Source organism: Sparus aurata, chromosome 19, assembly GCF_900880675.1.
Source record: "Sparus aurata chromosome 19, fSpaAur1.1, whole genome shotgun sequence".
In the NCBI taxonomy this organism is placed as follows: Eukaryota; Metazoa; Chordata; class Actinopteri; order Spariformes; family Sparidae; genus Sparus; species Sparus aurata.
In genome coordinates this window covers 21,801,630-21,930,199 of record NC_044205.1, presented here as the reverse complement: position 1 = coordinate 21,930,199, position 128,570 = coordinate 21,801,630, and the positions used below count along the sequence as shown (strand labels likewise).

Genomic DNA, 128,570 nt, shown 5'->3' with positions numbered 1-128,570 from the left:
ATTATGGGATTTGTTTGTTCAATCTTGCAGAACAGGAGGAACTGATGCCTTTTCAGACTCAGTGACATGATGCATCATTTGCACCATTCATCTCATTAACTGCTGCATATATTCATTTTTAGCTCTCTATATTTATACGGTACCTGCTGGGCTGGCCAAGGAAAGCCCTCCTCAAAATGATATCAGAATCAAGTGGAGGGGATAAAATATTAGATGTGGGAAAAAATGTGGTTCTCCAGCTGATGATGGAAAGAGTTCTCATTTATTTTTGCTGTGTGAACCCGTCTGGTACACGAGCTGCGAGGCCAGTGTTCATCATCTCGTTTTTCACGATGTGTCCTCAACATCTCTAAATCTCACCACAACCCAAATACTGACGACACCCAAAATATGCACCAACATTTTTTATAAAAAATCCAAGCAGGGAGGCTACAGTAGCAGAGCGGGAATATGCCTCAATTATTTACCAGGGTGCTCCTCAGCTGAAGGGGGGATGGGCAATCCAGGGAGAGAAAACACTGTGTGGGGGAAGAAAGACGAGAGGGAGATGGATTTGTCTATCCGCTGGAGGAGTGAGTGGAGCTCTTAAGAAAGCCTTCATCTGGCACACCTGCATGTGTATGTGTGTGTGTGTGTGTGTGTGTGTGTTGAATGAGGGATTATACTTCTAAGATGAATATGTAGCAGTTCAGTGGCTCCACAACCGACACACATCTTTTTTGGAGTAGAAATGTTGAAATGTGGCAGAAAGAGAAAAGAAAAAAGAAGTCAAATCAACACAGCACAGAGCCGGGAGGGGTGTCACCTCGGGGTGAATTTGTTGTTCCCATCGCCTTCGTGTGGGGTTTCTTTTCTTTTTTCTTTTTTTTTTTTTTTGCGACATTAAGATGGCATTGTTTGAAGAAGCAGCCCCGAGGCACGAGCCAGCAGCTGCGTGCCAGGAGGAGCCAAGAGGTGAAGTGTAAAAGGGGGCCACCTCGGGAGGAACATGCCTCGCCTCGGCTTTCCTCCCTCTTCCAGGGACCGTTTTCAAAGGACACTGTGACGCAGTCGAACCCACTTGTCAGCTTAACTTTATCTCAACCCCTGAGAGGCTCAGCTCACAGGCACCAGCATCGTGCCCGTTTGCCTCAGCCTGTCGTTGCAGCATGACAAATCGTGAAATGGAATAACTAGCGGAGAAAGAGAGAGGGGAGGGAAGGAAGGAGGCACGGACATGGTGGGAAGGGTGGGGAGAAAAGGTGCCGAGATACTGTTAGGCTGGAGAGAGGTTTGAAGTCATTTCTTCAAGCACAGTGGTCACACATCTCCACATGAAAGTAAATATTGATTTATTTTTTTTCCAGCAAAAAAAAAAAACATCACTAGAAAAATGGTTAGATTGGAATGTGTGAAATAAAATCAAATGCAGGCAAATTCCCTGTTTATGTCTGACACGAGTGGGATCAAAAAACTATAATCAGCCATTTCTCGGTTCGTATCTGTGGGCACGGCGCACTCACTGGCTTCTATTTCCAGTTTTCTGTCACCTTCCCACCCTGATCACAGATATCATGGCGCGCTGCAGCCTATATTTGGTAATGCTGCGAGCTGCGTTTTCATACAAGTGTCATGCGGCGTTCACAGTGTGCCAGAGTGTTGCCAGCGCCTGGAAATAATCTCAATAAGCGCCCTGTGTGTGTGTTAGACCACAAACATACAGGCTGTAATTACATTACTGCATGCAAGAGGACTATCTCTCTGAGAGGCCAGTTGTTCTCGTCTCCTGCTGTAATTATCAGCTGGCTATATGTGATTGCTTTTATCTTTTTTAAGCAATTTGCTCAACACTTGGCGTCGTCTACGGAAGCCAAGTGCGGCCGTTCTTGCGATTATTATTTTGATGCCGTTATCTCAAGATCATGAGTTTGTTTTCTCATTATCAGGAGCTCCGTGATCTGGAGATGATTAGATAATCAACCCGCTGTCATAAAAAAAAAGGAGGTTGTTCCTTCTATTATCAGTCAGAGTGTTTCTGTCAGCAACGACACGCCAGCATGCATAGATGACATCTTGACAACTGTGGCAAGTGATTTAAATAAGAAAAGGAAATGATGTTAGCAGGGCTTTATGGGGTGATATTAGCAACCCGTGCTCCTACTCCTCCTGATCAGAGGAGCGATACCAGGTGGAGAATCTCACTGCTGGATTTCAGTTGAAACATCTATGCGGAACTTTTAAGTGTTTCTGAAGCGGTCTCGTGATTCCTCTGATGATTATAAAAGACCGGTAACAGCAAACGACACCATCCATGAAAAGACAGCATTTTTTATATAGTTATTATGAACGCCTGTGCTCAGGTCGGATCATATATATGACACATAACATCACATATAAATACATTACCGCATCTCAATACATTATCTCTGTCGCTATAGCAAAGATCTTTACAACAGCGGGCGCTGGTGTCGTACCACTTTTGTCCCAAGGGGGACGCTAGAATCAACAAAAATGTTCAAATCAGGAGCTAGCTGGTTAGCATGCTAACTTCCATAGAATTTATACTCAAAACAAATAGGGGACAACATATTACCAGATTAACAGCTCATTGCCACTAAGTGTAGCTAATGCTAACTAGTTAGCTCGGTTAGCCATGTAGCTAGCCGTCAGAGCTTTGGAATAAGGTGGGGCTAGCTGGTTTGCTTGGTCATGCTAACTTCCAAAGATCTTCCAAGCATAGTAAATATACATCTAAACTGTTATTTCTTCACACTTTGTTGAAATAAAAAAAAAAAAAATTCTTTCATCTAAATTTCTTCTATATTGCAACTTTAAGAACAGAAATTTGAGCTGAACAACCAAATGCGTTTTGGAAATTTTCTTTCCACTAGTTTGAAAGGAGACATTTTATGGTGATGTCCCTGTGGTGTCTTCTTTTAACCTATTATCTCAACACACATGTAACATTCCTTTTTTATTTATTTCATTACAGACATTTGCGTTGAACCTTAACAGAGGCATCGTGACTGCAAGTAAACTGATTCTTGTTAATAATCTGACCACAGGACTGTGAGAGTTCAGCCCTGTTCAGTCTGATAAGGCAAACAGCAGAACATATCCAAAATGTCTATCAAAGAACATTTTATTTTGTGCATCATATGCCAACAACGGAGGGGAACGCAACGTTGAAATGCGTAAAAATGCAGGACTGCCGTGTACAAATGAGCACAAATGATGAGCTAGCCGGCTAGTAAGCTATCAGACAAAGACCATTCAACAGTGAAACCACAGAGAGTTTCGTAACAGATAACTTGCATCGGGACACCTTACATGCAGATATTAGAGGGTCTGTGGTTTTAAGTGGTATGGAGCGAGGGGGGTATTGAGATTAGGCCTGAGTCAGGAGGGTTAATATTCATTGGCAATCCATCCCATAGTTGTTGTCATATTTCAGTCTGGAGCAAAGCAGTGGAAACAACCAACCACTTGAGCATCTCTCAAGCATAAAACAACATCCAATATGTCCCTGGCCCTGTCTGGGATCGTTGCCACCTCTCAGTCTCCTACTATCAAAGGCAGCAAAATTGCCTGAAGTCAATCTTTAATGCCGTACAATTTGTGCTGGTGACATCGGGAGCGAGAGATAAGGCAAATGGGAAGTCAATAAGGAGGTTAGGAGAGGATGCCCTGCTTTATTTCCTGTACTGACGTTCAGCGGGGCAGTGAGGAGCTGGCCAGACCAGACAGCACACATTGTTCCTCTGTCAAAATGACCCTGCTGATGTCAAGTCCGCACCCATCTGCCACCGCGGCTCTCGGTCTCTTAACCTGAGAACAATGACTTCCCTTTAATGATCGCCATCTTTTCTGTCAGTTGCGCAATTTGTCAAAATCAGATGGCTTCTTTAATTATCAACCCAATATCTTTCAGCCCCTCGGGTGCTTTCGTTTAATTCGCTCATAACAGTCGTCGACGATTTCATTATTTAACCCGATGGCTGTTTTCTGGTAGATGCTCGTTACGTTGCTTTTCCTAATAGTTTTGCGAGCAAAGTTTTTATTCCCAGTGTGTCCTCGAGGCATCCTTTTTGAAATTATACGGCGAGATTAAAAAGAAGAATTGCCACTGAAGTACCAGTGCAAGGCGGCCGCTTTCATCACAGCAGATTTTCCTGAACGTCCTGGCAGTGTTTTCTAGATTGCTCGAAAACAAAAAAATGTCAAGCCGCGGCGACGTCATCCAGTCAGCGGCGTTGCTTTTACTCCCAGCTTTCTCATTTCTTCTGACTGATCGGGAAGCTCTTTTTTTGTGTTTCGGGTGAGAAGCAGCGGATGAGACAGAAGGATAAAGGTTCGGCTCAGCCTCTCACCACGAATACGAGCGGATGGGGAAACACAGCTCAGCACGTTCCCGGCTGCTTTTCCCTGGGCCTCTGACATATTTGCTGTGACATTGCCCACCACCGCTCGAGCTTGGTTTTTGACCCGACAGGGAGCTGTCTCTTGGCGTTAACCTCATTCACCAGTCAACCACGGACCCCACAGGGCAATGCATGCCTGCCTCGGTCAACATATACAAAAACGCACACGAGATAGCATGCTACGAAGGGCCCACAAAGCATAACACGGCGGATTCTTGCAGGATTAGCCTGAATGTAGGGAACGCTGGGGGTTGTGTTTTTGTCATCTCATTGTCAGGTGAGGCTGAAACTGGAGCACAGCGTTCACGTAGGTGGTCCAAACATCGCTGCTGCGGTGCTACGGACATGTTATTTGCACAAATTCTAGTTCTGATGCTCCACAGCACATCCGACCAATTGTTCGTATCATGTTCCCAGTGCATTCTGGATATGACGGTATCAATTTTCCCCGTGCTGACGTGATTCATCATCCAATTACGCTAACAGTTCCTGCACTTATTTCCAATTGTAGCTCCTTCAATCAGCGCCGGCTCTGCTGTGTTTGTGCGTATGTCCGTAAACAGATCACAGCACCAAATCTGACAACACCACAGCGTGCGCGTCACTCAGCATCGGGTCCTCGTGTCAGGGCAGGAAAAAAAAAAAAGAGAGAGGTTTGTTTGCGTACTGCTGCACGGCGCTGGCAGTATGATGGTGGAGGGGAATGAACTTTGTCAGCTTTTCACGGCAAAATGGAGGCACCGTATCGTCGGCGGGGGGAAAGGGATTAGAGGGAACTGTGGCACAGACAGATAACAAAATGCTGGAAGTGTATTCAGAGGAGCTGTCGGAGGTGTGCAGACTGGTGTTGGTGAGAGGGGATGTGAAAATGAGTTTCTCTGCCTGTGAATCTTAAACAGCTTGAAGATCTGACAGGAACACATTTAAAGGTGCACTGTGTAAGAAATAACAGTTTAGACATCATATCGAGACATCTTTGTGTCGTGCTGCAGAGATATCTGTTGAAGTGAGCATGCTAGCCAGCTAGCACCTAGCCAGTTTGTACCTCAAGAGGCTGCAGGGTTAACTGAGCTTACTAGCTAACGTCAGCTACAGATAGCAGCAGTTAGCGGTAGTTACTTTGGTGGTTATTATATTCTTACATTTTGCGCCTTTGAGAGGAGACACATCATGATGTTATGGGTTACACGCGTTCTTATATTTTACGCTAATGACACTATTTAATTACAAATGCACCAAATTCCATGAATGTTAAAGGTGCAATATGTAACAATAGGCTATGTGTCGAATTCATACAAATAGGGGAGTAACAGCTCATTGCTGCTAACTGTCGCTAATGTTAGCTAGCTAGCTGTCAGAGCTTTGGAATAAGATGGGGCTAGCTGGTTAGCGTGCTATCTTCCATTGATCTTCCAAACATAACAAATATAAATCAAAACTGTTATTTATTTCCTCACTTTTTTTTATGTTTTCATCAAAATTTCTTCCATTTTGCAACTTTAAGAGCAGAAATTCAAACCAAATGTTTGTTTTGGACATTTTTTTTCCACCAGGATGAAAGAAGACATGTCATGGTTTATCGCCCGTAGTGTCTCATCTTAACTTATTAACACTCATAAAATAAAACATTCCTATTTATTTATTGTATTACAGACGCGTGCGTTGAATCTCAACAGAGCCACCGTGACTGTAAGTAAACTGATTCTGGTTAATAAACTGACCACAGGACTGTGAGAGTTCAGCTCTGTTCAGTCAGATAAGACAAACAACAGAACATGTAAAAAAAAAATAAAATCTAATTTCAGTCCTACATGTCTAATATTGGACTATCTGTAGGCAAGTGATGCTTATGTAAACAACTTAAGGCTGACGGGGCTGAGTTTTGCTGCTGAGCCTCAGCACTGTGCCTCTGTGTACACACTGTTTTTGACAAAACCTGAGCCCGCAGACATCAAGAGTGTAATAATATTCAAACAGCTCGGGGGGGGGGGGGGGGGTGAGAATTGCAGGGGGACAAACAGAGAGGGAGCTGACGAAAAAAACAATGTCCAAAATGAGAGTAACCCATTGGAAGCAGTTATGTGTGCTCTTGTGTGGGTGGAATATGCGCCGCGAGAGGTAAAATGTGCCGTTATCAGGTTAGGCCAGTGCGACATTCTCCGGCAACAGCTGAGCTGCTGCACACACGCCCAGCCTCCCCTTGAGATTCCCCTTTTTTTGGTAATTACTTTGGAGAGGGGGAGGAGGGGGGTTGTGCTTTTTTCTCCTGCTGTGTGAAAGCCTTAAGTGACTTCTTCCTCCTGCTTTTTAAACGCTCTGGCTTTCTGTCAAGAGCTTTCCTATTCGGCCTGCGTCCGCGCTGCTAATGCGTCGCCTTAAATGCAGCTTGAAATCGCCGGTCGCTTTGTTATGCGGGCCATTAAATTGCTATTAGTGTTTTACGTGGACGGCGATCAGTTGGTGGCATTAACAATCTATCATAATTACTGCAATCGTATGAATGGGCAGGGGGGTTTTCGCATTGGCAGATTCAGCTTTCGGAGTCCGCGGGGGACAAGGTCTGTGTTTTAGTGTAAAGCCAAACACGTGAAAGGAAGACTTTATGTACACAGCCTGGAGGTAAACAGAGGGATGGCAGGTGAGTCTGGCCCTCTGCCCCCACCTGTGACCGCAATTACCCTGACAAATGGCGATCAGAGCGCTCAGGTGACTCAGAGAGGGGCCGGCTGATCACTTCTCTGCTGGTGAGTCATCGGCGGCTCCTACTGTCAACACCGGCACATCAGACGCAGGAGTCGGAGGGAGGGGTTTACGCACATGCATCTGGATATGTGTGTCTGTGGATCTGTGTTTGTGTGTCTTCATCAGTGTGTGGGAGGTTTTCAACGTGTTGATGGCAAGTTTCCACTCTGGTCATCTAGTGTCCTCTGGCAATGTGACTGCGGCCTCTTGTTGTTTTCCAGCTCCGCCTGCAGACACATGTGTCACACACAAACACATGTAGATGGAGACACCAGGAGAGGGAGGGCTTCACTGATTTAGACGAGATGGTCATTTTCTCCTCAGTACATTTTGTTCTCTGCGTGCACCGCGAACACTTCTGTGGTGAAGGCTTCAGCATAAGGAAGGGGTTACAGCTGTAATAACGGTGAAGAGGTTAATTAATCTCCGTGCGTTAACTCAATCAGTCTCTGTCATCTAAATTAATTTGTCTGCCAGTCAAACTTTCAGGCTGGGACGTTAGCCTGTATGAAGAGGTCTGTCATCATATCCTGCCTCAGTTTAGAGTGACACTGACAGTGTTGGTATTAGACACACATATTTTCTAACCACATTAAAGGTTGAATATGTAATATGCTTACTAAAAGCTATAGTTTTTCAGAAATAATACATCCACGGGGCGTTTAGAGGGGCGCAGATTAAAAGTAATGCGTTTCCTTGAAAAATTATATTTAGTCTGAAATAAATAATTTAAGAAATTTTGACGGGTTTAACAATGACTTCCTGTTTACATTGTACCAGCCAAATAGCGGCCGGCATTGCGGGTTGCCAATTTCGAAACCTCGGCAATGCTCGACAAAGCTCGGCACAGCTAGACTGACACTGGGTAAAATGGCGGAGTCTGCAAGCTCTTCAGAGCCCCAGCGAACGGTGCGTTATCTGTCCCAGCAGCTGAGTGACTGGAGAAGCATACGCTCGATGGACTCAGGTAAAGGATTTCCACGGCATCAAAACACACGCGGAAATGGCGAACTTTCTCCTGGATCGGTAAGCTAACTCGCTTGCTAACTTAGCTAACGTTACCTGTCGGTCAAACTCCTCTGCTATACTTATTTTCATTATATCATGTTGATCCTAGATATGAGAATACTGATCGTGACCCATCGACCTCCACACCCAGTAAACGGAGGAAACGGAGGCGGCTCAATCCTCCTGCCCTGTCCAAACCTGGCAACCCGACCGCTGGAATTACCTTTTTGCTGTCGGGACTACGATCTTGAGACACTAGATGGCGGCATTCAGCTCATATTCCATATTCCACCTATAAGGAAAAAGTCTCATTATAGGAATTTAACTTTCACAGAGCCGTCTTAACTGAAGAAAGATGGCATACACCCTATCTGGGATTTAAAGTTGGAGAAGCTAACACTGATGATAGCCTGTGGGGATGCTAACACTGATGTTAGCAGCGAACATCAATGTTGGCTTCTCCAACAGGCTAACAGTTAGCCTGTGGGGATGCTAACACTGATGTTAGCCTGTGGGGATGCTAACACTGATGTTAGCCTGTGGGGATACTAACACTGATGAACAAGATTCTACCCCTCACTTTCAAGATCCTTCATAACCTGGCACCACCATATCTCGCTGAACTGATCCATACCCACACACCCTCCCACACTCTCCGATCCTCTTCTACCATCCAGCTCTTTACCCCATCTGCCAACCTAACCACCATGGGGTCAAGAGCTTTCAGCCGATCTGCCCCAAGCCTCTGGAACTCTCTCCCACTAGACATTCACACTTCTGACACTGTCTCCACTTTTAAATCTTGCCTGAAAACACACTTATTCCGCGTGGCTTACTCTGAATCAGCCTAATCATATAATCACACTTCTGCCTATTCTCCATTCCACTATTCTTACCCCGGAAGCTCAACCCTGCCTAACCTTACCTGACCTGGTTGACTTCCTGTATGGTGAGGACTGCAGAGTCTGACTTCTGTGCCGAGCCGGCACCATGTAATTGCATCCTCTTACTTATCTATTTATTTGCACTAAATTGTCCTTTACTTGAACTGTCTTTTGTTGTAAGGTTGTTGTTATGTGCGGTGTCCCTGAGTGCTTTGAAAGGCGCCTTCAAATAAAAAAAAATATATATATATGCATTATTATAGCTTGTGGTGATGCTAACACTGATGATAGGCTGTTGGAAAAGCTAACACTGGTGTTAGCCTGTGGGGATGGTAACACTGATGTTAGCCTGTGGGGATGCTAACACTGATGTTAGCCTGTTTGAAGAGCTAACACTGATGTTAGCCTGTGGGGATGCTAACACTGACGTTAGCCTGTTGGAGAAGCAAACACTGATGATAGCCTGTGTAGATACTAACACTGATGTTAGCCTGTGTGGATGCTAACACTGATGTTAGCCTGTGTGGATGCTAACACTGATGATAGCCTGTGTGGATGCTAACACTGATGATAGCCTGTGGTGATGCCAACACTGATGATAGCCTGTGTGGATGCTAACACTGATGTTAGCCTGTGTGGATGCTAACACTGATGATAGCCTGTGTGGATGCTAACACTGATGATAGCCTGTGGTGATGCTAACACTGATGATAGCCTGTGTGGATGCTAACACTGATGTTAGCCTGTTGGAGAAGCAAACACTGATGGTAGCCTGTGGTGATGCTAACACTGATGATAGCCTGTGTGGATGCTAACACTGATGTTAGCCTGTTGGAAGAGCTAACACTGATGTTAGCCTGTGGGGATGCTAAACGTCGAAAATTATCAGATTACATACATCTTCCTCTGGAGCCACAAATTGAAAAAAAAGAAGAAAAAACAAAACAAGTGCAGTGGTATTTTCCAAATCCTGTTCACAAACTTGAATGTGTAAAACTGGTGAAGTTGTCTTTCAAGCTGAGATAGGATTTAAGGCCTGAGAATTGAGGATTTCTCCTGTTTTCGAAACTGTAGCCTGGAAAAACAGAAATGTTTCTATAATGAGGCCCCGGTCCTTTCAATAAAGTGTGGCTTTCTGGCGCACAAACACCATCATTATTTAATTTATTCATTTATTTTTGTTTGTTGGTCACTGAAGCAATATGTCCTCGGCCTTTCTTCTGTTGAATAACTATGACCAACATGCAAGGTTTAATTGATTGCCTTGTCTCTGTCCCTATGGCAACTGGAAATTACCATGAAGGACATGATTACAGGGTGCTGCAAGACGTCTGAACATTCATATATTTGTGACTTCCATTTATATGCATCACTTACCGCTTATTCCCTATTCATACCATGATTGATTCAGCGATTGATTTTTTGAGGGACCTGCTCTACTAAGCTATAGCTGCACAGTGCACAGGGTTATTAAATGCCAACACTGGCAGGGAGGCGGGGTTGGACCTATAGGTTTTCCTCGTGTGTGGTGCGCTACATCAGAGCATTTTTTTTCTTTTTCCCAGTAACACAATAATGTAGATCATCACGTAGGCGTGATTTCAGCAACGTGCCCTGAAGTTAGCCAGCTGGCAGTTGCTGACTCCTCACTTCCTTTTCAGTTGCTGCCTCCCCGCCCTACATTCCCATCAGTGACATTTCTCAGGCAGCGTGCAATTCCAGTAAGAAATGTGGAAAAATTAACATCTGCAATTGTGTTTACAGCTTTTAATATATAACCTTCTGCAGCAGTTAGAGGGGCTGATGATACGTTTGTACTTCTGTCAGACGCCATCTGTTCAGGCAGCGCAGTCGCAGAAATGCTGTGGAACTAATTTCACCGACAAAAGAGTGGATTAACAAAAATCAGCTTTTCTTCGTGTCTGGGGACCTGGCAGGATAACAGACGATGCATTTCCTCCTACCTGAAAAAACAGCACGTCGGTTCCAAAATGAGTTAATTCAGACATCAAAGTTAAGACAGCATATGTTAAAAATGCCAAATTTGACTCCTTAAAAACATAATAACAGACAGGAACCGAGCTCTATGTGCTGCGTTATTGGAAACACACAGCATCGCATTCATTATCCCATCCATGACCACATTTGTCTTCGCCCTTAGGTTACCTCCCCTTCCCTTCCACCGCTGCTGACCCCCTCGACAACCTCCAAGACCTGCCTGTGCTCCAGTCAGGACCGATCAATTGATCGAAAAGGCTAAGCAGGAGCCATTTGCATCCACCTAATGGCTTCTGGCAGATTGCAGCGGTCTAACTTTTTTCATGTTCTCACATCCTCAGTGGTGGGATGCTCGAAGCGGGCATCAAAAACCGTGTGTGGTTAAAAATGGAGCATCAGCATCTGGATGAAGACTCAGAGGGCTCGGAAGCGTCCCTACTGGTGTGTTAGAGATTCCACATGAATGATGAATGAACGCGTGTCTAAAGTCGGTTCTTCTTTTCAAAGAAAGATGCAAAAACACGAGCATCTTGGTGCCTCCTCAGCAGCCTTTATTAAAAAAAAAATCATACTTTATTTTTATCTATCTACTGAAAGTTTATTTGCTTGTTTACATTATTTTTCTCGTACTTTCCATTGCTGCAGCACCTCTATTCATTCTACGGTTTAGTGCCTGTCTTTTTAAGGTCCCCTGCTCCTGAAACGCCTCATCAGTGGTCCCGCCTTTAATTCCGTGACTTTGTGACATCACACTACATCACAGATTCCCACCTTTTGCGTAATTTATGCGCAGCGGCCAGTTTGGCTCATAAGAATCGATTTAGCACGGCTGTTGTAAGTGGTGCTGGGCCAGGCGTGTGTGAGCCAACCAATCAGAGCAGACTGGGTTTTCAGGAGGCGGGGCTTTAAAGAGACAGGAGCTAAAATAGAGCGTTTGAGTACAGTGCTGCAGCACCGGACAGTACGAGAGAACTGATGTGTTTTTTGAGCATTAAAGCATCTAAACCTATTTTAGTAGTAACTCAAAATAAAAAAACGAACCTGAAAATCGACCTAGTATGTCTCCATTAAAGTAAAGGCAGGAAGCAGGGTGAAGCAGCTGGTCTGGCTCGCTCCAAAAATAACAAAATCCACCCACCTGCATGTCTAAAGCTCAGTCAGCCACAGTTTATATCTCCTTAGTTTGATCTAAACCGTTTCAATCCAGTCTGGAGTTTTGCCCAGCTGTTATGTTATGCCAAGATAACTCCCTGCTGGCTGTGGTGTCATATTTTGCGTCTCAACATAAGAGTGGTATCAATATTCTCATCTAACTCTTGCCAAGACAACAAATAATGATGAACTATTCCTTTAACTCCCTTCGGAAATATTACGCATGCAGAGACGCAAGAATCATTTTTCTTTCATAAGCTACCATCCAAACAAATGGCTTTCATTCCCCTGATGGTACAAATATGTTAATGTGCTTGTTCGATGCGTACTTTGAGACACTCCAAACTGGATCTGAGAACATATTAACGGCATTAGTGATACAATTGAACTATGAGTCTGTTTTTGATTACTCATCTTTACTCACAAATATAGAGATATTACATTCCAGAGGCTATGGCCTATAAAATACATCCCTCATGCTAATTGGCCCTGTGATTAGATTTGTCTTCTGTGATAATGTCGCTCCCAGACTGCAGTCAGGAGGCTTTTATCTCCATCTGCTATTCAGTGTGGGCAAAGGAGCCTTTTATCTTGCCTGTTGATTTAATAATAAAACAGCTGTAATGTTCCAGCCACACATGCAAACAGAGACATGGGCATCAGATAATCCATATCTGTGGCAAGAACAACGAGGAGATGTACCAGACGTGACAGTTACAGACATGATGTGGTAGCAGAACCAAAACAAGAAGACAAAAGTCTGAGATTTTATTGCCATGTTTTGTCATCTATCCTCGTCTAATGACATTTGGTTTCACGAGATCCACTCCCCCACCACACGTCCCCCTCAGACTGGACCAGGGTTTTTATCCGATGCATCGAAAAGATAAACATCGTGAACGCACTCATGTTGTCTGTAAAGGTCATGCTTTTTCAACAAAACCTGACATTCTGAATACTGTTTCACAGAATAACCGTCCGAGCGCTGACGTGTTCTCCTGGCCGTGGTTGTCAGGTGCTATCTTTTGTCATATGCAACAAATCAGGAGCCAAATTATAAAGGAAAGCCTCATGTGGACATCGCTCCTGTCAGCAGATAACGGCCATTCTTGCCATTTTTAAATGCCGTTGTCTGAAGATCAGTGATGGATGTGGTTTAAAACGAAGCCCCTTTTTTTCGTGATAAGCCGTTCATTTATCGAATTTTTCCTCGAAAAAAACAGAAGGCTGATTTTTCAAGATAACGGGTTGTTTATCTTCTTCAGTTGGGAATATAAAAAATAAATAAATTGTGATCTTGAGATAATGTCATTAGAAAGGATATTTGCAAGTTTGGACGTTTTTTTGGCCTCCGTAATTTGTAAGAGGATACGTAACATTACGAACTAGTTTGGAAACTGGCCCTGCGCTGTCTTTTTAAATCTAGATAGTCTTAAAAAAAAACATCCAAATGAAAGTGTTCATGCATATGTGGATTTAAAGACGCTGATCCACTCATGTGTGATCCATGGAAGAACACATTATAATGCTCCGCAGAAGAACACGCAGTGATAAGCTGCTTAGTTCTCCGTCTGTGACTCACTTCATTGAACCCCTTTGCATGAGTCAGCTGTGTTTAAAACCTCATTTCTTTTTTCCATCTTCACACATTACCTTTTTTTTTTTTTTCCTTCCCTAATCCGTGAAGATCTGAGGGAAGCATTAATGAAAATGTACTGAAATGTAAAAACTGTTCGCGTCTGAGCAGAGGTGGTTTCAGGTTTGCTCTTGTGTGGTTTGATCTATAACACAGAATCATCTTTAATAAGCTGTAAGTTTTGGGATACAAAAATACACTGTCAGGTAAACCTTGAGGAGTGTAAAGTACAAATCATTCTCTGAAATGTAGTGAACTAGAAGTGGCTTTTAAAGAGTCCTGCAAAATTGATTTTTAATACAGTACTTTGCATGTGCTGTCGTGGCAGTAAACCACTGAAGATATCATATAATGATGAAACATTAAAGCAACATTATGTAGTCATTTGTACTTTTTTGCTATTTGGCGCCACCCTAATACAAATACCAGGTTTCTGTAACAATTGCCAAATTGTCAAAGTGTTATGTCTTGAATGCACAACTCAGAAAAGTAACAGAACGCTAAGCCACATTAACACCTGGCTATAACACGCCACAGGCTAAACCTCTGTGGAAAAGTGTCAATTTGGCTTCAGAAGCTAGCAAGCGATCATCAAGCAAGTGCAACAACATAAGGTTTATATAACTTCTATTAACTAACCATTCAATAGCAACAAGTCCAGCTTGGCGCGCCTGTCGCAAACAAATATTGATCACAGCAAACTTTATTAAGCTATCCCATAATTTGGGAATCAAGGCACCTTACCGGGGAAATTGTTGTTATGTTAAGTTGTATTTAAAAGTTAAGGGGACTCTGACAAAGAAATTCAAACTCGGGATTTTAATATTTACAATACTAATGAGGTCATAATACAAACTCAGAAATGTGTATTTTTTTCCAAGCCGTCCTCAGAGGAAAATAAGGTCCCCAGAACCTAGTTTGAAGCTAGAAAAGTGGCAGGGTCCGCCACATAAAAACAAAGTAAAACAGTTTAAGGTCAGTTTGTTTATTCAGTTTGTTCAGTCATGAAAACAAAATGAGTTTGTTTTTTTTAGTTTGTTTAGTTGATGAAGTTCTTCCTCAAAACTGCACTTTTAAACATACCTTTATTCAAAGTTTACATTTTATTTACATAGAGTTGCAACATGAATACACTCTTCTCTAAAAATGCAAATACTTTCACTGACAGGAGACAAGTCTTCACCGAACACGGATGCCTTCAGAGGCTCAAAGACAAATAAATCCTGCTCGGGGGGAGATAACGCCACATCAAGCAGCCGGTAAAACGCACCATAAAAAACGACACGACGCTGAGAGTTACGGCATTTATCGACCCGGGATTCTTGCCCCTTTTTACAGCTTTAACAGCGTTGCATGTTCTCCGCCTGTCCGCAGCCTGCGGGTCACCGATTACATGACATGGGTGCCGCTTACCTGACCCATCCATCTACGTCACCGGCTCGGCATGACTCATGTCTCGCCGGTCGTGACCATCTATCAGTTCTCCCTCTCATGCTCCTCATTTTGCTCCCCTTTCTTTTCCTCTCTGAGTCTCTGTTTCTCTCTCCAACACATTTTTAAACACATTACAGCACACATCGGCACACACATACACACATATTCTCTCTTCCCGTTGCCTTTCTCATTATGCATTTTTTGAAATGAGCTAAATGCAGAGCTGGGGCAAAACATCAAGCGATGACGATGTGAAAGCTGACGTCTTTCAGAGGTGTAAGGCGTCTTGTTGGGGAAAGCAAAGCAAAGCAGCATGACCTGATTACGGATCCGATGCACGTCGACGCTGTTCAGTATGTGCCATGCCTGATTCTCTCCTGAGCTTCAATTTTTTTGTATTCTTGCGGAGTCCTAGAAATAGCCCTTTCACATTTCAGGCTCCTCTGCAGTCTGCCAGGCTGCCCTGTTGACAGCTGCCCGGTCACATAAATAGGATCCCCGAGGCCAGATCCACGGAGAGGCAGAAAAGTGAAAGAGAGAGTGAGGGAGAAAACAGGATGATATCATTTGGAAAAAGGCGCATGTGTCTCGGTTTAACATGTGCTCAGGTCGCTGCACGACGCCAAGAGGAGGTGTGCCAGAAATTTAGGGCAGGCAGCGCTTCAGAAAACCCTCTAGAGTAAAAAGCCCAACAGTTCTTTGTTCTGTGAATCCGAATGAGGAGAAATGTCTCAGCCAAGGAAGAAGCCTCTCTAATGAGGCCATATTTTCGCGATGAAGAGGCGAATAAATCAGCAGATCCTCTCACAAACATCAGACACCAGTACGCTCGCTCGCTCTAACAATGACTTCAGTAACAGTAACACTGTGTCTCTTACGGTTGAGGTCCTTCAGAACTTGTTTCTTTGGATCCATGCATTGTTAAAAATCACATTCCCAGGCAGATACAAGTATAGCAACGACTGTGGCTGAATAGTCAATATGATTATGTCCTCTGTATTTTCCCGAAGACGTTTCCTTCATATGGATTGAGGGAAAAAGATTATTTGACTCCACATAAACAAGCTGTGCATGGAATTGCTGGATGCTGCATTTTTTCTTTCCCTTTGCAAAAAAAAGGCTATTTGACCACAGCCCAGGATTCCCCATGGCTGGTTGTGTTTCCAATAAGCGGCAGATTTTATGCAAGCGAGTGGGAGAAAGCTTTTAAAGGACTTTCCTGTGGCGAGCGGGCCAAAGCCTGTGAGCAAGTGTTACTCCACTTACTAATAAGGATTTAGCCCATAAGAACTTGTCATTAAAGGTGGTCAGAGTTGCATGCTGGCAGCTGTGGTGGGTTGTTCTTGAGCAGAATATTGCTTGGGGCTAAGTGCTGACGCATGCTAAGAGACGCTAATTAGCTCTGAACCCCGAAGCGCAACTGAGGCTGATGGGAATGTCACTCATGCTGACCTCCGCCATGGAGGTTATGTTTTTTGCCCGTGTCCATTTGTTGTTTGGTTTGTCAGCAGGATCTCATGAAAAACAACAGAACAGATTTCCGCAAAACTTGGATGGAGGATGGAGGTCTCGGCTCACAATGGACCCCATTAACTTCTGGTCCGGATCTGGATAAAAGATTTTGGATTCAGGGATTTTTTTCTCACTTTCTTTAATGTTCCGTTTCCTGACAACATAAATGTCTGCAACAAATGTCATGGCAATCATCAAAGTCATTAGTTATCATCATCTGGGAGCCATGTATATAACGTATACCGAATTTCATGGCAATCTGTTTGAAAGATGTCGGGTGTCACCAAAGTTGTGGACTGAGCGGCAGGGATGATGTATTTCTGTAGGCTAACCTGACAGTTAGCATCGTCCGGTTTGGATTTTTGAATTATATGACATTTTTGAATTATTGCAGAAAAGTTTTTGATTATATTTTGTTGAGCTAGATACTCACAGATAAACACCACTTTTATGATTTTTGAAGCGTAAATGCAACCGCCAGAGGCAACACGCTAACTAGCTAAACGCACTCCTTTCCGGTGGCATTACTTTAACGTCGCTACCTTGAAGCTTGTTACTTCACTACACTATACACACTTTACTATAAATCTGATAAAAGTAAAAAAAAAATAGAATACTTTGCAACCAAAATCTGCCTATAAAGACGGACTAGTGTCTAGCTGAGTCTTGTTAGCGGCCACCTTTTGAAAGGACCGTACGGTATAGGCCTTCATTAATCATGCGTTGGGTATTTACTGACGTATTTTATATCGTAGTAAAAAATGTGAAAATCATTTAAGCTCTTGTGAATCACATACTTAAAGTTATCTCTAAACATCTAACTGAAATAAACACACACTTTAAGACGATGGAACCAGAGGTGCGAAAATGCTAATTCATTCCTGTGGCTCTCTGTAGCTAGGCTGCTTTCAAAAATACATAGTTGAAGTATTAGTTATACTTCACAATGCATTGAAAAGGGGTGACTCCCTGAAAGTAAGAGTAAAAATGTTATCATTTTAATTCATATAAAAGGGAAAGTCCTACCAAAAGTTGTGGTAGGATGTTGGCTAAGGTAACAAACTCCGAACAATAATACACCTGGACGAGGAAAGCTTGTCAAGGTCCGAACATCTGCAGATCACTTGAGAAGCTTCAATGTTTAATATGGAGAAAGATCTACTGTAGTCCTGGTGAGTATTGTAACGCAATCTGTGATTATTGGATGTATTTATTCTCCATTTATAGGTGTGTGTAGGGTGGGTTTATTGAGCTAATGTGTGTTCACATGTGTTCAAAGAAATGTCAGTATTTCTGTTCTCACAAAGGTGCAGCTAATTTCCAACTCGGCTTTAATCTGGTTGATTCCAGTCCAGCAGTTCCATTTATTTAAGATGTTTATCTCCACGGGATGTGACCTAATCGTATCATCTATACAGGTAATTTTCCCAGATATCTGTTCTCTCCTTTTATCATTGCGCTGCCTAGCTGCACACAGTCAGCGCTCTTCAATTTCTTGCATCCTCCTCTCCGTGTGATATCAGCCGTCTCCTCGCGGTCCATCTGTTCGCACAAAAGGAGGTGCATGAGGCAGTTCTATGTGCCAGCGCTGGCCGGCTCCATCTGGTAACAAGGCCGTAAAAAGATAATGGCCACCAGGAGAGGTAGCCAGTCAATAAGAGGGCTATGGCTTGCTCGGCGAGTCGATGAGGTTTTTTTTTTTTTTACCTGCTGGATCTGAGGGAGAGGCGTGGGAACTGCGGTGGCCCTCTCAGTTCAGCCCGCAGGGGGGGAAAGAGCATGCATTACTGGAGGGCTGCAGGGTCAATGTATGCAGGCTCATGCAACGCACAGATATCAATAAAGTCTTTCTTGTGACATTTCCGACTGCAGCTTGAAATTCATCGTTTCATGCAAACATGCGGAAACAATTTGCACGACAACCCTGCGACTTTATTAACCCACTAACATTTACCCAGCATGATATACGTCCTTCATCTCGTGACATTATTCACCGATTAAAATGCATCAGTGCACAGGGCGGTTATGATCCGCTTCGGCTTGACGCATAGTGATGACATTTGTGGGCTGTGTTTTATTACAGCATGTTAAGCTATCAAGCGTCCTCCGACATAACAGATGTCACACAATCCTGCTGTTTACACGGCCCCTGTTATCTCACATCCGTTACCTCCTCTGCTCGTTTTCCCTATCTGATCCCTCGTGGACGTTTTCGGCACAAATGCAAAATTAGCCTAGCAACGGTGGTTTTATGTCATGGAAACTGTGTTTGCGGAGATAAAATGCGACGCAGCGAGCCGACCGCTCCGATCAATACTCTGCGGTATCTGGCGACAAGGAGTGTTTGAAGGAAATGTTCCCTTCAAGCAAAAAGAATCCAAGCAAACTGCCCCCCCCCCCCCTCCCCCTCCGGCCTCATGGTCTAATACACCGAGGGGACGCGGTGATGTGCATTTCAAGGAGGCACTCTGAGGGCGTAATGGAAAAAAAAAAAGAAAAAAAGAAGCAGGCCAGTTTTAAAAAGCTGAATCGAAATAGTTGGAGGGTTGTAAATAAATGGCAGATCACAGGCTTCTCCGTGTTTGTCCTTAAAGACCAATTGCCTCGGAAATGGGAGCTAATGGAGAGAGAGGTTGTTGTGAGTGACACAGTTAAAGGCGAGTCTGGGGGCTATTCTGAGCTTTTCACCATGAAAAGACTGAAAGCAACATTTGTTTTCTCAGTACTTTCTGACGTCCCTTCACTGTCCTTGGCGTTCAGTCCGAAGTCCATTAATTCCTAAGAAATATTGATAACTTGTCACAATATATAGACTCATTATTTAATTTACTTTAACTGAGAAGTATAGCTTTGAGCAGGCATTACAGTCCATCCCTCTAGATGTGGCCATGTCATCCCCAGAGGATGAAGCCTACTTACTTTAATGGCTCACATCGATGGTTTTCAGTTAAATGTGTCAGTAACTGTTGGTTGTAGTTACATATGTAAAGTTTCCCCCCCATCAGGATGAATAGAAGCAGCTTTAACAATCCTCTGACTTTTCATCTACTCAGTGTTTACATGAGTTCCTTCGAAACTTTGGTTCACAACCCGTTCTTTCAAAACTAATGACATCCCTGCGCGCCTCGAGTTTAGCGCTAATTGTCAAGCTACTTTGAAATCAGAGCGCCGCTAGCTGCCAATTACTTCCCACTGGTACCACTACAGCAGAGCTACCCCCGGGACATGTCTAGTTTGGTTAACTAGCGCTACGTAGAAAAAGTTGTTTAAATGACTTTGTATCAATGTCAATGTACATGTGATGGAAACATTTTACATGGCAGCAAAAAGCTGCTGTGAAATTGAGGTAATTGTGAAGAGACCATTTCATAGAGACCAGGTCATAAATTTAAATGTATTCACTATTCATGAAAAAGTGCAAGGAATGTCATCTTAAATGTTGTGCAGTCAGACACATGTGTTATAGACAGAGATCAAAGATTCCCCAAGGGCTTCCCCACAGAGATTACTCAAGATCTAGGTCTCAGGTCGTCAGAAGCCATTGGGTGCACCTGTGATGTTCTCCCACAGGTGGCTTCAATCAGTCAGATGGGAGTCTCTACGAGGGGGTTGCAGTTCGGCTGCTCTGTTGGTTTCGTATCTTCAGGGAGTCAACACCATCAGTTGGCTCGCTGCGTTTTCTGTTTGAAGGAAAATCTGGGTCGAGTGTTTGAGATTTTATTTCTTCTGGCCAGTTTCGATATATTTTGTTCCCTCCCCTGTTTAGTGACTCCCACTTCACCTCTGGTTTTTCGGTCCATTCCTTTTGTTTGTCTATCCTTTTGATAGAATCAATGGGTGGCTGTGTTTTATCCCCACCACCACCTTTTAGACACCGAGGGGCCTTTCTGCTTTGAACCTTTTGTGATTTTATGCAGTGCTTTGTTGGTTTCCCAACCTGCGACCCCTGTCCTTCAGGTTTTGTTTTCTTGGGAAATGTAGCACAGGCCTTAGAGTGAAGATGAGATATCTCAGTTTGCCAGCTTCAATGATTGCTGAACACCCAATATATATGAAAATGTAGCCTGAGTATGATTTCACAGTGGGCAGGATAAAGGAAATGGAGAGCAGTTGGGGCTGGTTAAAGTGGGTTCAGTAACCCAGCAAGATGCAGAAATAGATATCGTAAAAATAACTATGGAAAATAATTCCTTCCCTCTGAAGGTGCCATAAATTTGACTAAAATGATCAACAGAATGTGAGGACATAAATAGTTTTGATGCTTACCATGTTGTCGTAGAGACTATCAACTGAACATGGCATGTTAACGAGCTAGCTCCGGCCCGTCTCAGTCCAGAGCTACTGTGCTAGCATTGAAAACGCCAACATTCCTACACTGCTCTCACTACCTGCATGGCTAACTGAGCTAACTACCCAAATGTCAATTACAGCAAGCAGAAGTTAGTAATTTGCTGCCCCCTATTTGTTCGGAGTATGAATTCAACAGGTGGCCAATTCTTACAGATTGCACCTTTTAAATGACCCAAATTGTTTGCAGTTTCAGCAGTTAAGTAGAGACTGAAAACAAACACTTATTTCGTTAAATTACTGCACTAAGCATTGCATGTGTTTGTTAGCATTCTTAGGTTAGCATGTTAGCATTTTGCTCTAAGCTCCACTTTACCAAAGGAGCTGACTGTCTCACAGAGCTGCTAGCGTGGTTGCAAACATTTAGCCTTGCAAGCTACAGTACATATGACAGAGACTATATGACGATATATATCCGGTCTGTCCTCATCAGAAAAACGACCCTGTGTAGGGGGACTGTGAAAGCAGCTTATTATGACCCATATTTCTTGTTTGGCGACAACCTTCTTCAAATGAAGCAGTTGCGAGGAATTGAATTACATACCAACAACAGCATTCATGATTCATGTCCTGAAAGTCTGAGCTTCATCAACATACATTCTCATTTCACGGAGTGGTCATATAAGTGAATGGAAAAGCAATGATGAACAGGTGGATTAAGATTTATTTTCACATGTGGCTCCGTAATAAATAAAATAATGATAATAAATCACTTTTTGTCTCCGACCTTCCTCACTCCCGCCGCTCCGTCTTAGACAACACTGTCAGGACGCGGACGATGATTAATCCTCTATCTGGTAATATGTCCCCAGTTTTCTCTGTAATTACTGGTGTGGATCACAGTGCTGTCACAGGAGTGATAGGTCAGTGTGAGGAAGGAGTCATCACATGTCACGACATTCCTGCATCCCTTTCTCCCCTCGCTCTGCTGTCCAATTAGAGACCGTGAAGGTATTGAACATGATAAATGCATCTGATACTGGACAGCTTGTTGGGTAGCAGACTAGTGATTCCACAAAGGACTCTGAAGGACACATTTATTGGCAGGTGCGGCGGACGATGTGATTCCCATTTGCTGTTGTTCGAGATTGATTTTATTCAGGGCCTCGGCGGCGGCGGGGTACACCTCAGTGGGCTCCCGATGAGACATTTGAGATGTAAAAATAAAATGTCTTATTGATCCATTCTCCTCTTTGATGGCTTTGTACAGTACAAGGACTGTTGTATACGATGCTATCAGTTTCACTCCAGATACCAAATCAAGCCAGTGGGCAGTACAGATTCTCTACGCGATCCGATTGATACGGGATGGTGGCCCTGAAGTGCAAATCACAGCAGCGTATTGGAAAACACAACCACAAACAGGAAACCACAAACAGGAAAACATATCTGCAAACAAACACGGAACACGAAAACGGAGCCACAAACAGGAAAACGAAAACAGGAAAAAAGAACCACAAACAGGAAAACGCAACCACAAACAGGAAAACAGAACCACAAACAGGAAAAAAGAACCACAAACAGGAAAACAAATAGGAAAAAGAACTACAAAGAGGAATAAGGAAAAAAGAACCACAAACAGGAAAAAGCAACCACAAACAGGAAAACGAAAACAGGAAAAAAGAACCACAAACAGGAAAACAGAACCACAAATAGGAAAACAGAACCACAAATAGGAAAACAGAACCACAAACAGGAAAAAGGAACCACAAACAGGAAAACAAAAATAGGAAAAAAGAACTACAAACAGGAAAACGCAACCACAAAGAGGAAAACGCAACTACAAACAGGAAAACAGAACTACAAACAGGAAAACGCAACCACAAACAGGAAAACACAAACAGGACAACATATCCGCAAACAAACACAACAGAACCAGAAACAGTAAACGGAGCCACAAACAGGAAACCACAAACAGGAAATCACAAACAGGAAACAACAAACAGGAAAACACAACTGCAAATCCAAAAATTGTTGTCTTGTGGTTTGTGGTTGTCTTTTCCTCTGTGTTGTTGTGATTTGCACTTCAGGGCCACTTTAAGCTGGAAGTACGAATACATTCTGAGCCAGTGGTAGATAGATGGCAGATTTTATGCTCGGAGGCACAAACTGAGGATTAAATTGAGTCATTTCTTTTACAATTGGAAAACTCAAATGAAACCGTGTTATCACTCCATCATCCTCCTGCATTTTCCTCTCCCCACCAGGCATTTATATTTCTGTAATATTATTCCTCAGGTGTGTCTGTGACCTTTTTGTAACGGACTCATGACTTCCGAACAAAAAAGTTTTCAGTATCCTTGGATGATGTGCCAAATGTCAGGCCGCAGTCAAAATGGTTTAACATGAGATCGAAAACCTTTAATGTTAAAAGGTATCGTCATGCCGCCTCATCATCCCCGCACCTTTTTAGATAAAGCAATCTCACAGAGTATATCATCATGTCTGTGCCTGAAGTGTTGCCATCTGTATAGTGTGTGTGCGTGTGAAGTGTTCTCGTCTAATTCATTTGCATATTTTCACATCCATGTCCCAGGTTTTTTTTTTTTTTCCTTTTTCCCACAGTCAAGAAATCAAAAACGTGTCTAATAGAACATTTTAGAGCGAGAGGGAGCTGAGGCAAAATCGATTTAGAGTTAATCACAAAGATCTGACGTGCCTCTGGGTGCAACTAGCGATTATTTCTAATATTGATTAACCTTACAGTGAGTTTCTCCATCATTCGAATTATTGTTTGGTCGATAAAATGTCAGAAAATTGTGGGAAAATGCCCCAGAGCTGAATCTGACATCTTGCTTTTTCTGTGCTGTTGGACTAAAACACAGTCGAAGGAACCAAAAATTTGGTGTTGCTGTTTGAATAAGAGGCTTTAAAGGGTAACGCCAAATATTTTACACATTAAAAGTGTATTTTGTAGTTTAGAGGGAAAAACATTAATCAAGAAGAGAAAGATCTTTGACTAAATAAACAAACTCTTGTTTTTATGACCTCAAAGGACAACACAATTTGGCGGACCCTGCCACCTTTTAGTTTCAAATAGAGTTTTGGTAATCTTATTTTCCTCCTGAAAACAGCTTGTTTACTGTGGAAAAGATGAATATTGCTATATTTCTGAATATCAAAATCCTGAATTTGAATTTCTTCTCCAAAACTACAAAGTTTCCCTTTAAAATGTTCTACAGGGTGCAGAGTATTACTGCATATGTTAAACAAGTAGTTTGAGGCTTTTTCTGGCTTCATAGGAAACTGCATGTAATCTGCTAAATTGCCTCCAGTGCTGTCACTCTGTGGTAAGTTGCATCGTGGGTAATGTAGGCATCAGGTTTGGACAAATAAATCCGTGGAATAAAAAAAGCGATGCCCCTGGTTAATGTATCGGTTATGATCACGTGTTTTAAAACTCCATAATTGACCAGTGGGCGCCTACATTACCCACAATGCAACATGACATCACTGGTGGCAATTTATCAGATTACAGCTTCCTGCAACAAAAACATACATATATACTACTTTTAGCATGTATGCGTGGAACCTTCCAAGCTCTATAAACACACTTTGACATATGAAATGTATTGAGTTGCCCTTTAACTGATTACCTGTCAATCAACTTATTGATCAATTGACTCTGCATTGAGTTTTATTTACAGCTACACATTGATTCCAACGAGAACATCAGGATACCGTTGAATATAATTTTTCAGGATTGGATCTAGAACGTGATGTTTTTATTTGATTTTATTTTAGTCATGTTTCTTCTGGCATCAGATTTGTGTACTGGCTGCAGACACACTTTCTCCAGCCAACTGCCGTCCTCAAAAATCAATACAACTATTGATGTAGATGCGTCGAGTTTGAAACTGTCAGCGCGAGCTGCTGACTTACACCATCACACTACAGCCTCTGCAGCACCTTTTTTACTGTCATGGAGCACTTTGATCGGTGTTGTTGTTGTTCTGTGTTTCTACAGCAACTGCAGCTCTCTCTCTCTCTCGCACAGAGTCAGAGTGTGAATCATGCAGTTTGGATCATTTTTGCACCTCGTAATTTTGAGCGACGCATCCTTTGTGCCCTCCATAACAGCATGACAGATGCGTCCTGACGTTAAAACATGCTGTTGCATCTGATACACGGCGGTGACAATAAACACAACACAGATACCTCTTGTGCTCGCATACTGTCAACAGTCTTCATGTCCCCATCTCTCTGGCTGGAAACTATCCTGGTGGAGGAACAGAACAGAATAAAAACAGCAGCAACGTCAGCGTAATGATCCATTAAGACGTCGGTGTGATTGTGAGGCTCATGAATTGAGAAGAACACTGGGATCAGAGGAGATGGAACATTTTAATGGGCGGACAGATGCAAAAGAAAAAAGGGGCATTCTCGGGAGAGGAGGCGTGTAGTTAAAAGTGTTGCATGCATTTATGGATCAGTACACACACGCACACACACACAGTGGCAAACTCAAAAGGCTGCTGCAGCAAGCCTCCGGGGCCGGTCTGTGGCAGAAGTCTACAGGGGTTGAGGCAAAGGCTAATCAAAACCAGAAATGGCCATGTCTTAATCACAGACTCTGGTAAGGGAAAACCACCGGGGGCAGGACTGGATGTTTCTCTTCCAGATGGTCCGTCCGATGTTTTTTTAAGATAAAGACAAACAGATTTTTTTTCTTTTCCAGTGCAGTGCATGTAAAGAGTCATTTTCTTTCAGATGTGGTCCTTATCTGAAGCCTAAATAAGCATCTCCTGTACACCAAAGTGTTCACTCTTGAACAGCCACAGGAGATACTGTGCCCTCCTACTCCACTTGTACTCTCTCGTATAATGGCTTTTTACAGCTGATAAAAACAGGAACACTCATTCAACTTCTGTTGCTTCTGGTGTATCCTGCAGTCAACAGTGGTACAAGCATCGCCTCTTCTTCATCTCTACCTTTGATGCAACATATTTAGCTTTTTTTCTTTATCAAACACAGCCGTTTCCAGGGTGCATAACGATGACGTAACGCATCTATTCGCGGCTATGTAAGACTGATAAATGCATGAAGCCAAGTAAACTTTGTCTAAGTCCCCATCATCCACCTGGGTAACATGCAATGTCGCTGAGCCGGTTGAACAGCATCACCGTACGTGCGCCTTTCTACACGAATCACCTTCAACAAGCCGGTGAAGGCGGTTTGCTGCACCTGTTCATACCGAGCGTCAGCTGTCAGATTCATCCGTCACAATGTGATGGAAAAGCAATACCTCAGGCCGACCTTATCTCATGTTCACATGTCAGAGTACGTTCTCTGCTCTGCTTCCCCTGATTGCAATTTTAAGCCTGCTGTCCAACGTTTAAGTGCTTAACAGGATATGCAGATATACAGGCCTTTTCCTCTATAAACTTTGTCAGCTACAGTATGTGTGTATTTCCTGAATCTGACATTATCCCACGCAATCGAACTGTATTAAAGGCCTTTCTCTCCTAATAATGCAGAATAGCTTAGCATTAGATCGACTAAACTTATAAATATAAGTCTATTCTATTTCTTACCTTTTTTAATTACATTGTTTATTTTTTACTATTGTTGTCTTTTCTGTAATATTCTGTCCTTTGGCTGCTGTGGCAAACAAATTTCCCCGTTCGTGGGACAATTAAGGAATACTGATTGTGATTCTGTTATCCTATTTTCACAGAGTTTCTTAAAAGGTATATACTAGATGTATTTTTACATTAATACTGTTTTAAGTTAGCTAGCTTGTAGCCACTTTCTTAGTTAGCTTCTAACTAAGCTAATTTTTGCTCTCTTAGCTAATACACTATAGAGCTCTTTTTTCTCAGGGATTAGGCCTACATGCACAGTGTCAGTGAAACAATTAAATATATAGTACATGCTTTGGGAACTGGGCAGGAAATGCCCCAAAACAGAAAAAGTTTACTAGCTTGCAGCCACTGTTATAGCTAGCTAGCAAGTTTTTGAGTGGCTATAGTTTGAAATAATTTTCTAAACTAGGGTTATTTCAGTTGGCTGCAAACAAGGCTTACAGAAATGAAACAAGTCTCAACTTATCCAAAACTACAAAATATAAACAGATATATCTTTTTTAGGTGGCTAAAATCTGTCATATGATGAAAGACGGTCAGGAAAAAACACACATTACATGCATGCATCCAGTATACACAGTTATCAGTTATCTTTGTGTTTATGCAGACTTATAAACACACACACACACTAGGACACAACTTTCCTCCGGCCAATTACCCACAGAAAAAAGAATGAGGCAGATTTTAAAGTGACCCATCTGCTGCTCGCACTCAATCATGCTAATACAGTCTCGAGGTACACCCACGAGCTCGCTGCGAGACATCTGAAACTAATGACAGACCCCACCACATCTCTCCCAAATGGTGCTCTAATTTAAAAAAAATTCCCTCAGAAAGAAATGATAAGCTCAACTGACTATTGAGTTACGGAGAGTTCTCACCAGCACGACGAAGAGGGAGCGAAGCGAAACCTAGACAGACAATTGACAGCTGCCGGAGCGCCAGAATGTAATTATTCGCAGCCTCTGCGGCTCCGACCCGCTGATAATATCACAGTAAGAGAAAAAAAATAATGTGTTAAAACTCGTCGTCTGCTACAGCGAGTACAAGTTTGATCGAGAGAGCGAGGGGGACATTGAAAAAGCATTCACATTCTAACTGAACAGATGTTTCTGATAGGGAACAATTTGCTGATATTTGAGCACGATGACCTTGTTTTACATAAGAGTGCATCTTATCTTTTAATTTTTCGGATTATTGAATTGGCAGAATTGTGAGCAGCACTCTTCGAAGGTACAGTCTGCGCTCGCTCGTCATCGTGTTGTCAAAGTCGGACTGATGCACCATATGGTCAATTATCTCCTCCATGTGCTTTCTTCCTCTGGCGTTTGTTTGGACTGTAGGGCTAATTGAGGTGAGAATTATGTGAGATAAGAAATTATTATTATTAGAGTGACACTTTGAGACTATGAATGCAATAACCTTTGTACTAGGAACAGTTAATAAGCTTTAAAGGTTGGTTTCTGACAATAAGACGTTGTGATGTAATGTGTTGCAGAGACCAGCTAGCCACAGCTTTACCTGGTCCAAAGCACCTGTGCTAGTCTCCAGTGCTCCCAGCTCCTCGTCCGGACTGCTAGCTGCACAGCTAACCGAGCTAACTAGCTAACAGCAGCAGCAGTTGGTGGCTATTCTGGTGACGTTGCGCCGTATTTGTTTTTGAGTATGAATTCGACAGAACTTCAAATCTTACATATTGCACCTTTCTAATTCCCTTAACTATATTTTCTATAAGCACGGTGATGAGAAGATAATGACAAGGAAAGCAAGTTACGATATGAATCAAATTGTAGTATTAAATGTTCACAATTAATGTCACAATTAATGAAACAATTCATTTGTTTTACTTGTGTCTTCGGTTTTGGTTGGAGTGGAAAAGAACATCGGAACCGGACAATAAGCTCCTCTTCACAAAAAATATGAATCCTCCTCTGCTCATGGTTTATTAAAGAGGGCTTGATTTAGAACAAACTGCTGAGTTTGCCCCATTTAAGATTCATGAAAGAATGAGGCCCAGTTTGGTTTTTGGGGGGGGGTTGAGCAAATAGATGGCTTGCGGACGGGGATGAGCTGTCGTCAGAGCGACGCTGGCAGGTAGCATCATGCTGGAAAAAACGTCTGGCTTGTTCAATTCACGGCTTGGTGAACATTATAACTGTGCTACAAGCTGAAATGTTCTTTTATGTGGTCATAAATTGGTAAATACTGTGTGTTCAATAGATATGTGGCCCTGGTCTAGTTTGTAAGTAAAAAATTGTGAGGCATGCTTGATCATATTCACTCTGGTCCTTGGTTTCATCTGCCCTAAAGGTGAGTAAACACAAACCACATCCATTCTCTCACCACCCACACACAAATTGCCTTTTCAAGCCCTTCCCATCTTCTATTCATTGCACTTCATTAGCTCGATGTCACTGACAGCCCTGCTATCACCGTCCCTGTTCTCCAAATCCTTAAATTGCAGCATAAGCCTGTCAGTCAGCAAGCAACAGAAGGGAGGGTATTTGTCTCTTTTTTTTTCTTCTTTTTTTTTCTGATCTACGGCCAATAAAACAGAGATATACCTGCCTGGTCCTTGACAGACGGCGTAAGCCCCAGACGGAGGATAAATCAGCCGCATGTGCAAAGAACACAGGTGATCAATACGAAAACACCCCTCAAGGCTCTCATATCTTATCCAATATGCTCAGCAAAAAGCCAATGGGGGCAATATGTTTTCCAGCTTCAGTGGAAAACGGCTCGTTGAGAGAATATGAAGACTGGAGGGCAGGCAATATGAGGTGATGGCTGCAGAGACAGGTAAGGAGTTATATCTTTCTCTACGAGCTCCTGCGGCAGAATCCCAGAAATCATCAAAACCAGTTGGACGCCTTTCCCTAATTTCTGTTTTAAAACATGACAGCCTCTGAAGCAACATTAAGTAGACGACCCGCAGAGCTCCATTTCCGCTTATCTGCCTCCCTCATTTCCCGAAACAAGAAAACTGGTTAATCGTGGTGTTGCTTTGTGCCGATCAGCGCTCAACCTCCACGAGTGTGATTCCTCGCAGGAGAAGTACAAGGTTTTGCACATGACTTGAGATTTTTTTTTTTCTTTTTTCCACTCATTAACCGCGTGTTGTGCAAGCGGAGTGTTGTTCCTCGTCACAAATTATCGGTCGCGTTTGCAGGGATCCAAAATGTTGTGTGATGCGAAGAAGCTGCACTGAAACTTGCTGCACTAGAGGGCATATTAAAGGGGCGCTATGTGTTTTTTTGGGGGAAGCAATTTTATGCCCAAACAAACCACATAAACTCTCTTTTCACACATTCATGAGCAATTTCAAGTATACAAGCTACTTATGTGTAAAAAGATTGCAAAAGACTGGTACTGTCCACACTAGATGATATATAATACAATCCATACTCTTATTCTATGAGGCATCTGGCAAGAGCCTCTGCTAAAGCTGCCTGACTTAAAATGAGTGTAGTCAGGATTAGGGAAGCTTAACGTGTTGCCACCTCCCCAGAGATGTTTGATAGAGCAGCTTCATTCCGCCCTTCTAAGTGCGACGATAAGAAACCACCAGTATTTCACTTCCTTCAGCTCTACTTCCAACAGTCAGAGGTTTTCTTCAGGAAAATCAGGAAAACCCCCTCCATGATTTTTTAATGGCTGGATAATTCACCCTGGATGGTAAAAGGAACAGACACGACACTGTTGCCTCCCGCTTTCGCTGTGGTTCAATGAGCTGTGAGGCGATTTAGAGTTTGTTCCGTTTACTGTTGTGGCGCAGACGCTGGATGCTTACGGAGTCGCAGCTTCATGCACAATCTCGGAGACATTTTGAACACACAGCTCTTGTGTCCACGCACTAGTTATGAAGATTAGCTCCCATTAAATGTTAATTAAGACCTTTAAGCTCTTAAAGCCGTTTTTAACCTTAGGATAAAGCCAGGCAATCTGTTTCCACCTTTTTACAGTCTGTATGCTGAGCTAACTGTCTCATAGCAGACATGAAATCATATCCACCTTCCCCTCCATCTCCTGGCGTGAAAAGCCGAGTGTTGTGTGGAGGGCCGGGTGCAGCCCCGGCAGCTGCTCAGAGCTAGCTAGCAGTGGAAAAGAGAGTCAGGTGCCAAGCCGACTCTCTGGAGGAAAAAACACCCAGAGTCACATCGGATTCTGAGCTGTTTCGACCTGAATTTAACCGATGTACTTCGCTGCTAACTATCTTTCCAGCTAGTGTACAGTAATCTGGCTGTTTGGGGCTGAATAAACACTCGTACCAACCATTTAAATAACCGCCAGTGCTGATGAAGACCTATCTCAGGTGAATCTTGCACAAATGTTCATAAATGAGGTAATGTTTTAAAGTTTTATTTGCGTTTTTCTCTCGTTGGCCTACTCCGTAGCGAAGACAGGTGACCAAAATAAACGAACCACTAGCTTAAGTAACTAAGATTTCTCTGAGTTTGAACATTTGCCATAATGTAAGTAGTTGTTTTTAGACCTTTTAATGCAGAATTCTTACATATTATGTCCTACTGTTCATTTAATGCAACAATTACGTAACAGCTGAATATGACGATCTCCTGTAGTTTTATGCCAATAATTCTGAAGTAATCATCCTTGACTTCTGTCAAATGTACTGAAGAATTAACTTACAGTATGCAATGAGAAATGTATTTATTCTACCAGGGTGCCCTGAAAACCACATTATTCAAAACATTATACAATAATGAAATAGTCTTTAAGTACCACAATTAGTGCAACCATTACAGGCCAGTCAAGTTAATTTTCCCTGCAGTCTGGTTAATGCTGTCTGTGAATAGCTTAGTAATATAAATGCGGACACAGAGCAACAAGATCACCTAACATGGCGTTCTGTATGAGTTCACAGTCGTGTCACAGAGGCGGTGACAGCTCGTGGTCGTATGATCTATCTTTCCTGTTGCACCGCCTGCAGGTTAAACAGAACAATCTAATTTTAGTGCTTTCAACTTCTTGAAGTGACTTCAAGTGCAAGCCTGTTTTTTATCAAGATATGCCACTTTTTATTCACGTCAGTATTCAGTATACATGTGGCCCACCAAACAGATCAATGTGTTGAGCGTATTAAAGTGATGGTTAAAGCGACCTTCCTAAAGCCAGGCGGACAGGAATGTATTGTTCTCAGGTGGTTAGGAGGAAGCAGCGAGAGCAGAGAACCAGGGGTCTCAGGAGAGTCTTCTTTAAGCTAATGAGTCTCCCAGAAAGGATTAATGGGAATCACAGCTCGACACCAAATAAAGCAATCATTCAGAATCTATCCGCACATGTGGGCCAAACAAAGGTGTTGCAAACAAGCCTATAAATCAGGTAGTTAACGTTTCTCCAAACGTCTCCAGGTTTTGAGGGAATGGGATATCGTTCACAGGAAGTTAGGCCATCTCCATCTGTGTTCATGGCTAAAAAAAAAAAGTTTTTTCAAGGGACATCTCTGGACATTTCCAGCTGTCTTTGTGGCGACCAAAACTGGATGTTTTTCATGGGAAGTCTGGCCATCTCCATGTTTATGGTGATCACCTGTGGACATTTCAAGCCGTGTTTGTGGTGACAAGACCAGGTGTGCTTTAAGCGGACCTAAGGACATTTCCAGGAGTGTTTGTGGAGACCAAAAGCGGGAATATTCCAGGAGACTTCAGGACAATTTCCAGCTGTTTTTGTGGGCACAAAATCTGTATATTTTTCTTGGGAATGCACTCCATCTCCAGCCATGTTTGAGGTGATCAAAACCATATTTTTTCAAGGACACCTGTCTTTGTGGAGACCAGAGCCAGATATTGTTCACGGAATGTCAGGCAATCTCCAGTCACGTTTGTGGGGACAAAACCAGACGTTTTTGAAAAAAAAAAAATGTTTTAAGAAAACCTGGGGACATTTCCAGCCATGTTTGTGGAGACCAAATCCAGATATTTTTCTTGGGAAGTCGGGCCATCTCCGGCCATGTTTGAGGTGGTCAAAACCATATATTTCTAAGAAAACCTATAGGGACATTTCCAACTGTCTTTGTGGAGACCAAATCTGGATATTTTCCACAGGAAGTTAGGCCATCTCCAGCCGTGTTCATGGAGACCAGAACCAGATATCTTAAGGACACCATGGGACATTTCCAGCCATGTTTGTGGCAGCAAAACCGGGTGTTTCTAAGACGACTTTGGGACATTTCCGGCCATGTTTTTGGAGACCAAAATAGACACTTTAAGCCAAACCATGATTTCTTCCTAACCATAACCAACTGGCTTTTGTGCCTAAACTAAAGTATTAAAAATAAGCTTTAACTTGTGTTTTTGCAGTTGCTAATGTTTATTCTGGCCATTAGGTTGTGTAGCAGGGGGTAAAATCATGACCCACACCATCATCAAGATCCATTCCCTTAGTCAAACCCTAATTAATACAGACAGGGAAATCAGACCTTCCTCTTAAAGCGGATGGGTTTCTGTCTTCTGAACATGATGATGTTGATGATGACCAACGCACATCCTCTTTCTCCCTCCTGAGAGATGACGAATATGAGGTGTGGAGCAGTCTTAGGAAGGAGGAGGAGGAGGAAGAGGAGGAGAAACCACTGGCTGTGACAGCGACAGTTGCTTCTCTCTCTCCCCCCCTCCTCCCACCCCAAACCCCCTCCTGGCTTCAGCTTCAGCTTCATCATCACCATCACCACCATCACCCTCAGCAACAGCAGCTTCAGCTTCACCACCACCAGCAGCAGCAGCAGCAGCAGCGTCCATCGACGGCGCGCAGAGCGAACAGGCAGTACGCATCTCCAGGAGGCGCATCGCTCGGAGGGGACGATGGGGAAAATGAGCGAATGTAAGGACCAAGAAATCAAACGAGATCTTCATTTATGATACAAACCCAGGGTTCATGCATTCATAGGAACTATTCAAAGAACAAAAGGTAAGACGTTTGCTGATATTCTCCTTTTTTTTTCTCTCTTGACGCCTGCAAACTGACGCTCTTTTTAAGTTAAAACCACATTTGAGTCATGTTTCTTCAAAACATATCGCATATCAACACGAGCGCTTATCTTTAAGAGGAAATGATTATTTGTACTCGTGCTTTTTCTGTCTTGAATTACTGAAAATTGTGTATTTCTTTGGACAAGACGTTGAGCCTTTCGCTTAATTGGCTTCAAGCGCTCCCAGCATTTCTTCAACGGCGTCTTCTCCGACTTAATAAAGACATTTTTCTCCTTTATATCCCCATCTCACTACCTTAAATCACACCTGCATCGTTTATAGTAAAAAATCAAGTTATATTTATGCATGTTTCAAAAAGGAGGAGCGACCCCCAGTAGGAGAGGAGAGAGAGGATCAGAGTTTATCTCTGCCCCCTTGTGGTTTTGATCCATGCTGTGTTTGAAGGAATTGACAGCATGAATGTTAGAAGTAATGATCTGAAAAAAAAGATTCAACCCTGACAGGATTATTCGTTTTTTTTTCTTTTCTTTTTTTCAAACAGCCTGTTTTTATGAATTTGGTCATCCTCACTCCCAGAAATAAATTTTTTTCTGTTTAAGCATCAGGAATCTCTCCTCAGCGAAGGGGAACGTCCAAAACATTCAGCTGCATTTAACCCTTTCACAGTTTTTTTTTTTTTTCCCTCCCCTCCCAGGGTTTGCTATTATAAGATGTACAACTCCATTCATGTCATAAGTGGCCCACATTCACGTATTGTCCCCTCTGTGGTTTCCTGTTATGTAATTTCATCCCCATCAGACTGCATCAGCCTCACAGTGTTTGCTGCTCGGCTTATACTCCCGAGCCTTGCGTGGGATATATATAGAAGTAACACAACACTTAGTAAGGCTAGGCACAGTCAAAAGGTAAGGGAGATAGGGGTAATTAGTGTGTGTGCTTTCTGTTTGTGTGTGTCAACATGTGTGTGTTCTGCGGGTGTGAGGGTTGGATACTTAGAAAGCAGGTGATGAATTATGCAAACATTTTTTTTTTTAGAGAAGCAAAAAATCAGAGCACAGGGTGAAAAATATCTGAATATTACTTCAGTGGAAAATAACACTGCAACGATTATTCTTTCAGATCTGAAGTATAAAGAAACATGGATGTATCCTCGTCCTCGCTGCAGTACGGATCAAAAAAGCGGGTTAAGATCCACCCAGACACGGTGACGGTGAAGTACGCCACCCACTTCCCCCAGCCTGGCGACGAAGGGTACGATGACGCGCCCTCCTTTGAGGACTTTGGCGCCTTCGCGGAGGCTAATGTGGGAAAGAGACTGGTGTCAGAGAGCAAAAGTGGCAGGACTTTTTTTGGAACCATGGAGACCCAGCCTAAGCAGCCAAATGTGCAAAAAGACAAGGGGGTCGGAGGCCAGCTGGCCAGCTTCGGCGAGGCGAATGTGTTGGCCTCCAGGGTGACCTGGATGGCCTTGTTCGGGGCGGCGGTGGCTCACGGTTGTGTGGCGCTGATCACTCGTTTGGCAGCCGACCGCTCCAAAGTGCCCTCCCTCGAGCTGCTCTTCATCCGCTCCGTGATCCAAGTGCTGTCAATCCTGGTGGTCGTCTACTACCACGAGGCCCCCTTTGGCCCCAAGGGCTACCGGCTCCGTCTCTTCTTCTACGGTGTGTGCAACGTCATCTCGATCACCTGCGCCTACACCTCGTTCGCCATAGTACCGCCCAGCAATGGCACCATCATGTGGCGGGCCTCCACCACAGTCTTCAGTGCAGTCCTGGCCTTCCTGTTGCTGGACGAGAGGCTGGGCTACACAGATGTGGTCACGGTGGTGGGAAGCGTGTTCGGTCTGTGCCTGGTGATGGTGCCAAACGTAGCAGACGAGGAGAAGTCCAGGCTGGGGTTTTGGAAGGAGGCCTTTGGCTACACAATGACAGTGATGGCCGGCTTGACCGCTGCCCTCTCCATGATCGTCTACAGAGCCATTAAGGAGCGCGTCAGCATGTGGACGGCACTCTTTACCTTCGGCTGGACGGGCACGGTGTGGGGTGCCTCCACCATGTTTGTCATGCAGGAGCCCATCATCCCTCTGGATGGGGAGACCTGGGGCTATTTAATTGGGATCTGTATCTGCTCCACCGTGGCGTTCCTCGGAGTCTACTATGCTCTAAACAAGTTTCATCCGGCCTTAGTCAGCACCGTGCAGCACCTAGAGATCGTGGTTGCCATGTTCCTCCAGCTCATTGTTCTGAGGATGATCCCGTCTGTCTACGACGTCATAGGAGGTCTGGTCATCATGATCAGCGTGTTCACCCTGACAGGAGTCAAGCTGTACAGGGTGAGCAGGGCCATCCGGCAGGATTATCAAGAGATCCTAGACTCGCCCATCAAATGAGTTTTGATATGTCGGTCTATTTGTTTACAATGTTGCTTGGTTGTGCAATTTTAAAGAATGTCTGGATCTTCATCTGATGATTTTGTATTGTTGTGTTGTTGGAAGGGTGCCAGTTGTGTAACTAATGTCTTAATATTTGTGTGTGAAATAAAAGACAAATGTAATATGGTGACCATGTCCCCTGATAGTACTGCTTTAATGTCAAATTGTGTCCACAGTGTCAGCAAGAAAAAAAAAAAAAGAGTCAATTTAAAGGTGCACTATGTAAGAATTTTTGTTTTAAACAAACCAAACCTATAATTATTAAAAGAATGTGAAGAAATAGCCGTTTTGACCATATATCAGAGACGTCTGTATGTTGTGTTTCAGAGAAACCTACTTATGTTAGCATGCTAACAAGCTAGCCCACTTTGTACTTGAAGAGGTTATGGTCCGATAGTGAGCAACACAGCAAACAGGAGCTCTAGCTACATGGCTAGCTGAGGTAACCAGCTACACTTAGCAGCAGTTAGCAGTTCCTCTGGCAATATGCTGCCCGCTATTGGTTTGGAGTATTAACTCAAGACATGGCCAATTCTTACATATTGCTCCTTTAACTTCTGTGATGGATTTTGCTCTTTCTAAACCGTATTGAATCTGGTCTTGTGAGTGGCAGTGTAAGATGATCATTTAAATGATTTGCACCTCTCGATCGTGGTTACATCAACAAGGTGCGCTGAATCTCTCTCTGTTGTCACACTGCCACACTTGTCACACTGTGTAAATGTCAGTCCAGGAATCATTCGTACGACGTTCAAGGAATGAAAGAATAAAAATAAATACCACCCCGCTTCATAAAATAACTGGTATTGCTTTACTTGGCTCCAGTCTGTTGCTCTCCAAGACGGTCTGAATATATTTCTTAAAAGATGACGTTACAGAGGAGCCCTGAGGTAAAATGTTACCTTAAAGGGGCACTGTGTAGTTTTGGAGAATCGTAATATTTACAATATGAATGAGGTAATAATACAAACTCAGAAATATATGTTTTTTTCCATAACTGAAAAAACAAGCCGAGGGCCGAGACGTCACTTGAGACTAGAAAGGTGGCAGGGTCCGCCAAATATAAACAAAGTAAAACATTATGAAATTGTGTTGTCCTTTAAGGTCAGTTTGTTTATTGACTTTGAATAAAACAGCCAATGATCATCTTTCCCCGTCTTCCCCTAAACTACACAGTGCACCTTTAAATTACAGCACCTTTTATCATTGTTACATCAACAGGGTGCTGTGAATCTCTCTGTCGTCACACTGCCACACCTGTCAGATTGTGTAAATGTCAGCCTAGAAATCATTCATACAACGTACAAGGAATGAAAGAATAAAAATAGATACCACCCACGCTTCATAAAATAACTGGTATTTCTTTTCTCAGCCTTAATCTCCCGCTTGCCATAAGAGTCTAAATAATTTATAAGAAGTGCTGCTATAGAGGAGCCAGCCTCTATAAGAATACTGAAATGTAATCTTAATTTACAGAAATAATATTTGGGGATCACACAGAGAACTAGCCATGCAGCATATATCTTGTGCACATACTGCACTTATTTTACTGCCTCTCATGTATGTTCTGGCCCCGTCGCTGCTCTATATTTAACACCACCGATTACGTCCCTGGACGCTGCTTCTGTTTACTTTCAGACGCACATCAAACTAATGCCCAGAGGCAGGTGCACCGTATTAAATTAAAGTCCCCTGGCTTTAACAACATGAGACCATCTGCTTTTTTCTGTGGTGGACGTTTCAGTGGCTCACCACCAGCAATGCTTCCTTTCTCTGTGTCAAATAACCCCCCCCCCTCTGAAAAAAAAAACAAAAAACTGAGGCACTCGGTTTGTGTGTGAGTCCCCCAGGGTGAAGCAAAAAGTGATGCAATGAAAGAATGATGATGCAGAGCAGATGAAAAAGGACGTGTTGCACGCTGCGGCACAAAGCTGACACAACACGGATGTTCCACTAACAGCCCAGCAGGTGGCATTCACAATCCACTTCATTATTGAAGTAATACTTTACTACAGTGAATTCTGGAGATGATTAGTGCTACATCCACTGGTTAACAAAACCCAGCTAAGGGCTGTTGTTGCATCACTTTAAAGACATTACATAACACACTCCATCCAAGCACTTTTCATTTAGTGAGCAGAATAAAAGTTATTGGATTCATTTAAAGCTGTTTGTACACACAGTGTCACATAAAGTGTTTAAATTTATGACACTCTGTTGAATGTTTAACTTATCTCTTTTGACGCCAGCTATAATCAGTCCTGCGGTTGTGAACACACACATAACAGAGGTGTTGTGGAAATCATTCTGTGTGTCTACAATCTTCTATCATTGATGTCACAGTAAATCACATGGTGAGTAAACTACAAGCTCCATTCATTGACAACCGAAAGTTAAACACCCACCATCATAAGCACATGATGGTGTGAAATGTATTTTTATATCGAAAACACATTCTGTTTGTGTAGCGTTTTCTTTTAAAACACGGTGATCGGTAGTTCAAGTTTGTTTTTCAAACTAAAAAAGGTGAATAAACAGATAACGCTGGTTCAGTCTCCATTTGTGCGTCTTCTACTACAGTCGTGTTTTGAGATGGGTTTTTGGGTGCACACAGCAGAATACATGTAGAGGAGGCCCATCTGTTTGAGCAGGAAACAGATTGCATCCTGCAGCGAGCTGCACAACCTTCCAAATTACTCTGCAACCCTCTTCACCACAGACATGTTTATTAGAAGCACCATCATTTCCCAGGAGGGGCCTGAATGGAATTTAATGATGAGTTATCATATGTATGTCTGTGAGCATCTGTATGAGTGCTTCACAGTACAGATGACTGAGCATTTTTGCCGAAAAGCTCAAAAACAACAAGCTTTCCAACTATTCTATATAGTTATCTTTTTGTCATATGAGGCCATACTTTAAAGTAAAGACAATATATTGCTATCTGTGGCCAACTTTCCTCATAATTTAAGAATAGAGGTCATTTTTTTTTTATGTGAGCTGATTGCCCACACTTTCATAATTCCCCTTTATGTTTTTCAAGGCAAGTTGTCAATTCAAAATAAAGTTGTAAAAAGTGCTAATTCTGCATTACAGCATGACATTTAAAGGGGCACTATGTAGTTTTAGAGAGAAAAAATCAAACTCAGAATTCTCAGAATAGCAATGCGATAAAAATACAAACTCAGAAATATTTATTTTCTTAAATATCTGAATAAACAGGCTGTTCTCAGAGGGACACAAGGTCCCCAGAGCACTGTTTGAAGCTAGAAAGGTGGCGGGGTCCACCAAATATAAACACAGTGCAGTACGAAATTGTGTTGTCCTTTAAGGTCGGTTTGTTTATTTAGTTTATTCAGTGATGAAGAGAAGAGAGTTTGTTTGTTTAGTTTTTTTTTTAGGCTAAACAAAAAGTCAGTCAATTAAGTTCTTTCTCTTTTCTAATTAAAGTTAATTCCCCCAAACTACAGAGTGAATCTTTTGACCGCACTCAGTGCTTTAAATGCAATGAGCTCAACTTTTCTTTTGGACATCTGATTCTAAGCCAGATTAGATAAGATAATAAAGAGGTTAAACCTAACTATAAAACAACAAAATATCTTCGTCTATTTCTCTCTTCATATAAGTGTCTCAGTGGTGATAAGGTTGACTCTTTGCCCTCACAAAGCAGAAAAACATGATGGATGCTTGTGGGAACGCAAAACATCAGCAGCTGCAGTCTGATTGACTGACAGCGCCGCTGTCCAATCAGCAGAGGGTCGACTCCTCCGCGGCCAATCGGGTGCGAGCAGGCGGGAGTCGGAGTCTGAACAGCTTGTGAAGCTGCTGCTAGCTAGCCTAGCCGCGCTGCTGAGCAATGACATGCTTTGATACAGAAATGCTATTCCAACGGGGCACAGCGTCTCATCAGCTAGGCTAGCTTGTTGGAGTGGAAAATTAACTGTCTGCTAGCCAGGGACCCTGGATATCATACGTGTGCATCCACTTCCAGTCTGCGTGACTCTTGAAGACGCTGAATTATCCCGAAAGGAGACACGAAGAGGTGGACATCAGCAATCGGGTAAGACGTGGTATGACTGAGCAGGGTATGAATCTGAGCCGCCACTGACGGTGAAGCTATCTCATCCAGGCTACCGCACCAACGTCTCTCATGAGAGCTACAGGCTAGCTCCCCTGCTATCCCTGAATTCGCCGAGTAACGTTATAAGTCACGTCGGCTAACAGCTAACTGTTAACCCAGACAAAAAACCAGTCTGTCGCCTTGCCAACATGGCCAACACTGTTACCAAGCTGGCTAAGGGCTAGTTTGGCTGCAACCAGTATGTAATTGTGCCCACTGGAAGAATTTTTTTTTTTTTTTTTTGTCTGTGTGTGGGGATTTTCCTTGGTTAACGTTAGCCAAGTTTAGATGGCGTGACACGCTGTCAAGCTTAAGTTTATAAGATAAAGGCTGAGATAAAACTGCTGCACAGACCTGTGAATGTGGCTACACTGCACCACGTTAACGCTTTTATTTGTGAGGTTGGAAAAAAATGGAGAGGACGCCTTCACGGCAGCCACTGTAAACGGGTTTACAGAGCAAATTGCATCTTCTTATTTACTGCAGTCACAGTGTCTTCTTCGCTGGGCTCGCTTCTGCCTGCATGACTTGTATTTAATTACAATTAATGCACAAGTTTATGTTGTTGTTCAGTCATTAGACTCAGCTTGGTCATGATCATGATGGAGGCATTCCCTGACTTCAACTTCTGACTCCCTGTACTTGTGTTAAAGGTCCAATATGTAGTTTTGGAGAATTCATTTTAATCAGGAGAGAAAGATCTGTCTAAACAAACTCTCTTCTGACCTGAAAGGACAACACAATATCATTCTGTTGTACTTTGTTTATAGGTTGCTTCCAACAGTGTCCTGGGGACCTTATTTCTCCTCTGAGAACAGCTTGTTTATTCGGTTGTGAAAAAATTCAATATTTCTGATTTGTTTTATTACCTCATTCACATTGTAGATATTAAAATTCTGCCTACATAGAACCCCTTTTAATCATTGTGTTGGTTCCTCAGACATATCCCCAGGTTGATGGATAACTCTCTACACCGTTTTCTACTTCTTCCATTTCTTCTGGCGTCAATAACAGCCACGCAAAGGCTGCAATAACACTTTAAATGGCCCCTTTATTCCTCCTGTTAATGGCAGTGTAATCAGGCTTTAATGATGATGAAATGGATACCTTGATCTTGACTGTTTATTGGGGAAGAGAGTTTTTTTTTTATTACCTCCATTCATTTTGTAAATATTAATATTCTGAGTTGTACTTTCTTCTCCAGAACTACATACTTCCCCTTTAAACAGCCAGTTATCAGTTGTCGCAGTCACTTTATCACATCACGTTTGCATACTCTTTATGGCCTTTCGTTGATGCTTTGGATTTAGCGACCATTTCCATCGTTCAGCAATCTAAAAGCATTGGAGAGAGGCTGACACCAGAAAAACGATTTGTGTGTTTTTTAGCTTGTGCCCAGATTTGTTGCGAAATAATTATTTGTCAATGGATTAATCAGTTCCTCTCAGATTCAGAGAGTGAAACTCACTAGTAGGAAAATGTCTGAGCTTACACCCACCTAGGGAGACCAGTAATAGGTAGGCAAATACTGTGTAAGTGAAACAATTTCTGTTTTTGGGCAAGATTTGGGATAATTGCCCCCTCCTGTTTATCTCCCAACATTGTTTCTACCTTACACAACCAAAGCCAGACTAAATGTCATGCTTCGGTAGCACAATGGCCGATAAGGCTGTATAATTGTTGGCAAGCTCTACTGGCTTATATTTGTGTGGCCCATTATAAAACTTGGTCAACAGCGCCATGGAACAATCAGCTGATTTACCCGGCCCGAGTCTTTTTATCTCGCAGATATTAATTTGGAGATATGCGGTCGGTCGTTTGGGGCTGAATGATTTAAGGGGGTAGCAGCGACATGTGTGTCTTTCCAAACGCCAAAGGGGGGATCTTTTTGCAGCTGCTGAATAGTATAGTTTCTGTAATTATTGTCACACTGACAGACCTCTTCGCAGTCTCTCATTAAGGTTTCAGGGAGGTGAGAAGGGGGAGAGAGACATTTGGTCTGCTGCAGCTCTGTTCTCAGTGGGAGTCAGAGGGAGGAGAGCCACCGTTTGCTGGGAGAACGATGGTGGAGACCTGCTTACCAGCGTGACCTGTTCAAAGGCTGATATTATATTTCTCTTGGGCGTTGGGGCCAATTTGTAAGCCTTGTTAAAATGACAATTAGGGGACCTATGGAGCACATTTGCACCTATCAGCTGCCAGGTCGTGAGCTCAGATTCACCCCCCTGAACTGAAGCTTTCACTATGCATGTGTGCATGCTGATAATGCAGGGATTTGGCCCGGTAAACTTCATCTGGGTCCTATTTATAGCTCTTGTTGACTCAGATACCCTCTAACAGGGCTCATATTTGAATGATCTAACAGTATAATCTCATGGATGCGCAGTGACGAGTTGCCCTTGCTTCTTTCTAAGTGGCCTCAAGCAACCAAATCTGTCCTCACAGCCTGGGGGGGAAAACCCAACTGTGCTTTATCATTTTAGCCAAAAATCTAATGTGGCCATGAATTTCCCTGCTAAAATGACAAGCCCAGAAATTTTGTCTAGAAAGTGGCTTCAGAGTTCTCTTGAAATTGAGAAACAGGGGATTTTCTTTTTTTGGTCTCTCTTCTCTCTAGTTATCTCCCTTATCTAACTTATTGCATGCTCTCTCTTCCATTTCCTCTTTTCTTCATGATTTCGTCTCTTTCTGTCTGTCAGGTTTTCATTTGATTGCCCATGTGTGCTTGAATGTTTGAACAGTCAGTAGTAAACGTACTTACCATATGGTAACCAAAGTCACCTGCTGGGAAAAAAAGGGAATTTAGACATTTTTCAGGGTGCCACGAGCAGGAGCAATAAGGGTAAGAATGTCATAACTTTTTTATTAGCCTATATACTTTACTGAAAACGGTTAACGAACAACTTCTAATATGTATCACTGCCAATGCTTGCAAACCAAAGTCATCACAGTCGATGCTTTTTGATGTGATGACATTTCACTTCTGCAAAACTGAGTGCGGTCAAGATATTTGCTATCATTTCTCATTTGGAGTAAGTGATTCGACTTCCTCAGTGCAGGAGAAAAGAAGTGTGCAGTTTCATTTCTTTTTTTCTCTACTAGTTAATTATGTCTCAAGCTTTTCTTTCCGTGGCTTTTGATGGTGTGAAAAGGAGGATGAGTGTACTCTCACTCCGGCTGTTATGTGATGACAACAGTTGTGTATGTGCAAGAATGGGTTTTTAGAAATGTAAATTTCCTTCTTGTTGAAAGAGGACTTTTGAGGCACAGCTGCAGTTTCACTGTGATACGCTGAAGCTATTTTTAGGCTGCCCCTATTCCTTGATATTTTGTGTGAATTTGTTCACAGAAGGAGTAGCTGACAGATCCACTTCACTCCACCACAGTGTTTAAAACATTTTAGCACCTTTGAGGAATTTATAAATGTGTGAGCATGTGAAGAACCATTCAAGCCTTCGAATGGTTCTTCATATAGCTCTACTATAAGTCAGTATCCTATCACAAAACATGTTTTTAATAGAAAGATTTGTGCTGCGTAATGTAACAGTATGCCTCGCTGACCAGAGTCTCTGCGCAGCCAGAAACTGCGACTTTTATGCTCACACTGTACTGATAAATTGGCCGGCCATGACGTGGCTGCTCGCTTAATTTAAACTAGACTGGGCTAGTTTGTCCAATGACTGTTCCAATCAAGCTTATTCAAAAAAAGATGACCACGTACTCAAGGATGATTAGAGATGATGAGTCAAAAGTAGAGAGCAGTTTTTGTGCAGTTCTGCTCTGTAAGATGGAAAAAATGGAGCTGCATATGGCTAAAAGATGTAGATAATTAAAGCCTGACCACAACTCAAATTTTGGGACTGACTACGATATAAGAAAATTCCGATATTAATTATTGGCCGACAGTCCCTGGAATGTGATCATCAAACACAGGAGATATTTTACAACAAACTTTCCTGTGTATAATGATATGAATGGACTGAAAAAGTAAACTTCACTGGGAATCCGCATTATAATCTGTAAACAAAGTCTTCACAGTGGTGCATGTTGTCATAGACAACAAAAAAATATATTGGTTCTGGCCCAATATCTACCGTAATACTGGCCAGGTATTTTACAGGTATGTTGGTCAGGCTCTACGGACAACATGAACAACATGATAAAACATTTGGTAATTAAATGAATTAAAAAGAAGCTCAATATATTTTAGAGAAGATCCTTTGACAGTTTGTGGGAAATTGGATCTTGGAACTACTCAAACTACATAACAGGACTTAAACTTTGGACATGCCAGAAATTCAACTCATCAATCGAAAGCCAGACTGTTGATTGTTCAGGCAACTAATCGGGTAATTGTCATTACATAACCTTGACTAGATCCACTTCACTGAGTAGACTGAATCGTCTGGCATCGTGACATCAAACAGTGGTTTCTCCTCTGAAAAGCAGACGATCCAGTAAGCACCGTGGGGGAGGACTAATGCTGCTGTCAGGCAAGCTGTAAGCCAGAACCAAGGAGGAGACATGACAACAATGGTGACCACTATTGTCAAGATGGACACCGCTTTTTGAAAACCAGCATATTGGCATGGCAATGCATAAGTGTCAACTTGAAACTACCTTGTATACAGGCGGATATTTTGGTTGTAAGTGATTGATTAGGGAAAATGTAACCACTTTCCGTGGAGGAGGGGGTTATTCAGACTAAAGATGGATTTAAATGTAAGGAGTCTTTCTGTTGGTCTTTTTTTTTGTAATTACAGCATCTTAATAACATGCTGTATAAATAAAATGACATCAGACAATATTTCCAAAACAACACTGAGTTTCATCAAGCATGGTCCTCCCAGTGTTCAGAAAGCATGTAGACGATGGTTTCTGTGGAAACATGTTGTCTTGCTCGTCCCACTCCTATCCGACATCTCGCTGATCTTGTTGATTTTTGCAGACCCCAGATTTTTGTGGCATCGCCATGCAATCTGGAATGCCTCCTGCTCTCAACATGCTCATACACAAGTTCCAACACGTGGCCCTCCCAGACATGTGTCCCAAGTGGCTTGTTTAGTCCTATTGTGACAGCACCCTAGGGCTCATATTTGCCAGGATGCACGAAACTAAAAGGAAGCCAGCGTATCAATTTCCCCTCTCTGACACAGGCTGTCTGGGATTATTATCTTGTGGTTTACAAATGATCTGCTATTTTGACTGCAACAATAGCTTTTTTTCCCAGAAGGCTACACTCGCAACAAGGTCTACAGCTACAGTTCATTACGTGGCCCAATTTAGATTTTGTGTTATCATCTCTTTTACTGACTTCTTAATGCTACTGGTAGTTTTAAAGTAGTCCGACACCACACAAAACCAAACCACAAACAGATTTATTGTACAGTAGTGCTTGAAGTTAGGAATCCTTCTGCTTTGTAAACTTGGATTAGTCATTTGGGAAATCCCCCAGGGCTCTCAGAGTTGGTGAGGTAACCTGGAGGTTTATTTTGCTCTTGCCTTGATCCCAGTTTGCTTGGATGTGGCTATCATTGGTCCTGTAAGCAAATGGGCCACCCAGAACAACAACTGGCAACTACAGCCACCGGCAGGGCGTGGATGCGGATGTGTAGGCTCTGCTGTTGTAGGTGGAGTCTGAGGAAATGGATCCTTTCTTGCAGAGAGGTATTATGTTCTGCTAAGTCTTTGCTAACGGAGAGGATGTAAGTGTTTTTTGAGGCCAGTTGTAGACTACATTAAACTGAATTAGTGTAGTTACTAGAAGGTACTAATCAGATAACGTGCGAGTGTCTTCAAAGACTAATGCGGTGGTCTTATTTCTTTTCTTTGGTTGTTGCGATGTATGATAAGGATGCCTCGATAAAGCTTTTCAGGGCAGATACAGATCACAATTGTACTGTAGTCTTATTATCTTGGTTTCTTTTTACTTTCTCTTTTCCAGGATGCACCCATGTTGTGAAGCCACAACGTTCGTCTCGTGTTTGTTTCATACCTTTTTTATATCTCGAGCTAGTCTCACCATTCCGAAATGAATAACTTTTGTATGACAGCATTTTACATTCACAAAGACATTTTTATCAGCATCTTACGCTGTGTGACATCTCATACTGTTCTTTCACAGCCGCAAAAAATGCAAGTAAATTCGCTAATGCAATCTCTGTCTGTGGGCTCGACAGTTGCATCACAACAATCCTTACACGTGTGAAGTAAATAATATGCAGCCATAATGAATAGTGAAGTGAAAATGAGGAAGTGAAAATAAAGAATGGCTTGTTTATTTGCCTTATCTGTGTAATGATTCTGAAATTCAGTAATGAGTATCCGGTTTTATGTTTGATAGAAGACTGAAACCATATTTGAATAAGAAAGAGGCTTTTATTCCAGTTCAGTATACAGCTCTAGATCAGGGCTGCCAAAGTGGGGCCTGTGGGCCAGAGTTGGCCCATCTTGACGTTCAAATCAGCCCACCAGAAGTTTCGAGAGAAAAAAAAAAATATATATATATATATTTGAAAAAGGGGAAATGTAGGAATTTTGTTGGAAACATTGAAAAATTAACAGGTGTTTTCAACAGAATGTGAAATATCATATCTTAGCACGCTAACCAGCTAGCCCTGGCCTGTCCTAGTCCAAAGCTTCCGTGCTCGTAGTGTAAGCTCCTACACTTCCGTGGTGCTCACAGTCTGGACCACTAGCTCCGTTGCTACCTGAGCCAACTAGCTAATGGGAACTTGTTAACAGCATTTATCGCTTACTCTGGTGAAATCCTGCCCCTTTTTGTACTATTATAAATTTGACAGGTGGCAAATTCTTACATATAGCACCTTCAAGTACTTATGATATAAATGCAGCTGTTTTTTTTGTTTTTGTAAGAAGAACACTCTTTAAATATGTAGGATCCCTTATTAATTTTTCATTGTCACAATCCGAGAACGGCGGGCAGAGTGACACTTAGAAGTCAGTTGGGATTCTAGTACCACTTTTCATCGTAAAACACGCTATAAAATAGGTGTTTGCTTTCAGCCCACACCCTGCCGTTAAGTTTTAGTTTTGGCCCTCTGAGGGAGGAGGTTTTGGCACCCCTGCTCTGGAGCAATGAAAGAGCTTTTCGGTTACGCATCATATCATTTGGATACGATTCTCACAAATACTGCTCTTGTCTTTTTGAAATAAGTTCTCTGTAGAATAATCGGAGTCGCCGGGGTCAGATTGAGCATTTTGTGGCCAAATCGCTATGCAACATATTTCAAACAGTGGCGTTTGTGTACACTTCTCACAGATTTGTTTTGAGCACAGAGTGAGACTTTTGATGTGAAATTGGCCTCAAAGACAGCTTGAAACCTTTGGTGTTAGTTGTTGCTATGAGAGTAAGTCTCTGGCAATTCTCAAAGGACATGAGCTCCAGTCTATTTTAGGCCATTCTCAACTGTTGAGGGTGATCTCGAGGGGTGGATAACCAACTGCTTTCACACAGTCAGGAGTCTATATGCTTAGCCCAAAACTCTGTTTACTGGAACAATATGATTTTCTTAATGGGGGAACATCATATTAACTCCCATCAACAGAACATGATCTCCGCCCCTAATTGAAGTACATTACATGCATCAATGCAAAGCGAAGATAAGTTATCAGGACTCATCTTTACTCAGAGGTCAAGCCTGCTCTCTGTCAGATTGCATCACTTTCCCATCATCCGGTCACCCTTGTGTCCACACTTCCTGTCTCACAGCTGGCCTGCCAAGTCTCCCATGACCCTTTGCTGCTGTGCTGCTGTTTTGTTTTGAGAGAATCTAGGACAGCTGGGATGAGATGCAGTCTCATGGGTTTCAGTTGCCGTGGTGCGACTCGAAAAAAAGCATAAATTTATCGACCAGTCCCGCGCTGTCCGTGGATGAAGTGGACCAGCCCCCCCGTGGCCGAAATGCGAGTTTTGGTGTGAGTTGGAGGAAGTGCAGCAGTGCCAGAGGGGCTGAGTGAGCAGTGAGCATACAGAGCACATTCCAGAAGGCAGCAGAGGCTGTGATTTTAGCAGGCTGTCACAGGGATTAGGTTACTCTGTCTGCCTCTGTGAGCTCATGCTTTTGCTGTCTCAGTGCCTCAGCAATCCTGTTGAGCAGTGGTACGCTATTTGCTCCTGCTGCGAAGAGAAAGGGATCCATAATTGTTCTCATTGGCTTGATTAGATATACAGTATCCAGTTGTTGCGACTTTTTTTTACAAAGACTATCTGATGTCAGTGTAAGCCATTCACTGGAATCCATGCTAATACCATTCCAGTCCTTTCCTTCTTATGCATTGTATCCCAGTATCATGCATTGACAAGTGTGTGTGTGTGTGTGTGTGTGTGTGTGTGTGTGTGTTGTTACAGAGGCACAAGGTGTTGTGGCAGCAGCTGTAGACTGCAGGATGTGGTGAACTCGTGTCACTGTTGTTTCATAGTAACTCACAAACTTGCACCCTGCATCTCTATCATACAACTGATGTGCAGTTGTTGCGGTTTGTGGTTTACAGTGCTATTTAAGTCGCCTTTTAAATTTATTGTCTTTTTTTGGGGAGAAAATATAAGAAAATCCCACCCCGACGCTTTTTATTTACTGAAAATAACAGTGCCAGCTTCGGGTTATTGCTCTTTGGCTGATGGGGAAACAGTTGTGACCAGTGTTGGCACTCTTGAGAACATGAGTAGATTACTGATAGCAACACTGGTTGACCTGTCACTGGCCCACAGCTGTTGCTGGGGCAGTAGATAAGATGGGCGCACTCTATCAGCTTGGTATTTAGTGGTTGATGGTGCTGTATATTTGCATGACACAGATGGGCTCACTTCCAATAAAGCTGTCTTGTAGTATTATCACCGAACAGAGAGTTCAATACATTGACTGTATATAAAACAGACAGAGCCTCCAGGTCTGAATGGTGAAAGCACTTTTGACCTACTTTCTTTCTAATGGCCAACAGGGGGCGACTCCACTGGTTTAAAAAATTAATCGCATTGTATGTAAGATTATGAGAAAATGACCCTACTTCTCACTTGCTGCATTACCTCAGTAAACAGTTTATCCCTCTATAAGTTATTACAATTTGCACAGTGTAATGACTTTTAAAAATAAATAATAGAAAGATATATATATGGGTTCCTTATAAACCTCTTTCATCATGCTGATTAATGAACTATTCCCCATTTTGCTGAGGACCCTTTGGACCACCCTCAAGAACCCATGGGGGTTCATGGATCCCTCATTAGGACCTCCTTTATAATTGATTATGAAATAATAATTAGTTGCTGTGCATTTCTGGTGTGAGGGAGCAGCTGTTGAGGTAGTATTAATGCAAATGAAATACTTTCTGCTGCTTTACACTGCTGTTGAACCATTTAAAAGCTCTCATTATGAAGTTGCCACAGGTAGTGCTACCTTAAAATTATGTTCATTTCAAAGCAAAATTTCAAGATACAAATATTCTTCTCTGTCAACACCTCACTGTGTAATACTGCAAGGAAGAAGTAGTAGCCCCAGAGCAGAGGCAGGCACAGTTAGCTGGGAAAACCCTGCATCCACCAGCGGGCCACCAGATCTGACCACCTGTCTTCAATCCATGTGGTCTGGTCAGCCTTGTTGACAACCTCAAAGCTTGTGCATACAGATTTGGTTTTGCTTTATGTCTGGTACCCAAGTTATTTTCAGAGTTGGACGTGCTTCTACAAAACATCTATACAACTAGTTACTCATTACAAAGGTCATACGCTATTTGATGGGGAGCAGTGATTCATCGCATAATTTAATCTGTGACAATCAGGTCCTCATTTCCATTTGGCATTTTGTATCAGCTTTTCCCTTTAAAATCCATGTTAGTTCTCCTTCTCCTTCATGCTTTTCTGAATTGTCACTGAACAGCTTTGTCCCTTTATCAAATGTTGAAAGAGTCAAATGTGTCGATAACAATGCTGATAAACTAATGTCCCTATTAAAATAGAGCTTTAAGAGGATTTGTCAATCGAAAGGAAAATTAAAAGCCAACCATTTTAGTTATAGATTAATCGTTCCAGTAAATTATTATTTATTTATTTTTTTAGCAAAAATGCCAAATATTTTCTAGTTCCAGCTCCTTCAAATAGAATTTGCTGTTTTGTACGGTTTGAAGGCATCACTTTGGAGTCCCAATCACATCACAATATTTTGACATTTTAAAGACTGAACAATTGATCGATTCATTGTGAAAGTAATTGTTAGCTGCAGCCCTGTAATCAAACTGACAGATTCTGAGAGAAAGACGGCTCCGGACTCGGTGCATCTCAGGTACCGTCATGATCTGTTTTTGTGATCTCAAAACTCGATTAGACACCCTTTTAAACTCAAAGAGGCTCTCGCAAGCTGAACCTAGCATGTTTGCCTTAACAGCAAACATATAAAACTCTGGTACAATTTTTTTTTCTTTTTTTTTACGTGATTGATCTAAGAGAAGTTTGCTGTTTATGTATGAGTAACAAATGGAAGCACAAAATCAGACTTTGATCACACTTGCATAACTCTGTTGGGTCAGTGATGGAGTACATGTTAATTCCTCCAGGCAGCAGGGTAAACGGAGATCCACTGTGTATATGACACCGTTAGAGCAGTTTGACCCGCCTGACCTTGTTTTTAGTGCTGTGGAGTGTCGTGTGGCCTTGGCTCAGTCTGGAGCTGCGCGATTAGCTCAGAGCATCTGTCGCCCAACTTTTTGATCCTCCCTCACATCTGCACCAGCGTAAGTCACTGCGGCGTTAATGTGCACTTAGTGCTCAGTCACTCTAGACGTTGGGGGGGTGAAGGCAGTTAAAAGAAAGTGAGACTTGGATGCCGAGTGCTTTCTAGAAGTGGCAGATAGCTGAGAAAGGGATAGTACATTGATGATTATTTCATGTGCTGTATGGAGAGTACAAAATGGAAAAAGATAGTAAGGGAGGGATGTTGTAAATGGAGAAGGAGTGCATATACACACTTGTCAGCCTCTTTGGCAGACAGCTATCCAGCCCAGCCCAGGGAGTGGAGGGATTGTTGCCTTTGTCTTGGTGAAAGAGGCAGCACTCGAGGAGAGTAAATCAGCTCTTTGTTTTTCTGTGCCGCTCCCTAACATGTCTCCCAGTGTTCATTAATTTAATTAGAAATGGAAAAGGAGCAGGCAATGACATGCCATTAGATAAAACCACAGCATACACCCTTAATGTGCTTTGGTAATCGAAGTCGAAAAAAACACTCAACAGGGAAAGGCCACAGGAGACCCCCTTAAAGCCAGTTTGGGATCTTAGCATTGCACATTTTAGCTTTAAGCTCTTGTCATAATCTAATGCACCTTTCATCCACTCAAGAAGTTCTTCTCAGATTAGCCTTGGCTTATTTACTGTGTATTTTACTCCTCTTGGCTAATCATGCTGTACATAAGCTTATGTTTGCCTAAGATCAGGTTCGGGGGCCTATCTCAAGGCCAGCTGCAGCTGAAACTTAGACACTACTGCCTCCAATAAAAAGACCAAGAGCTCTCAATCAATGAGGTCAGTGTCTGGTCCCTGAAGTCAGGCGGGGGGTGGGGGGGAAAGGTGAAACTCCATCCACTCCCATGACATCAGAGCAGCTAAACAGCCGCTTCAGTAGTGCCCTGCTCCTTCAGTGCTGCAGTATTAACCTAAGCATAGCCTAGCTGTGCCCATGGCTACACGGGTCATAAGACCAGTCGGTTGTGAATGTGCTCATTGTGGAACACAAACAAGTTTTGATTGTGGATCACAGCCCTCCCAAATGATAATTTTAACATGACCAGGGAACTTGAAAGTTCTTGTGATAAGCAACTTTGCAAACAATGGAGCCTTGCTTGTAATGCGATTACATAATCACAGCATTTGCATAGGCTGCACACTCAGGAATATTTATAGGCTCATGCTAAATTTGAAGCAGTATCCTCCATCATTAGTGCTCAGTGAGAGCTTCACTTGCTGACGTAGCCACTCTGCTGACGCACAGCGCCCCTCTTCTTCACTTCCCTGTTGCAGTAATCTTGCTCTGCCATCTTCCTGGCTCCCAGGTTCATGTGTGATGCCTGACACAATAGACAATCGTTGGACAGCTTCTGAGAGGAAATCATCCCCTCTGTAAATTTATGAAGAATGTGGATACTAGGAGATTGGCCCTGTATACTCTGACTGAAAAGAATAGTCATTTTACATCTGTTATTTCAAGAGTACAATTGGTGGGGTGAGATTATGTCTGAAGAGACTAAACTGTGGAAATGGTAGCTGGCATTTCTTCTGAATATATTTGGATAAAACTCTCCATATCTTGACACGAACAGTGGCCTTCCAGTCACTTAAACAGAAATAAAGGTTTTGTGTATTATAAAGAGAACTTTGGGCAAATTCTGAGAAGAGTCAAATTGTAATCATCATGCGTTGTCTGTTTTTTGTTTTCTAGGTCAACAGAGACGTATCGGAGCCCTTGAAGTTCTCAGCTTTGATGCAGTACAGGTACAGCTGTCTATTTCAAACACAGTTTCTAAATTTACTTTTGGTGTGTCTTACAGTGCCTAGTCATTGTGTCCATAGCGAAACACAAAATTGGAGAATGAAATGTATGAAGGATGGATAAATGGAGAGGAAACGGATGGTATTAGTTTATGGATAGCTGAGATTTCCTGGTGGTAACTATGCATTGTTGTAGTTGAGCAGAACTGGTGCCATAGTTTTGCCCTAATCATTGTATGTGTTTCAAATTGAGGGCAACTTTATCACTGCTACTATAAGACATCGCTCAACATTAGTTTCCATTTACTGTAATGTTGAAAATTCACTCTGACGCCCGTTCTCTGTCCTCACTTCTCTCTCCACCAGTGCACCTAGTGCAAGATGACGGAAGAGGTGATTGTCATCGCCAAGTTCGACTACATGGCCCAACAGGACCAGGAGCTGGATATCAAGAAAAACGAGCGCCTCTGGCTCCTCGACGACTCAAAGTCCTGGTGGAGGGTTCGAAATGCCACCAACAAAACAGGCTTTGTGCCTTCCAACTATGTGGAGAGGAAAAACAGCGCCAGGAAAGCTTCTATTGTCAAGAATCTCAAAGACACACTTGGTAAAACAATCAGTTATTATCTCTTAAGTTTGCATGTGTTGAATGCAACATGTGATAATTTAATAAGCAGGATTTTCATTTACCTGTATAGGTGTTTTGCACTCTAATGTCCTTCAGTCACTCATATTATCTATCTGACTGACTTGCTTTCTGATTTACACACACACTTGGTTTTTGTTACTCAACCTAGGTGCAGCTGCATCAGATAGCAGCATCTATCTAGGCCAGTACTTACCTCACTTTGTTTTTGACCACATTGTTGTGGTGTCTAATGTACAGTAAAACAGCCTCCACAGGAAGATGGTCTCAGGCTGATGTCTGATTGGTTGAAATGCTGAGAGCTGCTTTCACAGCTCTCACAGCAAACAGAGACCGAAACTTTAGTATCTGACTGGATTGTCTACGGTGTAGTGTCTCATGTAGGGTACTGTTTTTCCATTTTACCTTGAGGGATTTGCACAGGTAAGACAGAAATACATTTATTTTATTTCAGATGTTTTATTGAAGTTTAGATATATGACGGTTTTCTTTGTTTAATAGCTGTGGTGCAAACAAAGACATTTTGCTGGTCCTTGTGCCTTGCTCCTCTTTGTGTTTGTGTGTGAGCAACAACAACAGAGGGTATCCTCCTACCCTTTTATCACAGCCAGGATTGATACGGCACAGGTGTTGTCTGCTCTGTCAACACAACAGTAATATTTCTGGGCACTGCCATTCGCCAAAGGGCCTTGTACTTCATGCAGCAAGCCAAGTGTGACTGCGTATATAAGCCAAGGTTACCATTTGTCATAGCGTAATTCTTCCTGATGACAGACAGTCATGATCATTTGGGATATACACTCTGACCACTGGCATCCAGTCTGGAACACGGCCACACAGCCCGCCATTTGTTTTGCTTTACATTACACTTTTTGATCATTTTCTGCTGTGTGCCATCTTTAGTTTTTGATGCTTTTCACGCTCTAATCTTCAACTCGTTCTGCTGTGCGGGGCTTTAGTGTCTCATTTAAGAGCATGATGGGATAACCGTGTTTGTTTGTGTTTGTTTAGCCCAGATCTCATCAGATTAGGTTAGAGGTTGTTCACCAGCCACTGACACTTAAAAGTACATTCAAACAGGCCTGCATCATGTTGACATTAAAGTTGAGTTGACCAGTTTTATAAAGGGGTGAGATATTAATACAGTGCTCTATATTCATTAATTGTATTTTGGTTTGCTGAGCGAGAACGACGAAGCCAGCACCTGCTGTTTTTAGGCCCGCTCGACAAAAACGTAACATAAAACCACGCTTGTGAGAATGACACAACACGCAGCCGTATCTACTTTGCTTATGTTTGATGTGGTGATGCTAATGTACCGCTGCGTAGGATGACCTGTGCGAGGAAGCCCTGAGCCCCGGGCTGGCTTGTCCTCACACAGTAGACCGAAAGAGATAAAGATGGGGGTGCACTGAGTACTGTTAACCAGAAGTGTGTCGTCAATTTATGACTCTATCGTGCACTGCAGTGTTTGCAAAACACTTATCAGCGTGACACGTGAGCCTCGTCTTCCTGTAAGCTGCAGTGTTTCTTTTTAAATGTGTGTGAGAGTCTGGTGACAATCAGACTGCCCTGTTTGCTGAAATGCTCTGATGAAATTCGATACAAGAACAGGAAGAGGCCTCTTTACTGTAGCTGTTTGTGTATATACAGCTCATTCACTTTTTTTTTTTTTTTTTGCACTGTCAGACATCCTCTTAAACCCACATACTTTAAAGGCAGTTCACCCCAAAATTTTAACTGTATAATTTTCCTCTTGCTTTGTTCTGTTGTGTACACTTATTTCCATCTTATTTTCCCTATTAAAAAGTTTTGGGGTTTTTTTTTCTCTTCAATGTGGCAAGTTTTTCCTTTCCAGAGTTGAGGGTCTGCAGACAATGAATGTCGTTCACAGTACAGAGAGTAAAGCCCACTGAGGCAAAGTGATTGGGATTTTGGGCGTTATAAGTTAAATCAATTTGATTTAGAGATTTCCTTTGACTGAGCCAGCTCACTTCCGGTTTAGCGTCTGGCTAACTGTAATGGGAATAAAATCATGCGGTACTTCTCGACTTTCCAAAAGTTATTGAACATGATTATTGTCAGAGAAAATAAGTCACTTGCCTGGGGTTCTGGCACTCCAATAAATTTATCTAGCCGCTTCTTTCACAATGTAAGTTAATGGGAAATAGTCTCTCTAAGGTTGTAATTACAGAGTGTGGCCGCTACAATAGTTGGTTTCAAAGTCTTTCTGGGGGCTTGATTAAACTAGCCAATGTTACAGCTCTGCCGAGGAGGACACTGTTTATGTTTACGTCCCACCCATTCTTCTTTCTGTGCGGTGATATTGAGAGTAGAGAGAAAACGGTTCCTTCATGAAACTGCTCACAACAAGCTCAGTGGATTTTATTAACCAACTGTGTCAAAATTTCTGGGAAGAGACATTGCTGTTGAGTTTATCAAATTATTTTTTCTGTTGCTTTGTGCAGCACAAACCAGAGAGAAGGCAGACATCTTTACGTCTGGTATCTCCAAAACTCAGCAACTCGCACTAAAGATGGGAACAGATAGGGGGGAAAAATACTTCAGAATCTGGGGGGACTGTCCCTTCACAAGACCTCTCCTCTTTGTTTTGGCTCGGCCTGAGCCCTTTTAGTTTGTCCTGCCTGTTTTGCCCTTAACTGTCCAGGTTTATATGTCTGTTATGTGTGTGTATGTGTATGCGTGTGGTTGGGTGGGGGTATGTGTCGTCATGCGCCACAGCCGCGAGCCTCCCAACAAACTTCCCACCTGTCACTACATCCATTGATCAAATAACCTCAGGTGAACAGCTGCACGTATGACACACAGGCGGCTCAGGTCGCGCACACAAAGCCCATAAACCACAGGCTAATGTAAAACACGAGTTAAGTCGAAACGGAGCCTTGTTAAACAGCAATACAATCATAGAGGGCTTGTAAATACTTCACCTTCATTTATTATTCTTTATGATCTATAAGTAGATTTAAGAGATTTTAGCTGGTGGATTGTGGGTGGTTGTGTTTTTCTTTTTTGTGTATGTGTGTGTGTGTGTGTGTGTGTGTGTGTGTGTGTGTGTGGGAGAACAATAAGAAACGGGGCCTGTATGAAGACCGCACTTTAATATTTTATGTGGGAGGAAAGAATCTTTCCCTTTTTTTCTTTTTTTTGAATCAAGCCTGTCGCTGGGTGTGGACTGGTGTCATCATTTAGAAGAATGTGTGAGACTATGATCCGTCTGCAGATGGCTGTGTGTTGGTGTGTGTGTTTCAGTGTTAGAGGACTCATGTTTCCTGGGTTTGTTGTGAAGTTATGAGTGTGTCTCTGCAACCAACTGCTGTCATGTGACACTGTGCACTCTGACTCATTGAGCTGTTGCAACGTCCCCACAGACCCCTTTTTTTTTTTTTTTAAAACGCCACCCTCTTACTAACGCAGCTCCACTGCTAAATGATGGAATAGCTCCTTTACTTTCTCTATATCTCTCTTCTTTCATCTCCTTTTCTTTCTCCGAGTCGGAGCGTCAACCTCCCCCCCCCTTCTTCCCTCCCTCCGTCCTTCTTCCCCTTTCCATGAGGCCTCTGTTCTCAGCCTTCCAGAGCTGAACCGGAGGCCTCTCTGTCCCTCGCTCTCATTGGCCGAACCTGACCCACATGCTCACCGAGTGGGCCGCCCCTGCTCCGCTATCCGCCCCAGCTCTCTGGGTGTTCACATGGAATAACTCTACAGCTGCAGTGGGAAGAGAGCAGGGGCCGGGAAGGAGACAGACAGAGAGCGAGGGAGAGCCAGCGAGCCCAAAATGGACATGGCTAACCTATTCAAACATTTCTTTCGTGAGTTTTCTCTCAACTTTCCTCCTCTTTTGTAGTTACTTAATCAAAGTTGTTCTGACTTGTCTGTGGTGTGAGGAGCCTTTTGTCTGAAGTTTGAGCGGTTCCTTTTTTTCTCTCGGGGTTGTCAAGCTGTTTTCTGTTTTTTTTTTCTGATTTTTCACTTTGGTTAGCAAGTCGGTTACAGCTTCAGGTTGGCCAGAGGAATGTGTCATAATTAGAGCGGGCAGGAAACTGATTTTTGTGCTAACATGTTGTGCTGGCAGGGCGAGGGAGATAGGGTGTCTCAACAGCTTTTGAGGCTGTCTGTGAGAGCGGCTGCAAACACTGGGTGGATATGCTGTTTGAAAAGCCTTCTGCTGAGCTGAAGCCTGTAATTGCCTCAGCAATCCTTCTCTGTCTTTCTTTTACACACACACAGTGATATGTTTTTTCTAGTTTGTCCTACTGAGTGGGCTGCAGCTGACTGGATTACATTATCATGCTTGAAGACCCCCCTCCTCTCCGCTCTGTTTAGGAATATCTTGAAGACATGGTCTGTTTTCTTTTATGCTGCCCTCGGGGCGAGCTCGCTCATTCTGGGAGGGTCCCTCCACCCCACCGCCAGTCATGAGCTACAGTTGAAGGGACGCGGGGTGTTCATGTAGAACACTGTAGTCATTGTGCGGAGGGGAGGAAGGGGTCTCTGCTGATTGATGGGACCCGGGCTCCCATCTCCTGCACCTCGCCCGGTTATCAGAGGAATGTCATTACCTCGGCAGCTCCGCGGTTCATGGATACTTTACAGCCACACTGACACACTTTTTCAAAAGGCCCTGGCGCACACCCATGTTGTAATCTCACCTTGTAACTGTTGAGTGGTATCTCCTGTCTCTGCCTATCTTCCCTACTTGTGTTTATGTGTGTGTGCGTGTTCGCTGACTGGCCTTGTTTGTAGCCTGAAGAATCCAGAGAGCGTAAAGGGCTGAGAAGACGATAGAGATGAGCTAACAAACCTTTTGCTTGTGTAAACTGAGAGCTGTTAGTCTCCCTTCTCTCTCTCTCTCTCTATCCCCTCCCTCTGTTTTCCTGTTTCTCAGCCTCCCCAGCGAGCGGAAACTCTAATTTGAGCCACATTTTCTGCCTGAGTTTCAGAGGAGTGCATGCCAGAGAGGAAGTGAGAAGTTAGAAGGAAGTTGAATCATTGTGCAGGGGTCTGTCAGTTGGACTTCTCCCCTATCCCTTTCCAACTCCCACTTCTTTTCCCTCCAAACCACCACTCGCTGTTTCTCCAGACCAGAAAAGCAAAAGACACGATCATAATTAAGAGATTGGCGTCTGAGTCGTCAACGTCACTTACTTACGCCTCAGATGTTTTTCTCTTGTACGGCTGTCTACCTTGTTTTTACTGTCTTCTGCCATTAAGGGATGACTTAAGAGGAAGTGAGCTGTGGTCTGGTCTTGTTGAACAGCGGCCAGTGCTGTAAACATGTTTGTAGAGAACTGTGGTGACGTCTACAGCACAGCTCATTAATTTATTTGATTAATTGATTAACTGTGTGGTCTACTGTGTGGAAGAGCTGCAACCATGAATTCATTAAAATTAAATTAACATTACTCATTTTAAAAAAAATTTTTTTTACTGGTTCCAGCCGTTTAAGTGAGGATTTGATGTGTTTCTTTGTTGGGTTTTAGACTGACGTTTATTGTACAAAATAGTTAACCGTTCATTTTAGAAAATAATGGGTAGATAAAAATCATTAGTGGTTAGCCTAGTCAGCAGAATGTCAGCAAATGATAGAACAAAGTCTGTCAAAAGTAACCAGAGCACGTGGTCACGTCTTTAAGAGCCTTGTTTTGTCCAAACTGAATGATATTCCAATTACTATCATTGATAATTAAGAAAACAAGAAAATACTCCCATTTGACAAGCTGGAACCAATAATCTTTTGGCTGTTTTTATCAAGAAATGGTTAAACAGTTAATTACCAAATTCAGTGGTAGAAATAAAAAAGGGCACCAGCTGTATGCTGGCACCCTAGAGGGCACTTTCATCATGTGTTATCCTCTTTCGGGGCATCCAAGAGGGCATTTTTGCAATGTTTTTTCAACATGGGGGCATCCCTCGAGTCCTCAGTGATCAAATAGTTTCTAATTAATGTTCAACCAATTAAATCCTCCAGCTCTAATTGTCTGGTTTCCTGTTTTTAATGGTTCAGCTAGCTTTCTGGGGGCAATAACCTCTTGTTGAACTCAAATTAGTTTGTGTCCAGTCCATGCAGTTGTATTTATTTTTCTTTTAGTTAAACATCCATGACCTTACTCAACTGGCTATTTAACCTCAATACTTTATGTCACTGAATGACACCAACAAGTGAATCAACGAGGTTAGGACACTGGTCAGTTATGCGATGCTAGCTTTATAATCTCATTTCATTATTTCTTGATCAGTCAGTTTCTGATTTAAATATAGATTTTGACACAGGGGGTCTTTAAATGGGCACTATGTACTTAAGAAATTCAAGAACATTTCAATCTGAAGAGAGATATTTCTATGCCTACATCAATAAACTTTTATGACTGAATTAACAAACTGACCTTAAAGGGCAACACAATTCCATTCTGTTTTACTTTGTTTATATGTGGCAGACCCTGCAACCTTTCCAGCTTCAAACAGTGTTCTGGACCATATTTTCCTCTGAGAATAGCTAGCAAAAATAGCAAAAATAAACATGTCTGAGTTTGTATTATTACCTGATTATTGCATATTAATATTCTAAGTTACACGTTTTTCTCCAACTACATACTGCCTCTTTAACATTCATAAACTTTGGCCTCTTTAGTTAAATGCGCTGGTTATTGGACAGCTTTTGAAAGAAGCCACAGACCCTGCCGCCCACAAACAGTCATTTCTGAATGTATCTGTCATTGTTTAGTACAGTAGACTTATCAGTGTCATGTCATTTGTCACTTATTTACTGGTGTAGCAAAATAGAACAGGATGAAGTCAAAGAAGTCTTCTGGTGTTGATACTTTAAATATGCTTCAAATTAGGTCATGAGAGTTCAGGATACGAAAAATAGGTCGAGTAAAAAAACTTCCGAAAGGGAGTTTTTTCACAGATAGAAATGGCGAAACAGGATTTGAAAGTGGCTTAATCACGGCAGTGTCACTGTTGCTACAGTGACGCGCAATCATCAACAACCTGGCTTGATTAAGAAAACCAGTAGGCTTCCAGAAACTAAGTTAGATAATTGCCGGAGTTAATACAGCCACCAGTTTGTTTTATTATCAGGAGAGACTCTACTTGGCGTCGCCTCTGACAGCAGTGCTGTAAAAAACCAAATGGAGCGCTCCCTCCGCTCCATCACAGACGCTGATGGCTGCCTGCTTTTGATGTCTCCGACGGCTGAAGTTGAAAGGCCTTTGCACGTTTCCTGCGCAGCCGTCAGTCAGTCAAGTTAGCAGCTTGATTGAAGCCGTCGTCTTAAAAGGCAGCCCCGATCCATCAACGCCAAAGAATACGCCTACTCACTCTTGCGTGCCTTTTTACTTCTAGTTCATTTGACTCACCCTTTCTGACTGCATGTGGCGTCACTACATTTAATATATAAGTCTCTCGTATCGGACCATATGGTTGAGGGTTGCTGTGTTGCGTCACATGTCTGGTGGAGGCCAGTCACACATTGTTGTCAGACTTTTGAATTGCCATGCACGCAGAGCGCTTTCTTAGAAACTACAGTCTCAACAGTGACAGCATGGCTGTTGCTACATAGTAATTAGGCAACCTTGCTGTGATTGCAATTTAGGGCTTGATAGGGACTCTGTTTTTCTGAGTCACTGCTGCTGAACTTGTCCCAGTCTTCGTGTTCTGGTGATGTTCCGACACTGTCAGACAGCCTGACGCGGGGTGTTGTCGTCCACAGAGGAAGAGCCCTGGAATGGAGGGAAGCCGAGGGGTCGAAAGGGCCCTGGCAGACAATAGACGGCCAGCCAGCGCAGGGAGGCCAGAGTTAAAAAACAAAACTACTTCCTGTCTGTCACTGGCAGCCAAACAAACTCCACCGGCACTTTCTTCTCCTCCTGCTGGGTACACCTCATCTGTAAACAAAAAGCGAATTTTTCAGAGGGGTCCAACATGAGCGTGTTAAGGGCTTTTGTCATTGTTTGCAGTGATTTACTGCCACCTGACGCTACATGACTTCCTTCCTCCGCATCCTACTCTCAGGAAATGCACAGGAAAAAGCATCTGACGTCGCAACAAAAGTTTCCAGTGTTGAGTAGTACTATTGAATTCCCCTCTTCTCTCGAAGACCTCTCACAGGTAGCAGCAGAAGAAGCGGTGGGGTTTTGCGGGGTTTCAGTGGAAGCCGACGCATCTGCTGCTTATATACATGCAAAGTTGGCATTGTGTGCTAGAGATGAAGCTCAGGGACTGAGTGGAGGACTGTGCCTCCCTCAGTCAGGGAGGAGTTGGTGTGTATTTTTAGTTTTTCACCTTCTACTGACTATTATTACTGTTTATGTTCATGCCAGCCATTGTGGGATTTGTTACGGGTTACATTTGTTTGTGTGGAGTGATCCTTATCCTCATATCTGGCATACTGACGACCTATTTATTGTTTAATTCAGTTCAACTCATCCTCACGTGGTTGTTTTGTGGCAGGTATGAACAGCGCTGTGGCCTGCTTGTTGATACGGACTGTCCCATAATTAAAGATTTCCAGCTTCAGTCCTAATAACCAGTGATGTGTCCGTCATAACAGCTCTGCGTCCCGTCTGAACTGCCTGACCTCAGACTGCCCAGTCACTCTAACTACGTGACTTTCAGACCATATGCAGGCTTTTTTTACAAGACAGGTGGAAGGCCCCTAGAGTACGTACGTGAAACTGAATGCACGCTTGCAATATGAATATTCCTATAAATAAATTCAGCTAGTTCTATTCTAGTTCTGCTTACACGTCCTGTCCTCGTTTGCAGTCAAATGTGTTTCCTTCAGTCATTCAGCATCTTGTCAATTAGGTCTGCAGCTAACAGTGACGTTCATATTTCATGTTAGTTTTCATTTTCCAAAGTGATGTCTTCAGGTTGCCTTTTCTGTCTGTCGCCTGTTCAGTCCAAACCCAAGATTCCTCATTTGTTGTCCATACATTTGAAAGAAAATCAGTAAATCCTCACATGTAAGAAGCTGGAACCAGCAAGTATTTTACATTGTTGCTTGAAAAATGACTTCAACTATAAATGGATTATCAAAATAGTTGGCAACAGATGTTCTTGTTGCAGCTCTTTTGGCAATACTAGAATGGTTAGTTGAAGTCAAGTTGTCAAGAAATCCTGAACCTGAAAATCAGGTTCAGGATTTCTTTTTTGGGGGTTTACAACTAGAAAAGGTTTACAGTCTTTTCCCACCTCTTTTTGAAACACTCTCCAGACAACTCAGTGTGTTCTGATTGGTTAGCTCACACATGCCTGACTCAGCAACACTAACAACAACAGCGCATAAAATCAATTATTTTGTGCATAATTAGCCTCTAGGCTTAAATTATGCAAATGTGTGACTTTGTGGCATAGTGTGATGTCACAAAGTCAAGGAATCAAAGATGGGACTACTGACGTGGCGTTTCACGAGCAGTGGTTTCTGTGGGAGAGACGAGCTTCTGTTTTGACCTTTTTAACTCTCAAGATCTTTTACATGCACGAGAACAAATATAAAACGCTGAAGGAAAGGAGGAAAGGAAAAAAGAAAAGCGTAATAGGCCTCTTTTAATGAGATCAAATTGTCTCGAAAGTTCAACTTCAGTGAACTCACAAATATGGCAGTGTAGCGGGAGGTTTCCTCCTAAATCAGTGGCTGTTAGTTGAGCAGAATGCAGCTGTGTGGACCATTAAAGACGGTGGCCTTGCTCTAAGCAGCCCCAGTGCTGCCTGTTTGGTGTAAAAGCCTGACAAGATAAGAGCTTCTGCCAGATTGTAAAAAGAAGCATGAACTCCCAGTTGTTCTTGGCGGCCATTCAAGTGAATTCTCGACAATTAAACTGCAACAAGTAATCCTTATCTTCTCCCAGTATCGTCTACCTGTAGTTGTGCAGGCAAATCCCAACTTCCCCTTTATTACCTCAGCTTAGATTGAGCATCTAGTCAAATGCAATGCTCTTTGACTCTGTGCTTTTTTAATGCAAAATGTTCGTGTGAGTGTAGCAGGAAGCAGCGAATAAAATCTCTGACAAGGGACACTGATAAGGGCTCTGTTACCTGGCCGGAGAGATAAAGTGTTACGCTCTCAGTTGTCCCCGCTCTCAGCTGGAGCTAAAACATAGTTTATTTATGCAGGGTTGACCTCTAACCTTTGTTTGGAGCTAACTAGGTCATTTCCAACCGCGCACAGAATACATCCTGGGGCTTGCACCTGCACGAACATGTTTTCTTGCTCAACATGTGATATTTAAGCTGTAGATTCTGTCATTTTTGTATCACTTTAGACACTTGTGTTGTATTTTGGTAGGGTCAAACCCAGTTTAGTAGTCTATATGAAAAGGGGCACTATGTCGTTTCCGAAAAAGAATTTAAATTCAGAATTTTAACATTTACATGTAAATGAGGTATAATACAAATTCCGATTTTACATTAACTGAATAAACCAGCTGTTCTCAAAGGAAAATAAGCTCCCCAGAACACTGTTTGTTTATGTGGCGGACCCTGCCACCTTTCTAGCATCAAAGTAAAACGGTATGAAACTGTGTTGTCCTTTAACGTCAGTTTGTTTATTCTGTTTATACAGTCATGAAAACAAATAGTTTATTTATTACGAAGATCTGTCTCTTCTAAATAAGATTTCTTCCCCAAAACTATGTAGCGCACCTTTTTAAGTCATGCTTTTAGATAAATATATATGGTTATAGATGCACAAATATTTTGATCTCGTCTTTTCACAGTTCCCACCTTGAGTTATTCACACTGCACCGAGACATAACCAGACCTAACCTTCACACACAGACATCAGCTCTTAACACCCTGTCTGGAGTCTGTAGTTATGTACAGTGTGTGTGACTAATAACAGGGTCTACCTGGAAGCAATTTGACGATGGACTCTCAGCGCTACCATGAAATTTGTCTGCTCTCCTGGAGTCACGGACACCTTTCGGTAACAGTTTGTCTGTGGTGAAATGGATTCAGTATGGCGTTGTGACAAATTAGTCACGTTCCTCGCTTGGCAAACAAACACAAGACTACACCCTGCCGTCCCGTGTAATTTCACCGAGCTGACTTTGGATTATGCAAGCAATAGCCTCGCAAACGTAATCAGAAAATAGTTAGCACTGGTCTGATCGCTGTGTCTGGGATCAATGTCTGCCTCGGCTTTAGTCTGGTTTGTCTGCATCACCCGTTGTGTCATAATAACAGTGATTTCACACCAGCTTTGCAGGAATTAGCAAAAAGAAAGGTGCAGGTAATGTATAGAGAGACCTCGCTGTGAGTGTTAGAACTAATTTCTGGAAAGTTGGAAGTAGCTGTGATCTCACCCCGGCATCCACCGCGAGCTACACATGTGCTCCATACAACTGTTAGCACGCCAGGCTGCCAAGTGGAAATTCTTGTCCAGTAAGACGATGACCACAAGCCTGCCAAAGCTCGGCCTCCGGACTCTATAACCCAGGAGAAGGCTAAAGGGCCTGGTAATCCCCCTTCTGTTAGCCTCTGGGCTGTTTAGAGACGGCGCCGCTGAATGCAGGTCTTACACTCCCGCACTCAAGAGGTCTGACTGCACTCATGATAAAACTCAGCCTGTGGTCAGTCCCTGTTTGACTGGAAACAGCCAGAGAGGGAAAAAAAAGCTATTTCTCTGCTTAACCACACTTGATAAAGTCTTGATAAGTACACACATTTTAATCATCCCCGCTGTACGCTGGAGTCAAATGGTCAGCTCAGTGGGGTGTACTGGGGGTTGGGAGGAATGAGGGGGGAGGGAGCGGAGGGTTTGTGTGGGCAGGGTGTTGGCAGAAATGGGACGGGGTTTGGTATCCAGCTGCTGTGCAAGCGAGGCCGCAGGTGTCGGGTCAGCCGAGGTGATTAGCACGATGTGATTAGCAGCAGTGAAATGTGACTGAACAGAGTTCAAGCAAGTGAATTTTGTAATTAATTACAATGTTAGGCGGCAGTAGTTTGACGATAAGGGCGCACTTTTTTTTTTTCAGGATTCATAGGGCCATGCCAAAACAAGTTTTCATCCCACTCAGCCACACCAGCATTGCTTTTTTTGTTTCCTCAGCACCTAGGCCTAATCCTCAAGAATGTATTTGGACTCAGACTGAGGGGGGTTTAGGGCACTGTAATGTGGAAAAGGAATGATTTTTAGCCCTACTTAGCCGCCCTCCCTGTATTTCAGCACAACCCCTAATGCTTATTATCGCTGCCTGGTATTTTTCCGTTTTTTGTTTTTTTTCTCCTCCCTTAAATTTTCAGAGGTGTTTTCTAAATAGTGTGTGCGTTTTTATTTTTTCTGTTGAGACTTGTTCCGCATGAGTGCAAGGAAACGGTGACTTTTGAATGTTCACTGTGTAGTTTTGGGAAAGGAATTTTAATCCAAAGAGGAAGATCTTCATTGACTGATTTGTACAACAGAGCCACAGTTGTTTGTTCAGAGAGATTCACTGCACCTTGTGGATCTAACCATGATTAAAGGCGCATATATGTTTTTTTTTTTTTTTTTTTTTTTTGTTTGTTTGTTTGTTTTCCCCTTTTTTCTTTTTCTTTTCTTTTCTTTTTCTATTGATTGATCTGTTTTAGTGATTTTGTATTGAGGGGGAGGATCTTATATAAGCCCTTTGGGTTTCTTTTCCTCTCCTGCACAACTATTTGTCTTTGTATTATTAAACAGAATTCTTGTTTTATCATTGTGCATATAAATAAATAAATAAATAAATGTAAAGGTGCACTGTGTAGTTTAGAGGACGGTGGGGAAAGATCACCACTGGCTGTTTTTATTCATGCCCAAACAAACTCTCTTCATTTTTAGGACTGAATAAACAAATTGACCTTAAAGAACAACACAGTTTTATACTTTTCTTCTTGCCCGATTCACAGGACGTGATCTTAGTGTCTGATGTTTTCTGTGTCGCCGCTTACAACGTCTCTTGATCATTTTCTCTAGGAATCGGGAAGGTGAAGAGCAGAAAGGGGGGGATGAGAGACACGGCCTCCAACGCCGACACAGACATGTACGCAGATAACGGCGAGCGGCTGTACGACCTCAACCTGCCCGCCCTGGTCAAATTCAGCTACACAGCTGAGCGCGAGGACGAGCTGTCTCTGGTGAAAGGCACGCGGGTGGTGGTGATGGAGAAGTGCAGCGACGGCTGGTGGCGCGGGAGCTACAGCGGACGATCCGGCTGGTTTCCATCCAACTACGTGACAGAAGACATGGACGGGACGGCGGGTGGAGGGAGCATGGGCGGGATCGGAGACCCAGCCGGATCGCTAACAGAGAAGCTGGCGGCCGTGGTGAACAACACAGCGAACGGGAACAGAGTGCTGCACACTGTGCAGGCGCTCTACCCTTTCAGCTCAGGCAACGACGAGGAGCTAAACTTTGAGAAAGGCGAGGTGATGGAGGTCGTGGAGAAGCCAGAGAACGACCCCGAGTGGTGGAAGTGTCGCAAAGCGGACGGACAGCTGGGCTTGGTGCCTAAAAACTACGTCACAGTGCTAGACTCCACCTCCCATAAACCCGCAGCGGGGCCCGCCGGGCCGCCAACGCCCGACTGTGACTACATCTCACCCTCAGGCAGTGGGCGCTTCGCGGGGAAGGAGTGGTACTACGGGAAGGTGACGCGCCACCAGGCGGAGGTGGCCCTCAACCAGAGGGGCGTCGAGGGAGACTTCCTCATCCGAGACAGCGAGTCATCGGTCAGTAGCTTACACCTGTCGTCCAGCCACAGTTTACAGCGTCTAAGCCTCTTCACACTGTTTTATTTTGAAAGGGATCAGAGTTGACGTTTGTCTGATAAACTTGGTAAACTCTCTGGTCGTCATGAATCTGTTCGCTTGATGTTCATATTATAATTATAATGAGTTGTCTTGGAAACACTAACAACTATGACAAACAGCCCTGATGCTCTGCTGTCCATTTGTGTGATGACACAACAGAAAACATTTAACAATAGACTTCCCTTTCCTGTTCATCTATTGTTAGGCTACTGAAACCGCACCAGACCACAAATATCTATGAGCTAAAATATACAGGAAATCATAACAATTATAACTTTCTCACTTACACCTTATTAGAATGCAAAAAATAATACACTTGCTAGTTGTAAATGGCATTTAAGAAAAAAGTTGCATAAATCACAATTTTAAAACCCGATACTCGACATCGTGACTATCTAACATCAGGCTGTACGTTCCTTTAAGTTGAACACATACATCGGTAAAAAAAATTGACATAATCATGCGCTGTGTTTTCCTTCTTAGCTAGGCTGCTTCTTGAGTTATGATGAGGATGGCTGAGTGTGAGCAAAGATAATGAAAGTAAATGTATCTGGTATCTTAATTATGGATCATTACAAATACAAATAAGTACCAAGTGGTCACACAACGAGAACAAATCAATCATGTATACAAAGCGAATGCATTAAAGGTCCAGTGAGTAGGATTAAGTGGCTGCTAGTAACACACAGGCCCGCTGTAGAACCAGTGTTTAGTTTGTCTGTTCTGGGCTACTGTAGAAAGAAGAAGAGGACCTGCTGCCTTTTTTTAGACATAACAGTCTCCCAAGGTAACAAAAAACACAAAGGATATTTATTTTTAGATCATTCTACACTAGTAAAAACATAATTATGAATATAATTTTCCACTTCTGCCAATAGATGTGCCTGAATCTCCTTCAGTCCTGCACATCTCGCACAGAGTGACAAAGAGTCGATTTACACCATCACCCTGTCCAACCTCTCACAATAAAACCTCGTATTTCCTTTCCTCCCCACAGCCAAACGACTTCTCCATCTCCCTGAAGGCGCAGAGCAAGAACAAGCATTTCAAAGTGCAGCTGAAGGAAAACCTTTACTGCATTGGACAGCGCAAGTTCAACTCTATGGAGGAGCTTGTTGAACACTACAAAAAGGCCCCCATCTTCACCAGTGAGCAGGGAGACAAACTGTACCTGATCAAGGCCCTGGCTGCCTCCTGATCCCTCTCTGTCACACACACACACACACACACACACACACACTCACACCTATACATTAACTGCATCCATATATATATGTATACATTCAGATACTTACGCCAGAACACACACTAACATTTAAACTCCCAGCCTGAGGACTTTTAACACATCGTCAGGACTTTAATGCCCAGATTTGTGAGCATTCCAAGAGGAGCTGTGGATAAAGCATGGGAGAGACACGGAGGAGTGGAAAGAGGAGACAAAAGAGACTATGGACTCCTGAGAGTTGACTACAGACCTCTTGGTCGCCTATTTTAAATTATCCAGATGTGTTAGGTCATAGGCAATGCCATGTATTTCCACCTTGATATCTACTAGAGTTGCATTTAGTTTCTTTTTTTGTTTGTTTTTTTGTTTTTGTTCATAATATATAATCTTTTTAACAGTTTCTTTTTAAAATGTGATGATTTTTAACTGTATCCAACACACGACAACCACCCGTATGAGGCATTCTGTTAGCAGATGTTAGCGACTTCAAAGTCTAGCCTGTAGAGGTCTACGTTTCAAGTCCTTCTCGTGTTGTCTGTCTTAATTCGTTCTTTACGGTCGTGGACGCACTAATCCACAACTCCTGCTAACTGCTAATCATGAATAAAAATTAAGTGACCAAAATATATTTATTGATACAATTCTGTTAGGATCACGGTTGTAGAGATCGCACGCATCTGTTTTTTTGTTTTGTTTTTTTGTTTCTTTTTGTTTTTTCGAGGGTTCCTATTCAAACTAGTCGTTCAACTTCTCTTTTTGTACGACAGAACTGCTTGTCTCACATATTGCTGTATCCATATCATGTGAATGTTATAAAGCGGAGGCATCGCAGACTCCGTGGGGGGCTCAACAACCCCGTGACTTTGCATGCGTGCACGCAAAAACAGAATAGAGTCCTCACACCTTTTCGCAGCATCTAAAAGATGAAATTCGACAGTCCGCGTGAGTGATGGGGGGCGGGGGGGGATAGAGGTCATGTGAAGAGTCAAAAAGTGTTTTCCCTTCGTAGACAGCTGATGCGTCCTCCCAGTGTTGCCAAAGGGGACATTTCTCTGGGGGTGAGAAGGAAGCAGGGCGATGGGGGGAGGAGGGGGGGGGGGGGGGGGGGGGGGGGGGGTGGAGCTGACTAACCCGCCAGAAGCTGGGAGGGGGAAATGGAGGACCCAGAGGGTGATGTCACTGCTCCTGAATTAGTGATCACTGGAAGTAATGGAGGAGTTAAAGGTCACCCAGGGGTCATGGTTGCGGGGGGGGGGGTATACATAGAAGAGTATCAGAAAAACGATTCCTTACAGCCGAGTTCTGGTGAAAGCAAACTTAAGAAGAATGCAATGCAAATGTGTGCAAACAGCGCGCCTAACACATGGTTTATAGTTACTGCAAGGTCTCTAGTTGAATGGGTACTTGTTTTGGGTGAAAATGGACCAAGTAGTGTTTGAATGTTTGAAGGGCAGCTAAGCGCCAGCGCCTGCAATCAAAGCTGCAGCAGCGCCGGCAGGGAGCCGCTCCAGCAGCGGGCTCAGGGAGATGATGATGATCACGATGCTTGCGATGATGAGTTCTCCAGCTGTGGCCAGTTGGACCCAAGTGCAGAGAAAGAATGGGGGGGGGGAGAAAGAGAGGGGAGGGGGAGGAAAAGGGGATTTCATAGAGGAGGAATGGAAAAATGGACCCTAAAAAACAAATCTAGGGAGGAGACTTGGAGAATCTGCTCCACTAAGTAGAATATGTGGATTACCGCTCCCAGTTGTACAAGGGCGGGGACAATGAACGGAGGCCAATGCTGATGTATCATCGCTGAGGATAAAGGATTTTTTTTAGGGGGGGGAGGATTTTTTTATGGCCTTGTCAATCCAGGCATGCCCGAAACATGGGCGTGATCTTTTTACTTTTTTCCCCCAGGTGATTGACACGGCTACTCGCACGAGAGCCGCAGCGCTCTCTCTCTTATTTTTGGAGCGGTCGCATATTCATTATAAACAGCGAAACAATTAGCTTTCAGTTTGATTCATGACGGGTTTAAAAATGGGGCTGAGATCTAATTATAGAACCCGCAGTGCGGTTTGAGATCTTAATTTAAGCGAGACAAAAACATTCCAGAATTTAAAAGGATGGCGTCGAGACTCGATACCTGGCAGATTTATGACTAAATGCTTCAAAATGTCAGTCACAGGAGTGATTCTCAGCGTGGCTCGACTGCTTTGTTTTGTTCATTTTAGGTCCCGATTCTACGGAACAGGATGAAGGGCCACTGTAAAAAAAAACAAAAAACTTTTTGTTCTGACTTTTTTCCTCAGAAATGATGTGCAAAGTCAGAATATTGAGCAAAACAGAGTTCACAGTGGTTCTATTCCTCTTCTGTGTTACTTCTTTCTGACCTGTCACCATTACATCAACTTGTTTATGACACTTTCGCGGGTATTCCCTTCATTCTCAGTAACCCCCCTCCCCTCTTCCTCTTTTTGGTTACTGTAATATCAGTCACCAGATAAGTATTTGGGTTACAGGAATCCCGTCATTTATTACACCCAAGCCCTGGCTGTTGTATCGGTGCCATGTTTTTTTCTCTTCCCCCTGACACTTCATGTGAGATAGTGTTTGCCAACAGTAGTCATGAACTGCTGTCAGCAACCCAGTTTGTTCTGTTTTTTTTTTAAATTTCCTCCCTGACTTCCAGTTTTACAGCATCTGCGATATTACGCAGCATTAAAGTGACAAACGCCAACGCAGTGTGCCCCAGTTCGAGGGATTTAGGAGATTTCAATGTGCCTTCACAGCTTTCTGTCAACCAAAGGTTTAGCCCCCCCCCCCCCCCTTTTTTTGTGTTGTTTTTCTTTTTTATCTTGTTCTTCCCACCTTCTTCTCTCGTCACCTCCGCGTGCTATTTGGTTAAAGCTTTGCATGTGCATCAGTTGAGTCTGATCAGTTAGCAACGTCTGAAAACATCCTTTTAAAGAGAAGGGTATTTCCTCATGACGTTATTGTCCAACTTTTTTTTTTTTTTCTCCCCCCTTTGGTCTTTGCATAAAATGCTCATTAGGTGATCTTGTGTGTAGTTTCAAGTGACCTTACCTTTGCTGATTTCATCAAGTATAACTTCTTAAATGAACAGTGAATGCCTACATGTACAGTATAAAAAATATGTGATGTTCATTCAGAGACATAACCCCCCCTCTCCCTCCCTCCCTCCTCCCCCAGGTGTGATGTAATCATGACCTGAATCTCATGTTTATGAGCACCTCAAGTTATAACGGTATCACACATTGTCGGTCGTGAAGGGGAACCGTCACCGGTTTCCGAGGAAATAGTTTTTTTTAATGTCTGTATGCATTTCATATAAGACCTAGTGTAATAAGACATTCACTTTTGCAGTTTAGCCACTTAAATATGTAAAGAGAAAAGAAAAAAAAAGTCCTGGATACTTAAATGTTTTACTTGATATTCAAATACAGAACTACAGTATCTCCCTCGCATAGATATTGTTATGAAACTGGGATCATTTTACACCAACGGAGGCCGCATGAGCAGAGCCTTGTAGCTGTACAGAAATGATTTTAAAGTCTGCTTAAAAAAAGACATTGAAGTCAGTTGCGACGGATATTATCAAGAGACCGTTTGTCAAACTATTTTTACCCCCCCCCCCCCCCCCCCCCCCACCCACTTAAAAACTACAACGCAGCTCGAAGCGCTCGGTCCTCGACTGCTAACCAAGCCTGAGATGATCCTCCACGCCTGGTTTCTTGATAATATTCCGAACGAGTGACCCCCGTGTTTATAAACTTTGGTGCTTTTTGTGCTGCTTACATTTCTATGGTGTTCTTTGTCTCACAAAGCTTTTTTTTTTTTTTTTTTCTTTTTGTTTCTGTATGAGAGAGAGTGAAGAAAGCAGATCCATGCTGTGGAATGATAAAAAGGCAGTGCTGTGAAATTAAATGTCATGCTCTTAATACTGTTTTTAAATGGAGGGGAGATCGTCTTCAGGTGTAATAATTTAGAAGAGTTTATTAGAGTGTTCAAAAGACGTAATAAACGATACAAAAAAAAATGGAACGTCTGTTGTTTTTGAGTCGTTAAGTGACGGGACTTCTGTTTTCATGCATTTCTTCAGCTGCATTTTCCTGGATTTAAAAAAGAAAAAGTCTTCTCTGAGCTTCAGCTTTGCTATAATGTGATTTTAATACTATTAACATTATCTGAGACTGCAGATGATTCATGCATGAGCACAGTTGTGGTGGTTTTCTACGATGCACGTGCACCCCCTGGTGGTCATTTGGATCACTACACCTGCCAGGCCTGGATTAAATGAGACCAACAAAACACACATCCACATTTTGGTCAATTTATTTCAAATCATGACACTGTGATTGTAGTATTTTTTCAAAATAAAATGCTCTATTCATTCACATTATTTTATATACAAAATATTTTTCCCACTGAAGAGGTGGGTGGGTGAGGGAGGAGGCGAGGGGGCTGGACCTTTATGTACGCCCATTAATCACATCAATCAACTTCGGCGTCGAAGTGGCACGCAGGATTCTCATGGCGCATGTGAGACAAAGTGGGCTTGTGTTGGCCGTTACGTAACTTTGGGGGGGGGCGAGTCGAGCCAAATCTCACCACGGTTCTTACAGTAGCTGACCTTGGTTTGTTCCGGCGGCGGTCACAACGGAACAGCAGGAGCCGTCTGTTGAGCTCTGCCAGCTCCAGACGATTCTCATAAGACAAAACATCAGAAATATAAAGGGGACGAACACGTTTTTTTTTTTAAAGATAAAACCACAAGTAATGACGACAGAGTATATATAGCTACCAGTACGTCATAGCCCTGCTGATATCCGACACAAAGTAGTTACTACTTATCACGGCGTGTATCTGTATAGATAAAAGTTGTGTTGTTTTTTTTGTTTGTTTTTTGTCAAACATATAAAAAGTTTCAGTTTAAAAAAATCACTACATTTTAAGGCTTGATCAGTGAATGATTGCAAGTGCTGAGGAATGTGTTGCTGAGGCCCCTCTCTAAGACTTGTAGATCTGCGCAGTGCTACATAGTTGAAGAATAAGCTGCAATTGCATCTGAGAGGAGTGAAACATAGGGAACAGCTTCTCTTCTAGAAGTAGAGGAAGTCGGATATGGCGCCGGGCAGATGGGTCATGACCTGCACTCTGATCCACCAGTGTGGCTCCATGGGGTTGTACCTGGTGTAAGGACGCTTGGACGTGATGGCGTCGGTGATGTCATCCAGCACGGGGGCCACGTCCTTCTGCCCGCTGTTGCAGTAGGAGCGCATCAGAGCCATGTGCTGCTCGAAGTGGGCTTTCCCGTAATCCTCCTTCACCTGCGCCGGTGCCTCGGCCCACAGCTTGTTGGCCGTGCTGGCCACGATGTCGCGGGTCAGGATGCCGGTGGCCACGATGAAGTTCCCCGGTTCGACCACGGACACCTTGACGCCCCAGGTCTTCATCTCGTAGCGGAGGCAGTCGGAAAAAGCTTCCACGCCGTATTTGGACACGCAGTAGGGCGAGCGCATGACGTTTCCCATCCTCCCGTACATGCTGGCCAGGTTCACGACGCGGCCTGCAGGGATGTTCAGAAACGTGACCCAAAAAAACAACAACTGTATGACACAATTTGATTTAATTTAGCACCACCAGTAATAAAATTATGTAATTGCTTCAAGCTCAAAGCCTGTTAAGCCTCCAGGTCCAAAGTTCAACTGTCTTCAGAGACCCTCTTAATGAGTACACTGCCTGGAGTTAAGCTTAGATAAGCAAATAAATTAACCATATTTTCCAATGTGTCACTTATTAACAAAAAGCTGCTATTGCGCCCAAGCCGAGAAATGAAAAACCATCCAGTGACTAGCAGGACTTCATAAACCGATTATCTTATTGTATTTATCTTATTTGACCAATTTATCTGGTTATACTGTTTTTCAGTGTATATTTCCATGACTGCCTTTTGTGTTTCTACTTTTCCTTGTAGATATTTTGAGAGAAATGATCAACATTAAAAGTTTCATTTCACATTATGGAGAAAGACTTGAAATTTGTCTCTCAATCTCAGCTTTGTCTGCGTTGTGAGCATCTCAGGTTGTCATGAAACCAGAATTTTGAGCTTTAAGACAGAAAAAAATAAAACAATTCTTGATACCTTTTTCGCTACCATAGAGAAAACGAAAAAGGTTTTAACCGTATAACCAGAGTTACTTTAGCCAGTTAGCTCGGTTAGCCATGCATCTAGCGGTTCAGACTTTGAGCTTGGACAGCCAGGGCAGTGTTTGTGTTTACACCACTAGTGCAGAAGCTTTGGATGGGCTGGTGCTAGCTGGTTAACTTGAACACAATTCAAAGATGTCTTAAACTGTTATTTCTTCACATTATGTTGATGGTTTGAATTGATTTTTAAATGTCTGAATTCTTACATATTTCAACTTTAATTGCTAACAAGTGCTGGTACAGGAAAAAGTCACTAAAACATACCAACACCTTTGTCAAAACATTAATATCTGTGCATGCTCACAAAGAAAATCTGATTGTAGATCTATTTTGTTTGATAGCTTTGGTGCTTTCAAAACCACCAAATGTGGATGTGTCAGTACTTTTGACAACCTTCTCAGCATCACTCACAGAAATCATGGGACACAACTCTTCGGTCAGCTGCGTAGTTTTCCTTCAAACAGGAATTCTAAGAATGTTTATAATCCTAGAAAATAGGAAAATGTCAAATCCAATGTGCTTGTCACTTGAAGTGTTTGCAGTTCTGGTGTTTTAGACACTATTTAACTTATTCAAGTATATCTGTCACAAAGATTCGACATGTAATGTACAGCAATATTCTAGCTTCTGACCTTTGGCCCTTCGGATTAACGGCAGAACAGCCTTGGTGACCCTGATGGTGCCCCACAGGTTGACCTCTGACACCTGCTTGTAGGTGTCCATGGACGTAAACTCGACATCTCCAAAGGTCGATACGCCGGCGTTGTTCACCACAGCCCACAGACCTGGATCATGACCGGCGAAAGATTGTTAGAGAGGGGGGAAAAAGAGTTTGTGAATATACACACACACATTAACTTTTGATCTGAGTTAGTGAATACAGGAGTTGGTTACCATTTTCTGAGTCAGCCAGGTTGTCTTTGATATATTCCACAGCCTGGTTCACCTGCTCGTCGCTGCACACGTCCAGCTGGACGACTTTCATGCGATCCGAATGAAACTCCTCCAGTTCCTTTGCACCCTCTCCGCCTTTGTCCTGCAAGGACGACACTTCTCCTCACCAACACATGACATTAAGATGAAAAACACCAGATTTAAAGGGGCACTGTGTAGTTTGGGAGAAGAAATTAATAATTTTTTTCCTCAACTGAATAAATCAATGGGAAATAAAGGTCCCGAGGACACTGTTTGAAGCCAGAAAGGTGGCAGGGTCCGCCACATATCAACAAAGTTAAACGGTATCAAACTGTGCTGTCCTTCAAGGTCAGTTTGTTCAGCCGTGAAAACAAAGAGAGTTCGTTTCCTGGCTTTGCTTATGCGACTACGCATCGTTCTTCTCCAAAACTACACAGTGCACCTTTAATCTCTTTCTGATGGGACATGCAGTTACAGACCGTGAACTTGAGAGCGGCCCCTTTTCCAAATATTGAATATTCTGACTTTCATCGGGGCGGTTGCGTCTGATGGGGCGCTCGCTTTATATCTTATCCGTACCTTGAGGAGACACCCGGCGAAGACCGTGAAGCCGAGTTTGTGCAGATGTTTGGCGAGTGCGTGACCAAATCCACAGTCACAACCTGTGACCAGCACAGCTTTCCCTTTCACCTGCAGAGAGGGGCAGAACATAGTGAAGGCTTCTCCTAAAGTTACATATAAAGCTGTGAAAATATGTATAAAAGACAACAGAATACCTTGAATCCATTTATATAAAGTGTTAAGTATTCTCAAAGAAACTACACATGTATAAAGGTGATCAGGGTGTCAGTTAGGTTTGTAATGAAAAATCAAGACAGCATTGCTCTACTTGCAGCAGTTTCCTTATCTAAAACGCATTAAAACATGTTGTAGCGTTAACTCCTCTGGTCTCAACTGTATGGTTGATGCTGTGACATTTGCATTCTTCTAAAATGCCTTATAGGACAACACAATGTGACCTACACAGGACGGGAGTTCATTATAGTGTCAGAAATGAAGTCCACTGAAACGTTACCTCCACCAGTCCTCTGGGAATTCGGGGCGTCGCAACGTACAGCACGAAAAGTGAATACAGCACAACTATGCACTCGGTGACGCTCGTCTCCGGTAACCCCAACATCCTCATCGCCGCGTTCAGCAGGGCGGGCAGTCCCAAACCCAGCACGACAGTCAGGAGCACGGAGAACGACACCAGGAGCGCCACTCGGAACACGGAGAGCGGGGCCATCTTGACGGAATGGTGTGTTTACTTTCCTGGCGGAGCGTCTGTATCACCCACAGCCGGGGTCACGGCACGCCCCCCGGATCACATCACCAAAAATCCCCCGGGCTACGTTCAAGTTAACAGGGACTTGGAAAAAATGTGAAGTAACCGTCTGAAAACTGGTTATTACACCGTTGTTAGTTTTTTGTTCGGGTTAAACAGAAGCTTGGAATAGTTGAGTTAGCTTAGCGAGTTAGCAAGCACTTAACGGTAGTTAACGGTGTTAATTTGTTAACGTTCATCCGTTACTTTCCACACAAAACGCGTTTATCTTGACATGGCCTCAGCTGTGTCCAGCCGTTATATTTATTTCTGTTAGTTCCTAATGAAAAATACAAGGTGTTGAATTACTTTAGTATATCTCTCAAAAGTTTAGTGGACGTCATGAAAGTCCAGCCTGGCTGACCACGGGACTCAAGCGAAACCGGAAGTGTCCGGTAGGAATTCTTCTTGCCTTTTTTCTCTTGGTTTTGGAGACGTTTCCAGAAAACCCAAGAAGAACAAGGAGAGAGGTATCCCTCCTGGACACTTCCGGTTTCGCTTAAATCCCAAGCATTTGGAATACATAAATAAATATATATAAACAAATAATAATAATACAATTCCAATTTTACTGGAGTTTAAGTAGAAAATATACTTGAAAGAACCGGAATTTAACGAACTCAAGTGTTCATAAAAAAAAAAAATGTAAGCCTTTTAGTAATCCTCTATTTTAATCACATTTTTGTTTGTAACTCCACCAACTTAACTTTTTTTTTTTTTTTTTTTTTTTTTTTAAAAATACTAATTATTTAATCCTGTTACATGTATTCAGTTACTCCCCAAGTCCACCTATATCAATTTCCTTCTTGAGTATATTAATATAATCAATCTCAAACATCTGTAAAATAATAATACTAAATAAATAAATAGAAACTAATTTTACACACAAATATAGAAGAGCGTACATCAGTGGTATCAGCTCTCCCAAGAAGAAGTCCAGCAAAAAGCATCTAAGCAAATCCAAAACTTTAAAGATGGTTTTATTATACCAGATGAAAGATTTTGTGGTACAGTCAACATGCTGGTCAAGTAAAACACAAGAAAAAAAATCTCATCACCTACAGAAAAAGCTGCTAGTCAAGTACAGATAGGATGATGGCAATCGAGAGAGCAAGACACTAAGGCACAAAAGGATCTAGAGTATATGTATGGCTAACTGACCATACCATGGCCTTTAGAAGTGCTGTAAACATGTTTTTTTTTATATATATCTATGAGACTGTTTTAATTCAAGCAAGAGCAAAAAACGTCTGAGAAAAGAACATATTAATGCTCAGAAAATGTCTAAGTGACTGCATTGTAAAAAAGAAAAAAGGAAAGAATGTTTATGTAAGTGACTGCTAATCTGAGACATGGATACAAAATGCCAGTTCAACTCTTGTTGCCACCTCCCTTTTTACAAGAAGAGCACTGACATGAAAAAAAAAAACAAATCTGCAAAAAAAAAAAAAAAAGTATTGCAAAAAATGTAATCAATCTTATGATAAATCTTTTGATTTTTCTTCACAGTGTAACAGATCAGATACCCGTGGCGGGTCACTGAATAATGACAGTCTTGCATAGAAAATTAACGCCGTTTGATATTTAACTTTTTATTTCCCATTAAAACAGCGCCGTCTTTGGAGTATGGCGAGGGTAGTGCTGGTGGAAGGAGAGACTCAACTCATTTCTAGTTGAGAAACAGGTACGAAGGAAAACCTGTTTTACAGTATCTTCTTGAGAGACGCGTGGTGATGGTTTTGTTAAACTGCAAGTGCTCTGTTGATATCCCGCTGCGTCGCTTCTCTATTTGAGGAAACTGTCAAGCTTTCTCTTGATGTTGTCAAATGAGTCCATTCCCATGTAGTCTGCCTGACCTTGCTCCCATTTCTGCTTCCGTTCTTCTGAGGACAGCTGGGGTCCGAGTGCTTGTGCATATGAAGACTGGCTCGCAAACTGTGAAAAAAAATATAAAAACCAATACAAAACAGTGAAACAAAGACAAGGGGAAGAGAAAATCAGTCTATGACAGGAGATACAGACTGCGCAGAAAACATCCTAAGCGCTTACTGTTTGAAAGCAATGGACTCGCCATACATAGCCTTTCCTAATTAATGGCTGTAGGCAAACGCAAGCTATAGCTCTAATTTTTGAGTAATAGTAGCACTAGCATTAAACCAGCTTTGATTTTAGAGGAAGAGCAGTATTAGCATTAAACCAGGTGCCAACAAACTGCTTACAAACAACACCAATATTACACCATACCTGTTGACTCTCACAAGTGACTACCTCACTGTACTGGATCTTTATGAGATGAATGGGAAGACTCTACGAATTATATCATCCAGAATAGGAGACAAAATTAAATGAAAGGTAAAAACAAAAAGGGAAGAAATGTGACAGCAAAACACAGTACAATGCATTTACAAGCATGAAGTATTTTCCTGCATTTACGACGCATCATATGCAAGTTTCAACTGGCTTTCACACCGATCAGTCACAACATTAAAATAAACCAACAGGTGTAGTACACTGAAGATTGCTCATCTCGCTATGGTGCAATGACCTGCTGGGAAACCTTTGGTCCTGGTATTCATGTGGGTGTAACTTGACACACATCACTTACCAAAACCTTGTAAAAGACAAAGAACACCCAGATGGCAGTGGCCTCCACAAGCAGGACAATGCACCCTGAGACACCGAAAAACTGCTTGGGAATGGCACAACGGACCTGAGAAAGAGCTCAAGGGGTGGCCTTCTTGGCTCCAAACCCCAAATATCCCAATTCTATCAAAAATTCATCTGACTTCCCGAAACAAGTCCAATCCACCATGGATGGCACTTGGCCCTGACCCATCCAAGCATGGACACAGGACTTCTGAGGGCGCCCTGTGGTGTCTGATACCATTGCGTCGTCTGGGGATCCTTTGAGTTCTGTTGGTTACGAAGTTGGGCCTCCATGGATTGGTTCCAGCAAGTCCTACCGATGCTCAATTGGATTTGGATCAGGCCAGGCTGAAACCTGGAGCTCTTTGTTGTGTTCCTTGAGCTGTTCCTTTACAGTTTTTGGGTGTGGTAGGGCACCGCAATCAGGGAGTGCAGTTGCCATAAGGGGGTGTACTTGTTCTGCAAAAGATGTTTGGCTGGGTGGTGCATGTCATGTCATGGCACATGAATGCCTGTGTTATTCACGTCACCTGTTAGTTCATTCAATGTTGAAGCTGATCGGTGTACACTTGGCCATCTTAAGTCAGCTCTGAAGTAACTTAAATTTGTTGCAAGCAAGAGATATAAACACATAATCATATATCACATCATTTGTAAATTTAAATGATCTCAAACTCTGCCTATTATCTAATGTTCAAGACAGATTTACCAGGTTGTGTGTGGTGTAAATGCAGGACTGAAAAAACAAACTAGTGTGTTCATTCACCTCCACACATCCGGACTGGAAAGGCTGATCTCCATATTGCTCCTGAAGCATGGGCACCACGGTGCTCGAGTACAGGGTCCACCAGTCCAGGAGGAAGGTCGGATGTGAGGTGGCTTCATGCACACTCCCTGCGATCTGTTTGGCTTTGGGGTCGAATGTGTAACTCCATGGCTTGGTCTTCCCTAAGAAATGGACCACCTTGGCATTGCCACCATATCTGAAATGAGTAATATAGCAAATCACAAGTTGTTTCTATTTAGAGAACAACATTGTGTAATTTTGTTTCCTTTTATTTGTATAAAGAAACTTCTCACTTTAAAAGCAAGTGCTCTGTTACTTTTACTTAACAGTTTCCACTGTGGCTACAGCTATAAGCTAAAGCTAATTGATAAACTACAGTTATGCTGTTTTTTTAGGATTTAGTTAAAACACTCAACTATTGCAACAACAGCACTCACGAGCCAGTGATATCAATTCTCCCTGGTTATTAATGTAATTTAAAAATTAAACCCTAATGTCAATAATGAAACAAAAACAATAGTTATAGCAGTCTGCAGACAGTTGTGGTCAACATGTTGTGAGCAAGCAGAAATATATTACAGTTTTAGAAAAGCCCTGCTGTCTTAGCTCGTATCACAACAGGACACTCATTTTAAAATAAGGCTCAATGTTGCTTGTTGTAGTTTTATCAGGCTTGAATTGGACTACTTTATATTAAATTGTGATTATTATCAACCCTGCCAAAACTGCACATGAACACATGAACATGGCCTGGGGCGGGGGGGTTGTTTTGCTGTGTTTGGCAACCATTTGACGCACTACAACTCCTGACAACTACCAACAAGTGTATACTTGTATATCACCCCTGTCATCCTGATTTGATTGCCAGGAAATACCGAACCTAAGAGCTTGTTGATGAGGTTGGTGTCTAAACCCCTCTCCTCATAGAAACAAGGAGGCAGTGAGGATGGCAGGGGAGGGGGAGCTTAAGACGTAGTGCACAATGACCAGTCCTAGACGCGAGCATAAAAGGTCTTTAAATAAACCACTCTATTTTAGGATTTGGTTTCAGCTGTTGGGAGCTCAGTGGTGGATATTCAACCCAGCTCTGAGGCCTGTTGGGGGATGCTCCGGCAGAGCCGCTGGAATCTTCTCATCTCCCCCTCGTAACCTGATGTCATGTCACGATGTGACTGCACGTTCATGTGATCCAGTATCTGCTTACCTCTTGGCTTTGCACCTGATACGCAAGATTTCAGTTACGTTGACAAACTGCTGTAGTGTAATACAACTGTCTAGTCGAAGTAGCTTAGACTGTAGAAACACAGCAAAAGGACGTATACAAAATCGCACATCCAACTATCGTGTTAACATGTTTTTTTTTAAGAAATATTACCTATGATTGACACTTACTGCTTGAATGCTGGAAGGTAAGTGTAGATGGCTATGCTGCTGAGGTTGTAGATGAAGGGGAGGTGTTTTGATATGTCAGCTGTTGCCCAAGTGTCGAAGTAACCATTCAAAACACCTTGGTCTCCTCCTGCAGAGATAGGAAAATATAAAAATCAACATACGGCATTATGTTTACAACATACTACAGTCCTCATCTGTGCAAAACTGCAATTTAGATGTGATTAAATTCTCTAGAGGTCCGCCACATATATACAAAGTAAAACAGTATGAAATGGTGTTGTCCTTTAAGGTCAGTTTGAGTTTTTTGTTTTTTTAAAATCAGTCAATCACAAACTTTCTCTTCTGATTAAAAACTACATATTGCACCTTTAAATGTACGGATGAGCGTAACAAAATAATTGTTAGTTGCAGCCCAAAACCAGAATTATGTTGTTTTTCTGGTCTTATTTATTTGCATAACAGCATGGACGTAACAGTCAACTGAGCTCATGAAAATGTGCTTTGACAGGTTTATTGTGCGACTGGAAAAGCTCATTTGAAAGAGGAAAAGCTGAGGGAGAGTGCAGTCAAATGATCTGCCCACCTGTGACAGCCAGATTAATTAGTCTTTCCGCCCAGTCCACATTAGTCAGCAGTCTGCTGAGATCAGTAATGACGAGCCCGTACAGTAATGTTCCCACACATTCTGAGCAAAGAGCTGCATTTCCCTCTTTTACAAATTGCAGTGGTTATCTGAAATTGAATTATCTAGTTTGAATATATGCACATCACCGTATGAAGCCATGCATGTGCACAGAGCAGATTCACAGTAGCTGCACAGAGGGCTACAGAGACATAATGTACAGAACGTGTTGTCACATGGGCATATCTGTGACACCCTACTCTTATCCACTGATGGGGAAATATCAAAGATCAGTGTGTTGTCGAAAGGCCCAGGGGTGTATATATAGGATGGCCAAGTTCTTTTGGCTTATCCGCCACAGCGGTGAGGATTTATTCATCTCATATCTGACAAAGACTGATTGCCTTTTTCGCTCACTGACCTCCAAATACTCAGCTCAAAGTCAGAAGCTGCTCAGTAACACCAGAAGCCTTTCAATAGGCCGCAGTAAACAAATGGCAGTGCTGGTTTGAATGCTCGACTGTGGACTGACATCCTTCGTGTATTGCACTCCCTCACACAGGTGCTTAATAAAGTGTATTATATTCTGTATGGATATACTTAGCAGTCATTATATTTTCATCACAGAGCTTAAAGAGATAATGGCAACATAGCTTCCGATATTAATATCTAAACTCGTTCTCCGCTCAGGAGGCGCGCAAAGTTTGGGCGTGTTGTTGTCAGCTGCCTGAGGGTTTCTCAGTGAAAGTTCCTAAAAAAAAAAAAAAAAAAAATGCTGTGCTTCACGTCATTCACATATTAAGTTTGCAGCCTCGAGACTCAAGAGAACAGATCATGTAGACACAACAATTTAATCAGCAGAGAAAGTTGATATGCCAAATGTGTTGCGAAACAGTTGCTCGTTACGCAGCCGGTAGAATGAAGCAACAGCAGCATTCATCTGGACTCGTGTTTCCTGTGAGTGTTGTTTTGGTTGCCGCGTTAGCCTGCTACTGGCCAACTTTGCCATTTGTCACTGTCACTGAAAACACCTGCTGGCTACGGAGAATAACAAAAAAAAAAAGAAAAATGAAAAAAAAAAAAAAAAAGGTACTCAAAGACTCTGTAGAGCTGTGAAGAACTGCCAAGTCTGGTAACAATTCTCTGGGTTTGTCAGTATGAATCACACAAAGTGAGACAATTGATCTGTTGCGAAATCTCTCTCTTCCGGGAATGACATGTCAAATTAAGCAATCTTTGATGTGATATAAACTGATGGCTCGTTCCCTGAGGAGCAGCGCAATTAGACAGGTTTGTGAGCAGTCGAGCAGCCTGTACACACCCACACAGCCTTGAGAAGAGGCCTCGAGCCAAAACTACTACGTGGGTCATTTTTGTCTGTTCTTGCCAATTTTGATGTTTCACTGTAAATTCGATGTGCTTTTGTTACAACCCCAGAGGCCATATAGACATATATGTTGTATGTGCTTTTCATTGCCTCTGCTTAAATACCCCTCTTCTACCTGAGTGTGTGTGTGACTGGTTGCTGGTGTGTTTGATTGTAGGTTGTCCAGGGAGCTGATTGGTTCCCGCCTCGAAGGCAGGAGTTTAAAAGCCGGCTCTTCCCAGCTCCTGTGGGCTCTCCTCTGTCAGCATGTCTGTTTGTGCGCGAGATGTGTTTTTAAATGAAACCTTTAAAAGAATGCTTCGCCGCTGGTGGTGCTGGGGGGATGGGATGAGGTGAGTCTCATTCTTGTGTTGCGCCAGGGTCCCCACCCCCCCTAGGCCCTGGACATAACAGCTGTATCAAACAGTGTTTAAAGTCACCAAAAAGTAGAATACCTCAAAATGCCTTTTAGCTGCAGATCTTTCAAAACTCTTCCCACCCCTGTTTGTCTGTGTGGACCAGTCAAATAAAACGTTTGGAAAACAATGACATCACATCCAGTCATGCATGATGCCCACTGTTGTTCTTTCAGGGCATTCTCATGACACAATGGAGGAGTACCAGTTTGATTACATCTGGACAGGAGCGGACTCAGGATGTTTGATAGGCAGGGCCGAAAAAAATAAAAAAGGGCACCAGCCGTGTGTGGTGGGGCACCAGTGTGCAGAAAGTTATGATATATTAGTAGCATCGAACGGGCCACAGAGGCACCCAAGATGGCACTTTTGCGTCATTTCTTTGAATAGACAGTACCAGAGTCGACCAGTGCCTGGTTAGCACCAATCTAAGTTCTTTGTTAGCACAGCTACGTTGAATTACAAGTTCACAACTTTGTCTTTTTCCATGCTTTTGGACAATTTTATTTTGATAGAAATAGCTCAGTAAGAATGTCAGAATGTTCTTGTCTGCTACAAAAATATATTCTTATCGTATATTTTATATCCGCCTCCTGTCCATCATGCTTGTTTGAAGCATGCAAACAGAATCTTTTTGGATGGAGGGGAAAAACATCTTTTTTTTTTTAAATATCTGCATACCTCTGGACAAGGCCTTAAGCTTTGATACAGTTTCTTATTTGAATGATACTTATTACCATTATTGGACGATAAATACTTTAAATCTTGAATCTTCCCCCTAATCTTGAGTTTACACATTAACAATTCAAGAAGTTTGGTTTGCTGTATTACATGAAAAAAAATACACTTCTATTTCTCAAAGTAAATATTCTTCAAAAGAATTATTTCATTATTAGTGTTGGAATGCAGGGATTGTTTCTGTAGTTGTGATGTGTTCCTCAGCCCTATTCACGATGACTCAACTTTAAACAACGAGACGCGGTTATTTAAAATGTTGTGGTACTCTCTGGGCTGGTGACTTGAATTATCATTGCCCCCTTGGTTAACCCGTTTTAAAAAGTTTGGACTTGAGCTGCCTCAGGTCCTGGGGGCCCGACTGGAGGGCCGGACAGCCACTCGCCCTCGCTCAATTTGGCTAATTTAGAACTGGGGCATTGTCGTGGCGGTGGCTTACGTAAACACAGATCTCAGTTTGGGACGAGGGGATGCGTTTGATATTAAGTAGGCCGGTTACAGTTCGAGTATACAAGCAGATTTGAATTGAGCCTTTATTAAAAGCTTTTTTGTTTTGTGAACATCTCCTCTGTTACATCACTAAATCTGAAAGCAAGCAAAGACATGATGCAAGCATTCACTATTCATGCTGAACTGCTTCACCCGGCAGCCACACAGTAATTCACAGGGCTGACAGTAGCACAAGGAGGGATGTTGGCCGTTAATAGAACTTTCACATGTAGCTCCTAAAAGGCACAGGCCTGTACAGTCTGTGAAACCGCAGCCTGCTGCAGTTTAAAATAACACACATAGCTGCTGTTTGTCCGAACCCACAACCTCCACGGGGATTTCAAAACTTAATATGGGGCCAAGGATCTTCATTTTGAGGGGATGAGCAGAGCTCAGCAAGAATGTGCATCAAACTCTGCCAGTTTGTCTTGGCAGCAGACAACACTGGAGCTACAGATGAACAGATAGGGTTCAACCGCAGAAAATTATTTTCTTGTTGTCTTTCCTCAGCTACTTTTCAATATCATGTCTGTACTGCAGAGAGCTGCATGTGTACATCGCGTATTCCTTACAGTAGAGGAAGTGAAATGCTAAAAGGTCAAGGCAAATTCATCTCATGCCTCAGTGCACATGAAAAGACCATCCATGTCTATAAATAAGACGGCTTTATTCATTAGGATGCCATCGGGTATACAGACACGGTCGTCAGATTGAAATATTGGATATAAAAATATAAATACCATCAAACTGAAAAACACATGACTATCCAGTGACAAAAAGGAGTTGTTTTTTTTTCTGAAAAAAGTAAGACAATAATGTCTGTGTCTGGGGCGATTGTGATGGAAAAATTCTTGCCATCAAACGCTGGTGGCAGCCAGAATGAGTCGGCACTTGAAAGCTTTGGCCACTGTCAAGCAAACTAATTGGTTTTTCCGATGAACTCTCCCTGATGGAATCTCTTTCAGAGTATCACAAGGGGGGAAAACAGCTCGTAATTTAATGTTAAAAAGGTTCGCTGCTACTAACAAGGACAGGCTCGGCTGAGCCCTGCTATGGAACTTCATCCGGATTTGTTTATACCACAGCTATTCCATTTGTTTGGTATCGTTTTTTGAGGTCACAGTTAATTTGATTAGAGCCAAGCTGGTACATTGGCAGGTGTGATTTCAGCTCACTGCAGACTTATGAGCATGAGGAGAGTTTGGATGTAGTATTTTGATAAAAGAATTCAAATGCACTGTATGTCATTTTTGCCGAGTCTCTCACTCAAAACCATGAAAACAAAAGACGTAGCTTGATCATGTTGTGAAGTGGCGTGGGATCGAGGGAGTTGTTATCATTGTTCAGCAAAAATCTGTCTTACATGATTTCGGCAGAAATGTAAACGGACAAGTTAATATTTAAGTGTTATTCAAGTCACGTTTTGTCGCACTTGCAGACCTATCCTCTATCCCTAACGCATCATCTGACACTACAGCAACAGGCGACCGAAATAAAACACACCATTTTCCATTTCCATATTTCTCTGAGTTTGGAAAGATTTGGGATCATTTTAGTACACAAAAAAAAAAGAAAAAGAAAATAATGGAGGTCTAGTCGATTTTAAACATTTTAACGTGGAAATGTAACACACTATGTCTTTAAAAAAGGGGTCCAGTGTGTAGAATTTAAGGGGATTTGGGGGCAGAATTTGAAAAGGATATTCATAATTATGTTTTCATTGGCATCCAATCACCTGAAACAAGGAATTGATGTGTTTTATTACCCTCGAATGAGCCCTATTGGGTCATACTCTGTCACTTTGTTTCTACAGTAGCCCTGTAGAGGACCTTTTGCATTTTCAGGGGAAAGAGAGATGGGGGTTATTCAGTTGGTTGCAACGCTTCTCAACACAGCAATTGACAGAAGCTGTGAGCTAGTGTATTTGAAAAAGTATGTGAAGCTTGACTGGGGTGCCGTAACTGTATACTTTAGGATGTTGAAATTAAAAAAGCTGCCTATGAATGAATGTTCTGTAATGGCACAATGTTTACTGGATACCCTTGGAACCCTCTTATTAAAAATAAAAAATGCCAGTGGCTGAATCGGGTTCCAGCTGCTGTATGTAGCATTCAAACGCTGCTGTAACTTCCTCCAGAAAGCAAAGCTGGTAAACCTGCAGAGCACCCTACAGCTATGCAGCAATGATCTCTTCAGCCGCCGATTTGAGCTGTTCAGTGAATCCGATATGGAGCCAAAACGACAATTCAGTTACAGTACGCCTCACCGAGAAGCGCTGCTGAATGTCAACCGGTGCTCTGTGCAGGAACAGGCCCTCTCAAATTTAACCTCCACTCCACCCCACCCCAGCGAGCCCCTGAGAATAACTCAGCAGAGCTAGACGGTCTGTGACAGGAGGCCCTTGTGTCCGGGCACCGCGCTCGATAAAAAGGGCCTTACTTAGAGCAAAAGATAAACAAGCTCGTTTTAACATCATGTTACCAAGAACTCAATGTTACTGAAGCCGAAATTGTGAGCAAGACTGAAAAAAAGACTACCGACACCGTCACACGTCAGTGGTGGTAAACCACTCCTGGTTAGGCAATCCGAGACACCGGAATCCTTTCTTGCAGTGCTTTTGGCAAGAAATGTGAAGTGTCCATTTTAAAAAAGGGGAAAGTTGTAAATGACATAAATACATTTTGTCTAATGTCATCATGTTCAAAGGATAACTGATAGTGGGTTTACTGAAAATATTTTGGGAATATATTAACAGGTAGAATACAGGTAGAAGATGGTTAGCTTAGCTTAGCATAATGACTGGAAAGTAGGGAAAACAAGTAATGTGGCTCATCCGAATACTTCGTCCTAACTGAATGCGAAGTGAGCCGCGACAAAAGTAGTTACATTGCATTTTTTGGTGCCAGTTAAAGGTGAATCTTTGTCAAACGCCCTGATTGTACTTCCTGTTGCTTGTGTTGAAAGTGTTGCATCTTTGGGAAGAGTTGAAGGGATGGGAAGAGATGAGGAAGAGGTGATATATTACGTTGAGATGATGGGTAACCTATACGATACTTCCTCAAATGTACCAACTACAAACGCCTAAATAATCTCGCACCTGACCGACGGGAGATCAAAACCAATTTTCTGTTTCAAAAGTACAAATGTAGAAAGAAAGAAAGTACCCATCTTTAACTACAATATCGTTAAAAACAGTGAACATGACAGTGACAACGTGACTTACCGTCAAAGCTGCCGTGTTCTGTACAAAACTGAAGCAGTTTGCCGTAAGTCTCCATAGAAGGACAGAAAACAAACACACCGGAGTTGAAGCAGTCAGGCCAGCCGGGGTCGGGAGCAGCTGACAACTCCTCTCTGTCAAACAGCTCATCTATATTTGAAAGCACCTAGGAAGCAGAAAACAAACAAATGGACAAACATGTACACACACCCACATAGTTACAGTCTGTCTCGCAAAACAAACGTGTGTCTCACCAGTGTGTCTGCGTCCATGAAAACACATTTGGAGTAATGCGTGAGAGTCCAGCAGTGGAGTTTGGTGAAGGTGACGCCCAGGTCGGGCCTCTTCATCATGGCCAGGTGCGCCGCGTCGCCGCTGTCCATCACGTCCACCACCCTCACCTCATCGAAGATCCTCTTCAGCACGGACCTGAAGATTCACAATGCTAAAGAATGAATCGCCATCAACAGTCTAGTTGGGAAACAAGACTATAAAAAGGTGCGATTCAGAGATGTGTAACTGCTGTTTGGAGGCGAGGTATCTTACTGGCAAGCCTCCGACACATGTGGACCGATGAGTGCCACCAGCTTCTTGGATGTATTGTGGTTGCGGAGGGACTTGCCCAGAACCATGGCTCCCCGAGCGTAGCTGTCATTGGTGGCCAACGTCACAAAAGCCTGGTCTGCAGAGGACGGAAACACATCGAGGGTTAAAATTAACAACATTGATATGATGAGTCCACTTTCTGACAATAGATCTATACAAACTGTAGTATTTAATCGAGATGTTTGATGGTAGACTCATCTCGTAATGGACAAATGTGTCTGGTTTTTATTTTCCTTGTCTACATTTCCCCCAAGTAGTTTGACAAAACTTAAGAGCGAATACACAATAAATCAAACATTAAGGGGATAAATGTTGAGCCCATCTACGGAAGTTAGCATGCTAACCAGCTAGCCCCAGGCCATCCAAGTCCAGAGCTTCCTTGCTAGCAGTGTAAAACACAGACGCTCCCCTGGTGCTCCGAGTTTACAGTCAGTACCGCTAGCTGCACTGCTAACTGCGCTAACAGCAGCTACAGTCAGCAGTTAATCTGTTAGCATGCCGTCCCCCATTATTATAGACTATAAGTTCTACAGGTGGCCAATTCTTACATACAGCACCTTTAAGTTTGACATCGATGCCTTAAATACTGAAAGGTTTTCCTGAGATTTAAAAACAAAGGCCCAGTGTTTAGGATTTAGGGGTATTTATGAGGATCCACTGACAGAAATAAGAAACAATCAGTGTTCAGTTGCTCGTCATTTGACACCTCACCGCTAAATGCCACTATATCCTACACACTGCACCTTTAACTGTATCGTAACTGCGCTTCGAATGTCTTGACACAAAGTCCAATCCTTCACGTACGGCTGGTTATTCACAGGAAGATGTAATACACAACAGAGTTTGCCCAAAATTGGTTAAAAAATGCGACTGCAACAGCAGTTTTCCATGGATCCCTTCATGTTTGAAACATCTGGAAGCTTAACATCAAGCCTTGAAATTAAACACATCTGTCATTTTTGAAACACTCAAAAACAAGCTGCGTTTCCACAAGCACTCCGGTCTTGCCCCAACCTGAGATTTCTCACTCGTTTCAAGAATAATAAGACTTTAGTAGCCGGTAGCCGATTAAATGTGTCTTTACAGCGAGTTTTATTTGCAGATTGGTGCCTACTCTTTTACCTCCCCCTGTAACGCCAGGGAGGGGAAAATCTGTCAGCTACCTGCCAGGTCATGTTTGAGAACAATGACTAGCCTGTGAGAGGACATATTAAAAATCTGAGGTGATGAGGTCATCGGCGCTGGAGAGGGCTTGTGCGACTGTCGCATTTGGGCCAACACGGATCCCCGCGTGGATTGTATATCAGCCCCACCAATAATGAGCGAGAAGAGAGAAGTAAGACAGTAGGAACAGTGTGCGTGGAGGGTTTCTATAATGCCGTGCCAGTCGTGGCTGCGGAGTTGCCAGGAGAAGTTGTTCCCCCTCGTTGCCTTTTTTTTTTTTCACGGCACCACACCTCCTTTCTCTCACGCCCCCTTTTTCGGTTGGTACAACAAGTACTGAAAAAGTTAAAAGGAGCAATGTGCAGTTTTGGGGAAGAAGAGACATGATTTTTCCAATTGTGGTTGTTTTCATGACAGAAATAAAATGACCTTTAGTAGGGGCAAAACAATTTGATACTGTGGCGGACCCTGCCACCTTTTCTAGCTTCAAAACATCCAGTTATGGAATGAATAAATACCTCAGTTCGTATTATCACCTTCTTTCTCTCACGCCCCCTTTTCAGTTAGTACAGCAAGTACTGAAGTATGTGATGCATAAAGTTTAAAGGAGCAATGCGCAGTTTAGGGGAGGAAGAGACAGGAGACATATTTTGTTTATGCCTAAAACAATTAAATTATTTTGTCTTCATGACAGAGAAAAACTGACCTTACTAAAGGATGACACACTTTCATATCATGGCAGACCCTGCCACCTTTCCATCTTAAAAAACAGCAGAGAACAGCCTGTTTTATTCAGTTATGGAATAAATAAACACATCCGAGTTCATATTAAAACCTAACTAATTGCAAATGTTGAAATTATGAGTTTGAATTTCTACAAGAAGCCTGTTTAAAGTTTAAAAAAACTCAACTCCAATCCACATTTAGGCTCAGTTAAAGCACACACACACACCCTTCTCCTCCATTTTAACCAGTAAGATCATACCACCGGTGGGAGTTGGGTCACATACAGTAGCACACAGTGTTTCCAAATGTAAGGTCAAGGACCTGACAGGGGTCCCACTGCAAACATGATTCATTTTCTCAGCTGATATGTCATTCACCAAGAGAGAGCTTAAACACGTCACGACCAGATTTATTTTATTTTATATTAACGTGACAAACGCAGAGGAGCACACCAGTCATGGAGGATACCTTGTGGGCCAATGACTTGTCATACATGGTGGTCGTGTTTCAAGACATGGCTGACAGCTTCAATGCTTTGGAGCTGAGAGACGGCAACAACACAGATGGAGGGAGGGAGAGAGGGAGGGAGGGGAGACATAATGTACTTTTCAGTCTCAGTCGCGTCAGGAGACGCTGCTGCAACTCCTCCAAACATCGCAAAACCAAGCGACAAACGGGCGACTTTTAAAAAGAACTCATGTTTAACTAAAATACCGCGAGAACTTAAAAACGCTACTTTGAAAAAAAACTTTTTTTCAGACAGAATTCAGTGATTTGCAGGCGCGCGCGGAGAGGACGAGCTGGGAAATAGTTTAAAAAAGGTTAACATACCTGCCATGACTGGAGAGGAGAGAAGTCGAAGCTACTGTTTTTGTAGCCTGGACTTGAGGAGGGCTTGGCGTGGGAGAGACGGGCGAAAAAAAGGGCTGACTAAATACACCAGAGGTGGATTTATACCAGCGTGACAGCGGCCAGGCTGTGCGTCACGTGACGAGCTCCACACATACACACCCACCTGCTCCCGACATGTGCCTCCACCACACCCCCCGCAGGTCAAGGGGTTCAACTACTCACAGATCCACAAGAGTTCAGTGTGAAAGTGGCATAAATGTAGCACGTCATATCCAAACTGTCTCTTTTTAAAGTTTTAATTTTCCGAATATTTTTTTCTTACACATCAATCTGCAGCCTTGACCTCTCAGACAACTCTCACATCAGATAACTTGACTGGTCTCCTCCTTCACTCTTGTGTGGAGATGATGGTGATGATGCTTTCAGGAGCTGCTGCCTTGCTTGAGAACAGGGAACAAGATGTTCTGTAAATGTGCATCTGTGGGTTTTGTCGCCATCTTGTGGATCCAAGGGAGACAAAAAATAAATAAAAAACGCTGCAGGACAAACAGGCATCTGTGCGGGCCCCTGTTTCCTCTCCTCTCTTGTGCTGTGTTACACAACAGTGAATTATTTTTAGTGGTCTCAGCAGAGCTCTATTCAGATCGAGTGGTGCTTTTTAGGAGACGGGTCCAGAGGGAGTGTGTTCTCTGGGAATGTTTGCGTTAAAGGTGCACTATGCAGTTTTGGGAAGCAGAGAAAGCTCCTTCAGTCCTTACAAACTAAATGAACAAACGCTCTTTGTTGACATCTGCCCTTAAAGGACAACATGATTTGATACTGTTTTACTGTCCTCAAATGTCTTGTTTTGTCCAGTGGAGGAAAGAAAAGATTTACATTCAAAATGCTGGAATCTGAGATTGTTTTTCACGTTTTGTCTTTCAAAATCACTAAAAATGAGAGATTGTTAAAATAGTTGGTGACTTTTTTAAAAGTTCGCAACTGATCGATTATTAGATGTTGCTGTATTTCAGAGTAAATAAGCAAAAACACGTGATTTCACGTTTTAAAGGTGCATTATGTAGTTTTGGGGGCGATAAGAAGAGACATATCTTCATTGACTGTTTTTTGTTTTGCCTGAACAAACTAAATAAACAAAGTCTTTGTTTTCATGACTGAACAAACAAACTGACCTTAAAGACAAAACAATTTCATAATGTTTTACTTTGTTGATATGTGGCAGACCCTGCCACCTTTCTAGCTTCAAACAGTGTTCTGGGGACCTTATTTTCCTCAGCTTATTTATTTATGCTAAAATGCTATTTATACTAAATTTGCATCATTAACTCATTTATATCGTAAATATCAAAATTCTCCTTTCTAAAATGGCATAGTGCCCCTTTACAAAGTTGGAACCAGCCAATATTTTTACATGTTGCTTGAAAACAGGACTGGAATTACTGGAATTATTAACTGATTATCAATATTTTGCAATTGATGTTTTTTTTGATCCACAAATTGTTGCAGCTCCACTCTCTGATAACGCCTCCTGATGTTGCCTCCTTCCATTTTCAGTCCTTGAAACACGATTAATGTTTGAAAATGCCCTTCGAAGTGAATTTTAAAGCGCGGATCTTGTTGAGTTTTAAACTAATTCTTCTCCAAAACTTCACAGCGCCCCTTTAAAAAGTGTTGGTGATTGTACTGCGCTGCCAGCTTTTGATTTACAACTGTTTACAAAAAGGCAATCGCTGAAATATACCTTCTATTTCTACCTTCTGCTTCACAAATGTGTGCCAGTGCAGCGAGAGTCCCCGCTGATCTTTGGCTCCTTTATTTTCTCCGCTCAGGCAGATGCTTGGCCAAGCGGAGACGCTGCCAAGGAGTACTCTGCGGTCGTCACGTACTGTGCTGCTGGACTAAAATCCTTAAAAGACCGATACACCCCCACCACCCGCCCGGCCTCCGCCACTGGAGCGGTGCCAGCTCAACGAGAGGGATCACAGGGGTTCAAAGGGGCTAATACAGTAAATTAGAGGCCGCTTTTGTCTCTTGTTTGCTTTCTCTGATTGAAAATGATCGTCTACTCTCTGTCCTGTTAAGTGTTAGTGTCTCACTCCGTTCTCTTGAAGTCAGCACGCAAGTTCTCGGGCCTATTAGTGATGGGCTGTAAAGTGTAAGCATGACTTCTTTCACCACACTTCACTGTTTTTGTTGTGTTTTTTTCCACACAAATGACAAAGACTCAGTCCATCAGACACTATATTATCATATACACATAAAAAATTGATTCCGCATGTGGGGATGGATCATTGATTTTATTGTTTGCACTCATCTTGACATTCTGTCAAGCACAGCGAGGAAACATGGCGGGTGGTGCCCCGTATCCATGGATACGGGCTGGAGATGGCTGAGAGATTGGAAGGGCTGGGGGCTGGTACAGAGGAGCTGAGTTGGCAGGGGTCCTGGCAGTTCCGCTCTTTAATAGAGGTTCTTCTGCACGTAGGCGGCAATGTACTTGACGGCCAGCATGGTCTCCTCGCATGTGGGCTTGATCTGAGACTCGGGCAGCAGGAAGCCGTAACGACCAGTGTCACGCAACTCGAAGGTGTAGGAATACTTCACACCCAGGTCGTAGGCCCAGTCGTCAGAGCCACCAGCAGCAGGGTCTGAGGGAAGATAAGGAGAGGGGGATTATTCAGATATGGGGGATATGCTGATGACCTGCAACAGCCAAGAAGCAAAAAAAATCCTTTGTTTAATAGAAATAGCTTTCTCTCAGGCTTAGTCATTGCTTTTTGTTGCTACTAGGCCATTTCTTTTAAAAGACGATTGTGCATCATGAAAACATCATAATAAATATTATTATAGGCAATCAAGCTTCCTGTCAAAACACTATTTCCACAAGCTTCAAATGCAGCTGCAGCATTGATTGTACTTACAGATGGTTGTGGCACCGGGTCCGCTGGTGTATCTGGTACCGTACAGACTACGCAGAGCAGAGGAGGCTCCCTCAGCAACCTTCATCTACAAGGCAGACAAGAATACAAAGTGGTTAATGTGTTGAAGGACAAAACAGAAGGTTTTCAACCATATCAATGGCGCAGTATGCAGTATGAATGCCGCTAACTGTGGCTGCCATTAGCTAGTTAGCTCAGTTAGCAGTGCAGGTAGCGGTAAAGGGAGGAAGGGAGCTTTGGCTGGGGACAGTCTGAGGCTAGCTGGTTAGCATGCTAACTGCAAAACATTACATAGACGTCATGTCAACACTGTTGCAATATTTCTTCACATTCTGTTGGTCATTTTTGTTCATGTTTTTTAATATTTTCTACAAAAATTCTTACATTTTGTGGACGATTTGTTGAAGTTGTTTAGTGCTGCTGGACAGTGGATTTCTTTATGAAGGACTCGCAACAGTGGCTATTGTAAGTTTTGAAATGGAGTCCGCAAACATAAAAAAATGACCAGCTTCCACAGAGTCCCTTTAAGCAGAGCGATATTCATATATAATTAAATACTTTGATATAATATGAACTGAATTTACAAACTTCAGACAGCATTAGAGAGCAGCAATATCCCTCTAAACTATCTAACATTAGCTAACGTTAGCCACCAAAAGCTACCGGTCATACCAGACCCAGTAAGAAAAAAATCAAAAATATGCGAAAGTTGTCACCAAACTGTCTCTACTGATTTAAGCATGCTAACTCGCTAGCCTCGGTCCAGTCTCCTATTTTAGCGGTACCTTTCCCGGCCTGGACCGCTAGCTGCACAGCTAACTGAGCTAACTAGCTAATGAGAAGAAGTTGCTGTCATGATATGCTCCCCCCTGTTTGTTTTGAGGATGAATTAGACAGGACCTAAATCTTACACATTCCAACTTTAATTCTTTCAGAAAGAGAGCAAAACAAATATTAAACCACAGCAGGAAGTAAGGACCCTAAATATATGTCTTCTGCCCTGCAGCATCAACCAGAAAATATTTTGAAAAAGCCTCAGTGAGTTCCAACAGGAAATGAAAACCCCAGAGAAATGCACGGGCAGGAAATGGTATTTCTGGGAGAAACAGATGAATTATGACAGATACCCGGAGTTCTTTTGTTCTGTAAAGTGTCAGAGGAGAGCTTAAATTACAAGTGAGTAATAGCGAAGGCAGAGACGTGTGATCTGCCTCAGTTAGTTAGTGTGAGAGCTGGAGCAGGGGTGTGAGCGTTCGCTGTGCAGCCCTCGGACACCCCAGTGAGAGGTAAAAGAGCCATGAGAACGAGGCGTATGAGCAGGGAGTAAATGATTTGCAGCAGCTAAATGTGGCCTTTAGATAAGAGTCATAATGGGACCTGGTTGGATTCTTGGTTAAGCTTTGGAAACACCTTTAAAGATTTTAAAATTGGTTTCTGTAGCGTCTGTAGCATATCAGTGTTCATCGAATTGAGATGCGCATCTGGAAATGCGATGATAAAGATGTCTTTCATGGTATACAGTCTGTTTCTAGTGAATAAAACGGCCTTACACATGTAATATAATTGAAGTTTTCCATTAATTAGTGGATTCCAAATGCTGCTGTCATTATAATTCATATAGTGACACTACATGCACCTTTGAGAAACAGATTGATCCAAAATGAACATACCGTCTAATCTGCGGTTATTGCGCTGCCACAGTCTAGTGATGCATGTGACGCCGCCATGATGAATAATTATATAGCCATTGTGACTGGCCAAGCGTTCTAGTTGATACCCAGCCAATATACAGTACATATTTATGGCATATAATGATGACTTACCAGCTCGTTGTGGTCAGCAGCCAGATCGTAGGTGTAGGAGTAGGGGAAGAGCAGCAGCTGGGAGTAGGAGTGGATGGTGAGGTAGGCCTTGATGGTGGACTTGTTCCTGCGGATGAAGTCGGCAACATTCTTGACCTCGATCTCAGACTCGGGAGTGTACCCGCAGAAGGTGTCGCTGCAGGGGTTGCTGGAGGCTCCCATGGCTGCAATGAAGATTACATTGCGGGGAAGCATTAATAGATATTGTATTTTATATTGTGTTTTTATATACTTTTTCAAACTGTAAACATGAAATTCAATTCACTGATAATGAGGAGTATGATACAGCCTGTGATAACTGTTATATAATGGATTTTGTGGCATTTGGAGAAACAAAACAAAACACACAACAGTGGTGTTTGTAGCCAAAATAATGTTCGACTTTCCTGGTATAAAATTACCTGGAGTGTCCTTCCGGTTAAGCCCTTAGCTAACGTGCATGGGGGTAAGATATTTGAATGGCACAGCTTTTCTAGACTTTCCAAATGTCATCAGACCAAATTGATCAGATTCTTATCAAGAAATTACTTCAAACTTTGTTTTCATCGCTTTTCGTGTCCGTTATCGAAACCAACGATCTTTTCTAAACTTAACCGAGTAGTTTTAATGCCTAATCCTAACCTCAACCCAAAAAATTCAGTAAGTCTAAAAGTAAAAATCCCAAATTTCTACCCATACACTGGATACATTTCAAATCGCCTGAAAGGAAGTCGGGTGCAAGATTCATTCAGTCAATACATCCTGATGTAAAAACAGGCATCCTTGAAGCTTTCTGGCGAAAAACATCTCATAAAATCACCAAAAATATTTTACAAGGCAGATGATTGCATTCCTCACACGTAGATATAAGTTCATTTACACAATTACTGAAGAAAAGCAACATGCACTTAGAGCACAGGCTGTGAAAGAGCCCGTCGAAGCGAGCACTGCTACTCCTGGAAAAACCACGCCCAGCTGGGTGAAATACCAAGGTTTAATCACTCATCTTGGAAGTTTGGTCTGCACACACTCCCGCCTGAAGCTAAAAATGAAGCCAAAATATCCCAGATTGGCTTAGAGGGCGGGAGTTCATTATGACCTATACTGCAGCGAGCCACTAGGAGGCGATCAAGATGTTTTGGCTTCACATTAAGGGAGTTGTCATGTCATGCATCTTTATATACGGTCAGTGGTTCCAGGAGAGGCCATAAATTCATTGCAGAAAGACTGGAGGCGTGGAGTTTGAAAGATGTGGCTGCATAATCTAGGGAAATACGCATCATGGGAAATGTAGTATTTAAGGTTTTTTAGGGCGTGGAGTTCCCCTTTAAGATGTATCCGTATATGTTACACTTACAGCACCAGCCGGCGTCGAAGTTCCTGTTGGGATCAGCTCCAATGCAGCTGGATCCAGATCTCCTGGAGCGGGTCTTCCTCCACATCCTGTTCTAAAGTCCCAGAAGTGGACAAAATAAACATGTCAGACAAAATAAACAGGACAGCATGGACTCTATTGGCTTGGACTCAACAGTTAGGCCTGAAGTCGTAACGTACGCTCTTGTGGGTGAAGTCGTAGCCATCAATGTTGAAGACGGGCAGAACGTAGACATCCATCTGGTCGAGCAGGCTGGTCATCTGAGAGTCAGTGCCGTAGGTGGACAGAGCCTGAGGAAGAACAGAAAGAAATTATCTTCTGGAATCTTTAGACGCCTCTGTATTAATATTTGTCACGCCCACGCCCAGGTGTCCTCCTTACCTCCTTGACGAACCACTGGCAGAAAGCAGGGGAGATCCACTCTCTGGCGTGGATGCCACAGTCCATGAAGATAGCGGGCTTGGTGGAGCTGGAGGCCTTACCGATCTGTGGTCGTTAGAGGCAATCGTGAATGTTTGCTCGATGTGATTTTTAGTGAATAAATGCAAAAATCCTCGACACAAAATACAGCAGATGAGTCTCGAGGTACCTTGAGAACGGTCATGGCGCGTCCCTCGTAGGTGTTTCCAATCACCTGCTTGGTCATCAGACCTGAGCTGGAGGAGGTCATGGAGGACATCCAGGCCACGATCTGAAATTTAAAAAACAAGAAGATGAAGTAACAGTCCAATCCGGGAAGAAATTATGACTAAATGATCTTCTTTAGCTTCTTACATCGGTCCAGGTGTTGTACTTGGTGTAGCTGTGGGCTCTGGGAGTGGGCTTCAGGTCAGCCTGGCCATCGACAGCAGCCTGCAGATCCTCAATGAGGACGCTGAGAGAGGGGATTCAGTAAAGAAGTCACATTAAACCTCGTGTTCAAGACGTTTTTGATTGAAAGACTTTAATTTTGCATCATCCTCTGGTGACTTGCCTGTGCTCCATGTCACTCTGCTGCAGCAGCGTGTACAGCATGTCGAGGTAGATGGCAGGCACGCGGATGTCCACATCAGTGCCGACGGTCACAACCTCAGCACTCTCGGGGCTCCAGAAATCAACCTGCAGATGGCGCCAGAGGAAAACTCATGAGCGGGTCGAGGCGATATGAACTCGTCCATACAGCATTTCGGCTTCTCATTTCACACTTGAGATGAGATGCCAAAGAGCCGGCACATATTGACAGTATTTCATCTAAGTTAATGGTATTTGCATATCTGATTGGGCATTGAGTGATTTTTCAGGTCCAATTTAGCCCTTTTTAAACAATTAGCAAACCAATTAAACCCCTGTAGTGAGTGAGAACAGCACTATAAGGTGTGTGTGTGAGAGAGAGAGAGAAGGCGGCAAGGTACCTCGATGCTCTTAGCCAGGTCCTTGATGAAGGCCACATGCTCGTCTTGCACAGGCTTCAGACGGAACACTTTCTCTCTGGCGAAAAAGGAAAATGAGAGAGGTCACAAATACGGTACGATGGCCACAGATATTGTGCTTCACGGAACAAGGCAAACTTCACAAGTGCCGGCCTTTTCATAAGACAGTGTCTTTAAATCAGGGGATTAAACCCAGAGGGTCTCAACGTTTGAGACGTGACCTCCAGAGAAAAAATGTGTCAAACAATTCAGGTTGAAAATGAGCTGAGTGGCAGCGTGCATTGTCAGTGTTTTTAAGAATTTCACTTGGATCATATTTCCTTTTTTTTTGGACTTCTCCCTTTTTTAAGGCTAATTATATCTTTGGTAAGTGCAATGTGACATTACAACTATTCCCAAGTCTAAAATATATCTCTTTTCTCTACGACCGCCTGGCGAACCATGGAAAATATCTCGGGACCCCCCTTGAGGGCCCTTAACCTAGGTTGAGAACCAATACTAACATGTAAACAACATGCTTAAATGTTAAAACTACCCTACTGCATCACTTTCCCCTTCAAAAGTTGTTTTATTTCTGTTCTGTTATAGTGGTCGAAATGGCTTCGGGGAGGCCCTGAAGCTGTTGAAGCTCCTGGTTTGATCCACGCAAATAAAACTGTACAATACTGTTCTCTTAAAATGGCACCCACTTGCTTTAACAAATCGTTTACCAATGGCAAAATATTAATATTGACATAATCTCAGTTGATGGCAGTCTAATGACACTGTAACAGGATGCTGCCCTGTACTGTTGTGACTTGGTTCAGTTGTTAACAATGGCTAAATATCTCAATTTACAGTAAACAGGTCATGACTCGCTGTATATTGTGCCAGCCTGTCAGTCCATAACTTGTAATATAAATATCATATTATAATTGATAGAAATATGACGTCTCTCTGTTTTACCGAAGGCTACATATTTACCCCTCAAAGCGAGCGACATCAGCCAGGGCAACAGCCACCAATCCGAACAGCACAAGGACCCTCATGGTTGCAGTGAGGCTGATCTCATTGCTCGACAGCTTTTATAAGCCCGAACCTGCCGCCCGTCCACCAATCCCCATCCGCGATGCAGCAACGTGTCATACATTCCCCCGAAAAAGATCTTGCACGGTGCACCTGTTGTTTTTAGGTGTTGTGTGGAAGAACTGAGGCCTGTGTGATGTGTGGTCAATGATTAATAGTTACTTACAAGGTCACTTGATTCTGATTCTTACTTAACGTTAGATCAACTCTTATTTCTAGATGGTTTGGTCACTAGTGACTGATCGTGACTCGTGAGTATGATTTTTCTCTTTTCGTCATGAGAGAATGGAAAAAAAACAACGACTAAGAACTGTGGATTGTTTCATTTTATTCATATTTTCATATATTCACAAACTGTACACTTACAGAGTAGGAAAAAAAAACTATCAACATGTTTAAATACCACAAAGACAACTACCAGAAATATGAACAATGACCACCCTACCTGGAGTGTTTGTGTAGCACTCTTTTTTTGTACAGCATGTTACTCCCAGAGTAGGACACTTTTCAGCACTTCAATCTTAATATGCAAACAAGTATTGTACACAACGAGGAGCACGTCATTTATCATTACCACATACAGCAACTTACAACATGTTTTTATTCATCGATACAAACTCACATGACTTTTTTTTTTTGCTACACTTGTTTAATTGTTCCATGTATACACAGAGCATGCGTGGGTGGCGTATGATCATTATTTTTATTTCTATTTTTTATCTTGCTTTGGCATCTTCACCGAGCACTTGATCACTGTTTCCGACTGGTGAACAGCCTGCTGAGCACACACAACAGTTATCACTGGACGATATATTACTGCACTCTCTCCTGAAGGCACACAAAATCCTGCAGTGCATGCATCTTATATATATTTATATATATAAAGAAATGGGATAAGCAATTGTAATTATGTGTAGTCTGTTCTCATTTTGTGTGACATGCAATGGTTTATGAATTATTTGCTTATTCTGCAAATAAGCCTTTAACAAGGTAGTGAATGTCTCTTGGACTGTCATGAATACAACATTTCAACCATTCTGCATGGTTCAGTGCTTGGTAATACAGTTGGGGTTTTAAAAGCATGGAATGTCTCCATCCCCGGCCTCTTTACCACAAACCAAAAGAGCGGGGAGAGTGAACTTGTACCCTCAGTCTTGATTTTTCCCTCACTTTACGTCAGAGGAGGCCTTACTTTTGGTCGTGAGGCTCAGGGCCTCAGAGGCGCGAAAAGAGAGGGTGCTCATCTTGGAGCTAATGCTCGGGTGAGGCCCGGTCGCTCCGCCCGGCGAGCAGCGCAACAAGCGCAGTAAGTTTTTGCGGAAGTTGTTCCCAACAAAGCCGTACACGATGGGGTTAACGCAGCTGTTGAAGTAGGCGATGCAGATGGTGAAGGGCATGGCGGTGTCGATGATTTCGATGATGGCGCAGTTCTCCAACAGTGTCAGCTGGGTGAGCACCTGCATCAAGTTGAACACCTGATGAGGCACCCAGCACAGGAAGAAGGCCAGGACAGCTGCTGCAAGCATGCGCAGCACCTCATCGTCACGAGAACGGGAGCTTTTCTGGATGTGTTTCGCGCCCAGCAGCGCCCGTCCGATGAGACAGTAACAGGTAATGATGATGATGAAGGGCACCAGGAAGCCCAGCAGGCTTTTCATCAGGCCGATGGCCAGCGGGAGCTCCTTTATCTTCACAGCGTTGTCAGTTTTTGGGTGCAGAATGCCACACACCGTCCTGTTGTCTTCAATGTTGTGCACATCCCTGGTGAGTGCTGTGGGCACGCTCAGCACAAAGGCAAAAAGCCAGATGACCACACAGGTGATTCGTGCGTACACCACAGTGCGGAACCTGCGTGATCGCACTGGGTGGACGATGGCGAGGTAACGGTCTATGCTGAGCGCTGTGAGGAAGAAGATGCTGGTGTAGAGGTTGAAAATCACCAGTCCTGCGCTGGCCTTGCACAGGAATCCTCCAAAGGGCCAGTGATAGCCCGTGGCGGCGAATGTAGCCCACATGGGCAGAGTGATGACGAAGGTGAGGTCAGAAATGGCGAGGTTGAGCACAAAAATGTGAGCCACCGTCTTGAGCTTCATGTAGCAGTAGATGACAGCCACCACCATACTGTTCCCGACGATACCGATGACAAAGTTACAGCTGTAGACGATGGGCACCAAGGTGAAGATGAATTCATGGCTTCCAGTATTGCCGCATGTCAGAATTATCCCGTCTTTCGTCTCTGCCGTAATATTCGGCATTTTCCCTTTTAAGTGCCAGGTCCTGGGACTTTCAAACAGGGGGGCCCTGTCGGCAGGGTGCTTCTGTGGTGACTGATACAGGCCTTGGGCGAGGGCCTCAGCGAGTCCTATAAAAGAAACACAACAAAAATGTCACAGGCAGTCTGGGAGAAGAGTCATCATTACTGCTGGCATGGTCGATAAACGCTAATCCACATGAGCACCCATGAAAGTGCTCACCCTACACCAGCTCATTAAAGACCTGCACATTAAAGCCATCCTGATGCTTTTTGTTATTTCTGTAAAATAAGAAGCCATGAGAAACAGATGTTGTATGTTATTCAATATTCCAAAAATGCCCTTTGAAACATCGTTATTCAGACAGTCTGCCTGCTCCCCTCTCCTTTAAATCGTCTCTGGGCTAATGAACGGCAACAGTAAAAACTGTACAGTGTTTATCAAATGGTCCGTCCATCTGGGTCGACCGTCGGCACCCGGAAGGAGAACATTTATGCCTCGTGTTACGACCTGTGTTAATGAAGACTGCATGGCAAAGCGCGAGCTCGGGTAACAACGCCATTAAACACCGAGGTACCGAGGGGAGCGAGGGAGGAGAGAGAAGGAGAGGGTTGAGACTCCAGTCACTGTAAAAGACATGTCACGTTTCAAACCCTCGGTGTGCGGAGATACATCGTACCCAGCATGAGAACTTCTAATCAGCACACACCTAAACAAACAGGACAGCAGGGATTCGGCTCTGTGGAAACTTTGCTCTGTGAGAAAATCAAACCTGCGTGCTGCGGAAATTTTGCCTTGGGGCTGCTTTTGTACAAGCAGAATGTGAAATGGGAGTAAAAAACAAATTGCTGAGAGTCTTTATGTTTAATAGAATAGCTTAGCGAGCATCATTAGTGTGGCTGATGTAATAATATTAGCATAAACCTGATGTGTACTATTACCATCGCTGCAAAGATAGTTTGCTACTTATGCTACTAATTGCAGGAAAATGACAATGTGTTTGAGGTCGTGCTACAACCAAACAGATGCCAGCGCAAACATGGACACACAGCACATACAGCCAATAAAACAAAAATTTCATGGGCTGTTCCTTTACAATATGAAGTTGAATATAATTGTGAACTTCCCCCAATCGAAATCCTCTGATTAGCAGTTTGACTAAACTAAGCAGGTGTTTTAGCCACAAGATGGCATTCTAGTGTAAAGATTTTTACCCTTCTCACCTCACAACTGACACAGTGAACTGGTATGATGGAAAGCGTGTTGATTTATTTAGTTTTACCTCCGCCAGCATGGGCGCAGGAAGCTTTGAAAATGTGGGTGAGACAATTTGAACAGAGGGGGTTTTTTGTAATAGAGTAGATGTAATTTTTTATCCAGAGGAAGTGCCCCAGATATTTGAAGATTTTCAAAAGCTAAGCTAAAATATATTTAATGAGGTCATATTCTGCTCATTTTCAGGTTCATACTTTTATTTGGGGATCCTAGTAGAATAAGTTTAAATACTTTAATTTTCCACAAACACAATATTTAATATTATTATTCCATATGGTGCATTGCTGCAGCACCCCTTTACACACTGTATCTTTGTTGCGACATCTCACCTCTGTTCAATCTGTGATGTGTGTTGCACATGCACATTACTTATTGGGCAGGATTTAGCCAATCATAGGCAAAGTAGGGCGGGTCATACCGAGTAAGGTAGTGTGATCTAAAATAACGACCTGTAGCAGTAGCAACTGTATGTCTGCTGACTGACTGGAATGTATATATTATATATTAAAAATATAAATGTATATAATGCCTGTGACATAGTGACACACATAAGTTACTGAAGTAAAGCCTTGTCTCCAAACAAGGCATTTCGGGCAGTGCAGGAGCAGCGTTTTCTGTGGGAAAGAGTAACTCCCAAAAATGCTACATAACACAATAAGGGAAAAGCAAAAACCTCTTTAAATGACAATTTAAAGTTTAGAGGCACAGGCTCGTGATATAATTTACTTTTTTGGCAAAAAATACACATTTGCTAACATTTAAAATAGAAAAGTAACTTAAAATTCAGTTTTAATTTTTTTCTATTTCATAAATATACAGTAACCTCACACTGTTACAAAGTGCCCAGTGGCCTTAATCCCCTTTATCCTATCCTCTGTTTTAGTCTCATTTGCCATCTTTGTTTCCTCCTTCCTGTCGAGTTTCCCTTCTTCCTACCAAGGTTATTCTTTTTGTTCAAGGCTCTTTGTGGTGACAGTGTGTGTCCAACCTCAACTGAGCTTCATGACATTAGTACTACAATGACAACTTAACATCTAGTTTACCTATAAGTCATTTAAAAAAAGTAAAAACTGACCCATATCAGCCAGTCCAGAAATGTGTTAATATTAAGAAAAACATTAAAAAATGTGCCCTTTGTTTTTGCTCTCGCAGCTACTGTGGACTGTGCGCTTATAAAAACCTTCCCTATCTGCATTCCCGCTGCCTCTGGCTGGCATTAAGACAGTCTGAGCCCTTCCACTCGAACCACTTTATCTCCAAGTCAAAGATCTTCTCATTTTCCACCAGGTTTCGGTGGATGAATTCTTTACAAAAAAAAAAGCACTAAAGCAACAGCCATATCGGTTGCAGATGTGTGGATTGTCGAGCGTGGAAGATGTGTGGCTGCCAAGGGCAACAGAATAATGAAATATCTCTGTGAGTTTCCTGCACAGGCCCTGCTCTAGTAGGTGTACGGTAAAGCACCAACACAGATGTCATCCCCAGGATTTACTGTACATGTGTTTTCTTTCTTTAATGATTATAACAGTGGGTGGCTGTAAATTTAAACTAGGCAGAAGAGAGCGACAGCACATATCATTTACTCAGTTTAGGGATTTAAAACCATTTCAGGCGATCTCTTGATGCTGCGAAGATTTCTGATGACCGCAAATGGAAATATAGGAGAAAATCAACACCACTTGCCTTTTACTGTTATTGGTAGGGCTGGCGTTTTAACCGCTGGTGTTTTTCCATGAGGGAGATGCTCAAGGCGAGGGAGGAATATAAACAACGCTGAAAGTTATTGCTGCCTATATATGTAAGTGAGGCCCATATTAAAGGTAAGGTGGCAAGGACAGAAGGCGACTCGGAAGCAGGTGATTTACTGCGGCCGTGTCCAGCGAGCTATAGCTCTGAGTGAGATGGCACATTACTGAATGACAGCCATAAACCCTGGGTGACCACAGACAGGAAGGTAAACACCCACTTCACAAGGTCCACAAACAAGCTGCATCCTCTTGAGCACGACAATGCGCAAGCGAGGGCTCGGCGCTGTTTGCAACCACACGGCTGCTTACAATGAATGATAAGATCAGGATCAGGGGGAAGTTTGGGGACATTTCTGCTCCCAAATGCTACTGTAGTAGCGACATTCCATTCCTAAACCTATTTCGGGGGTTGAATGCAGCTTCTTCCCAGGGATCATGGGAAATCCTTCGAAAGTTTCATCTTCACATCTGGGCAGGCCATAAAAGACACTGCTTGGATCGAACCCCATCAACACAGCTATCTGAGGCCGCCCTCGGCACGCCTGCTCCGACATGAGCACCACCATCTGGCTGCCTTAAGAGAGAGCCACTAAAATGTCTGGTTGATGGAGTTAATGATTTATATCGGCCCATTATGAAGTGAGGTTCATCTTACTAGGAACACACCGCCTCAGCCGCCCGACTTATGATCATCCACTCATTTAGGCCTCGTTTCAGGTCAACAGGTGCCTGGAAACTCAACTTTAAAGCGACATAATTGAACTTTTCACCTTGAAATAACTGCTTCAAAATCATTGTGACGGTACAGAGTCTCGTAATAGGGTGAATGGTGCCTCTATCACTTGTTTCTGCACTATGTAAGTAGGATCACAGCGTAACATACATGTTAACTTCAAGATACAAGTCTTCAACATGTTACATTGTGATGACGCAATACGTTTTGTTTGTAGTTAGCACCAACATTACATCTGGCAAATTGTTGCCGGCATGGGATTTTTGTGTTTACGAGAGTGGTGCCGCACACAGAAAAAGTGGGGGAGGGCGCCAAATTGCACAACGTTTCTACATAATGTTGCTTTAAACATACTGCAGGGACATAAATTTAACCTACCACCAACGCACGGCAGTCTCAAAACGCCACCACAGCTTAATCGGTTACTACTGCACCTTGTAGAGTAAAAATATGGGTGCCTAAAGAGTGAAGCGCACCTCAACCGCAGCCTCCTACAACTCACTTCCTCCTGACTCAACTTACAAGAGTGTCTCTTTACCTGAAGGGGCTTTTGAAGTAGGAAACTTGACCAAGTGTAAACTCACCTCCTGCTATAAAAGAAAACTGTAAGAAATCTGATTCTGCCGCGCAGAGAAGACGATTACGACGTGTGATTTATACGTGAATGTCCAGAAAGAGAAAGAACAGACGATTTTGACTCAGTGTGGATGTGACAGAGTGACAGAATCCATGACCTAAATGAGGATTTGACTTCTGTGTGCAGGAAAGGGGGCTAATGGAAATATTGGCCTCAGCGACCATGTCTACATTTTTCCTGTTTGTAAGACTGCTCTTTCATGTGACAGCACAAACTTACAGCCTGTACAGCGTCCTTTCATTTCCTGTCCTGTATATTTTATGAAAAGAGCCACCAGCATTTTCATTTAGAAAAACGGATAACATTCTGAAGCCTTTTCTCTTCTCTCGTTTCAATCATGAGGAGAGTTTGTTAGTAGAGTATTTAACTGGAGAACCTGAGATTATATCATGTAATACATTTACTGACCCTCCGTGTAGCTTTTTTGTCAGTATAGAAACATTAGGGGGGGAGTCAAGGGCTCCTAACAGTGAGACCCAGGCAGAGCTCTTGTTTTAAAGTGGCACTATGTAATTTTGGACCTGTAATTTTCACAATATCAATGAGGTCATCTAACAAATGTTTTTTCTTTCCATAACTGAATAAACAAGCTGTTCACAGATGAAAATAAGGCCCCCAGAACACTGTTTGAAAATAGAAAGGTGGCAGGGTCTGCCACACATAAACAAAGTGAAACAGTGTGGAATTGTGAAAATCTTTAAGGTCAGTTTGTTTATTCAGTTTATTCGGTCATGAAAACGAAGAGAGTTTGTTTGTTTAGACATTAAAAAAACAATCTTTTTCCGCAGACAGCCAATTTCAACATGCTCATTTGAGAGCGTGATGCTGAGCAGCTGTCACTCTGAACGACCCAGGAGGGTCTTTTCCTCTCTTCCTCAACCTGTTTTTCACCTCACTCCCTGACTAACAATGCAGAAAACTACATTTCACCTGCTTTTTTTTGTCAGTGACCTTTCCCTGTTATTCAGCATCTTCCCTTTTCCTGCCTGTCCGAGGATTGAACTCCTCGCAAGTGTGGATTTTTTGGGGGAGCCTCTGTTTATCAGGAAGCTGATCTAACTCTCCTCGCGAATATGAGACAATGTAAACCTAACTATAGCCTCCATCCTTCCCTTCTTATAGTTTGCATAAAGAAGTTCTGGATTCTTCCCGTGCCAACCACACAGCTACTGTGTCTCTTTTAAAGACTCTGCCCCTACACACACACACACACGCAGGACTTTCACATGAACTACTTGAACAAACAGCAACAACATGCAGCGCCCATTATGCCACTGAATGCATCTAACATTTTGCTCTCTGTGCTCACCTCATTGTGTCGGTTCCCAAGGTAATATGGGCGATTTATAACAAAGAGGTTATGAGATAAATATTTACAGACCCTGAAACCTTTTCGCGCCTAGTTGGAATGTTGGAAACGGCTAAAAAGCAGCCGTAACGAGTTAAAGTTTGATGATCCAATGAGAAAAGAAAAAAAATAATAATTTAAAAGGTTTCCTAGAGTTAGACTTGTGGATAATTCTTTTTAAAAGTTCCCGAGAATGGGGGTAAGGCGAGCTCTTACCTATGGAGCAGGACCAGGAGGCTGTTGATGCTTTCGGAGCAGGACAGACCGAGAGATAGAGAGACCACCACGGTGTGCCAGTGGCTGCCTCTGATTTAACTTAACTGGTGGAGCGAGACGAGCAGGAATACCGTCTGACACACAAACACACTCACACACCCCCACTATGACTCCCGCTCCCTCTCTCTTGCTCTCTCTCTCTCTCTCTCTCTCTCTCACACACACTACAGTGATGAATGAATTACATCGGAGCTACATATTGTCCTGGCCAGTCTCTCTCCGGGGCCGCACACACAAACAAACACACGCAAGATCTTACACAATAGTACCACTCCTCCTCCTCGTCCTCCTCCTCGTCCTCCTCCACCACCTTCAGCCCTACTCCGATAGCACCATCTTTCTCCCCTCTCTCTAACTGTCTGCTTTTAATCACTCCGTTTTGTTTTCATGTGAAACTGAATGCTTCTTTTGACAGGTGGAGCTGAACCAAGGTGCCAAATAGAGGGCCTTTCTGCTCGATCTGTTGAGGATATCACAGTTTTATTAACCACATCATGCACACTTACACTGACAGCACTTTGTTTTTATCTTACTTCAAAAGGACAGCTCACCCCAAAATGAATAACCTATATTGTTGCATCCAGGGCCTAGCTTCATTTTGGCCCACCAGGTGTTTCTAGCATCAATGTTAAAAAAGTCTAAAAAAGTAGAAAAACTATAAATTACTGCTCATGCCGTTTTTATTGTGTGATGTCAAATATATCATTTTTTTAAGACTTATCTTTCCATATGACATATGCAGAGAATGAATTGAGGAGCCTCACAGGATGAAGCTGCTCTGTATTAGGGGGTTTAGGCACTAAAACAAAGTCGACTTTGTTTCGCCATCGGCATCTTTTATCCACATCATTTAAAGGGTAACTCCGCCAATTTTACACTATACAGTGTATTTAAAGTAGAAACTAGAACATAATACAATTTAGGAGAAAAACTTACAGAGACCAAACAAACAACAAACAAAAGTATTCCTAATATGCCGATATCACCTTGTTTTTTCCACACATTCTTGTTACTCTTCAAAACCCGGTGCCTTCATTACCCACAACGTGATAGCCACTGAGTGACATCACTGGAGGCAATTTCTCAGATCACATGATTACACAAACGGCTTTATACTACTTTTCTTCGCATATGCAGAAATACTTCCCAAGATTTGTAAACACACTTTAATTTGTAAAATGTGCGGAGTTGCCCTTAAAGGGAGCGTTGGATGCTAGTAGGCTTGCCATTTCGCATTTTTTACAACGCAGTTACGATGGTATTTGCTTTTGGCTGGTGGCCCACCAAGTTTCAGCTTTGGGCTCCCATGGTAAAGAAGTTTGGGCAGCAATCTGATCTAGACTGTTTTGGTGTGAGTTGCCAAGTTTTGGAGATGTCCGCTGTCTCGGGTTAGGCTATTAAATGTGACATGTTACCAATCCGATAGTGTTGTGGGAGGGACACTACCTGATGCTGCATCAAAACCAAAGTGGCACATTTTTTTTCCGGCAATCTGACAGAAAAATCACCGATACCGATAATCGAACAGGGCCGCTTAGTTAGCTAGCCTCTCATCCAAGAGTAGATGCATGTCTCCCTCTGTTAACACTATCTAAGTCCATTGTATTTGAGAGAAGGCAGACAGCTCTACAGCCGATATCTCCAAAACTTGACAACTCACATCAAAACAATCTACATGGATAAAGAGCACTACAGGCAGGAGGGTGAACTGTCCCTTTAATGTCTCGACCATCTCTCTTCCCACACTAGTGATCATCTCTCATGCTATGACAGTCCCCTGTCTCTTGTCCTCTGCACAGCATGAAAGGAATGGCCAGGCTCTGACTGTGATTGGACCTGTCGACACACTGTATTAATAGCCGCCATGAGCGCGCCCTTGGCTTGGATCAGGGTGTATTAGGGGCTGGGAAGGGGGGGGCAGAAAGTGGTGGGGTGGAGCCAGAGAGTTGGGTTACTGCTTGTTCTGTCACTCCTTGTTGGGCTTCCGGAGAACATTTCCCATTTTCGAGTGCGATTCAGCTGTCACTCATATGTCAGACTTCTTTTTTTAACGAAAGAAATGGATGTATTGTGTGGAGTGTGTGAACGCATGTGCATGTGTCGGGGTGACCGAGCTGACGGCTCCCTGCGGTCAAGCGGGCTTTGTCGAGACCAATCATCTAAGTGTGATTGAAGCACTTGAATGTGACTTGTAAACCTGTGAAGAATAATTTTAATGTGCGACAAAAGAATTTGATTGGGAGGAATTTGAAGCCTGCACACTTTGCGGTTGTGTAATCCAGCTGTAATAAGAATTTCTATTTTTAGCAAACATCCATCAGACTCCCCTTGGCACTGAAGATATTTGCCTTCCACTATTCTTCTCTTTTTCCAGGTCTTGACAGGTGTTGAGAAGTAGGTCACATTCCCGCCTCTCCACCTCAGTCCGAAGCAGCTATCGTAACTGTCATGGAGATGGATAGTGACGGATGAGACGGCATGGCTGTCATCTGCTAAATCCCCCCAGTTTCTGTGTCGGCAGTGTTGACGGCGAAGAAAGCCATCACCTGGGTTGAAGGCAAACAAGGAAAGAAAGGAAAAACAAACACTTTGGGCTAAGCGGAGGTCCTGTTTGGTGGCTTTTGCTCGCTCATGTGTGACCCAGTCATTTGAGAATGATCACATTTACCGAGCTTTCTATGGCTCGCAGCTCCTTGGAGGTCGCACAGGGTCAAAAGGCAGCAGGTACAAAGATCAGGAGAACTTTTTGAAATCATCACATGCACCAGAGGGCTCTTGAGCTGGGGAGGAGGAGGAGTGTCTCACTTTGTCTGAAACACAGCAACAGAGCCATTTACACCTCCAGGGGATTATGATCAGGCTCCATTATGTCTTCAATTACTGTGAATGATAAGAATCATCCATTAGGCGAACGTTATCTCATTGCGTGTCCTGTCACAGCAGCGAGCACCCGTATGATATCAAATGGCCTGCGCCGTCTTGGTCTCGCTGCCACAAGAATTATCAACAGTCCGAATCTGACCTTCGAGAACCCTCAGGAAGCGAGGAGGGAGTTATGCATTGAGCTCCGAATCTGCACTGTATTTTCCACAAAACAAATAATTCTCAGCGTAGACAGGATGTTATTGCAACACCCCGCACTACAACACTGATTTACACTCCTGGAACACAAGCAGAAACAGATGTCGATGATTTAAAAATGGAGATCTGCTGGGGGAAGATTAGGTGGGAAAGGAAATTTCCTGTGGGACTGCACCTTTTTAGGATGGATGGGTGGTGTTTATTTCCAGGTCGTGGTTGGTGCATTTGCAAATTAAAACATCATGTCCTAAAATGAACTCCATAATTCACTCCATAAACGACAAATAAATGGTCATTCCAAAATTATATCTGAATTCAAGTTGCGCAACATTTAGGAAGCTGAAGCAGCTGTAGTAAAGCCAGAGAAATATGCTCGTTTATCATCTGTTGTGTAACACATAATTTCTGGGTGAGTAAGTTCAGAAAAGAGGATAAGGCCTAATCTCAAGTGCTCATAAAAAGTGGTGTGATAGTGGGCGATGTTCTTGCTAATCAGATCACACTAACAAGATTAGCTGTGTTAGTGCTTAAGCTGTAGTAGAATGAATTGGTGACTGGGGTAATTACTGGCAGCCCAGAGCACTGCGGGGAACGACGGACCTTTTACACCAGAACAACACAGGCAGCAAAATGCCAAACCAGCACATAGCCACCTGCTGAAGAAAGACAATACTGTGTGAGGTCGAAAGACTGAGCTCCAACTGTACACGGCTGACCACTATGGTGTGACTGACCTATAAATACATTCTACTTGTTCCTGTGTGATTGATCTGCATTTTTATTCTGGTCACAAGAACCAAGCTGAACTTTATTAAAACATGAAAATAACAAGAACATGTTTGTTTCCTCAGATGGTTATCATTAGTTTCTGTTGAAACGTTAAACTTCGCCAAACGGACAGATTTTACAGGGCAAGAAAGACCTCTTCATATTTTGATGTTTTTTATGAGCATCACTAGTTCCTCTGGAAGAGACTTGTACATGATTTATAGTATGCTATGAAACTCTTTCTCATCAGTCCCAAATGAATTGTAGTCATAGACCAGTTTCACAACACCGGGAAAAAGCCCAGGTGGAACTAATAACATTAGGGATGTCTCTGTTCCAGCAATCACTGCAATGAAATGCAGCAATCAGTAATGTTATTAGATACACCTGTGTGTGAAATGTATACAGCAAAAAGGCCAGTTCAACTTTTCCTTTTAAGGTATTGCCAGTGGGGGAAGGATGTATTCATATCCTTTACTCAAGTTTAAGTACTAATCCAAAACTGTGCAAATACTCTTTGACAAGTAAACGTCATGCATTGAAAATATATCACGTATAACCAGGAAAATGTACTTAAAGAAGTAAAAGTAAAGCCTCTGTGACTGTTAGCATGCACGTATGTATTAGGCTATATAATCACATCATCATTCATGCTTTGAAAGTGCCCTGGAGTGAAGCTTTCTTAGAAGCAAACTGTTTCTGTTTATATTCAGTATTTCACAATACAATTTCATTGTATATTGTATATATTTCCAGATTGTCTACTTAACTATTTATTATTTATTTTATTTTATTGTTTACTTTAATATTTTATTTTATTTTATTTTGCTTTAATGTCTACTTTAATATTTTATTTTATTTTATTTCATTGTCCATTTTAGTATTTTATATATATCTTTATCTTTATCTTTATCTTGTGTTTCCATTCATGCTGTATTTCTACTTTGCACGGAGCACTGGAACAAAATCAATTTCCCCCCGGGGATTAATAAGTATTCTGAATCTGAATCAGAATCTAAATCTGAACATGTGTATCTGTGAGTGGCTTCTTTCAGGAAGTTGAAAATTTGCACCATTTACTTCCATGCTAACTAGCTTGCATACTTTTTTGCAGCCTTCTGTCGGCACTTTGCTGTCTTTTCCCTGCTGGAAACATTTCAGAGCCAGTTGATCAGTGGATTAGTGTGACTCCTTCCTTTAACATCAGATCATAAACCCTGGAATGTCAAAACAACTCATTAAGATGAGTTGAAAAATATAACCATTAAAGTGCTTTTTATTAATTAAAAAGGTAGCTTCCCCTTTTATTTGTAATGTTTACAGGCCAGTCTTTCCCGTTCCAATATGGCGGCGATGTTGACGTACGATCCAGTGGGTCAATGAGGCATTTACGTTTCTATATCTGTGACTCAAACCTTCAAAATCATAAAACATTTTTTAGCAGAACCCTGTCTTTGCTTGAAAATGATTTAAATGATCATCAAAAAAGTTTTTCATCAATTTATTGTCATGCTGCTCACGTTAATCAGTTTATTAACTGATTATTTCAGCTGTAAATGTATACGGTAGTGTCGTTTAATCAATAACTGCATCAGTGGCGTAATTTACTCAAACGTACATTGAACGCACCGCCTCGCTCCGCCTGAAGTCTCGCGGTGGGAAGAAGATGCTAACTTGTCCCGCCAAACTGCTACGAAAACATTATATGCTAGCTGTTACTCTTGCTAATGTGGAGCTAACTCACCGGTAGCTGTCACTTGAGCACGTCGTCATTGAGAAGATATTTGTGGCTTCCTCTTGCTGCCTCTGGTCCAGTGAGTCCGCCTGTTTCCGTCGTTGGCCTCAAACCTGAACTTAAAACGGAAAGCGAGGTTTTCTGTCCCTGCTGTTGATGTTTGGTTCTACTGCGACCCTGCTTGGCTTCATCAAGGTAAGAACTTGCTGCTTGCTTTTTCTATTGCTACATGATGTTGGCTATTGTTGAGTGTTGCTAACTTAGCTGAATTTGTGTTGCATCATCATTATCATCCTTCCTGAAGGGATGCATGTCTGACTTCAAGCTAGGTACTCCCTTAGGAGATGCTAATGTTCACTGTACCTGGGATCTAACTGTGTTCTTGCCTTTACACACTGGTGTTCCCTTGTATTGTTTACTTCAGTGGAAACTAAAAATGGCTTTTATCAACTGCACTCCATATTTACAAAAAAAATACTAAAATATTTCAAATAGGTCATATTATGCTAATTTTCAGGGTCATACTTTTATTGGGGTCCTAGTAGAATAGGTTTACATACTTTAAGTTTCAAAATACACATTATTTTTCTCAAATGGTCCATTGCTGCAGCACCCGTTTACCCACCGTGTCTTGAACGCTCTGTTTTAGAGAGGGACACATCTCACCTCTGTTCAATCTTTGGTGAGAGTTGCAAATAAACATTACTTAACGGGCAGGATGTAGCCAATCAGAGGCGGAGTAGGGCAAGTCATGCAGAGCGAGGTAGTGAGATCCAAAATAACAACGCTACAGTTGGTAACCATGGCTGGGTACAGCCTTATATATGTTATGATATATCTAAATATACATATTTGTATAACGGATGTTACATAGTGATGCACATAAGTAATGAAAGTAAAGTCTTGACTCCAAACCAGGTGTTTCAAACCGCCTGGTTATGAACTTACGTTTTAAAATACAAAAATGTGAAATTATTAATTGTTATCTGCTGAATAAATCCATAATGTGCATCCCGAGATACAATGAATACATTTTACAGCTCCTCAAGACTTTTCAAATGTTATTGCACCAAATGGCTCAAATTAAGATAGTGAAATTAGTCATGTTGCGGGCGTTGTCATGCGTTGAAATTTTTATTTTAAAAGTCTCTTTGGGTCCTAGTGCATGACGTGATGTTGTCATTACGAGTTTTGGCCTCTTTGAAGTTTGCTTCAAAACCTGGAGGTCTTCTTGGGGCCTGGTGTCCCCTCATAGTTGCCATAAATCAGGATTTGTTGACGTTTGTGAGAGTATGCGGTAGAGAAAATGAAAAGAAGTTTGTTTTTGCCAGTGTTGTTATGAAGCCAAGTCCTGTTGGTTATTGTCTTATTAAACCTATCAAATATGTTCCTATTAAATTCCTTTGATGGGCTGCTGTTCATGTGTTTGGTGCAATCATGCCGTCGTTATTTGCGTTTTCTCAATATATTCTTAACTCAGCTCTGTTTATTGCTGTCCTTGTCCTAATGGTCATGTGCTGCTTGTTACTTCTGTGTAACATTTCATAAAAAAAGACTGTGCGCTCCATTGCTCTGCCTACTGTTTTGTTCTGCTGCCGCTGTGCTGCTCTTTTTCAAACTCTTGCATTGTTGTTCATACATGTCGAATTTCACAAGCTCCACCCCCACCACGACATCCACATTTGGAGTCAAAGTTTTTCTGTGAGAACTCATTTGTCCTAAATTCCTGCTGTGCTGAACTGGATGAGGTCAGAGTCTGCATGCCAAATAATAACTTCTGTTCACAACTGTTCACATTATAAATCTCTGTCATGTCAGTCAGCTTTCTGAACCTTTTAATTGCCAAACACCATATGTATGCAGAATATTATCTTCTTCTGTCTGTCTGATATGTGATTTTCAATCTATCATCATGTATTTACTGAATTAGCCTGCTTTTTAACAGAATAGCTATTTTTAGAATATTGCCATAAATATTGAGTTTATAATAAATGGAACATATGAGCTGCGTATTTAATTTAAGTCTGACGTTCATCGAGGGGAGTCAAGTCGTACATCTGTTAGGGGTGTTTAAGGCTACAATTCTCTTTATAAGATGGTTTGTATTATAGATGATTTGACAGGAAGACTGAACTCCAGAAAGCCTTGTGACATGTATTTTTTTCTAATGGCCACTCAACGCTCTCATGCTCTCATGTAGACATAACAAACATCCATCTGTACAGAACTAATTTTTGGGCTCCTGACAGTCCTAAACATCCAGAACTACATATATCACCCTCAGATGGCCCACAAGGGACCCGTCCAATGTGACTTTAACAAGCCTTTTATTTTCTCGGTGTGCTGCGTAGGTGTCAAGGACAGCTCCAGCACCATCCCTCTGGTGCAGTCAAGGCTCAGAAAATATTTACAGCAGCTCTAACACTGAATGGACCAGCCTTGTTAGTGCTGTTGTGCCGTGTGATCGTCTGACTTAAAAAAAAAAATATGTGTTTGTGTTGGGGAACGTGAAGAACAGAAAGTGTGTTCTGTCACGTAGTTGTTTAAGTTGTTACTGTAAGGAAGTCAGTATTACAACCTGTACGCATGCTGGTTTTGGACTGATCTTTGCCCCTTTGAGCCTCAATTCCTGCTCAGCGTCACGGAAATCACTGACCTGAGATGCCGACCTTGGTGATGTAAAATGATGTGGTCGCCACACTCCTCTTGATCGGAGCGTAAGAACTGATATGTCAAAGACAACAAATCTTTTACACAAACAGGAAACGACTAAGAGATTGGGAAGAAAGTGGTGGGAAGGCCTGCAATGGGCCTCAAAGAGATCATATTGTTTAGGTCTGGGCTCCCCAAGGTTGTCTTTTTACATCTCCACACAGGGAGGGATGGGAAAATACTGAGGGGGATGCTAAGGGAGGCCTGCTACTTCTCCTTTACTTTAACCTCTCCCATGAATATTTTAAGAAAAATGAAAAAAAATATTTACTTCCTTCCACTACTGTAAAGTTTATAAGACGACATCTGAATTTGGTTAGATAGTGAGCTGTCATGCAGACGACTTTTGTCTTACTATCTGCTCAGCCAAAGGAGCATTAGAGACTGAGATAATGGAGAAAGAGGTAATGTTGCCCTGAAGCAAGGAAGTGAGTATGTTGCTCTGAAGGTTTGGTTCTGTTTATTAAAGAGATCTGTCATTAGATTCAGACATCTCGGACACAGATTGTAAGAGCGTAAACAAATAAATCTCCATTTTCTTTTGTTCTAATAGTCTGCTTTTTAGTGTTTTGACTCAGTCTTAAGGTACATTTAATAATACATTAATGTTTTTCTTCATTTGCATCACATCCCTCACAACAAGGGCTTTTTAAGCTTCAGTGAGAATTTCCCGTGAATATTTGAAGCTTTGTTGGCAGCCTGGGGGTTAGGGGCTGTGGGGGTGGGAGGTCGTAACTCTTGAGGGGACCAAAGGCATGAGCCACAAAGAAATGAATAGCAACTGCAAGACAGCTAAGATGTTACTTACAGTTTTCAAGTGATTAGCCTAACTCCTCTTTGCAAATATGAGATATTTTTAGCTAAACCAGACGTTTGACTTTGTCGACATCTTACTAATGTTGTAACTTGCTGTTGTGTGATCATGTGTCGCACTCTGTCACTGTTAATGTTGCCAAACTACTGCTGGGTTACTAGGTAATACTGATTTCGGTGTCAATTGCCATGGCATCAGTCAAAGTTTTCGAACATTCGGATCAGCCATTCTCAAGTGTATAAAAAAATGTAGTTACAAAGTGTCACAAATATTACAGAAAATATGTTTACAGGCTAATATTTATCAAAGGCAACTGTCTATTCACAGGGTTAAAACATATTTTTTGAATTTTTTTTTACCTGCTGACTATCAGGCCTACCAGTGTGACCAATGAAATGTCATACTTGACAGATTTAGTCTATAACCAAATACTGACTATCTAAGGGGATATAGTTGTATGCTCTCTGACTGTTACTACTGTACAGTCTCTGTAGTAGAATTCACACTGTGTGTGTGTGTGTGTGTGTGTGTATGTGTGTATGTCTGTGTATGTGTGTGTATGTGTGTGTATGTGTGTGTGTGTGTGTGTGTGTGTGTGTGTGTGTGTGTGTGTGTGTGTGTGTGTGTGTGTGTGTGTGTGTCTGTGTGTGTGTGTGTGTGTGTGTCTGTGTGTGTCTGTGTGTATGTGTGTGTATGTGTGTGTGTGTGTGTGTGTGTGTACATGCGTCTGCATGAGAACGTGTGTCTGACTCACTGGTGTACCAAGGGTCTGGAACCTGTTCTTATCCCCAGCCAGGCTTTCCTTGTGTAAACAGTATGTGAACGGCATTGAGTTTTCTTTCTCACCCATGACCCTCTCTCATAAAAGGGCCATGACCAGGCAGGGAAACATTACCAAAATACCAAGTTTTAGAGTAAAGTCAACCCCAGTTGAATGCAATAATGAAACAAACATCCATGAAATCACATCTGGATACTAAATTGCTCTTTTTCAGATACATATGTTGAGGACGGTATGCTCAGTATCTCTGCTTGTGCCCACCACTTCCCTTTTTTAAAGCCCCATTGGACATGCTGTTACTCTGTGGGGCTGCTGGGGAGTTTGGGCTCAGCTGAGTCAATAGCCCTGAGGCCCTTCAGACCGCATAAACACCCCCGTCCTCCGGGAAGAGGGTGACTCGAGCCATGCTGGCGATGTTTTGTCATGTCCTCATCTCTGTAGTAACAAACAGATAATTCTTTGACAGATGTGTTTGGAGCGAATCGGTTAAGCCTTTGAAGGCCTTGTCGTACTGCAAATAAACAGGCTTTCCTTTGTTTTAACATGATTTTTTAATTGTTGCAGTAATCTAGCATTAAAAACAAATAATGATTCATTTTATTACTTCCGCTCAATAGAGCAGATTATGACACTGAACTGAAAAACGTAAATGATCTGCTTAGAAATATTGTCTTAGTATTAAACTTGTGGCTCAGATGGGTCTCAAAATTTGTAGTTTTCTTAGGGAGCTGTGGTTTGTATTTATGGTTTATACAGTGATATGATAACAAAATGCATCAGAAACAATCCACTTCTGTGTTCTCCCACATTCTGCTATGTATGTTCCAAACATTCATATTTTTCAGAAATTTTGCTAAATACATAGCGTCTGTCTTGATTTCAAAATGCTCTTCCATTGATTGCTAGAACTGCTCTGTCTTTTCAGTTTTTCATGGTAATATTTCATAACTAACTAGTTTTTTAGTTTGAAAAAATTCAGGAAGGGCTCCTATTCTAGCAAACTCTAAATCCACCATGATAACGACTTCAATCACCTATGTATGAAAAGAGGCTAAACTCTGATACGACTAATATTTGGGCTCAGACTAGAATTACCTTTAACTAGGGGTGGGTAAAAATATCGATTCATCAATGCATTGCAATATATTTTTTCCCAATTCAATATCGATTCATAAAATCCTCTGAATCGATTCCGGCAGGCAGCGGCCCCGACCACCCGCTGTGCCTCGCCGGACCTCTTCCAGCAGCTGGAAGCGCCTCGCCCGCGACCTCGCTCGAGGGTCGGAGGGTGATGCGCCGCGGAAACACCGTCGGAGCTGCGGAGGCGGGTAACTGATGTCTGACGCACCGCTCTTTCAGAGACTGTAAACTCCCAGCGCAGCCGGTCTCATCCTGGCCGCTGCACTGTGCACCCGCGGGTCGCACTCTCCTCCGGGGAGAGAGAGGGGGTCAGTGTCAACGTATTACCCCCTCGCGTCTAGCCGGAGGGCGGAGAGACTGCGGTCATGTCTATGTTTATGTCAGACAGACCTACCTTTAACAACTGTGAACGTTCGTCATCAGAAAAATGACTCCTATTTCTGCATTCCTTGTCATTCAGCAACCTATAGTGGCCATGGTAATCATCATGGCAGCAAAGGAGGAAGTCAGGTATCGGGTCAGAGGTCGGGGACAGATGTTTGGGTCAAACAAGGACAGGACTTTCACCCTGGAGATTGCTGTTTGTGTCCAGGGTTCGTTGGCAAATTTAGATCCTGTTTCTTCTTATAAAATGACACACCAAAGAACTGTGGCTTTATACCCAGTTTAGAATGGGTTGCTGTAATAAACTTTTTTTTAAAAATGTATGGGATGGGAAATTTTAAAAGATAACAAATGTACAAGCAAGAAGCCATATGATTATTGCCTAAAAAGGAAAATAAAAGATTATTATTCCACTGGGATCTTTTCTTTGATTCTCTTTTCACTGTAATACACTCTGGAGAACTGGTGTTGGTATTTTTCCTTGCTATCCCACTTGAGATCTGTATCCCCTGTGTCTTGTAAGAGCCATGTCTCAGTAAATGGAGATATTAATATTTTACAAGAACATACTGTATTACTGTAACATAACTCTTAACCGAGCTCTACTAGTGACTTTGAGTGCAAACAACCAGAAACCAGATTTTAAATGGCCTTAACTTGCATCCATCAGTCATCTTTCTCTTCGTCATCAGGTTTCTGCATGTTTGCTGCGTAGGCCTACTTTGGGACGCTGAGTTCACTTGACCTAAAGTAAGCCACAGGTCAAGAACTATGTTCCAGCCAGCTCCAACAGTCTTGTGTCCATCCCTCCAGTCCTGCTCTGAGTCAACAGGCATGTAAGAAAAAAAAAATGTGGTGCTTGTGTTTAGTCAATTAATCCTAATTCCCTTGATGGATGTGCAGCAGTCTTATTCCCTGATGTGTCTGCCTGGAAACGGTATGAGTTTAAAACATACTGTAAAACCTTGACTGCCCATTCCCATCCTTTTCTGCTGAGTTGGCCTTGCTTAGGGAGTTTGTCTTGGCCCTGTTTTAGAGGAGTGCCAGCTAGTGGATGGCAGCGAGGTCTTGTAATAAGCTGGGAAGGAGGTCATAGTGGGTTCTAATTTTGTTTTATGTTTGTATTTTGGTAATTGGAGAAATGGCAGTGGGAGCATCTTAAAGTGCTATGTGACATATGTCCCAGTGGAATATCGTTGCCTGGGATCATTTCAGGAGGAATGTAATCGTTCAGGGATTCACAAAAGTGGATGTGACATAGAGGACATGAGTCTCCAGGGAAACAACATGATTCAGAGCAGGATACAATTCCTTCACCTAGGCCTTCCTCACACGGTCGTTGGAGGCAGAAATCAATTAATTCTAGCCACTAAGACATCAACCAAGCTACTTTTGGAGAAGTCACCATTTGTTTTTTATGCTACTTGACATTGAGACATTGTGGCCGATAAAGTCTCTAAACTAACCAACCAATCAGCCAAACAAAGGCGTCATATGCTTCAAGAAAAGCTTGTCAGATCATCAAACAGCATATGAAGCCCCCCTCACATTTTGGGCATTGGAATTAGGTGCCAAATTCATTTTTGGTTGTTATACCCTCCTGCACCTTTATGGATTCAGTGAAACATACTTTTTCCAAGGTAAAGTGCAACGTTTCAGTGTTTTCTGAGTCATGCAGTCTGGGTGAAATGGAGTTAATATTGGAGGGTCTATCTACATTTGTTCAACATACAGTATTTGGTATCTTCTCATAGATTTTTGAGGTAAATCTTTCTAATAACATGTTTCATGTATTCCTGGATTCGTCCCTTTATCCAGGTCTGCACCAGAAGTTAATGCAGTCTATTATGGGCTGTGACCAAGCCTCCATTTGTAGTGTTTGTGTAATCCTGCTGACAAACCAACCAACAGACTTCATTCAACATTTTCACAGGAAAACATAACTTTGATATGAATGCTCAAACAAAAACCAAAAAAACAACTTTTGGTTGGACAAGAGATACAGGTCACAGGACACAGGAAACCGCTGTTTTTAAAAGTAGATAAAGGCCTATGTACTGCACACTTACCAGCCTCCAACCACTAAACAGAAGAATAAAATAATGGACTCCAAATTACATGATTCACATTGTTTAATAAGGGTGAGTAAACCACCTCAGTTGCTGAGCATATTGGATTACTGGTATGTCATCTCCTTTCAGTGTACAACTTGTTCAACAGTTTGGATATGAGCCAAGGAATTCCCAAACTTGAGCCAAAATGGCTCAGCTTGTTTTCAGAGGCAATGACCAATGACTAATACATCATGGCAACCGACCTCGCAGAACTAAAATAAATATAACATGGAACATATTTGTAATTTCTTAATACATTTTATCAGCAAATCTTTTGAATAATAAGTGTTGTTTGAGATCCGACAGTTTCAGTGTTTCACTTTCAAGTTGATGTTGTTAACCTTGAATAGTTTGTTGACTGGCTTTATTGAACATGAGCTCAACAAACCGTTGTGTTGTCTGATTCAGAGGTAATCATAGATGCTAGCACATTGGTTCAAAAAGAAGAGTATTTTCTTTCTTATTTGTATACTGTTATTGTTATGGATTGGACTCCAGGGCTCCTAAATTGGTCATAAGACGCATGTACTTTGTTATTCCCCTGATAATCACAGAAGCATTCAGCTGCCCCATGGGTGCTCGTACTGTGTGTTTCTGAGGTCAGTTAACCCCTGCTGAGAGAGCTCGAGTGTATGGGAGGAGGAGTACAGCTAGAGGAAATAACACAGCAGCGGGGTATCTCATGCCAATCAACATACAGCAAAGTGAGAAACATTAGCCAAAAGACTGATGCTTACCGATTTCCCAAGACTGTGTGGGTTGATGTTTTTACCCTTGAGAGGAGAGAGTGGTTAATGTGTCTACCATAGCTTGAATCATGTTGTCTCTGTGGGATTATCCTTCAGTTCCTTGAATCTTTAAGTTTAGCCTTTTGTGCTCTGAGGCAGTTTTATTCCCATTACTATATGTGTTTTGCTTGAGTCATCTTGTATTTCCCAATATAACAATATAAGTAAAGGATACATCCTGTTCTCTGTCTGATGTCTGGATGGTCTCGGTTACCACATGACTTGAAATTAAGGGTCAATTTTAAGAGTACTCCCACTCTATATCGGCATGAGCAGAGAGGAGGCGACTCACCACGAGTCAACACCTAATGAAATCCCTTCCTGGGAGCTCTGTAAATATTTTCATCCTCTCCCTCAGCTTGCTGATAGACTAATTCCACTCTCTTACCTAATTAATCATCGAGGAGTTGAGAGCGGTGCAGACGGGAGGAACTGGGTAAGTGGTCACACGACTGTTGTTGGAAACTGTCCACATCAACACCATGTGTACGACCCCGTCTTGTCCTCTGATCACATACACATCTGAACATGTGTGCACATGCGGGTAAAAATAGCCTGTCATATATATATTCAACAATACTAGTAGCAAGGTTACGTCAACTTCCTGGTTTTTCAGCCATGCAGTACAATGGTATTTCATTCATGGCAATTAATTTCAGTTTACTGCGTTGACAGTTTTACAGTGTAGCTTCCAACTTTCAGAGCATTACATATATTGTGTATTTTGTCTTTCAGCTGCAGTTTCATCAATGCTTTACAGTATTTGAGGTTTCAGCAATCACCGGGTAATGCAGGAAATGTATTTTATAAGGACATTGTATAAATTTCACCCAGAGCTGAAGTGATAAAAAGTGGAAATAATTGTAATAATAACTAAACATTAAGATATTTAAGTCATTACCTAGTTTCATGTTCTAATTGTGAGAACTGACTGCTTTATTATGGTATCGAAAACTCTTTATATTTAAGTTTTTGCACTGTTGGAAAAGACGCAACTTTGGAGTTGAAATATTTGTGTTGAGCATTTCTTCGCCATTCCTGACAACTCATAGAAAATAACCAGTAGAATCACTTATAAATGAAAACAAGTGTCAGTTAAAGCTTTAAAGTCCATTTCCATAAAGTTATCAGAGCTTTCTTAAACAGAAAGTCATGGCAATCTGTACCACTTGCCTGAGCTGATTAAACATGAAAGCAGTGTGTTCATCAGATCTTATTGGATTACATCTTCAGTGAGCAAAGCCATATCCTAATTGAAAAACACTCGGGATCAATATGATTTAATCATCGTTGAGGCTTTAAATTAGCCATAATGGTCGAAAGCTGAAACATAGCTCTCAAACCTTTTTGCAGTATACAAGCATCATGTGTGATTAAAGTAAATGCAATATATATAAAGTATGTATAATTATTATTTTTTTTAATTTATTGCCTGAAAAGACAAAACCCTTCATCACATTAACACAAAACGATCCTGTAAATCCTGTATTTCCATGAGGAAATGCTATTGATTGATTTGAAACCCTGACTGTGACTTAATTTAATCAAAGATGTTAAAAGTACAACTGTGCCCGTAGTAACTGTAATGGAAATCTCTTTCATTTCTATCATCTCATTGTGTGTATATATACTCATAACCCGTGTCTATTGCACACCCACTCATACTGTGATGTCGTGCAGTGTCTATTTATTAAGGACATGCTGCTTTAAGGGTCAAAATCCTGTTTTAGTTTCTTTCCAGAACAGGCATTAACGATATTGAATTGTCTCAATAGCCACAATTATCACAGCAATAAGCTGCTGATAGCCTCACATAAGGGAAATAGTACTCCGTTTTATAAGATGACGATGTTTTCTTTAATAAGGATTCATCTGCAGCAGGGGATTTGGTAGAATTAAGAAAAATCTTACAAAACTGCTCACTTAAACAGATTTTTTTCAGATTTTTTTTTTTATCGCAAGAGATGAATCATTTCACTCCTAATTGAAATAATACACTGATGCTGGTACAGATACTTGGACTCGTCTCTCTGCACAGCATATAAATACACACACTCATGCATGTAATCAATCTTTGACAGATGATATGGAGCAGTCATGCAGAGGGAACTGTTGAATCTGTGTTTCTTCCAAACTTTTGCAGAGCTTAAACTCCCTCAGTCATCCTGGTGATTTGAAAACTATTACTTACTGATGGCAGTGATACTGATTGATGAAGTTGAGTTTCCACATGAGCCTCTTGTCAGTTGGACAAAGCCAAACCAGAGATGGATAGCATGTGGGTTTTCATCATACCTGATTTAAACCGCTCTTCTTATATTCATAGTTTCCAGCCTCTTCTATATTGAAAACAGCATCAAATGTGTGGCCTATTTGTCTTCATCTGAAGTGATTTAGCTCATGAACAGTGTCTGTATTTCTTATTTTAAGACTAAGTAAGTAAAGGTGTGAGTGAGGGTCACACATTTTGGACGGTAAAAAGCCAAATTGGATGGTAATAGGACGCACTCGTACAGACAAGAAAATGCTAAACAGACGTCACAGTTAATATGTTCTTAGAAAACTGTCCATCATGTTTATTTAATCACTCCTGATGGGCTTTGGGTGATGCAGGCAGATATTGGTCTCCGAGCTAGCGCAGTGCAAATCAGGTTAGCTCTTAAGCTGAATGTGGAGGAGGCCTGCAAACCTGGCCCCTGTTCCATTTCCCCTGTCTGCATTACCCACTTCTAACAAAGTTATCGCACACTTCTCGTTTTTCATTGGATTAAAAGGGCCATATAGATTTGGACACGAGACACCGCGGTGCATCAATCGCCAAGTGCATCTGCCCTACTGTTCAGATTGTCGCACGCACACACGCCTTCTCACTTTCTCCTCATGTCAGGGTTTAGTTTGTCGCTGACCTTCCTCGCAACAGACGATGCTCATTAGCCTTTAGTCTCTGTCACCTGCTTAATTACATCAGAGAGAGGACAACAGTGTTAACAATGATCATTTACAATGACTCAGACCCATTATAAGCTATAACAAGGCAGACAGTGGAAAGTAAGGACGCTGATAACTGCATTCATTATTTTTTGTGTTTTTTTGTCTGGTATCTGGCAGGGCTGTGTGGATCGTCTTTCGCTTAACGAAGGCAAGTTGATTAAAACACAATCGAATGGATGTAAAATGAATTGCTGACGATGACATTTCTTTAGTCCAAGCTTTCGACTCTGGTTTCATAACATCATGTTCATCCAAGGAGTTTGAGTCATGTTTTTATTTTTATGTTTTTTCGGGTTCTCTGTCCCTCTGTCCCTCTGTCTCTTTAAAGAATTTCTTCAAATTCAGTAAAAAGTGTCCAATGTGGTTTGGTGGCCAAAGGTCAGAGGTCAAGGCCATTGTGACTACAAGTATTCATAATGATAATTAAGCTAAAATTTTACATAAATGTATATTTGAATACAATTATGACGTTGTGACATGATAATATTTTGCACATTTTTCAACGCCATAGCTCAAGAACAGCAACTTGACTGGTGCGCGGAGGCGTACAACCTTAAGGCGATAATTCTAGTCTTGCACCACTTCCAGCAAGTTTCACTTTTTTATTCTCTAATGGGCCGGTTTCGTAAAAAATAAGTTTTCTTCACATAGAAATATATGTAGCCTTCAGCCCCATCCATTATACAAAATTTTAATTATGAGTGTAAACCATGTTCAGAATTTAAAAAGGGGCTATGTATCAAACTCGATTAACTTTACATTCACTTTTCCAGGGCAGCGACTCTGTGGTTCTTTCCTTTCATTGGTCATTTCCTATACTGTACATCTGTTTCATATCATGCATAGAGTAACTCACACTCCCCAGGGTAAATAACTTTTAAGGGAACCTTCAGTAATTGTGTCCAAGTGACATTTGAGGGACATCTTCCCATATTTCTCTCAGCAACCAACGTTTAGGTTTTGTTATCATGACCTCTGCGTTTAGAGAGACACACTTTCCCTCTACAGTAAAGTTGGGCTCCCTGGCCGTCGGTTTGCATGGTTCAGCCTGTTTTGAAAGAGAGTTTCCCATGCCTGTTTCCCATGTAGGTTGTGCAATACAATTTGTACAGAGGAAACGCCGGGGGTCTGGAGATGTAGTTTTCGTACAGGTTGCATGACAAGCTGTACCCTGGCTGAAATTCAAGACAGTGTTTTTCAAGATGAGATGCGAGTTAATGATTGGTTGTGATTCAGTTTTGGCATTTTAGGTATTTTTCATGAGACACACTCTGTCATATGTTATGTCATCCTTAACCTTCTGTGATAATGGAAAGCCAAACACACATGGCTCGATTCAAAGGCTGATGAACGTAGAGTCTGCACTGATCTTTAAAGAATTGAGTGGTCATCATAGACAGTTGCACTCATTATCTTGAAGTGAGTGTCAGACAACTCAGAGTACTGTGAATGTAATGAATATGCTACGTATGACGTGTACAAATCTGAATGTATCCATTGTTTTATTCTGGTGACTGTCAGCACGCTAAATTAGTCTAGATTATTAGTGTTCTATTTTGGACCTACGTTTTCATAGCTTGGCTAAATATTTAAAAGACAGAGTCAAAAACTGTCAAACACTACCATACCTTAGCCATGATATATACATTTAATAGGAGGGAGGCCATCTGCTCACACCAGGCACACACAACAATAAAGAGGACAGTACTGACGTCACTTAAAGGCCTTTAAAGTCAGGACATGAAAGAGCCATACTCTACCATGTTTCAGCTTTACATCCATTAGGGACACTCATCTGGAGCTCGCTGAAACGCAGAGAAACAAAGGCGTCACCAGACAAGTTGTTAAGTGTGTAACCAGGCTGCGCTGATGTCACTGTAGAGGATACATACAGGTCATCGACACAAAAAAAAATGTTCCTAGAGAGAGGAGGTTCTGTTCTGTTTGATAGGAAGGCAGCAGGGCACTTGATCACTTCCAGTCACAGCTGGCACTGTACTTGTTTCGACGTAAGAGATTTGTAATTTTCCACTCGCTTTCACATAGTGACCAGTTTTATGTGTGTTCTTTCCTGCCACCATGAGGAACGATAAAACTTTTATGGTCTATATCTTTCTTCGTCATGTGTGGTGCATTTGAAATATAGAATATAGAGTTTACATGACTTTAGAAGACATATTTTCATTTTATACACATCCTTTTGATGTATTAAGCAGTGATTTGTTGTTGGTTGAGAGTGAAGTAAACCGTGAAGTAAGCTGAAGTAGTTCTACTCCTGAAGTTTTAGCCATGTCTCAACTCTGCCCCACGGTGGACACATATATCAACTGAATGACAGCCTCTCTTTGCCTACTCATCTGTTTTCTGTAATTCTCTCTCCACAGTTTAAACACTTGAGTTAAAATGATAATCATTTATTTCCAGTAGCCTTTTGTGGTTCTCACTTCCCATAAAAAGGAATAAAAATGGGTCTCAGACACGTTTGAAAACAGACA

At 42.5% G+C, this 128,570-nt stretch overlaps 6 protein-coding genes across 9 annotated transcripts; 2 read left to right on the top strand and 4 right to left on the bottom strand.

Annotated features, from left to right (window-relative positions):
- Positions 1-33,050: 33,050 nt before the first annotated feature.
- On the top strand, positions 33,051-37,426 carry slc35g2b (solute carrier family 35 member G2b). Its single transcript, XM_030398941.1, has 2 exons — positions 33,051-33,622; positions 34,765-37,426. The coding sequence occupies exon 2, from the start codon at positions 34,784-34,786 to the stop codon at positions 36,032-36,034; it is 1,251 nt and encodes a 416-aa protein (XP_030254801.1). The 5' UTR covers positions 33,051-33,622; positions 34,765-34,783; the 3' UTR covers positions 36,035-37,426.
- Positions 37,427-39,880: 2,454 nt separating this feature from the next.
- Positions 39,881-72,184, top strand: nck1b (NCK adaptor protein 1b). Of its 2 annotated transcripts, XM_030397980.1 has the most exons (6): positions 39,881-40,136; positions 52,640-52,692; positions 53,056-53,296; positions 66,291-67,045; positions 68,124-70,517; positions 70,598-72,184. In XM_030397980.1, the coding sequence occupies exons 3-5, from the start codon at positions 53,071-53,073 to the stop codon at positions 68,322-68,324; spliced, it is 1,182 nt and encodes a 393-aa protein (XP_030253840.1). In that variant the 5' UTR covers positions 39,881-40,136; positions 52,640-52,692; positions 53,056-53,070; the 3' UTR covers positions 68,325-70,517; positions 70,598-72,184. The 2 variants fall into 2 exon arrangements, with proteins under 2 accessions (XP_030253840.1, XP_030253841.1); XM_030397981.1 differs by lacking the exons at positions 39,881-40,136; positions 52,640-52,692; positions 53,056-53,296; positions 70,598-72,184 and adding an exon at positions 57,034-57,165 and having other exon boundaries at positions 68,124-69,050.
- Positions 72,185-72,676: 492 nt separating this feature from the next.
- Positions 72,677-77,225, bottom strand: bdh1 (3-hydroxybutyrate dehydrogenase, type 1). Its single transcript, XM_030397982.1, has 5 exons — positions 76,558-77,225; positions 76,062-76,172; positions 75,462-75,603; positions 75,200-75,352; positions 72,677-73,926 (listed from the first exon to the last, which is right to left on the bottom strand). Exons 1-5 carry the CDS (start codon positions 76,768-76,770, stop codon positions 73,460-73,462), a joined length of 1,086 nt encoding a protein of 361 aa, XP_030253842.1. The 5' UTR covers positions 76,771-77,225; the 3' UTR covers positions 72,677-73,459.
- Positions 77,226-77,807: 582 nt separating this feature from the next.
- Positions 77,808-92,007, bottom strand: gyg1b (glycogenin 1b). Of its 2 annotated transcripts, XM_030398915.1 has the most exons (8): positions 91,849-92,007; positions 89,068-89,203; positions 88,776-88,950; positions 88,525-88,687; positions 81,674-81,800; positions 80,261-80,477; positions 79,093-79,155; positions 77,808-78,783 (listed from the first exon to the last, which is right to left on the bottom strand). In XM_030398915.1, exons 1-8 carry the CDS (start codon positions 91,853-91,855, stop codon positions 78,634-78,636), a joined length of 1,038 nt encoding a protein of 345 aa, XP_030254775.1. In that variant the 5' UTR covers positions 91,856-92,007; the 3' UTR covers positions 77,808-78,633. The 2 variants fall into 2 exon arrangements, with proteins under 2 accessions (XP_030254775.1, XP_030254776.1); XM_030398916.1 differs by lacking the exon at positions 79,093-79,155.
- A 2,140-nt stretch (positions 92,008-94,147) lies between these two features.
- Positions 94,148-100,476, bottom strand: cpb1 (carboxypeptidase B1 (tissue)). The gene is made up of 11 exons (XM_030397529.1): positions 100,397-100,476; positions 99,416-99,491; positions 98,998-99,122; positions 98,799-98,898; positions 98,614-98,715; positions 98,406-98,510; positions 98,204-98,314; positions 98,007-98,097; positions 96,632-96,834; positions 94,791-94,875; positions 94,148-94,517 (listed from the first exon to the last, which is right to left on the bottom strand). The coding sequence occupies exons 1-11, from the start codon at positions 100,459-100,461 to the stop codon at positions 94,330-94,332; spliced, it is 1,251 nt and encodes a 416-aa protein (XP_030253389.1). The 5' UTR covers positions 100,462-100,476; the 3' UTR covers positions 94,148-94,329.
- Positions 100,477-100,806: 330 nt separating this feature from the next.
- Positions 100,807-114,476, bottom strand: agtr1b (angiotensin II receptor, type 1b). Of its 2 annotated transcripts, none has more exons than XM_030398597.1 (2): positions 114,361-114,476; positions 100,807-102,860 (listed from the first exon to the last, which is right to left on the bottom strand). In XM_030398597.1, the coding sequence occupies exon 2, from the start codon at positions 102,751-102,753 to the stop codon at positions 101,665-101,667; it is 1,089 nt and encodes a 362-aa protein (XP_030254457.1). In that variant the 5' UTR covers positions 102,754-102,860; positions 114,361-114,476; the 3' UTR covers positions 100,807-101,664. The 2 variants fall into 2 exon arrangements, with proteins under 2 accessions (XP_030254457.1, XP_030254456.1); XM_030398596.1 differs by lacking the exon at positions 114,361-114,476 and adding an exon at positions 108,708-109,011.
- Between the last annotated feature and the right edge of the window lie 14,094 nt (positions 114,477-128,570).

Bases quoted from the DNA above. Each gene is read 5' to 3' on its own strand.
- slc35g2b (XM_030398941.1), top strand. From the start codon at position 34,784: ATGGATGTATCCTCGTCCTCGCTGCAGTACGGATCAAAAAAGCGGGTT.
- nck1b (XM_030397980.1), top strand. From the start codon at position 53,071: ATGACGGAAGAGGTGATTGTCATCGCCAAGTTCGACTACATGGCCCAA. The intron at 53,297-66,290 runs GTAAAACAATCA...CATTTTCTCTAG, and splicing joins GAATCTCAAAGACACACTTG to GAATCGGGAAGGTGAAGAGC. The intron at 67,046-68,123 runs GTCAGTAGCTTA...TCCTCCCCACAG, and splicing joins TCCGAGACAGCGAGTCATCG to CCAAACGACTTCTCCATCTC.
- bdh1 (XM_030397982.1), bottom strand. From the start codon at position 76,770: ATGGCCCCGCTCTCCGTGTTCCGAGTGGCGCTCCTGGTGTCGTTCTCC. The intron at 75,604-76,061 runs GTACGGATAAGA...TCGTCCTTGCAG, and splicing joins TCGCCGGGTGTCTCCTCAAG to GACAAAGGCGGAGAGGGTGC. The intron at 73,927-75,199 runs GTCAGAAGCTAG...ACATCCCTGCAG, and splicing joins GTTAATCCGAAGGGCCAAAG to GCCGCGTCGTGAACCTGGCC.
- gyg1b (XM_030398915.1), bottom strand. The intron at 79,156-80,260 runs GTGAATGAACAC...TATAATTCGTAG, and splicing joins TCCAGTCCGGATGTGTGGAG to AGTCTTCCCATTCATCTCAT. The intron at 78,784-79,092 runs GTATGGTGTAAT...TTTTTTTCACAG, and splicing joins TCACTTGTGAGAGTCAACAG to TTTGCGAGCCAGTCTTCATA.
- cpb1 (XM_030397529.1), bottom strand. From the start codon at position 100,461: ATGAGGGTCCTTGTGCTGTTCGGATTGGTGGCTGTTGCCCTGGCTGAT. The intron at 96,835-98,006 runs GTAAGTGTAACA...TCTTCATTGCAG, and splicing joins CTTCGACGCCGGCTGGTGCT to CCATGGGAGCCTCCAGCAAC. The intron at 94,876-96,631 runs GTAAGTCATCAT...TCTGCCTTGTAG, and splicing joins CTGCTGACCACAACGAGCTG to ATGAAGGTTGCTGAGGGAGC.
- agtr1b (XM_030398597.1), bottom strand. From the start codon at position 102,753: ATGCCGAATATTACGGCAGAGACGAAAGACGGGATAATTCTGACATGC.